Below are 144,179 nucleotides of genomic sequence, written 5' to 3' on the forward strand. Positions count from 1 at the left end.
CCTGGGGCGCTTGCCAAAACACGCCAAAATTTGGAGGCCAGAGAGAAGGTGCCGAGGGAGGCAGGGCTGGGTGACTCACTTCCCTCTCCCCAGCCCGCCTACCCGCCATTGCTCCCGCTGGCGCCGGCAGCCCCACCCAGCCCGCCTCCTTCGGGCTCCCCGGGCAGACACGGGGCGTGGCTACCCGCCGCCCCGCCCCTCAGCCCGGGTCACGTGATCTGTCAGTTTGCGGAGACGTGGGGGAAAATGGCCGCCGGCTGTGGTGAGCGCGACGCGCTGAAAGCCGAGGTCTCTCCCTTTCTAGTCTTCTGACAGCGCCTGCGGCAAAGCGGGCCCTTTCCGCCCGAGCTGTGGAAGCCGTCCTGGGACCAGGTTCTGAGACGGTCAGTGTGGTGCTCGGCAGGGAGGGGCCGTGGTGGGGTGTGTAGGGGGACGAGGCCGAGCGAGGAGGGAGCGGAGGAAGGGTGAGGCCGGGTGTGGGGAAGGGGCCGTGGCCGGGTGAGGGGGGGCGCGAGGCCAAGTGCGTGTGCGGGGTCGAGGGAGGGGAGGGAGGGGGCGGGGGGCGCCGGTGTCCGGCTTTCCGGGCCGGTCCGCGCTTGCTGGGGCGCCGGGAAGGTCTTGGACTTGCTGTCGCAGGTGGTCAGCCTTTTGAGGGGGTGAGTGAGATGGGGGATGCTAGTGAAACAAGTGTCTTTTGGTTATTTTTTCGGAGCAGCCGCAGGCACACCCACCACCTCGAGAACCCTCTTAGCTGGTACCTCTAGGGCAGGCGTTCGAGGTTTCTTTCCCTGGGCTTCCACGGAGGAGGTGGTTGGTTTTTCTCCCTTTGCTTTCATATTGGACTCCATTACTCCATTGTCCTGTGCAGGCCGTTATATCAGCAAAATATCAGCAAGCCATTGATTACGACGCTTCCTTGATTTATTTATAGGGAAGCGATTTGTCAGCCAGTAACGTTGGATTATTTTTCTTTAAAATTGTTTTGACACATAGTAAGGTTTAAACCAATGAAGAATATTTTCTTATTAATAACTATTTATGGAGCTATCTTTGCTAGCCGCTAGGGGGCACTGGTTAAAAATGTAGCTTTCTTAGCCTTACCCTCAGAATTCCCATTCAGCCGGCCTGGGGTGTGGCTCAGGAATCACCCCTTCAGATAGGTGACTGTGATACGTTCTGTCACTGTCCCCACTTTGACAACACTGAGGATCAGACATCTAAATTTTTTTAAAGCACCTTAAGAGACCTGATGCAGAGCCAAGGGTGAGAAATGCAGCGTCAAGGTTGTGTTCTTTGTTCTCTAGCTTTACCAGCGTGGAAACTTTCATCAGAATCATTTTGGGGTGCTTGTTAAAATGTCAGTTTCTGCGCCCCAGATCTACTGAATAGGATTCTCTGGGGGAGAAGCCCAAGGAATTTGTGCATTGACAAGCTTCCTGAGTAACTTTAATGCACAAGTTTGAGGATCTTTGTTTTACGCTCTGTGCGAGTGATTTCCAGGTCTGTTTTTCCAAAAACTGGGTGGATTCTCCAGCCCAGGTTTTTTCGAGCACCTCACATTCAGCATGCAGGAGTGGTGGGGAAGGAGGGGATACTAACCAAACAGGAAAGTCCTGACCTTCTCCGGACTTCACTTTTTTTTTTGTTAGCGGCACCATCATCCTCTCATCACCTATGCTTGGTATCTAGTCATCTTTGCCAGTTCTTTCATTTCTGGTCACATAATTTTTAAAATTTCGACATTCAGAATCTCTCTTCTGGATATTTTGGTAGGTCAAAGGGTCCAATATGGGGGATTTTATACTGTTCAAGTTCATATCGCTCATTTCTTCTGCATCCCTACCCCCTGTCCCCTCTCCTGTGGGCTCTTCTGGTGGTTGTCTGACTGGTATCCAGGGTTCCGATTCTGGGCCACATACGCTGCTGGGGGAAATTTTTCCTAGGATCATGTGAGTGTGCCATCCCCCTCTTCCTGCTTTTGCTCAGTTTCTCTGCTACTATATTAGGGCTGTTTAGAAGGCAAGGGACAGAGATTTACTCTTTTACCTCAGGGAAAAGGAGATTTGCAGGACTGACTGAGAATCGGAAAGAAATCGGGATCTAAGGCAGTTCCACCTTCTGTAGACCTCTCAGGGGCCACACTTGTTTTCTCACTTATGAGGAGTCTTCTCTGTTCACATCGTTGGATCCTCTCTCTGCTGACTGGCTGCCTCAAAACTGTATCGTTTTGTTCATGGTCTGTAACGACTGGGTCTCTGGTTTCTAATTTCCAGTTCTAGAGAGAGGAATCTGATTGGCCCAGCTTATCTTTTTGAGCAGTCACGTGTCCTCATATGCTCATCACTGGTTGTGGCTGATGGTAGAGAACATGGCTGTTGAGGGTAGTGGGAGCTACGGGCAGGCAGAGTCCTACAGAAGAGGCATGTTTAGTATACCTATACAGTTAACTCAGTTTGGCAGTTGTCTTTGATGTTTCTACTTGCTCTGGACCTGTAATAGTTTCTGGGGACATAAGAACAAAAGAGAGACAGCCCTTATCTTGCAGAGATTACAGATCTAACCACCCTCACTTTCCAGTCTTAGCTCTAACTTTTTACTTACATTCCCTATCCACGCTGTTCATTGTTTCCTGGACATACACTACATAGCCACTCAGCACTCTCTGTGTTCATTCTGTTCCTTTTGCCTGGTATGCCCTTCTTTCATTTCCCACCAGTGGACCCAGTCTTCAAGGATCAACACAAAGTGATACTTCCATGATATTCCAGTAAGAGTAGGAACTGCTCTTCAGAACTCTCATAGGACTTAGGGTTTCTCCAGCACTGTTCTACCTTAAATTATGACTTGGATTTATCTGGATACTACACATTTGCTTTTTGAATTATGTTGGGCAAATTACTTGTGTATGAAACCTGTTTTCTCATCTGTAAAATGAGAGATAATACTTAAGATTATTGGAAAATCAAATAGATCATAGATATAAAAGCATCTCATAAACTGTAAGGTGACGTGTAAATGCTCTTTTCGTGATGTTCTTTTATGTCTCCTGGTGAACGGCAAGCTTGTTGAAGGCTTGATAGGAATCCACTAAAGGCTGTCATGGGCCTTGCACATGATGGTGCCCCGGAAATATCTGCAGAACAGATGAGGTCTGGCCCCCTGGGCTGCCTTCGTTCACCTGATGCCTATTGAGCCTGTCCTTTGTTCCTGGAAACGAGTCAGGCATGGGGGAAACTGGTGACCAAACCAGACATGCTTCCTGCCTGGGAACACAGTCACTGCAACGAAGTGCAGGGTATCTTTAAGGAAGACTGAGAAAGGAGGAGGGAGAGAGGAGGCCCTAAGCTGGTCTGGGAGGGGAGTGGGCGGTCAGGGAAGCCTCACTGGGGGAAGTGACTTTTAAATTGAGACCTCTAGGCTGTCTGTCGGTGGGTTGGCCATACGTGTCTGTCGGGATGTCGGGATGATGGAACCTGTGGAAAGGATTCATTTAAGAGGGGGAGCACGGCTAATCAAAAGTGAAGCCTCTGAGGGAGGGATTGGGAGACCTGGCCGTCGAAGAACATAATCTGATTTACTGGGCACACTTGAGATCAAATTCTTGATTTGTGAGAAGCCTGGCTCATGGGAATCATTTTATAACTGTCAGCTGTGGTAGACTTTTCTGTTAAATTAATAAATGTGATTTGATGATCAAATTCAATTCAGGCAACATTTAACAATTCTTTAATATGCACAAGAAACTGTTTTAGGCGCTTCTGAATTTGTGAAGGTAAGACTTGTGAAGTTCCTGCCGTTAAGAAAGCAGCCTCATAGCACAGGGAGATCAGCTCGGTGCTTTGTGACCACCTAGAGGGATGGGATAGGGAGGGTGGGAGGGAGGGAGATGTAAGAGGGAAGAGATATGGGAACATATGTATATGTATAACTGATTCACTTTGTTATAAAGCAGAAACTAACACACCATTGTAAAGCAATTATACTCCAATAAAGATCTTCAAAAAAAAAGAAACTTAACAGTAAAGAAGGGATGGGTGGATGAATGCAGAGATTACCAGAATTCCAGGCGTGTAATGCTGAATGATCAGCAAAGCCTGCTCTAATATTTCCCCCTAAGTACACAAAGTAGAGGATCGTAATGAACCCTCCTCGTGTGCCCATCCCCCAACTTCAGCCAACCAATTTTATTTCAGCCATTTCTCTCTTCCCCCAGCCACCTCTTTTCTCCTCCAGTACTTTAAAGAGCCCTAAGTCTCCATAGGGCAGAAACAGTGTCTTATTCAAGTTGTCAGTGACAACCTGAAGCATTGTAAGTTACAGACTGCCAACAGACTACTGTTAGATTGAACTGTTATTCAATTATGGCTGCGCAGAATTGCATTTTTCAGAACTGTATGACAAAGGTAGATCACCTTTCCTTAATAGAGTCGTTTAAAGAATATCTTTCAGGTGGCTTAAGGCAAGGCAGCTTCAATTTTTTTTTTTTACTATTACCATTTTCTGCTGAATCTTCATCTAAAGGGATCTAAGTCTGAAGTCTTTTAATATTAGTCACAATCTATGAGTGATAACTTTTAAAGTTTTATGTATCTCAAGGTGATACACATACCATCCACATAACAGATTGGAGGAGAGAGGTAACAAGATTTGAAAATCTTAAGAGTTTCAATTTTTTTTTTCTTTTTAACAACTGAGGTCAATGTCTATAACTACTTTTCTTTACTATGCTCATTCCAGTCTTGTGTGATACTACAGTGAGGAAAAATATTTGATCTAAATAAGGGCTTTGTCAGACATCTGCATGTGTGTTTAAAATTTTTATTTTAAAGTAATTGCAAACTTACAGAAGACTTGTAAGAGTAGTACAAAGAACTCTCTTTTACACCTTAACCAGATTCACCAGGTGTAACATTAAAATTTAGGGTGCACATAGCCTCTGTAATTATAAAATATTCCTGTTAATTCCATAACCATTTAATGACGATATACCAAGCCTTTCCTTAGTTGCTGAGGACGAAAAGGTAAGACATGATCTTGTTTTCAAGGATTTCAAAGTAAATTAATAATTGTGATATGTTATTATAAGTGTAATACTGCAGATATGCATGACATGTAGGTGTACTGGGTGAAACTGACCAGGGCGGGGCAGGAGGTCCCAGAGGAGGATCCCCCGGAGGTGGGATTTGAAGGAATGTTTCCGTTTGTTAGAAAGTTAAAGGTGGGTGAAGAATTCCAGGTGGGTGGATCAGTGTAGGCATGCTCATTCATTCTTAGATATTGGTGTCTGCTGTGTGCCAGGCACTGTTCTACATGCTGGGGATTCAGCATCAAACAAAACAGGAGTAGTCTCTACTCTCGTTGAGCTGCATTTTGGAGGTGGGGTGGACAATGAGGAGGCAGACGAAAAACCCAAAAACCAAAACACAAAGGTTTCTTGAGTGATGCTCAGTGCCGCGTGGAAAAGTAAGGCAGGGTGGTGTAATGAGGAACGCTAGTGGGGGTGATGGCTGTTTCGTACACAGTGGTCAGGGACGCTCTGATCAGGTGACATTTGAACAGAAACCCTGGCTAGCCCGAGCAAAATGAAGGCGAAAGAGAGTGGTAGATAAGCTCAGGGACATGGAGAGGGGCTGGAATAGGTCAAGCAGGGCCTTTGGGGCTGTGATAAGGAATTGGGGTTTTCATTTCGAGTGAGAGGACAACTGCTGGGGAGTTTTGAGCACAGGATCGCCAAGATGCAGCTCAGTGATTTAGGAGTGGTGTTGCAAATGCAGGGAGCAAACTGAGCAAAGGCAGGTGTGTGGAGCATGTTAGAGATACAGGTACAGGGGCTGCACCAGGACCTACTTGTCGGAACCTCTGAGGGAAGGGCCCAGGCATCTGTGTTTTACAAGCTCTGGGTGATTCTGATGTATATTATGATTTAAGAAGCTCTGGTCCAACTTACATTTTCAAAAGATGACCTGGTTGCCTTGTGGAGGATAGACTGTGGGGAAGGCAAAATGGAGGAAGGGAGAGCAGTTGGGATCTAGGTGAGAGGTCACGGTGGCTGGACCAGGGTGGTTGTGATGGAGGTGGTGAGTGGTGACCAGATGTGAAATACATTTTATAGGTGGAACCAAAGGATTTGCTAATAGCTTGAATGTAGAGTGTAAAGGGACGAGATAAGTCATGGATAATTCCAAGGTTTTGACCTTGGAAGAATGGAGCTGGAGTGGCCGTTGACTGAGATGGAGAACGTGGCAGGAGAGGCAGTGGAGCGCTTTCTTTTATTTGTGGGTGGTGGTGAGGAGGAGGGTTTGGGGGTTGGGTCTGGAGTTTGGGGTTTGGATGAGTTAAGAGAGAGATGAGTGTGAGTCTTGGGAAGAGGGGGGTGGGCACTTTGAGAGCTGAGCTATGGGGCCTTGTTTTTACTCCTGCCCATGGAGGTATATTTGCACAAGTTTAAGGTTAAGAAAGTAATATAGTTAGTAGTAACTTTTTTTTCATAATCCCAAATTATGATCTGATTTAACAGGTATTGTAGCTTTCTGTGAAAATGTCGGTTCTCATATCACAGAGCGTAATAAATTACGTAGAAGAAGAAAACATTCCTGCTTTGAAAGCTCTTCTTGAAAAATGCAAGGATGTAGATGAGAGAAATGAGGTAAGACCAAGTTTCTAAAATTACATTCTTCTTACAAATATTTGTTGACTACCCACTATGTACGAGGCACTGTGCTAAGGATAAAGGTAAGTAAGAAATTTGTAGTTCTCACCCTCAGTAATGATATAATTTCTTATAGTTAAAAGTGCTTTGAATTCTGTATTGTTGGAATACATTTGAACTTATATAAATGATTGAATATTGAATTTACGCTTTATGATTGAGACTTATGTTTGGCTTTTTTCCAGATAGAACAGTCACCCTTCAAGAAGTTTAATTACTGAAATCAAAAGTGTTTCTAGGAAACTTTAGAAGAGCTTCTAAACCCAATCTTCTTATAAGCAGATTAACCAAAAAAAAAAAAAAAGAAAAAAAAAAGATTAACGAGACAAAATTAGGACTTTCTGAAATATTTTCTTTCCTGGAGCCTCAGCCCTCTTCCTGAGTTGTTCATTCCACACGCCTTGGAATTTTAAAGACTTACATCTTTAAGAGACAGTTAAATAGGTCGTATGTTATGTTTAATAAGACAGGGAAGTATATATTGATCATTTTCATTAACTCGTATTAGATATTTCTATTCAACAATACAAGCAAATAAAATGTTGATTATTTTATTGTGAACAGCCAAGCTGCAACATTTTAGGGACTAATAAACTTATTGTATGAATTTTTTAAGTGGCAAAATATGTATGTTTTATAGAACTTAAGAAAAATAATCCTTTTTCTTAGGACTGTATTTCAATACAGTGTAATTTTTTTTTTTTTTTTTGGCCAGTGAATAAGATGAACATGGACTGATTTTAGTTGTACACAAATGTATATATATATGTATATGTGTATATGTGTGCACATATGTGTATCTGTATGTGTAGACATGCAGAGTTGTATTTATGATTTTTTTTTTACAGTGGGAAAAAAACATAAAATTTACCATCTTAACCATTTTTAAGTGTACAGTTCAGTGGTGTTCAGTAGTGTTAAGTAATTCACATGTTGTGAAATATTTCCCGAACTTTTTCAAATCTGAAACTCCATATCTATTATACAACTCCCTATTCCCCCTACCCCGACCCCAGCCCCTGGTAACCACCATTATACTTTCTGTCTTTATGAATTTGACTACTCTAGGTACTTCATAGAAGTGGAACTGTACAGTGTTTGTCTTTTTGTGACTTGGCTTATTTCATTTAGTGTAATATCCTCTAGGTTCATCCATGTCGTAGCATGTGACAAGATTTCCTTCCTTATTAAAGCTGAATAATATTCCATTATATGTATGCACCACGGTGTGTTTATCCACTTATCCACTGATAGACAGTTGGGTTGTTTCCTCCTCTTTGCTGTTGTGGATCCTGCTGCTATGAACATGGGTATGCAAATATTATAAATGTTTTGAAAGCTGCTGAATCAACAGTTATTACTTTATTATTATTATTATTTTTGACACGGGGTACCTAATTTTATTAAATGTTAGCTCTCGTTAAAGAAATCGTGATATAAAATTTTTGTTATTGCAATACAGTGATGATAGCTAATGTTTTTATTGACTATGCAGATATGGTAATGGTTCTGTATATTTAGCTCATTTAATTTGCATAGAAACTCCATAAAAAATTATACTCTTATTTATCTTGACTTACAGATAAATGACTTAATCCTTCAGTTTCCTATCCAAGATATTACCTGGTGAAATCCAAATTGAACCCATTCTGTTTGACTTCAAACAAGCTATGATCTGTTTATGCTCTTTTGTCTTTGAGTTTTAAGCATAAGTTCATCTAATGATAATGTCTATATCTTCAATGTTTCTATATTGAACAAACTATATTTTGGTTAGTTGACATCATTATTCCCTTCTATGATTTTGAATAGTCAATAATTGTTATGCATAAATGAGATAAAATTAATAAATGGAGATTGTTCATTGTTATAAAAGAACTGCTTATGGAAGTAGTCATTTTATTAGCATATATTAGCATATTTGGAATAATAAAATGATAGTTTAAAAAGATTAAGTTTTACTTCATAGACAGTTTCTTTAGGAATATTGAGAAAATAGCTTCACTTGGAAGGAGAAAAATAGCACATAATAAGCATAAAGTTAAATTAATCTTACAAAGAATGAAGTGTATTTGGTATAGAGCTTAACTTGTCATCATGCATGCAGTAGCATTTACTGGTTATTAGTGACATTTACATCTAGTTTAGTATTCTATAAATTAAAATTGGATTTTTAAAATAATACTTTGAAGCAACCTGGGATTTTTACATTATGGCTTCGTGTGGTGGTTGTGGAGAAAGTAGCTTTCTCAAGGCCTTTTTTAGCATTTTGCTTCTACAGCTTCTGATTAAATTTAATTTTTAGAGAATTCTAAAAAGTTGCTTAGACCGTCTTCCCTCTTTCTTGCCTTTAAAAAGTGAAGTACCTAATTACCTCATGTTAATATGTTTGGTTATCAGTTTTCAAAATGTTTCTTAAATGTTACATCAATAAAATAAAATAATGTGGGGAAAATTGCCTGATGCTGTGCTTAGCATATGATGGGCTGCAATTAATAAATGCTAATTTCTGGGCTTCCCTGGTGGCGCAGTGGTTGAGAGTCCGCCTGCCGATGCAGGGGACGCGGGTTCATGCCCCAGTCTGGGAAGATCCCACATGCCGCGGAGCGGCTAGGCCCGTGAGCCATGGCCGCTGAGCCTGCGCGTCCGGAGCCTGTGCTCCACAACGGGAGAGGCCACAACAGTGAGAGGCCCGCGTACAGCAAAAAATAAATAAATAAATAAATAAATAAATAAATAAATAAATGCTAATTTCCTTCCTTTTTTTCTTTCTACTTTATTTGTAAACTAGATAAATCTCTTGGCCTCTGAATGTTCTCAATGATGGCAAGTCTTTGCCCTTTGTAGATCAGTGAAGGGCTTTAATTTAACTTTATTTTTGAAAAGAGCACTCTCAGCTCTCCTTGATACAAGGATATAGTGTTGAGGTTGGACACTATTCCCTGTCTAAGAAAATGAAACAGGGCTCTAAGTTCAGGAGGTGAATTTTGTTACATGCTTACAAATGTAGACCCTGAAGGAAGCTTCAAAGGAGAATTAAAAAATGTTCTAGTTTCACTACAATTATTGGAAGATGTATTGATCCTGCAAAGGGCAATGGTTATCTAGGTCCAGTACACCTGAATAAATAGAAGTGGGACTACCTAGGAATTGGGAAGAGCAGAAAGATGCTGAATAGGAGGTGTTTTTGCATTGTAGCTTCTGGGAAGCTGAGATAAAATATGGTAGCTGTTGTGCGGAACCTTAGTTGGCCCGCAGTGTTCTGTTTTGGTGTTTTGGTTTGAGGTCATTATCAATAGAGTATTGTATGAGTTATGTGATCCTGTACTTTTTGGAAAGAAATGGGTTTGGGATTTGCTGGGATGTGTATGTGGGGTTAGGTAAGGAAGGGTCCTTTAGTGATTCATATTGAAGTGGAAGAGTAAAGTCGTCATGACCGTTTCTAAGTCACTCTGTCTCCACAACTGTAGTTACTAGATTGGCTAAGCAAGAACTAGTAGAATAAATATGTTCTGTGATGAGGTGCAACTTATAAGGCAAATATCCTTCTACCTTAAGGGACTTAACAAAACTTAATGGCAGTCTTTCCTGAAAATCACTTATCTATTTGGATAGTGTAGCTACAAAAGGTTGAAAATTGCTTTGGACTGCATGTAACAGCTCCCAAAATAGTGGCTTAATCAAATTAAGATCTTATTTTTCTCATGTAATGACAAGCTGGAGGAGCCATTCCAAGGCTGATATGATGGCGTCAGGATCTCTTCCCAGGCTCCTCTGCCCTTCTGGCCACTCCTCTCTGTGTGCTTGTTACTTCACATCAGCTGTCTTGATACAACTGCAGCATTGTGTCCACATATCAGACAAGAAGGAAAAGGGAACGGGCCAGCCGAGTTAGTCTAATTACTGAGCCTTCCTGGGAGACCTAGCCAGAGTGGTGCCATGGATTATTTCCAACTGCAAGTAAGGCTGAACAATGTAGGTGTTTTTAGCTGAGCATGCTGCCACCCCCAACAAAATCCTGTCGCTCTAGATACTGGGTAGACAACTAATAGTTTCTGCAAGAGAAAGTTATGACTATTCAAATCTTTCATTTGTCTTGTTTCTAGTTAATCACATTTATACCATCTGTCTTATTTGTGTTATGGATTTTAATACACATCTAACTTATTTTTTCCCTTATACTCTAAGAGCACCTGTCTTGGTGAACTATCTGAAATGTGACTGTGACCCCAGAAAGTAAACAGAAAGCTCCTGAGTCTTTGGAATTACAATTTTGAAAACCGATGTACAAGTCATATATCCTTAGGGCCATAGATTCAATTAGTTGGCTTTAATTTATATATTATACCATTGATTTTGAAATTTCACTTTTTATCCCAGTTAATCTAATCAGAAGGGAGAAACATGCTGTAGAAAGTAACTCAAAGACATTAGAGCTCACAGAGGCAAGCCTGGTGTAATAATTGATGTCTGTAGGTATGCCTCAGAATCATAAACATAGTGTTTAAGTTAATCTGTTTAACAAGTAGCAGTGTGTGTATTACTTTTTAGAAAAGTGGTAATCATAAAAGTTATAATCAAATTTAATATTTAAAGGGTAAACTTTTTCACCTGGAAAATCTATTTATGCATAATATCTCATTCCCTAATGACCCTGGTTGAATGACAGGTGACTAACACATATAATTTAGTATCCATCATTATATGAGTGTCTGTATTTAATTCGATTTACTTTTGTACTTTAACTCAGTATTTGTGTTTCTCTTTACTTGTATTCTTATAGTAGCATCTGTTGTATATTGCCTGTTAACTATAATTATTTCCATGTTTGTATGTTGCCGGTAGTGGATTTTTAAATTCTTTCAGACTTCGCTCACTCATTTACTCAATAAATATTTGAGTACCTGTGTGGCAGTCACTTTCTCTCACCCTGGGGGTGTACAGTACTAAACAAACAAAACAGACATGCTTCCCACCCTCTGGGAGTTTAGGGCCTTTAGAGGAAACACAATAATCAGTTGTTAATCACACAAATAAATGTGTAATTACAAACAAGGATTAGTATAGTAAATGAAATTAGAGGGGGTTAGCAAGGCTTCCCTAAGGGGTTGATGTTTGACCCAAGAGCTGCCCGGTGGTTAACTGGGTGGGGTAGAGGGAAGAGTTTGTCTGAGGGTCCCGAGGTGGGAAAGAGCTTGAGGGCACATTGGTGGGGAGGGAATGGCCTGGCACAGGTTTCGAGGTAGGCCTGCTGTCCTCTCTGCATCGTTAGACCACAGGCCACGGAAGGATTTTGGTTCTCATCCAAAAGAGCAGTAGGAAACCATTGAGGGTTTTAAGCAGTGGAATGTTGTCAGATTAGCATTTAAAAAAAATCACTGATGTTTCTCCCCCCACTGATACACATTCAGTAAGTAGGTGCTTAGATAAATATTTCTCTAATTGAATTTAGTTTTTGGTGTAATTTTCGTGTACCTTAGTATGTTTCAGCACCTTTAACCCAATGCTTCTAACCTGTTCGCTATCACGGCAAGTACAGAAAATGATAATGTGTGTGCTGCACTTGCAATAGCCGAGGCTTGCTGCTGGAGGGAACCTGTCCCAGGATCTCGCTGCCCAGGCCCTGCTCTGCTATCTCAGGGCTGGGGAGCACTGTGTCTTATGCTGTGACTCATTCTAGGCACGGGCTGGGCAGCTCTGATGTAGCTAGTAGGGGCTTTAGTTTAATGAATTAAGGTTATAAGGGAAGGCTTAAAAAAACTACGTAATATATACAGCACCTGTATTGTTTTTATTTATTGCTTTACTTTCTTCCCTCTAGTCCTGATAAAACATCTTATACATACAGTAAAACCACATTCTATATCATATTCTAACTGTATTGTAGAGAATTTGGTTACCACAGATATCCTAAGATCTTTATATACATTGTGGTAATTACGTTTCAGTGCCTAGTATTATTCATGCTTACTTATTTTGAATAAAATTGCAGTGCCAAAAACAGATTGCTAATTCCTAAAAAAAGTCTCATTTTCTCTTTGACTTTTACATTATTAGTAATCTGAAAACTTAAGAATTCAGAGGTGTTTCTAAATTAATGAAATACTGTAAATAGCGCTTAACATAACATCAGGAAAAAGTAAGTGTGCTATAATTAACTGGTATTTCAACTAAAGTACAGCATCTTGACAAGTTCTCTGTGTCTTTTATATCTCCAGTGTGGCCAGACTCCATTGATGATAGCTGCTGAACAAGGCAATCTGGAAATAGTGAAAGAATTAATTAAGAATGGAGCTAATTGCAATCTGGAAGATTTGGTATATATTGAAATAATTTACTCATTTGTCTTTTTCTTTTCCTTAACTTTGCTTTTAAGAAATGATTCAAAAATAATAGATTATAGATTGTACTTCTTCTGTATCTCAACTTTGCCTAGTAATATGCTAACTCAATTCTTTAAAAGGGGTAATAACAGGAGAGAAATTTTTACTTTCAGTGAAAGTTCTCAGCTCTTCAGGTTTTTTTATGTATAGATGGCACTGGTTGAATAGGGAGCACGTATACTTAAAATTAAATGCCTGCCTAGAAGATATGTATGAGTCATATTGTGAAGTAACTCCCCATAATGGTATCTTATTATTATAAATATCACATATGATAAGCCAGAAAGATGTGGGCCCTTCTGATATCGTTTATGAGGGATAAATCACTATTCCAAGAGGCTTACTTTCTCTGTTTCCCAGGAATTATTTTTCAGGGTCACACAGCTACATCTGTTTTTCTGTTTGTTTTTATGATTCAAATTGATGATATTAAATTGGTGATTTTAATTGAGTGATCATTTGAATTAAATTATAGTACACTCATGGATAAAAGTTAGGATAGGATACTTGTAGGCTTTATTTAAAAAAATAAAGAATAGTTCTTTATAATATAGTTTCTAAACTCATCATATGGGATCTCTTTAATAGTTTGTAAATGTGCTCTTAAATCTGATTGCAGGCTCTTTAATTTCAATTTATAGCAATGGTTGCCTAACCACAAGGGTTAGCTTTGAGGTTTTGATAGTCATCTTTTCTCCTTTTTAAAAAACACAGTATGTGATTAGAAGTCCAGTGAAAAGACTGAACAAGCAGTTGTGAAACTGTTTTTACACCATTGTAGTCATACAGGTAGACAGATAAATTCTTAACAGAGCTTATGCTTCAGTGTAATTTCAGAGTAGTTTAGAGTGGGTCGGATCATGTCAATTTGGTATGATCATCTGGTATGTAAATTCACATTTATTTTTCCTCACTTTGGAATGTTATTTTTGGTTTTGAAATGATAACATTTGTGTCTGTGTGTCAAGGATAACTGGACAGCACTTATATCAGCGTCAAAAGAAGGGCACCTGCACATTGTGGAAGAACTGCTTAAATGCGGGGCTAACCTGGAGCACCGTGACATGGTATGGACATTCTTTATCCATTGTTAATCAGCTGGAATCTTATCAGCAGTAATGGATATGTGTTAGGTCTTGTATTTTTATGTGTGAGGTGATACTATAATAATGTTTTTAGGATTTGGGATTGGGCATTGAAATGACCCTCAAGAATGTTTTAAAACCCGGTGATACAATGCACCTCCTTTAGAATATTCTTAGTCATTATTTTCTGTTTATTTCAGAATTTTAATTCTGAAATGTTGTTAAAACAACTTATTACCCTTTATAATGTATCAGTTTTAGAACTCATGAGAGAGTTGTTCCCTTTAAGGAGAACTTTAAGAGAGACATAGTATAGTTTTAAAAATATTTTCAGTTGTTTAAAGTCATGATTTTCAGAATAATATTTATAAACTTATTTTCAAAATGTGATTGTGTTCCTAATGCCATCTGTACACATTACAAGTTTGACAAGATATGATTCTTAATTATCTCAGCTCTTATTTGATCTTGGCATCTGCTTAAAGCATAAAGGTGAAGAAAGGGATCATTTCTGGCTTATTTATTCTGCAAAATGTTCAGCCTTTTCAAAGATTAATTTTAACAGGGGAGAAAAAGAAGGAATTGAACTGCCTTGATATAGAAAACATGTATTACCTTGCTGATGATGCTTTATGAAGTACAGGTGGCCTGAATTTTTAAGAAACTGCAGCACTCCACCATCTTGCACTTAATATTGTACGATGTAATTTATACAGTGTTCTTCTACAGTGTTATATTTATTCTTAAAACTTAGTGAAGTGGTTGGTATACTTATTTTTACAGAAGGATACAGAACCATTTGTATCCTCCCTATTTCTGAAAAAAAATTGAAGTATATTGCTATAAAAATTTAGGGAGAGAAGGTAATGATGTCAGTAACCTAGGCAAAGGATGGGTATGGCAGATAGCAGTAAAATGCAGTGTTCTTATCTTAACTGGCGTATAATAAAGCAGAAGAGAAATTCATGGAATTACCTAGTCCTCAATATTTTATTAAAAGCACCATACCATTTTATCAGATGAATTAATATTAGGTAGCTTTTGTATGCCTAATCCCTTTAGGTGCTTTTTAGCCTCTCTATCATTAATTGACTTCTCAGAAGAATCCTATGGGCTAAGGGTTAATTTTGTTCTCAGCATATATAGTTCAGGAAATTGAGACTGGAAGAAATACTCTTTGCCCAAAGTCACTTAGCTCTTAAGCAGTCAGACTGAGGTTTGAACCCAGGACTGCTTACTCCAAAGGCTTTCTCCTTTATCATTCTTCTATATATATCAGCAAGGGAGTTAGGAACTATAAGGTATACATTATGAATGTGTAAAAACTTGGCAAGATTTGTAAAAAATGGTCTCTTAAACTTTCTTAGTTCTCCATATTTCTCATTTCCCTGAAGTACTTATCAAATCACAGCACATTTTAACATTTAAAGGGCCTCTGTGTTTGGCTTTTAAACTCCCCAAATTAGGGAAACTGAGGACTGTGTCCCCTTAGTAGTTAGTATTGAGAGACCCTAACCTCAGAGAATTGGGTGGGTGGTGGCAGCTGCTGAACTGTGAGGGAAGGCAGAGTCCCTGGGACTTGTGTGAGGAGAGGAGAGTGTACCAGGGCTTGTCTGGGATTCGGGAATAATTCCAAGATATAGTGTCAGGAAGTCTAGTGAGGCTTCTTCCTTGAGAAGACCTTTAATGGACACCAAACTACAGCACTGCTATAGGCAGTCAGTTCCAGTCTTTTCAGTTTGCAAATTTGGGCATAGGTTTCTCAAGATTAAATTTTTATCTCAGAGATTCTTGCATAGGGTGATACTATACAAATTAAAATGAGGGAATGATATTAACACAATTCTGGGCAGGAATTTTACAGATTAAAATATTGGTGTGTGTAAGACTTGACTAAATGCCCAGCTCAATAATTTGACCTAAGTAAATTATGTCAGCCTTTCTTTGTCTTTCATGACCTTGACACTTTTGAAGACTTCTTGTCTGGCATTCTTAGAATGTCTCTCAATTTGGATTTGTCTGATGTTTCTCATGATTAGATTGAGGTTGTGCTTTATTGGGAAGGAGGTGATATGCCCTTCTTAGTGTACCACATCTAGGTACATACATCACCAGAATGTATCACTGGTGATGTATCTTGGCTAAGGTAGTGTCTGTCAGATTTCCCTTTGTAATTACTAAATATTTGAGGGAAGATACTTTGAGACTGTACAGATATCTTGTTTTTGATTAAACGTTCATTCATTTATTTTAGCATCCATCAATGCATCTTGCATGCAGCAGTTATGACTGTGGTGTTATAATGGTGATTTTTCTATTTTCATCATTCCATCTACATTTATTAATTAGAATTCTTCTGTAAAGAAGAGTTCTCTCTTTCTGACTCTGTCTCTGTCTTTCTCTGTCTCTCTAAATATATATCTATATATAGATATATGTAGATGTACATTTTAGCACTTCCTTACTTTCTGGCATTACAAAATGCTTCAGGCTCAGGTTCATCTTATATTTTCCCTGCCTTATTTCCCTGATTATCAGCCCTGGAATCAATCAGTTTTCCAAGGAACCCTAGTTCCTGCTTTTTGAAAATGATATTTAGAAACCAGTAATCTAGGTGTTAGGTGTGCTTATTGTTACTGGGATGTCACTGCTTGTAGTCCTTCTCAGTGGATAGATGTAGGAAATACGTGTCTGTATATTAACTCCTGCACACGCATACATCTATTCTGTATCTGTGTGTGTGTATATATCTATATCTATATCTGTATCTATTTATTTTTAAAATAGACTAGGTTGATAACCATGAACCCAATCCACTGTAGCCTTCTCCCTTTTCTTAATTTGTAACTCTCCTCTGACTGAGAGAAATCTGGCTCTCACTATCTACACAATATATTTACTTATTTGTTCACCTCTAGTATACAAATAGTTTCAGAATTTCTAATCCATACCCTAAGAGAAACAGATTTGCTACTAAATACATTGTTTGTGTACAGTTCTTTTCGTCTTTAGCATTATTACAGAATTCAGTCAAAATATTGCTTTCCAGAGTTACCTAGATCAGCTTCTAAGTAATTATGTGATTCATTTGTAATATAATTAATTCATCCCAGTCTATATTCTGTCTTTCTTCCCCATATTCTAGTTGATTTTTAAAAACTTTACTTACAATAAAATTCGTCTCTCTGGTGTTCAGTTCTGTGGGTTTGACAAGCGCATGATGTCATATGTCCACCGCCACAGCTCTGTACAGAGCAGTTCCATCATTTGAACAGTACCCTCATGCTGCTTCTTCACAACCAGCCCCTCCACCCACTCCCCAACCCAAGGCTACCCCTGATCTGCTTTCCCTTTCTATAGTTTTGCCTTTTTCGGATTAGGGCAAGTATTTTTTTTAAAATTTCTTTTTTAGTGACAATGAAACAGAATCAGAAGGATTAAGTGATTTATGTTCTTGAACCCTAATTTGGATTGGTGCAAATACTGATTTTAAAAAAAAAGCAAACAAAACATTCACTTCTTAGTATAATTTGATTGCATTTGTCTCTTTCATTGAATTGCATTATAGCTAAAGAGGACATTGCCAAAACAAGAACACTACCCCTGTAGCTTAAAAAATAGAAAGTTATCATGCTGTTAACTCATACTTAATGACTTTGCCTACCCCTGGAAATCATGGTCTACAGATCATTGCCTTCTCATCCTCTCTTTTTTAGCAAGAGGTATGATAATGATCTGGAATTTATAGGATGGGTTTAGATGCAGGAGTTGAATAGGATTGCTGGAATCCCTCTCTGGAAAAAGTCTAGACTCATACCAGGAGGAGAATATCTAGAGACATAGAATGTTTACTGAAGGAAAATATTTATAAAACCAAAATAAATCTTGGAAATTTGGAAAGAGTCCAACATGAATGTTCCCTATGTCAATTTCCGAAATATAATACAAACTTCGGAGTAATCATTACTGGACTTAAGAGATTTGACTTTTTTCAGATACTATTGTGTATTTCTCTGGGGAGCTTAGGTATTTAAAACTACATAGTAGTGATTTCTTAAAACAATGGTTCTATAAAGAATAAAGCTCACAAAAGGAACTTTATTAATGCCATTTTTGTGCTTAGAGACAATCCAGTGTTTTGTTTCCCTCCCCCGCCCTACCTTTTTGTTTTCTTTAGGGAGGATGGACAGCTCTTATGTGGGCATGTTATAAAGGCCGTACTGAAGTGGTTGAGTTGCTTCTTTCTCATGGTGCCAATCCGAGTGTTACTGGTCTGGTAAGCGTTAACAAAAAATCCATCTGTAATGTAAGTGGTAAGTTCTTTTAGGGAATACTTAAGGCTGGTTATGCTTTGGATTTCATAGTGGATAAAAATGACCTAGATCTTGCTAAAGATAATAATGCAGAATGTGATTTCAAAACACAATGAGAATTTTTTTCTGAGGCTAAGCTTATTTCTCAGTTTTTATCAACAAAAAGGCAACTCTTAGAGTTTAAATGTTAATTACAACTATACAATAGTTCAAAAGGAGATTTTGAAATCCTTAAGTCATCTTACCTGTTTTCTGTGCGTATGTATTCTTAATCGAAACTCTTTTAAAGAAAAGAGACATTTACCAAATACCATGCCACTTTTCTATATTCTTTTTTTTTTTTTTCTGGCCCTCTCCACTGCTAAAACCTTACTCCAAGTCACCTGTATTAGTTTTCTGTGGTTGCTGTAACATCACCACAAACTTGGTGGCTAAAAATAGCAGACTGTACATTCTTATAGGTGGTAATACGTGCATTGCTATTGTACTTTGCTTGAGACTTGATCTCAGACTGCAGATTAAGAAATTGTTTTATTGATGGGGGGATTCCTTTCACGATGTATATGTATGTCAAATCATTACATGCACTTTAAATGTCTTACAATTTTATTTGTCAGTTGTACCTCAGTACAGCTGAAAAAAAGGAAACGGTTTTATTCAAGTTAATGGACGGATTATAAAGAAAGGTTTTATATTCTTATTAGTCTTACCTGTTGGTTAGATAATTACACTGTGTGTTGAATCTATAAAAATAGATGTGTTCATAATATAGATTTATTTAAGGTTGAGTGCATCTCAGTTCCCAGTTATGTATTATGAGTATTCCATGTGTTTTTAAAGTGGAGAATGGTCTGTAACTTGATTTTGTAAAATACTCCTTTATATTGCTCCCTTTGTTGTTTCCTCTTCTTAGCAAGTGTGTGCTGTAAATACCCACCTAAAAGACTTTTTCTCCCCCTCCCTCCCCCTCCCCTCCCTCCTCCTCCCCCCTCCCCCTCCCCTCCCTCCTCCTCCCCCCTCCCCCTCCCCTCCCTCCTCCTCCCCCCTCCCTCCCCCCTCCCTCCCCCTCCTCCCTCCCTCCCTCCCTGTGTACCTACTCACCCACCTGCCTCCCTCCCAGCAGTACAGTGTTTACCCAGTCATCTGGGCAGCAGGGAGAGGCCATGCAGATATAGTGCAACTTTTACTGCAAAATGGTGCTAAAGTCAACTGCTCCGATAAGGTAGGTCAGCAGGATCTTTCCAGGTTCTAGTCCATGTTACGTCCACTCAGTGTGTCTAACTTACAAGGATTTTCATATGATCTCATGCGGCGGCTCTGATGTATCTTATGTTTATATTTATTAATATATTTTATAAAGACACACATCTCATAGGTGGGTTCCTTCTAGGTATTAAATACACGCTAAGTGTCCTTCCATTGTCTTTTATATCACATTCATCATTTTCAGGAAATAGATAGGGTTGACTCCCTATCTTCATTATTTTCTGTTGTAGCTCTTCTTTCTACTGTGGGTCCTGTCAGCCTTCTCTGTGTTGTTGCCAGATGATCTTTTAAAATTTAAGTCTTGTTCTTTCTCTCTCATATTTAAAATCCTAAAGACATCAATCCCTGTTATGATGTATAAAGATAATCCTTGCCTCTGTCTCTACCCTTTCTCCTGCTCTCTCTACCCCAAACTACCTTTGCTCAACTATCAAATGATGCAGGTTCCTGAGTCCATCTGTTTTTAACCCTCCGCATCTTGCAGGTGCTCTTTCACAGTGTGGAGTGCCCTCTCATCCTCGTCTGCTTTAGCTTCTGTTCATCCTTCACACTCAGCTCATGTGCCATCAATCAGCTCCAGAAAGCTCCCCAGGATTTTGTTCTATTCATTTTTTTAAATCCTTAATACGCCAAATATTTGATAAATATTTATTTAATTATTTCATTCTTGCTTGCTTTTGGAGAGCTTTGATAGCTTCTGTGGTTTCAGGGCAAAGCCCAGACTTTTCAGTTGGACCCCAGTCTTTCTTCCCAGGTTCACTTCTTGTCATTCGTCTCCATATACACTAAGCTTTTGGATACAGAATACTGTCTATCATTCTGTGAACTTTTTTCCTTTATTTCTTTATTTACTTATTTTTGGCTGCGTTGGGTCTTCGTTGCTGCGCGCGGGCTTTCTCCAGTGGCGGCGAGCGGGGGCTACTGTTGGTTGTGGTGCGTGGGCTTCTTCTTGTGGTGGCTTCTCTTGTTGCGGAGCACGGGCTCTAGGCGCACGGGCTTCAGTAGTGTGGTACGCAGGCTCCGTAGTTGAGGCGCTACTACTCAGTAGTTGTGGCTTGCGGACTCTAGAGCGCAGGCTCACTAGTTGTGGCGCACAGGCTTAGTTGCTCCGCGGCATGTGGGATCTTCCTGGACCAGGGCTCGAACCCGTGTCCCCTGCATTGGCAGGCGGATTCATAGCCACTGCACCACCAGGGAAGCCCCATTCTGTGAACTTGTATGAATTTCTATGAAGGGCGTGTCTTTGTTTATCCTATTCCCTCTGCTAGGAATGTTATGACCTCCTCTGCCTGATGAACTCCTATTTATTTTCTCAAGGCTCAGTTGAGGTGTTAGCTTCTCTGTTAAGTGTCCTTAACTTACCCAGTCAACTTAGACGCCCCTTCTTCTGTAGTCAGTATTCACTGTCCATACCTCCATCAGTGCACAAAAGTTCTGTTGGTCAAGGCTGTTATAAAAAGTAGGTATTCATTAAATGTTCATTTCAACCTGCAGTCTCCCATGTAGTTAAATGTCGCTGTGAGTGTTCTTGTGTCTCTTCATTGCCTTATGAATCTCCCCAAAGATAAAGCATTGCTTTTATGCATGATTTACATTCTCTGATGTCTTTTGAATCACGTTCCATCAGAAGGTGCTTTTGAGTGCAGTTTCTAGGCGGACATTTATTTTGTCAGGTACAGAGGCTGATCTGGGGTGGTGGTTAAGAAGAGCACAGACTGAAGCCAGGCTTGTTGGGTTCATGGGTCTTGCTCCACCTCTTAGCAGCTTTGTGACTTCGAGCCTGTAATTAACTTCTCAGGGCCTTGTTTGCTCATCTGTTAAAATGTGATATTATGATTTGTACTTATTCTTCTGATAAGGATTACACACATTAACTCGTGTAAACTATTTAGAACTGTATTTGGCACTTGGTTGTTACTATTTCAGACTGTTGGACTTTATATTTCACAAGATACGGGAAGCAAAGAAAGCTTGTTGGGAATTAGGGGCTGTGTGACATTATGATGGAAAAATTGTCACTGATTGTAAAAGTTAAAGTTAATTAAAATATATTTCATGCAGTGGTTAATCATCTATTCAGGAGAAATAATATGGGGAAAATATGATTTATCCAGGATTAAAATTATCATTGGTATCAACCGTAATCTAAAAATACTCGAAGTATGATTTTTATCGAAATTCATGGTGAGAGCTAGTTTCTTTTAATACACCTTAGGTAATAATTTTAAATTTATTATTTCTTTAATAGTATGGAACCACCCCGTTGGTTTGGGCTGCACGAAAGGGTCATTTGGAATGTGTAAAACATTTATTGGCTATGGGAGCTGATGTTGATCAAGAAGGAGCTGTAAGTATCTTTTCTATTTTAACTGCTGGTAGTAGAGAGATGTTTTTTGTTTTAAGAGAGAGAATACTTTTTCCTTAGTATACCTAGAAAAATTTCCCTATAGTTTCTAAACGCTACTTAGAAAAACAAACATCTTCTGTTATCCTGGTAAATATATTATATTATAGATATTATGTATTACAAATATGTGCTTTTAAGGATTTATTGCTAATGCATATAAATTTTGGGAGGCTAAAACTATATAGAATATCTTTTAGTAATCTTAGTATAAATTAAAATACTCCCCAAATCAAATTGTTTGAATTACTATTGTGGAAAGAGTTTCTATTCTGTTAAAATACCTTTTCTTTAAAATTTTAAAATAATATCATAATTTTTTGATATTTTAATCTGTGACTTGTTTTCTCTAATAGATTTAAAAGTATCAAAAATCAGTGGTCAAAACCTATATAGCTTAAAAATTGGTTCAGTATATCTTACAGTCTAGCAGTTATGAATTCCTTATTGAGTACCCGCTGTCCACCCAGCCCTGTGCCAGACGTGCTGGGGACACTGGAGAAGCCTATCATATCGCTCTTCCCTTGAGCTTATAAGAATATAGGTAAGGGAGATGACATTTATGCACAAGAAACAATGCAGACTTCTATTAACATAATTATTGTTATTATGTGAGATGGATCATAAAGGATTCTGAGAAGAGTTGCTACCAAATCTCTGGCTGCAGTGTAACAAAAGTGAATTCTAAATCATCAAAAGTGACTTCCTGGCATAATACCAACCAGCTCCTCCTATTGTCCATGTTGACAGAAGCTACTAATTGATGCCCTTCAAGGGGTATATAATACTTTAGTGGTGTGTGGAGATAGAGCATGATTCTTACCCAGCCATGGAAGTCATACCTTTCACTTGCCTCCTTTCTGGACAGTTTATCAAATGGATGAGTGGCTTGTCTCTATGATTATTGACTGCTGAGGAATCTGAAAAGGCTGTGTTATTTTAATATTGAGAGAATTATGGCCTAGCTCTGGGGGCTGATATAATAACTGAAATATTTCTATAAGGAAATTGCATGGTATCTCAAACTAGATCAAAATCTCAAGAATAAGTTTTAATATTTCTTTTGTAATGAGTCAGATTCTTCTATTATGTGATTTTCTTATAAATTAAATGTGCAGTTTTTAAAAGAACCACTAAAAATAAGACAGTTTTGAAAATGTGGTTTCTAGATCACTGTGGAAAACAGAGGAATATGTTATACTTTTATTGAAATATTCTATAGCTTATTAATTCATTGTTTTACTTCAGTTTTTCATACAGATTTTATTATAGACAATTCTTTGAAGTCTGATTGATTCTTACTTTGGATTATTTAACTTAGAATGTGTTTAATTTTGAACGATCCTGTCAGCTATTTTATATGTCAATACTTTAGTGAGAGGGTTTGTTCATTGTAAATGACTCCAATTTTGGATTATCATTTAAAGAGTTGAATGTCGTAACAGTCCTATTGACCGAAGAGAATTAACGCATCTTCAAAAATGGAAAATATGCTTCTGGCCACTTTTGGTCTGTTTCTGGTTATTTATATTGGCATTTTATTATCAGAAATAACTGTTAATAATAGGCCACCTATTTGAAAACATCAGTTTTTTGACTATAGGATAAATTATATGTTTTCTGAAAGTACTAATTTCTTGGGCATTGTTTGATTTGTAGAATTCAATGACTGCACTTATTGTGGCAGTGAAAGGAGGCTACACACAGTCAGTAAAAGAAATTTTGAAGAGGAATCCAAATGTAAATTTAACCGATAAGGATGGAAATACAGCTTTGATGATTGCATCAAAGGAGGGACATACAGAGATTGTGCAGGATCTACTTGATGCTGGAACATATGTAAACATACCTGATAGGGTAAGTTATCTATTTAGAATCTGTCTTTCAGTGGTGACCTTGATGGAAGGTTACCTTAACTTCTCACCACCTTTCAAGATTCTTCCTGTATGACATACATTTAAGATGTTTTATTTCTGCCTTTAGAACTAATAAGTTAAAACCTGTCCAATCTTTGTGAAGGGTGTTCTTTTAAATTTTTCAGAAATAATGCTGTTATTGAAAATGTGATATTGAAACCATCCTAACTATAGGTGGTGTTCATGGCTGGTGTTATTCATCGTTCCAAGGCTTCAAGTCTCCCACCCTTACAGCTAGAATTTTCAGATTGGTATCTCTTGCTCTCACCTCTTTTCGGAGGTCTACAGTTGTCTGTCCAACTCCACTTGAACCGTCCACCTGCATGTCTAATGGGCTTCTTAACTTACAGCAAAGCAGGTGTCTTGTTTGTTTCATCCCACACCTGCTTTTCCCTCAGTCTTCTCTCTCTCAGTAAGTGGTACCAGCATCTATATATCCTGTTGTTAAAGCACCACATCCTACGCGTTAGTCCTGATTTCTCAAGACTACCCAAGCCAAAGTAGCTACCCAGTCACTTCCTATCACATCTCTACATTTTATTTGCATTACATTTATCTGATTTCTGATGTGTGTTTATTGTGTGTTGTCTGTTAGTCTCCTCTAGGCTATAAATTCTCTCAGAGCTGGGACCTTGTCTGTCTTATTTCCTAGTGCCTAGAACGGTGCATGGCACATCGTAAGCAATGAAATATTGATAACCTTTTATTAATTTACTAGTCTGAACCCACATTAATGCTAATATTCTCAACTAAAATGTGTCTGCCATGGGTTTATTTACACTTTTAATGTAGTAGTTAAGGTACTACATCATGGTGCTAGACTTAATAATTCTCGAGGACCTGCATCTTGATATAGAGCCCACTGGGGCCCACTTAGGATTGAGATGAGCTGTAGCTCATGGAATCACCCAACCCAAACTCATACAACTGATTTGTAATTTAGCAGTTTAAAAAAAAAAGGCCATTTACAGTATTTGAACTAGGGGAAGATATAATTAATAATGATTATTGCTTGGTGGATATAATTTCAGGGCAGAGATGTCCTTATGAGGTAGTGAACTTCATCTAAGCCTTGTACTGGAGAGTGAATCCGTCTTGTGCACTGTTGGCCTGTAATGCCAAACTGATAGAATATAGATGCTGTTCTGGGAACCAACCTTCTCCCTTAAGTAAATGTCGTTATAAACCCACAGATGGCTCTAGCTTTGTAACTCCCTTCTTTTTAGAATCCATGGCTTTTGTCATATAGCATTATTCCAAGGGATTTGTATTATGTAATTTCCAAATGTTCATCTGGTTCATTGACAGCCACTGTGTCATTTTATTTAATGTACATCTGTAATGGGAGGTTACCTTCACATAGAATGGCTTATTCTTCTGGGTGACGTATCTTTCTAAACCTTTGTCCTGGAATTTCAGGTATAAATGTTCTCATTGTGAGGTATAAAGTCTTCTGTCCCCTATTCTGAAGGCTATTAGTATCAGGTATTAATATTAGTTAACTTTCCGTTATTTAGAGATAATTTTTTCCAAGAAATTTTCAGAAAAAAATCTGTTAAATTAATACATGACTAATTTTAACTTCAAAACAGTGTTTTTTATTCCATCATCAATTCACCTTGTTTTTTTTTTTTTTTTTTTTGTCTTTTTAGAGTGGAGATACTGTTTTAATTGGCGCTGTCAGAGGTGGTCATGTGGAAATTGTTCGAGCACTTCTTCAAAAATATGCTGATATAGACATTAGAGGACAGGTGTGTATGATTACAGGGCTGTTGTTATCTTAGTATAATTGTTTGTATATGTTGGCTGATCATAATGTCATTCTTCCAGTTTTCCTATGGAGACTTGTATATGTTGGCTGATCATAATGTCATTCTTCCAGTTTTCCTATGGAGACAAACATATAAATCCTAGTATGTTTAATGGATGCCTGTATTATTAAGTTTCACTGCCATTATTATGAAATTTCTGTATTGATGTCAAGTTAGATTTAGATAGAAGTAAAGCATAAAGAAGTTCATTTTTTCAAATACACCTCCCTTACTAATGTCTAAATAGATTCAGTTCTGACATGAGTAGTTTATGATACCGAGACAGTTGGTGGCACTTCGAGTGTATGTGACTTATTTTCTTTAGTATGCTTCCTCTGTTTTGTCTTCTTCATCCATATATTGTCCTTCTATTGCTGTTGTTTCATCTTTCTTCTCCTTTTCCCCCATTTGCTAGCCTTTCCCAGGACCACTTGGTAGTGCCTGTGGATTTGGCTTAAGGCAGTCATAGCTCACAGAGCTGTAAAGGTTATTTATTTTAGAGAAAAGCTCCCCTAAAGTTGAGAATTTATCCAATCTGTCAAGAGCTTTAGATTAAAAAAAATCTGTACTGAACAGCCTGTTTTGTGGTTGGAGAGTCTACATTTCTGCTCAGTTTTTTACCTTGTATTTAGCTTGTATCCAAATCCACTTTTGAATCAAACTGATAAATATTATGCCAAATGCCATGAGGGTCTTAACATGGGTCCCTTGCCTGAAGAAACATGTGTTTTAGTTAGGAAGGTTTTAGTTTGTTTTGTTTATATTTATTCTTATGATTTTATGTAAACATAAAAAGTGATGCCACTTTTGGTATAAGATAGTATATGATTGCCTAGTGAAAGGTTCAAATGTAAGAGTCTTGAGGTGGGGTAAGCGGGCATTAAGGAGAGCTTTTAAGGGAAGGTAGAATTTGAGCTAAGGTTAAAAGGTGGGTTAGATAGGGAGAGAAAAGGAAGGCTCGGTAGTTCAGGCAAGGATAGTGGAATAATGGGATGAGAAAATTTAGGAAGAAGGGAAAGTGAAAGACTGTATTCCTTAGTTGGTGAATAAATCAGGTTGTCAGTGGGATGGCGGGGAGGGTGGGATGGGAGATAGAGAAATAGAATGTAGTGGGATGTAGTGCCAGAGAGGCTGGAAACTAGTGTACAGTGTTGAGAAGGGAACTGCACTGGGGAAATCTTGGTGTAGGAAAATTAACGTGGCAGCGGCAGAGAGTCATTCACTGTCTTTTGGGATAAAATCATATTTTCACAAAAGTTGGTGACTGGATCACCTGTTTAGACTTTTACCGATCTCCTTTGTGTCTGTCAATTTTGTTTTCCTATGTTTTAGTCAGGTTTTCTGTTCTCTACCTCTGCATTCAAAGTCCACGTGGATCTGTTTTTGGTTTTTGAACTAGATAGGATTTTAAAGGATCTGATGAAGATCAGTATATAGGTGCGGTGTAGAGATGAAGAAAGCTAAACACGGTAAAAAAAACAGTTCACAGCATGTTTGTGTAGTACACTCTTATGCATTATCTTTTGAAAAGCTTAGGCAGATGAAAAGCCAAAAGCCAAAAGTCAGAATATTTATGTGACTTATCACAGGATACAGAGCTCAGGTACTGATGACTCCAACACAGTGCAGGGTCCTGAAACCTGGTCGCTTTCCAAAAGCATAGCTTCCCTTATGAACTATGTGGGGTTGCTGCTTTCTCAGTCAAGAAATATTAAGTTCTCTTAGGCTTCTTTCATAAAGAATTTCTCACAGGTAAATACAAGTAGAATAAGGATTAATGTTATTTTCCACCATGCTGCTTCTTGGTAAGATATATTAATGCTTTAATAGAAATGTTAATAATGTTTTATATTTACAAATAGAAGTTTTTAATATTATATCTTATATGAAGTGATTGTTGATTTTTTTATTATGCAGGACAATAAAACTGCTTTATATTGGGCTGTTGAGAAAGGAAATGCAACAATGGTGAGAGATATCTTACAGTGCAATCCTGACACTGAAATATGCACAAAGGTATGAACGACCTTTCTGTTCTCTTAGCAATACCTAGTGCTGAATGTTAGTACTACTTATTTTTTTCAATTTTTTACAGTTGTTTGATATTAGAATTATATTGATTTAACTGGAAATGTTCTGTATTAAATTAAGGAGTAAGTTTATAACCTTTCAGGAGTTGTGTGTTCACAGCAAAATGCAGTGTGTAATTTATTTTAATTATTATTTAATTTATTTTAATCAGAAAGTACAGTATCAGCTCTTCATAAATTGTGGACAGATCATTTCCCCAGAATTATTTTATGCTCCTGTTGTTTGGAATGCAGAACACATTTCCTTTTAAAAGATCATTGTGTGTGGTTATTGGTTCCCCAAACCAACCACTTTTAGTCTATTTTACTCAAATCATGTGGAAAGTATAAAACTGTATAAGACTTTACTGATTATATTTGGCTTTACATGTAATAGTTGTCCATGGGGAAAATATATTTGGAGTTCTGGATTGAAATGGCAGGAATGAATAAAGCAAACTTACGGAATCACTCGTAAGACAATCCTATTTCATCCGTTAGAGATTTGGAGCAGCATCTTCTAAACCAGTGATGGTAACCTCAGTGCCCTGGGGCAGAGCTTTTCCTGGGATACCTTCTGCTTTGCAGGTGGTGGCTCCTTGGAATCTTGTTTCTTTTTCTTTTAGACCTTTGTGTCAGCTACTGTGACCACACGTGGCTTCTGACCAGATTTTGCTTTTTCCTAATTCAGTGCTGAACTGTGGTCTCTTCTTATTTCTATTAATTTGATTTTGAAAGCAATTGTTAACTCCTTTGAGGTTTCCCAAAGGCATACTGCTTGTATCAGATTGTTTCCCTGTTATACACAGGTCCTTAGATGCACAGAGGCGCTGGTAAAAACATCTGACAAATCTAGACGCTGGCTTGCCTGGACATTGACAGGCTAGGTAGTGGGTTGCTTGGGTGAGGTGGTCAGAACGGGAAGCAGCCTCTGGAGGAGGTGCCCCAGGTGTCAGCGGTGGGCCTGGGGAAAGACAGTTAGTGGTGAGGGACAGAAGCGGCTGGTAAGGAGTGGGGCACATCTCTTGCTCTGCTGAGTGATATAAAAGTATTTTGATACAAGTGTTTGGTTGTGAACGGAAAAGCACTTGTTAGTTTTTCCAACTATGTTTTCTTGAGAACATTTTCAATATAGACTGGTCAGATATTTGAATTCTTGACATGTGTGTTTATGTGACTTTAAAGATTTAGGAGTAAAGGTATTAATCTGGCAAACTTTCTTATCTGTGCCCACAGGATGGTGAAACACCTCTTATAAAGGCTACTAAGATGAGAAATATAGAAGTAGTAGAACTGCTGCTGGATAAAGGAGCTAAAGTATCTGCCGTAGATAAGGTAAAAACATTCGTGTAGAGAGCCGTTTTTTTTGAGGGCTGTAGGTAGACTGACTGTATATCCGGTGGGTTTAATGGGGGTCTAATTTTATTTTGTGGAGGGAGAGCTTACTTGCTGGGGCTATTTGTGTGGGATTTGGATGCTGTGAGATCTTCTTGGCTGTTCTGAGAGCATGCTGAGGAGTGGGCGGGCTCAGTATGCAGCAAAGCACCTGCTTCAGAGGTTCCCTCTATGGCTCAGATCAGTTATGGCGAGCTGCATTGACCACCATGCAAGGAGGATGTCATCAGGTGTGGAACTTGTTCAGAGAAACAGGAGGAAAGAATCCAAAAGGGGCTGGAGAAGGTAGACTCTCAAAGGAGACTGGCATTCATGTTCACCAGCAGGAGAGATGTTCTGCCATGTGTCCTTGCCTTAATTCTTTTAGAGGAATGTTCATATTTTCCAGAATAAATTTAACTCTAAATTGCTTAATACTTCATATAGAATTGATTCCTGGTTTTAGTTTGTCTACATTTTAAGCAGGTTTCTTTCTCTACTTCAAATTGATTTCCTCACAGAAAAGAAGTGAATTGATTTATGTATGAACTAAGAAATATAAATTTTTCCCTCTGAATATATAATATGATTTGGGCTCTCCTAATCCATAATAGATTGAAGTTTATCTTTTTATTATTCATGAGGCAATTAAACAGAAAACACAGAATTTATATATATTTGCCTTTTATCAAGAAACTTTATTAAAAAAAAACAAAAAAGCCTCCCACCTATTATTACCATATTAATGTATTTATATATGGTATATATATTAATATATATTAATACCATATTAATATAAGAGAAAATATAAAGAAAAATTTTAATCTTAAAAGTTAGGGCATAAAGTGAAAGAGAAGTTGTTGAAATTGAATATACTTAACTTTTCTCATTCTGCTGTTGACTACTTTCTGGCACTGGTCCCCTAATTTGCAAAAGGGAACCACTGGACTACGTGCCCTTTAAGGTTCCCTGTCTCGGACCCTGTTGTGTGTGCTTTGTCTTGAGTCAGCACATACTTGCTGAGAAGCACACACGATACCTGGGATGTTCTTGGAGTGAATGTGCATTTATTCACACATACTTACAAAGGATGGATAAGGTGCTGTCCTGCTCAGATTTGGAATACAAACTTGTAAAAGTCTTGAACCTGGCTCTTCATAAAGGATTACATAAATAAAAATTTAAGAATAAAGATTAATGTTATTTTTACCTGGCCCATCACCAATCTCTGTTTATCTTTAGCATAAACAGGCAGAGTGTGTTGATGTCTTCTCTGCATTTTCAGAAATTTTGTGTCTGGCTGAAATGCCACTGATGATATTTCTTCCTTCTCACATGTTTGGGGATAAGAAATGGAGTTCAGGTGGAGAAATAAGATGATGAAATTCAGTTTAGATGTGTTTAGTTTGAAGGCTGAGACGTTCAGGAGGCCGTGACCGATAGGGCTTGAATTTGGGCAAGAAATCAAGGCTGGTGATAGGAATTTCACAGTTAGTTACCAAGAGATGAGAGCTACATGGGAGTGACTGAGATCATCAGTTTGGAAGAAAGATGAAAGCTGAGGTCAAACTTTCCTTACAGCGTGTGTCACATTCTAGTTTGTTTTATGATTGTGCGTGTTTATCCAGTCTCCTCCTGTTACATTGTAACTTAGTTAAGGCCATGGACTGTTCTGTCTCTCATCTCCATATCCCCCAAAGTATCCAGCTCAGTGCCTTACTATATAGTGAGCTCAATATGTAGCTGTTGTGCCATATTTAGAATGTAGGAAGGGAATCTAGAAAAGAAAGAAGTGGACCTGAGGCAGAAGAGGAGATTTAAAATCACGATCAGGTTGTGCTATAGAAGCCACAGGAAGTGAGTGGGTGAGAACTGAGAATTTCATTTGTCAACTTGTGGGTCATTGTCTTTAAGAGAGATGTTTGAAGTAAAACGTGGAGAACACCTTGTGGACTGAATTTAGTTTTTTTTTTACATACTAGTTTTCTTTCCTTAGTGTTGGATGTGAATACTAATATGATGGAGATTCTAATAAGGGAAGAAGGCAGGTTGATGTTAGGGAGCCATGAAAGCTGAGGAGAACGGAAGAAGTTGTAGTAGCCAGAGAAGGGTGGATTCAACATAGAGGACTCCGAGGAAGAGAATGTAGGGAACTAACATAATGGTGACAGAGGGCGTGGGGAAGGACGAGGTCGCCCGTGCTATTGGAATATCAGCACGGATTGGGAAGCTTTCTAGACAAATGGAGACCACGTTGATAAATAGAATATAAATTAGTTGAGGAAGGTGGTTGACATCTGTGGACAGTAAGTATCTGGATGATAGATGGTTACTAACCTGTGATGGAGGTGGATCCAGGGCCTGGGAGGAGCCACAAGGAAAAAGCCTGTTGCTTGTCCTCTTTCGTTCTAGAAGGCTGTGGGAGAAATAATACCTGAGAAAAGCTAGGGAAGGAACTAGAGAAAGAAATTGTGGGGAGGATACGGAGATAAAAATTCATATTATTTATACATTCTATATGAAAAATATGAAAAGTTCGGATTTTCTGTTATTTTATAGAAACATGAAAATTGTTACTCTGTATATACTGTATGTAAGAAATGTGAAAGTTCAAGTTTCCTGCCACTGTTTTACAGAAAGGAGACACTCCTTTGCATATTGCTATTCGTGGGAGGAGTCGGAAACTGGCAGAACTTCTTTTAAGAAATCCCAAAGATGGACGGTTACTTTATAGGCCCAACAAAGCAGGCGAGACTCCCTACAACATTGACTGTAGCCATCAGAAAAGTATTTTAACTCAGATATTTGGAGCCAGTAAGTATTGGGTTTTGTACCTAACTGGGCTTTTAAGAAATGAATGTCTATGAAAAAATTAAGAGACTTCCAGCAGTTCTGCATTTCTCACTTAACTGAAGATTATCAAAGTTAAGAAAGTTATTACTTTACTGTAGAAAAATAACTTTTCCCTGTCTAAAGCTGTTCTGCATTATATTGTAGCATTCACATTAAGTACATTCAGAGTCAACAATCAGCTTTTAAGACTTCTAGAAATCTAGCCTGCTTTTCTAAAACTCTCTCCCCCCTGTTATTCTCTCAGGTGTACTTTGTGCTTCTATCAAAATGCACTGTTTTCAGAGTGTGGCTCTCTGCCTTTGCTTGTGCTGTGCCCTCTCCATCCCCATGAATGTTCCTGTTAAAATCGACTCTCTCCAAGGCTGGAGTCAGTTGTCTCGTTCTCAGTGACGTTTTAACTGATCTGCCTAACCAGATACAATTTTTGTCTCATTTGAATACTTAAGCATTTGTGTTTATATTTCCTTTTTTAATACTTATTACATATGGCCTTTTATTTTGTTTCTTTTAAAATTTTCTCCCTTATTTCTTTTAGAATTTTCTCCCTTCCAGATTCCAAGTTATTCAGGGCAGGGATTCTTTCCTCTTATCTTGTATTCCTCCATAACATCTAGCACATAATGCCTTGAATGTTGTACTAAAATAGTTTTTGCTTGTAAAGGACGCACATGAGAATGTAATCATTCACATGTGGTCTTTTGAAATACGGAACAGTTTTCTACTAGAGTTAAAAAAGAGACATGTTAGTCCCAGAAACCAACAGGAGATAGTAGAATCCTGCCACCTTCCAGTTTAGCTGTTTACTTACATAAGCAAGTATGATTCTGTTCAACATTATGAGTTGTATTTTAAAATATTTTTTTCTGTTGATAATCACACATTAACTTTTAAGGATTAAAACACGAATACAGTAGAAAGTGCAAATTTCCCATTGTCCTGTATCTCCTAATTTGTAATTGTTTGAATGACTGGCCAAGATTTTCTTTATATTTCTAAAAATGTTTTATACTATGTATATAGCCGTAAAAAACTTGAGATACTATAATATAAAAATTTTAAATAATGAACTATACCATATTTTAATTGTTGCATAATCTTTCATTCTAAGTTCTAATAGTACATTCAGTTCTTTATTGATGAATATTTGGTTTGTTTTGCTGTTAAAAGCTAGTGCTGAAGTGAACATCTTTTTTGTATGTATATCCGTTAACTCTTATTTTTAGGATTATTTTCTTGGAATAAACTCCCAGAAGTAGAATTGGCAAGTCAGTGGATGTTCAGTTTTGATAGACTTTCCAAAATGGTTGTAACAATTTCTCCTTCCTTAGACCGTGTATGATAGTGCAGTTTCCTGCAACCTTGCTAAAACTGGATATTTCCGGCTTTCTTAAGCTTTCTAATCAGATCAATAAGAAAACATTTCATTTTAATTTGCATTGTAAAATTATTAGTGAGATTGAGATCTTTTAATATGTTCATAGGCTATTTGCATTTTTGCTATTTTCCTCTTTGTATCCTTTGCTGTCTTTTTTCTTGAGTTTTTAAAATTATTTAAAAATTGATTTTTGTGTCTTTAAGGATATTGATCCTGGATCCAGCCTATATATTGTATCTCTCTCCCTTGCTTATTCTTTGTTTATGGTGATGGGGTTTTTTAATTCCCCATCCAAAAGTTATATAAATTTGTAGTTTACTTGTTGGTCTTTTCCTGCAGTTCTGCCTTTAGAACTGAGAAAGAAAGGCCTTTTCCACACAAAGATTTTTATAGTTTTTTCTCTTATATTTTCTTCTAGTGCTTTTATAGTTTTACTCTTTACATTTAATTTTTTAATGTTTCAGAAACTTATTTTTGTTAAAATATGAGATGCAGAGTTTTAATTTTATTTAAAAAAATGGATGGCTTACTTCTCCCAACACCACTTACTAATTCATCCTTTCCCCACTGATTTGAAATGCCACATGTTAATATCCTGTGTGAGGTCTGTGATGTTGTAATTATTGTAGCTTTAGAATGTATTTTGATTCTTTTCCAAAGACAGCTACTTTTTGGTAGTCTTTAAATTATCCTTCCTAGCTATTTTTACATGTTCTTCTTGCTTTTCAGCTTTTCAAAATACTCTCATGGAATATTATTATTGGAATTGCCTTCAAGTGGTAGATTAATTTGGGGGAGAATTGCTCTTTTTAAGTCATTGAACCTTTCTGCCTGGAACCATAGAATGTCTCTTTTTCTCTGGTTATCTATTATGATTTTCACTAACATAGCCTTCTTTATATAGGTATTATACATATTAAAATGATTCTGAAGAACTAGTTACTGTTTTAATCATTTTATCAATTCTAAAATGTACTTTACTCCACATTTTAGCATCCCTGAAGTTGGAATATGTCTTATAATTGATGGGTAAGAAAGCATCGTGTCATACTTGGCAGCACTTTTTCTTTCTTAGTCGTACATAATAATGATGCATCTTATAATTAGTAGGTATCTTAAGTTCTATGAAATATGGTATTAACTTAAGCACCTCTGAACCTATTTTTACACAGGTCTAACCATTTAAAATAAGTGTTTTTCCTCAATTAAGTAAACAATTAATAAATGAAAATTGATGCTCCTTTTTAATAGTAATGTCTTTAATGCAAGGATATGATGTGTTTATAATTACAGGACACTTGTCTCCTACGGAAACAGATGGTGACATGCTTGGTTATGATTTGTATAGCAGTGCCCTGGCAGATATTCTCAGTGAGCCTACCATGCAGCCGCCCATTTGTGTGGGGCTGTATGCACAGTGGGGAAGTGGGAAATCCTTCTTGCTCAAGAAACTAGAAGGTATGTTTGTAAAAAGTCTGCATATATAACAAAGTTTTCTCTTGTGTATTTTTTTTTTAAGTAAAGAAGAATAGAGTTTGTTTTTTTTTAAACATCTTTATTGGAGTATAATTGCTTTACAATGGTGTGTTAGTTTCTGCTTTATAACAAAGTGAATCAGTTATACATATGTTATACATATACATATCTGTTATACATATACATATCTCTTCCCTCTTGCATCTCCCTCCCTCCCACCATCCCTATCCCACCCCTCTAGGTGGTCACAAAGCACCAAGCTGATCTCCCTGTGCTATGCGGCTGCTTCCCACTAGCTATCTGTTTTACGTTTGGTAGTGTATATAGGTCCATGCCACTCTCTCACTTCGTCCCAGCTTACCCTTCCCCCTCCCCATATCCTCAAGTCCATTCTCTAGTAGGTCTGTGTCTTTATTCCCGTCTTGCCCCTAGGTTCTTCATGACCTTTTTTTTTTTCTTTCTTAGATTCCATATATATGTGTTAGCATATGGTATTTGTTTTTCTCTTTCTGACTTACTTCACTCTGTATTACAGAGTCTAAGTCCATCCACCTCACTACAAATAATTCAATTTCGTTTCTATGGCTGAGTAATATTCCATTGTATATATGTGCCACATCTTCTTTATCCATTCATCTGTTGATGGACACTTAGGTTGCTTCCGTGTCCTGGCTATTGTAAATAGAGCTGCAGTGAACATTTTGGTACATGACTCTTTTTGAATTATGGTTTTCTCAGGGTATGTGCCCAGTAGTGGGATTGCTGGATCGTATGGTAGAATAGAGTTTTATGTATGGGTATGTGGTTGCTCCTTCACACCATTATTTGAGTTCTCTTTCTAAAACAGAGATCCAGCTGTGTTATAGCATACTTAAAACCCCTTCGTAGCACATTCCCTGCGAGTGCAGTTTATAACCGTCCTACCCAGGCCCTTCACAGACTGTCAGTTTGCGTGAGCACCCCTGCCGGGACTGCCCCCTGTGTGTGCTCAGGGCTGTAGGCGTAGGGGCTCTCTGCGCCCCCGCGAGCCCACTAGACCCATCCTGAGTGGCCTCCTCTACTAGGAGCTTCCTGGACAGGTCCCCCACCTCCCCCAGCTAAGCCCCACTCCTTTTGTTTGGCAAAATCTCACTCGTTCTTCAAGGACAGGTGTCAGTATTGCCCGTAAAATTCTTGCTAAGTTTTGTAGTAAGAATGCCTTGTTTAGCGCTCATCTGGACTGAGCACACACCTTTAAGAGCAATGATCCTCAAATGTAATTGGAGGGAGAAGGGGTGAGGAGGAGCGGAGAGGAATGGTGGTGCTAGCTAGGTATAATAGTTTGAAGACACATAACAGAGTAATAGTTTTTAGTTTTATATCTGGAAACAGTACCTTGTTGATTGTGTGATACAAACCACAAGAATAAATATCAACAAAATCTTGACAGATGGGAATATATGAAAGAGGATTTTGTGCATTTTCAGTAGGAAGCAAGAGAGTGGGTAGGTCAAGGGTCAAGGGTAGAGGTACCCCTAGGGAATGAGATTCTTATCAGAAGAGAACATTGGTTAAAATGGTTAAGTAGCAGCATTCTATCTAGGGACTTGGTAAGTGCTCAGTAAATGTTTATATTGAAAATGTGAAATTTTCAAAATGTTTGAAGTTGTATTTCTTAAATAAAACAGAAATAATGTTTTCATATTAATTTCTCTTTCAGATGAAATGAAAACCTTTGCAGGACAACAGATTGAGCCTCTTTTTCAGTTTTCATGGCTTATAGTATTTCTGACCCTGCTCCTTTGTGGAGGGCTTGGTTTATTGTTTGCTTTTACGATTGACCCAAATCTTGGAATAGCGGTGTCACTGAGCTTCTTGGCTCTCTTATATATATTTTTTAGTAAGTCTTTGCCTTTTGTCTTTTTCAAAAATGTAGAGAATGTCAAAACTCATTGTTTTACTTAAAATTGTATCTATATCTTTCTCCTAAAATCTGTAAGAGGTTTTCATAATTAGGTGAGAAAATTGATTTTTTGCTATTTTGTAAGTTGGCCTAGAGGAACATTGTCCCCAGCCTGGCTGGTACAGCTTTAAAAACTAGTGCATTATTTGTTAATATTGAAGCAGAACTTTAATTTATTATACTTTCCCCTTTATATGTTAATTAATTATTTGTATTTAAATCTTTTTTGAAAATAAGTTTTTATAGCTGTCATGACGTGCTCTTGATCATTTTGACCATGACTGTAATTTTTATTTTATCTAAAAGCAAAGTAATAAATATATATAATCCCTGTTCTCGGGAGTGTCTTCAGTTGCAAGAAAGGAAATAGATTTACCTTTGGAAGAACTACTGGTAACCTCAGCATTTGCAAGTAGTGATAAAACCAGTCTTTTATGTTTGAATCTGAACTAAGGGTTATGTTTCTGTTTAAGGCATTATCTTTCTGATTGTGTTTCTTATGTCATATTTTAGTCAGCTTACTTTCCATTTTTCACATACCTGATGTATGTTGGGGGAGGTTAATTAATTGAGGAATTCTTTGAGGAGTAGTTAGGAAATGGAATGGGACCATGAAAATTATGTAAGTCTACCCATTACTACTTGATACTTGACTGTTTGGAGAAAAGAGGCTGCTTGACTAATGATTGTTCTGGATAATTTTGTTTTAAACCGTGAATTTCAGTTGTCGTTTACTTTGGTGGACGAAGGGAAGGAGAGAATTGGAATTGGGCCTGGGTCCTCAGTACTAGATTGGCAAGACATATTGGGTATTTGGAGCTCCTCCTCAAATTGATGTTTGTGAATCCGCCTGAATTGCCAGAGCAAACCACTAAAGCTTTACCCGTGAGGTGAGTTGGTCCCTTTGACAGAAGTAACTTTTAATAAGATGAAGCAAGTAAAAGTTTATAATGCATCATTTCTCAGTGTATATTCCAAAAAAACATTGGTCCCTTAAACTTTTTAATGTGAGAAATAAAGCAAACAAATACTCCCTGGTCAAATCTGTGTGGGAAACACTTCATATTATAGCTCCCCTCTTGTACATTAAAGGATCAGAGACACCTTTTCATAAAGAAATCAATTTAACTTTGATTTACCAAATTTTATTTGAGCATAAACCCATGTTCCCCCCTTATGACACCTGTTATCATCCTTTGGACAAATTTGAAAAGAGTGCTGGTCTATTTGAAAAGAGTGAAAGGAGTCTTGGCATCTCTTTACATCAGGGTGTAACTTTGGCAACTCAGCTTGTGCTCCGAGCTGCTTTTTCCTCACCTGTGGAAATACATTTACCCACTCCTCTAAAATTATTTTTAATATCAAATAGGAAATGTATGAGAAAACAGTTCAGAAAAGATGGGAAACATGTAAGTCAAAGAGTAAAGGAAAGCTAGAGGGCTCCAGAGGAAAGTGAAATGAAATAAAAAAAAAGTTCAGAGAACTGAAAGCAAAAGGAATTTGATAGAAATTAGTAAAATAATTAGTAATAATTAGTTAAATATGCACTAAAAGATTAAGAATTTAAAAATTATTATAAGATAAAATATGTTTAAGTTATGCTGAAAGTAAATAGGCCAAACCCGATAAGACATCAAAACTATAATATAAGAGAGAAAGATAAAAATAAAAGCTTACAAGTAATTGGCATATAGGAGTATTAAGAAAAGGATTTAAAATGAGAAGTTAAAATGAAAAGTGTAAAAAGAAAACACGCAAAGTGTAATAAAAGAATTGGAGAAGATATTTTTACATAAAATAGAAACACTTTAAATTAATGAGATGGTATTTTTTAAAAAAATTAGAACAATTAAAATAGCTTGCATATACATAGTACAATGTGATCCTAGATTGTATTTTGAAAGCAATGCCTATCTACAGGATTGAGATGAGAGTTTAGTTTAGGGGTAGAAGGGAGGAAAGGAACTAATGCAGAAATAATATCCATTCAGAGACTCAAAATACAAATAATTCAGCTACTTTGCAGAACAACTGTGAAATGAATATTTTATAGCTTCTTTCTAAATCCCTGGTAGACGTTTAAGCTATAAATAAAACATTCTAAAGCTTGAGTTTTTAAATGGCATTCAATTCTTAATTACTGTAATATTTTCTCAAGGTTTTAATCTCTTCAGTTAGTGCTTAGAAAACTTGCTTTGTGCAGCATTTTTTGGCTGATATGGGGTGTCACCTTTTTTTTTTTTTTTTTTTTTTTTTTTTTGCGGTACGCGGGCCTCTCACTGTTGTGGCCTCTCCCGTTGCGGAGCACAGGCTCCGGACGCGCAGGCTTAGCGGCCATGGCTCACGGGCCCAGCCGCTCCGCAGCATGTGGGATCTTCCCAGACTGCGGCACGAACCCGTGTTCCCTGCATCGGCAGGCGGACTCTCAACCACTGCGCCACCAGGGAAGCCCTGGGGTGTCACCTTTTCATCATTTTAATCGTTGTATCATGAGATCTGTTGAGATGTCTCATTCCTTGGCTAAGCTGTTATAATCTTTTTCCCTTTCTGCCTTTAGTCAGAATTACTTCATATAAGTCTACCACATTTAACTTTTGTTGTTGCCTTTTCCTGAGAAAAGTATATAAGACGTTAGAAATGGAAGATACCTAATTACAAGTTGTTTTCCCTCCTTAGAATTTTAAAAACAACATTTTGAAAGAGACATGAAGAAATACAGGCTAAATGATAGAGATAACATATGTTGAAATCGTTTCTTTAGATAGCTGAGTAACGTTTTCTTTCCCCTTTCCCCAAGGTTTTTGTTTACAGATTATAATAGGTTGTCCAGTGTAGGTGGAGAAACATCAATGGCTGAAATGATTGCCACTCTCTCGGATGCTTGTGAAAGAGAGTTTGGCTTTTTGGCAACCAGGCTTTTCCGAGTATTCAAGACTGAAGATACACAGGGTAGGACCTCCTTCTCTTCTTTGTGTGTATGTAGGGCTTGAGGATGGGATAGACGAAATGCATGAAAACATGAATTGAACATCAGATTTGTCATATGCTGTCACCGTAGTGATTGAGATTTTCTGGATGCTTGACATGTTAAAACCATTTGTTGTATTACAGGTAAAAATAAATGGAAAAAAACGTGTTGTCTCCCATCTTTTGTCATCTTCCTTTTTATCTTTGGCTGCATTATTGCTGGAATTACTCTTCTGGCTATATTCAGAGTTGACCCAAAGCATCTGACAGTGAATGCCGTCCTCATATCAGTTGCATCGATAGTGGGCTTGGCCTTTGTGCTGAATTGTCGTACATGGTGGCAGGTGCTGGACTCTCTCCTGAATTCTCAAAGGAAACGCCTCCATAATGCTGCCTCCAAACTGCACAAATTGAAAAGTGAAGGATTCATGAAAGTAAGCACTCACTGCTTCTTAGAAAATAATCCTGGGAGTTTCTTGGTGGTCCAGTAGTTAGGACTTCGCGCTTTCACTGCCGAGGGCCGGAGTTCAATCCCTGGTCGGGGGGAACTAAGATCCCACAAGCCGTGCAGAAAATAATCCTAATGTGAATATGCTCCCCATGACCTTGGAGCTTTAGGGAGTGTATTCTCTAAGTGTTAAAGCATTGCATTTGTTTTTAGTTTTACTCTAGATTTTTTCTATGAAAATACATACGTGAAGTGGGAAAAGTTACAAAAATAATGTATTTTTATAAAACAGACTTTTATAAGATACTCAGAAAGTTGCAGATTATTCCACAGCTGGTAATTACTACCTAATAACACAGGTTACTCTAGAGCCTGGTAGAGTAAGCAGATTGAACCACCAAAACATATAAGATAGGAACATACTTTTAGAGCAAAAAGGGGCTTTATACAATTATCTGCAGCCCCTTACTTTGATCAAGGTCACATGCCATCAGGGAGTCAAATGTAGTGTGGTATTTAGATTATTTGGATTTGCATTCAAATATGTCTTCTGACATTCAGAGCGTGTGATCTCAGCAAGTAAGTCACTCCACCAAGTTTGTCCTTTTAAAATGGATGTGCCCGCGTCTACCTTATTGTAATAAATGCTCTAATTTAGGTGAAGCACTCGCTGCAGTTTTAAGTGGAACCACAGCTGGCAGTGAGGACTTCGGGTTCCGTTTCTTCCTTTAGCTGACTTTCTGTCCGGCTTTCTAAGAAATGTGCTTAACTTTCTCAGATTCCAGTGCTTTGTATCCTTTCTTTTGCACAGGTTCTTAAGTGTGAAGTGGAATTGATGGCCAGGATGGCAAAAACCATTGACAGCTTCACTCAGAATCAGACACGGCTGGTGGTTATCATCGATGGGCTGGATGCCTGTGAGCAGGACAAAGTGCTCCAGATGCTGGACACCGTATGTCTGAACCAACTTGATACTTGTCATTGTCACACATGTGGCAGCTGAGAGGAATCGCTTCATGAATATCTCAAGTGGAGTTTGAATACTACTTCTTTTGTAAAAACAACCATATTTTATGCAGAAACATAGCAAGAGTAGAAGTTTCATCACAAGCAGATTTAAACAATTCTAGCTTAACGGCAGTGTGAGGAAAAAAGTGAATAGAGGGTCTCTAAAGTCCATAGTGTGACTCCAGCTTTTCTTTGCAGATAGTTATGGTTAGAATAGAGTTAAGGGTAGGGAAACCACAGAATTTGTAGAGTTCTGTTAAAGTAGGGCACGTCAGTGGCTCTCTGTAAGGTACGTTATAAACAGCAGTATGTAACTGTGGTTGGAGACCAGTGTGGCTAGTACGTCATATATATTCATGAATATTTCTTGTGTGTTGATCTTACCTCTTATGTAGACCATAAGTGTCTCGAAATACGACAGGATTAATTGTTTTCTTTGGAGATTTTTTCACTGTCAAATGTTGAAAAATTGTCAGATGGTGACAAACCAGATTGCGACTTTGGTAAAATTTGTTTTCATATAGAATAATACTTGAATGAAAAGGAAATGTTGTTATTTTAAAAATATAGTCACCAAAGGACAACACAGATTTTGAAGAGGTGTTTTATTACTTTGGATAATTTAAAATTTTTATCTTATCATAACTATACATTTCTTCTACTGCAGGTCCGAGTTCTGTTTTCAAAAGGCCCATTCATTGCTATTTTTGCAAGTGATCCACATATTATTATAAAGGCAATTAACCAGAACCTCAACAGCGTGCTTCGTGACTCAAACATCAATGGACATGACTATATGCGCAACATAGTTCATCTACCTGTTTTCCTCAATAGTCGTGGACTAAGCAGTGCAAGAAAATTTCTTGTAACTTCAACAACTAATGGAGATATTCCATGCTCAGATAATACAGGTAAAGATCAAGTTCCTCAGGTACTTTGGGTTTGAAGTAGTTCTATAGTTTTTTATGGTGCATCTCCTTTTACCTTGAAAAATATTGTTCATATTTCACTACTCTTTAAATATCACATACAACAGGGTTTTAATACAATGGTGCTTTCTTGATAAATTCTTTAAGGGTTGCAGGAAGATGCTGACAGGAGAGTTTCACAAAACAGCCTTGGAGAGATGACAAAACTTGGTAGTAAGACGGCCCTTAATAGACGGGTAAGTTACCTTATGTTTTGAGCCATTTGTTTGTATTGCTATTATTTAAATAAAACCAAGGTGATGCCACGTAATATTTTATAAATACTGCATTGAGCTCACCAAGTAAATTTTATCATTGGGTTTCCTTTCAGCTTCAGGTGGTTTTTCAAGGAATGTCTGAACCTAGAGCCATAATAACTGTAAATTATATAGGAGTGCCTGTCCTCTCCCAGCCTGCTCTCAGCCCAGGTGCCACTCCAGACTCCAGACCAATTGAATCAGAACCTCTGAGAGTGAGATTTTAAAGCTCCCCAGATGATTTCATCGAGGGTTAGAGAACCACTGGGTTCATTCCAGGTCAAGTTGTGTTCATTCCAGGGACCCATGTCACCATAGCTGTAAGGGAGAGAGAGGCGCGTAGTGTGAGAACAATTCCTTGCTTTGTTTTCCTGTTGGCCTTCCTCCTTCCCCGATGTTTGTGAGATGTGTACTCTTTTTTTTTCTCCCCCACATAGTGATTTTGTGCCCTTCCCAGTCCCTTGGTTTTCTCCTGGAACACGGTAGTTTCCCTGTCCTACCCTATCTTTAGGAGCCTTCTTTTGTAAAGAATAAGGGAGTATTACAAGGCAGGAAGATGTCCACTTGCAGGTAAGTTATGGTGATAGTGCTGCTTAAGGATGGCTAGGTTGGGCTAGCATTAGCGCCATTTATTTTCCCCCCTAGTTTGCTAACATTAAGTTGGGACATTTTAGATTTTAAAAAATGTGTCTTCAGTGATATTTTGACTTTATTCCTCTACCATGTACAAGTATGGATGTGAAAATAATATTATGAATGACAGTTGACAACTCTAACTTAAGAGCAGGGTGTGATTTTCAGTTTTGACTTTCTCTCCTGTGAGTCTGGATTCCTGGGTTCCCTGTAATTGTATCCACACTCCCCTGTCTCATGACCTTAGGTGAGAACGCACCTCTGTTGTGCCTGTTCCTCCTCAGATTAGATGGGGTTCCCCACCCCACCCAGGAGGGAGCCTTTAATTCTTATGCAGATGTGAGGATAGTTAGAGCAGCTGTGTCACACGTTTAAAAATAACCTAAAAATCAAGATGCTGAATCCTTAAATCTAGACGAGGGGTCATTTGCTTTATTATTTCAGGGTTCCTATAAATACTGAGCTCCTGTAAGAGTTTGAGTCGAATTTTCTTTACACAATTCTGCTTATTTATGATCTTCAAGGCATCGAGCTTTCTCTGTACAACTATAAATCAAAATACATCTGAAGCTAAACCATAGCATTTGATGCAGTTGCTGCTAATATTACTTTATAACTGTTCTGTAAATATTCTGCCTCAGGAAGTAATAATAATACTTTTTATTACTATATAGTCTTCCTCTTTGACTAAAATTTTGGATTGTTTTTGTTGTTGACATAAACATATATTAACTTCTCAAAAAGCCTTAAGTTCTCAGGCTCGAAGTATGGGTTCACTGTTTCAGGATACTTACCGAAGAAGACAGATGCAGCGCACGATTACTCGGCAGATGTCCTTTGATCTTACAAAACTGCTGGTTACAGAGGACTGGTTCAGTGACATAAGTCCTCAGACCATGAGAAGATTACTTAATATTGTTTCTGTGACAGGTGAATTTTGTTTTCTTACTGTTGTATGGTAGATAATAAGGTTTAACATTAACAAAGCAATTCAGTTTCAGAAACAAAAGGATGTACTGGGTTTATATGTTTACACTGCTGAATACCAGTTTTATTTGCATTAAGTGTGTCTAATAAAACCAATATTAGCTTTGACAATGAATATCAACTACCAGTTGTCTATTGTTATTTTAAAACTCGATGATTTAAAAATTTTTAAATTTCATCTCAGCTTTAATTTTTCTCTTTGTATAAACATAATTTTATGCTAATTTGTATAACTGAGTAAAATTAATTTATAATTTAAAATGTTGAAATTCAGATTTTACATGCTGCTCTTTCTGTTTTCAAATGATATATATTTTTTCTTTTTTTGTTGTGTTAAATGAAATACACATAAAAATTTATCACCTTAACCATTTTTAAGGGTACAGTTCACATAGTTGTGTAGCCGTCACCACCATCCATCTCCGTCACTCTTCATCTTGTAAAACTGAAACTCTGTACTCATCCTCCTGCTCCTCTCCCCCCAGCCCCTGGCAGCCACCATTATACTTTGTCTCTATGATTCTGGCTACTCTAAATACCTCATATAGTTGGAATCATACAATATTTGTCGTTCTGTGACTGGCTTATCTCATTTAGCACAATTTTATAAAACATTTTTTGTATTCCTTAAAGGGCGATTACTGAGAGCCAATCAGATAAGTTTCAACTGGGACAGGCTTGCTAGCTGGATCAACCTTACTGAGCAGTGGCCATACCGAACTTCATGGCTCATATTGTATTTGGAAGAGACTGAAGGTATTCCAGATCAAATGACATTAAAAACCATCTATGAAAGGTACTTTATCTGACCTCTTTATATTTAAATTTATCTTAGACTGAGTTGACTTTTCAGAAGAAAGTTAATGCATATAAAGCAAAATGAATACAAAATGTATAAAATGTAGAGTTCTGGGTTCAACTAATCATTCTCATTAATTCCGTTATAATTTGGAGTTGTATTAGCACAGGTATATATCCCATTATGTAAAATTTACAGCTTTATTTGTCTCTATTCTTCCTTTCTCAATGTAACCTATATGATGAAAAATGTTTCATAGTCCTGTTAGCTCTGTTATTTATATATACAAAATGCAAACCTTAAAACATTATTATTTATTTCTATTTTATTTTTTATTCTAAGTGTCTTTATAGAATATTAAGGAGGTTACATTTTCCAAATCATTAGTGCCGGTATATTCACAGCTTTATATCTGGAGGATTTGGGGAACTGTGAATACTGGCTGGAAAACATTCTTTGCATTAAACAATAAAGGATTTATAAAATATATGAACAATTTATTGTTCTTTTATAGAACAATAAATTGTTCTATAAAACAATAAAAAGAACTATTTTTCTTTTATAGTCAGTCATTTGAAGTACTTTTTAAATCTACTTCTGGTAAAGAAATTGATTACTTTTTTCTGGAAAGCCATACAGTTAATGCTCAGTGAAATATCAAGCATGTCAAGTTTTAAGAGTTTGACTTTCTTGTCAAATAAACAAATAAAATTATAATCCCTTTTGTTTACCAGAATACTTAATACCTTCAAAGTTTTCAATTACAACTCCAAGTAAAAATACCTCTTAGAAAAAATACAATACAAGGGAACTATACAATTGTATAAAACTTGGTATAATTGAAACTATTATTTTGAACATGTAAATGAAATATTAAATCTAACGAACCATTCAGTGTAGAGTTTATACATTAAAACTTTTAAAATTCCAAGTAATTTTTCTTAGAGTATTGTCAGCATGTGGTTTTCATTATTTTCCAATCCCCATTTTTCATGTACATATTTTATCTAATATTTTCTAGGTGAATAACTGATTTTAGAATATAGAGGCTGGTTGTAGTATTAGTCTACACACTTGAGCTCTTGTAGGTTTTGCTGTTTAATTTGTGCTAAATTAAACAGATTGAATTCTGTGAGCTGTGTCAAGTAGGTGCTCTCGTAGATGGCAGCAACACACAACTACCATGGGCCTGTGGAGCACTGTCACTGATTGCATCTGCTCTTTGATGTTTTAGAAATCATCTTCTTATTATAAGATACATGACTGGTTTTCCCTTGGTTGTGCAGTAAAATATTATTTCATGAATAAACGTTTGCATCATAGCATAGGTGCTGTATAATAATGAGTGTTTGCTAGATGAGCACAGTTTTTGGTTTGATACACATAGGACTCAAGTCAGTCTCTTCACCTTCCTTTAATTGAATATAATGCTTAGAAGTTTATTGTGTCTCAGGAGTCCAGGAACATTGATCAGTTGCTCACATGTTAAGGACCGTGTGCTTAGGGTTCCCAGCACTGGGCCCTCTGCATGTTCTGTGAGGAGGGTGAGTAATCGGTGAAAGAAGGTCTGTGTCCTCAGGAAATAGAAGCAGGAGAGATGTGAAAATAAAAAGTTTTTAAAGCTCTCAAAAAAATTCATAATTGAGTTCACTCGAAAAAAATCTACTAAGTGTCTGCTACTTGGGGGCCCTGCTCCTGATGCTGGAGGTACAAAGGCGACCAGGTAAATATATGTTTACTTTTTGATCCTATAATCTCACGTGTAGAAATTTAAACACACACCTCCACAGTTATAAAACTGGTTATACAGGGTTGTTTATTGTGACCTTATCTGTAGCAGCATAATTTAAATGCACATTTATAGGAACATTGGTTGGATAAATTATGGCACAGCTACCATAATGGAGTACCTTGTAGCTGTAGAAAATGAGAAAAAACTGTGATTTGATATGGAGGAATTTTCAGGATATATTAGTAAGTGAAAAATGTAAAGTGCAAAAGAGTATATAACATGTTTCTGTTTGTATAAGAAAGAATGGGGAATAAGAACATCTGTATATACATATGTAGGTATATATTATTTTTTATGAAAATATAAAACAAACCCATGGGAAGGGTAAGCCAGAAACTAATAAAAATGTTTACCTAAAGAGGATTCTTAGATGGGGAATGAGATGTCTCTGAATGTACATTTTTATGTAGTTTGCCTTTCATATCATAATCGAGAAACAAAAAGGATGGGAAAAGCAAACCCTAATATTGAATACAAACAGAAAGAAATGATCCTAATGGTACATGAAATTGAAAATACAACCACACAGAAAAAAATTAATTCAAACACCTTTGAACTCAGTTCTCTGATCCTTTATTCTTAGTATAATATACTGAAGACAAAATTAACTGCAAAGAAATGTTGAGCTTAGTAGGTTTGCTGCTGATAATAGTATTGGTATTATACTCCTGAAATCCTTCTGAATGTATCATAGGATAGAGTAAAAAATGAATTAATAGATATTTTTGGAAGCCAGTGTTTTCCCTATGGGCGAAGGGATGTACAAATATTGAATGGAAGAAATTAGGAGGAGCACTATGGTAGTAGACTGGATTTGGAGATATTAAATATTAACTCATAATTTAAAATGAGGTTTCCTCTAGTTTTGCCCACCAAAAGGGAGCAAAAATACCCCCAAATTGTGAGCACATCTGGTGCCTAGATCTTGGTTTCTGATTGGGACTCCTTGGAGAAATGGCTAATTCCAGGTCTAAGGCAGGGAAAGCTCGGGGAGCCTGCATTGTTGTGTCAGAAATCAAGGAAGGAAATGTTCAAAGACAGTGAGGTCTGCACAGAAGGGCACAGGACTTAGCTTGAAGGAGCACCTTTCAAACTTGGGCCCATTTGAGAATCACAAAGAAAAATGATGGTAATGGATTATAACATATCAACAAAAGAAATCCAGTGAGTCCATAGTAATACTTAGAAGAGAGGAAAAAGGAATAATTCTTTGTTTTAGGAGAATGAGATAAGTGTAGAAGGAATGAATGAAATAGAAAAATTATCGTTTTTTAAAATCCCCAGTATGATAATTGATTCAAGCAAGGATCATCGGTGGTTGCAGAAACCACTGGAGGAAGGTTGTTGGGGAGCACAGGAGGTGCTCAAAATATCACCCCCAGGTTACATATAATCACAACGAAGACACGTGCTTGCAGTGGCGAGATCTGGCTGTCACCACATTTTTAATCAAATAGTCAAGCCTGGCATCATTAATGGGGTGCATAGCATCATATGCCACTAGATAAAATGCGGTAGAAGGTACCACATCACCTTTCTGGTATAGTTGCCAGCCGTGTTGTACTATGATTCTAATTCTGAGGACGCAGCCAGATGAATCCGGAATGTGGAACATTCTACAAGACAACTGGCTTGAATTCCATATTGGTGACTGGGGGAGACTGAAGAGATAGCTCCCACAGCCAAAATGCAGTGTGTGAGCTGTGATAGGGATCTGTGTCAGAAGAAAAGCAGGGCACTGAAGGGCATCTTGTGGGCAATTGGGGAGGAAGAATTTTTGAATTAACGTTAATTTCCTTAGGCGTGGTAAGGGTATTTGGGGGAGGCTCATGCTGAAGTACTGAAGTGTGAAATACACTTTCAGATGGTTTGGCAAAAGGAAAGTGTATGTATGTGTGTGTAGATACGCATATGTCTGTAAGTATACCTGTGTATATATTATGTGGATGTGTATACATGTACATATATATGGGGAGGAGGGAGATAGCAGGTGTATCGCGACATGATGTTGACAGTTTGTGAATCTAGGTGAGGCGTGTTTGGGAGTTGGTTGTCCTGTTCTTTCACCTTTTCTTTGACTTAAAAAGACATTTTACCGCAGTGGAAAAGCACAGTAAATAATTAAAATATAGGACGATAAATGCTATGATTTGAGCAGATGAAAAGAGAGGAGGGATACAAACATGAAGGACCTGGTTCTTATTAAGAAAGTTTCCTCTTCCCGTTCCTTTTCTCCATAGTGATTGTTCAGTAAATATTTGTTGCTTTGTTAAGAATTTTACTTAAGGACATAGTTTACATTAAATGAATCCAAGAACTGTATTCCTTAGTGCACTTATGTGGTTTTAGTAACCTTTACACACATGCCGCGTGTAATTGAAAATCATTATGTATATATACATAGCTCTATTGAAAGCTTTAAAAAAAAAAAACCTACCATTTTGTTTCATGGTGGCAGGATGAAGCACAAACCACACTTTATTGATTGATTGATTCTAATGTTAGAATCAGCTGGTACCTCTAAAAGGCATGGAGCAAGTGGATGCAGACGGTGCAGTGTTCATTAGTATTTTAAGACCTGCAATCCACAAATGCCAAGAAGCCAAGTTAGCCAGTTCTGATCCTGTAGGAAGTAAGATGGACAGTCCATCAATGAGGTCAAGTATGATTAGAATCTGAAACTCTTGGGTTAATGAACTATTCAGGTGAAAAATCATATATAGTTTAAAAAATTGTTTTAAATGCACAGTGTCTAATTTCTTTGCAGAAAATTTATCTCATTTCTTCTGCATGTTGTCAAACTATATAGAAAATATTGAGCATGTTTTTATGAAAGTGAGCTTTTAACTTATCATTGGCAGTAATTTAAATTAGAAAGTCATGGTTTTGTAGTTTTCTAGTTACTTTTTTGCTGGGATGGTTGTTGGAAGACAAAAGATATAAAAAGGATGAAGAGTATTTCAGTCTCATTTTAGATATTATCATTTGAATAAAACATGCCTTCCTGAAATCTTGTCTCTTTTCTTAAAGAAACCAAGATGAGTAGGTGTGAGACCTCATGGCTTCCCTTGATTTTTGTTTATCCATTCTAGTTAATTTTCTTCATTTACTGTGTATTCAGTGTGAGTTTTTACTATGGGTCAGGGCTTAGATAGTTGTCCTTTGTGCTTTCATGCATTCCAGGGGCTGGCTGAGCACGTGGGGTACACAGAGAGACAACTATACAAAGCATCTTAGGCCCTCGAGCAACTTACACACATATCTACACACACATACATACACTTTCCTTTTGCCAAACCATCCAAAAGTGTATTTCACACCTAAATACTACAGCATGAATCTCCCCAAAACACCACTACTTGCCCCCCACACACACCCTTTTTTTTTTCTTAAGCCATTAGAGGGTGTATTACATACAACATATCTTTTGTCCCTAAATACTCAAGTGTTGAGGAACTTATATTCTGATTGAAGGTGAAACGTACATATTTGAAACAACTGGAAGAAAGTAAAAATGTGATGGCTCAAACAGCCAATTAACAGGTTTTTATCAATATCAGGCTAAAACATTGCCTTCTGGATGATAGAAAACTTTTCAGGCTAAAACTGCTGTTATTTGCTAATAGGCAATTACTTGACCTTTTAAAACTTTCACCCTAATTTCCAGCATTTGGGCCTCAAGCTTATATGACTTCCTAATATTCAAGGGAACTTTCAAAAATTTATATTTTTAATTAATTAATATATATCTTACAAAAGAGAATGTATCACCTGTAGTTTAAAGATAATAGTAATTTTTCACCCTGTTCATTAATATATCAGTAGAACAGTTGTCAAAGAAATGCTTTTGGGGGGGTATTTTTAATCATATAATAAAAATAGCTTGGAGTAAATTTTTATAGGGGGAATATTTTATTTTGTTCAAATAAATATAGACTGTTATATATTGGAGGTATAATGAGGTAATGGGAACTTTGTTTTGCCATTAAGTTAATCTCTTATTTTGGACTTCACCTCTTGGTGGGCCTGCCACCCATGAATGGGTTGGATTCAGGGTGACTTTGAGATGCCTTTTTTTTTTAAAAGAAATAATTGTGTCCTATATGCCTGCAAATACTTACAAAGACTGCTTTGTAGCTAGTCTAAGGAAGAGAAAAAAGACAATGTAGTAAGAATCTGAGAATTCATTAAGGAATTGACAAAGTAATTTAAGATGATTTCTTAATGAAAAACTATAGGAAGCCAATTCGATCAACATTGAAAAATCATATATTGGAATATGTTAGAATAACTTAGATGACTGTTTCTAGTTAACCATAGTTGAGTTCTCTGATGCTATTGCTTGTCATTTGAATAATAAAAAGTGTTATTTACAACAGACAAAAAACAGCAGTATATAATTGATATTCATTTATTTTATTAAAGAAATCTGATTTGGTGAAAACAATCAGAAAATAGTATTTTTAACACTAGTAGTAAAATTTTTTTAATCCATAAAAAGCCTCATTTATTTTTATAACAATTTGATGACACATCTGCTTGATTTATTCAGCTGAAAAAGAAATGTTGGTTCTTGGTGTTTGGTAAAATTGCTTTGTTAAATTATTTTCTAAATTGTTCAACTTTTAACAAATGACATTTGATACTAACACTGGAAAGCAATTTCAGCTAATTAAGTAGATCCCTCTGTAAACCATTGGAACATTAAGATGACATACTGTTCATTCAAGATTATTTTAATTGGTACAATTATTGTAATTTTCTGGCAATTATGTGTTGAGCTAAAAGCTTTTGTCTAGATCATTTGAGGGCTTTTTTTGTTAACATACATTTAGTAAGAAGAAAGGGAGTAAAATAAAAACTGTAGATAAAGATTTTCTGTCTACTTTTATTACAGAGTTTTAGACACCATTGAGATATTTTAGTATAAAACTTTATTTCAGATATTTTTCAGTAAGCATTTTAAGCAATGATAGAGGTTTTTTCAAAGATCAATTTAAATAGTTTTCATGAAGATAATGTTTCAAATTTCTGTTTTGACACTTCTCAACCAGCCTTTTACTTAGGATGATGTGGTCAGAATTAGTTTTGTGATAAGGATAATGCCTTACCAAACAATACTTTGTTTTGGGCCTTTATTTTGATTTTTTAAAAACAATTTAATAAGTTTTGAGAGAACCTCAGAATCAAAGCCATTTTCTTTTTGCGGAAATATCTACTACTTGCTGACTAGACACTACAGACATCTAGTTTGTAACATTTATCCTAAATTCAGTATCTTTAAATTATTCAAGTAGCAGTATTTCTGTACTTAGGATGTTTTTCATAATAAAACATCATATCGTCTGATATTCCTTGCTGATACTCAGCCGAAGTTTTCATAAGCTTAGTTTTATCACTTCTGGTTATCTCATGCCTCTGTTTAGCTCTCACTAACCGCCTTCCTCTTTCCTTGAAGTTCTGGGTGATTACTGGTACCCCTCCCTACCCCATTATGTGGCTCAGATTATGCACAGACTTGTTTCTTTTGCATGTGGACTTAAGTTATGAATTTGAATAGCATAAAAAAATTGGACAGTAGTTAGTTTAGATTTGCGAAGAAGTCTTATCTCCTTTGTAGCACAAAGTACATTCTTTGTACTGATGATTTTTTCTTAATTTAGATTTTGAGATACTATAAATATTTATTCCCAATACTGTTTTATGTATGCTCTTTTAGTGTTTTTTATATATAGTTGAGAATCTTAATGAAATTCTATCTTCTTGATACGATGTGTCTTCTCTGTAGGTGTTGGTGTTGTCATCATTCCACCATTATTAGATTACTATCTTGTGTATAGTTATTATTTCCATTTTTTCCCCCCAAACACTCTTGCCCTTAATGTATATATAATGTAAATACTTTATTCAGGGGTTCAATACTTTATCAATATCTTTATCTTAAAAAAAAAACCTGATTGAATTCTTTGCAAAATCATGAAATAATTCTCCATATAGGAAAGGAAACTAAGCAGGTTTGTGCTGAAAAAAATAAAATGTAATCTAAAATAGAAATCATATTTTAACTGGATAAAGTAAATCACAGTATATTTGCCAGGTTTAATGTGAAGATTGAGTCTTCAAACCATGAACAAAGATGCCGTAAACAGATGTAATTGTTGACAGTTAAACATGCATTTCTTATTATGCATTGTTTATTTTTATTCATTGTCTTTGTGGAAATTGATTGGAAAATTCAGTTTCCCAAAGATAAATAAAGGTGAAGGGCAGGGTGTTTTAGTTTACTTCGATGTACCTGCAAATCATGCCTACTTTTGTTGTTCGGAGAAAAAAAATGAAGCATGAAAACTAGACGCGTTTGACCGTTTCTTGAGTTTATCTATTTATATCTATATATATATATAGATATATATATATATATATATTTTTTTTTTTTTTTTTTTTGCGGTACGCGGGCCTCTCACTGTTGTGGCCTCTCCCGTTGCGGAGCACAGGCTCCGGACGTGCAGGCTCAGCGGCCGTGGCTCACGGGCCCAGCCGCTCCGCGGCATGTGGGATCCTCCCAGACCGGGGCACGAACCCGTGTCCCCTGCAACGGCAGGCGGATTCCCAACCACTGCGCCACCAGGGAAGCCCGGGTATTTATATATTTTGCTACTTCTTTGTTTTACTGTTGCTACCAGACTCATAGCAACATCCAAAGGTATGAGAGAAATTAATGGGAGAAAGCTTAGAATTCATTCATTTATTCAGAAAATAGTTATTGAGCACCCATTATGGACCAGGCACCATTGTAGGAGCCTGGATATGTCCATGACCAATGCAGACACAGATCCCTAAGCTGAGGAGCTTATTACTCTATCAGGGAGGTATGAGTGATAAACAGTCTCTGTAACACACACCTCTACAGCATGTTAAAAGGTGACAAGTGCTATGGAAAAAATAAAAAGCAGAGTTAGGGGGAGGAGGAGTGGTGCAGGGTCCACACTACTCAAGAGGCTCAGGGTAGGCCTCCTTGAGGAGAGAAATATTGACCAGAGACTTGAAGGAGGAGAGAGAGAATTAGCCAAGTAGGTATCTAGGGAACGCATTTCTAGGCAGAGGGAACAGTTTGGACAAAGGGCCTAAGGCCAGAGAGTGCCTGGGATGTTTGGGGAACAGCAACAACAAGGGATCTGGTGTGGCTGGAGGGAATTCTGTAGGGGGAAGCGGGGGAGATGAGGTCAGGGAGGTCAGGGAGTGCGAGTCACCGACAGCTTTTAGGAGGACTATTGTAAGGACTTTGGCTTTTACTCTGAGTAAAATGGAGATCCACTGCAGGGTCTTGAAAAAATTGTACACATACCCGGAATGCTCTAAGGTGCCTGTTATTTGGTCATATCAGTGTAACTTGGAACAGACTTAGGGAACCCTGTTGACCTAAGGGAGTGTATTTTCAGAATCCGTGCTGGGAAGAAGATAACAGTGAAACTGGGTAGAAAAATTAGGGTAAATGGAAAGTTGTGGAGAAAGTAGGTGGCAGTCACACAGTAAAGATGAGATGAGTGGTAGAGAATGGTCCATGGTGGCACTCCCATGAATATGAGAAAGCTGAGAAATGAATAACATCATCTATAGTCTTGTTGCAGTGTTCTGATAGAAAACTGCAAGAATTTATATGACTTCCCCGCCTGTTTCTCCTGCTGTAATAGTTTCATGTTTCTTAAGATCATTTTATTCTTTATTTTCTAATAAAACGATGGATTTATAAGCCTACTTTTTGGGTCAGTGTTTTCACCTGCCTCTTTCCTTTGGAATTGCCAACTGCATGTCCGGTCCTGCCTCGCTACCCCTCACATCTAAACCCCTGCTTGAAAGTGAAAGGTGCTTCCCGTTGCATTGAAAACTGATAGGTGTACAGAGTGCCTTGCTTGTAGAGTAGTGTTGAATTTGATGTATGAGTAGTGTAAGATGGAAATGGTGCTCATTTCAGTATCAAATTGGGTTCTAAGGATAATGAGAAATAGTTGGTCAAAATTCTAAATACAGGAATCAGGTTTATCTGGAGCTCCAAACAATCTTAGCATGGATTTCCAGCCCCTTCTCATGCCTTCTTCCTCTTGCCTTTTACCTTTCCACCTGTATTTCTCTCTGGCCCATCCTCCCCTCTCCCACCTTATTCTGGTCTCACCTTAAATGTCACTACCTCGGGAAGCCTTTTGTATCCAGGCATATCCCAGTCTCCAAGATTTTATTAGATGTGTTCATTATAGACTGGTATGTTACTTCATGATACTTCCCATAGTTACCTTTTGTAAATATTTTCATTGCTGTTTCTTTAATATTTGTTTCCTGAACTAGACTCTTAACTCCACGAAATGTAACTTCCTTAAACCTTTCTGAATTCCTTGTTTCTAGACATTCTTGGCATAGAGTAGGCAGTAGTGGGTACTTCTGAAAGAATAAAGAAATATGATGATGACATTTGCATTGAGGAAGGCATGGATTTGGGGAAGGTGGTAAATGAGAAGCCACATTTTATCTTGAAAAAAATAACTGTCCATACAGACGTGTCCTTCTTTGGTTCTAAACGTGGGTAAACATTTTCCTTTGTCGTTAATACCAGTAGATCCCTGGGCAAGGCACATAGAACCTTCTCAGAGCACAAAGGTTGAATGGTGACTACATATTTCAGCTGACACGTAGTAGATTCTGCCTTTTGTCAGGTGAAAGTAAAATCAAAGCAATGTTTTCATAGGCATTTCCCTGTAACGGTGAGTTCAGCTGCATTTGGAAGGTTTCTTACATTTGTAACGGTTTTATGAATGCCCCGATTTGGAGTTGCTTCCTATGGGCACACTTTTAGACAGGTTCCTCCCACTTTAGTTTCTATTTACAGGCTGTTGTCAGTATTGTTTAAAAAGGCCCTTTGACTTAGCTGGACTCCGTTTTTGTTATGCTAAACATTTTGATTGTGTTCATTCATTAACCGAATGTTTATAGAGTTTATTACTGCGTGCCGGCACACGCTAATAAAAGCAGTAACTAGTATTGCTTGAGCACTCAATATATGCCACACATTGGATTTGCCTAGATTATTTCATTTAATACTCATAACTCTGGGGGGCAGAGAGAGTGGGAATTACCTAAGGTCACACGGCCGTAGCTGTTGGAGCTTCCCCAGCCCCATTTCTGGAAGCCAGGAGGCTGTCTGTGACTACAGAGCTAGGCAGTGGGTCTGAGATATTAGAAATGCAGAACTAAACTAATTTTATTATTTCCAGATATAATTTATTCATTTTCAAGTGAATGTTTAGAATCATTTATTGTGTATCATGGGAATGTTATAGCAAATACACATTTTTTTAGAGGATGGAATTCATCTTTTCCATTAAAAAAATGCAAACTTCTTACCAACTTATGTAAAACCCCAAGTCAGTGCTTCATTCAGTTCCGATTGTGTCTACTAACTGCAGTAGGTTTTGTACGGAAAACTGAAAAAAAAAATCAGTTGTGATATTTAGCACTTAAACAGCTGGTACATCTGTGTGTTTAAGCCTTTATACCATTTTTATGTACGCTAAGTGTCTGTTTTTTTTCTTGATAGCGTTTTCAATAGCTTTTCTTTTGTTTTCAATAGGGTAAAATTGATTTTTAAAATATTTTCTCATTTAAACTCATAATGCCATTTTCAGTATTTTATACTAATATAGAACAAAGAAGGATTTTTAAAAAAATTTATTTATTTATTTATTTATTTTTGGCTGCGTTGGGTCCTCGTCGCTGCGCGTGGGCTTTCTTTAGTTGCTGTGAGTGGGGCCTACTCGTTGTTGCGGTGCGCGGGCTTCTCATTGTGGTGGCTTCTCTTGTTGTGGAGCACGGGCCCCGGGAGCACAGGCTTCAGTAATTGTGGCTCGCGGGCTCTAGAGCGCAAGCTCAGTAGTTGTAGCGCACCGGTTTAGTTGCTCCGCATCATATGGGATGTTCCCAGACCAGGGCTCGAACCTGTGTCCCCTGCATTGGCAGGCAGATTCTTAACCACTGAGCCACTAGGGAAGCCCAAAGAAGGAATTTTAAATGTTTCAAAGTTGTGTGTTTCTAACTTTAACATGAAAAACTAAAATATATTAACTAAGAAGACTATTTGAAAACAGTATTAAAAAACCAGTTTTTCTGAAATATGTTTTAATATGTAAAATAAAAAATATCATTACCTATGTAGGTTTATAGTTTATTTTATAATACAGTAAGAATATATGCATATTTACATTAAAAAACAAATATGATTATTGAAGGATTCAAATTTGTCCAAAAAATTAAATATACCATTAGAGATCAGTATTTTCCCTGAAATTATTTTTTTTCAACAGAGGTTTGTGATTTCAGAATTTCAAATCAAAATACTTTTAAGACTCTTCAAAATTTGAGAATAAGCAAAAGTAATGTATAATAAACATGCCATCTAATTGAAGTGCTACGGTAGTGGTGAGATGCTTATGTAAAACCACGAGACACATGACCTCTGTTTGCAATGTCCAAAAAGTCCACGAGGGGGTAGTATTTCACCAGAAACATTGTTAGCACGATCGGCCAAGAAATAAGAGTGAATGCGTTTTGCTTTCCCTTTTGCATGGCAGAAGAACAAGAAAAACACTGAATTTAATGAACATTTTAAACTGTCTAAGGTTCAACTTTAATTCCTGTTATTTAAAGAATGGCTTCACAGGACTTTTGTAAGCACTGAGAATCATGATCATAAACGAATGGTTATCTGATCGTATGGTATAGTTTTTATTAAGTTTAGTGTAGTACTTTTTTCTCCTCAAATTCTTTTAAAGTTACTATTGGGCAAAGGGATATGAAGGACAAGGAGTTTTTTTTAATTGATCTGCTTACAAATTTACGTTTATATATTAAAATACTAAATCCTAAACATGGTAGATCTTGGGTTCCATGCTGATTCAACGTTAAACCTTTAAGATAACTCATATAATAAAAGTTTTGCTTTAATCTTGGGCATATTTATAGGCAGACTCTGAGTTCAGAGCCTCCATTCCCTGATTGTTATTCAGAATTTTACTGCAAAACATTTGTGCCCTGTATATGATTAGTGTAACACTTCTTAAGATTTCTTAAAGGCAGCGATAACATGAACATCTGTTATTGCTTGCTAGCACCTCACGATGTTATTAGTGTTCTTTAAACAGCTGTGAAGATTGGATCTTATTTACTTTTGTCAGAATATTTTAAAATTTCATATCATCATATAAACTCTTGATATAAAACTAGGGCTTTGCTTTCTTAATGAGAGAGAACTATTTTCATATTGTCTGTTGTGAAATGTTTTGCCTCTCTTAACCTCTTTACTGAAGTTTTCTCTGTTACCTTAGCTTGAAATTACTGTTTTGTCATCTGAATTGCTATCATCTGATCACCTGCATGGGAATAATGGGGTAGGCATCATGCTATAGTACATGGTTTTTCAGGCTTTCCCCCCCACCCCCGGTGGAAACCTTGTTGCAAATTCAATCTTTGTAGAAACCCAATAAATAAAGCAGAATGAATATAAATTAATTGATTCAAATTATATAACATTTCCTGATAAATTCAGTTAGGAAAATGAGCTGTTCTGAAGAATATTAAAATTAAAACGTGTGGATGATTGTTGCAGTCCTATGTTGGATCAAACATCTATTTGTTTCTATACTTAGTTTTGGTAATGTAATATCAAGAAAATTCTAAATCATGAGTCGTTGCAAATGTTAACCAACTTTTAAACTTGCTTTGCAATGGTGGGATATTTTCGATTAATCTGATTCAGAAACTTGAAAGTTTAATTGGGGATTTTGTTTCTTAGGTGAATCACTAATATAATTTTACAGTTGCTCACATTTTTTTTTTAATAGTCAAAGTGTTGGGTGCTGCTTCTCTGACTAGGTCCTGTCACCCGGGTCATGTCAGGAATTATTACTGAGTTTTTCTAACTAGCTTTGGCACTCTGTGCTCAGGCATGTAGGGTGGAGTAGTGTACTTGCTTGCATAACTTTGTTAACGGAAAAGTGCTGGTCTGGATTTTAAAACAATGAAGGAATTTGAATATATACATGAAGATGGAGGAGAAACTTTTTTTTTTTCCAAGTCTGCAAAAAATTGAAACAAAAAACCAGGAGAACTTGCTAACACAGGCTTATATGTTGGTCTTCTTCAATGTGTTAAAATTTAATGTGTAACAGCATTCTATTTTATTATATTTTAAGGAGTTAAAAACAGGTAAATCATTAATTTAAGAATCGTGAGCCATGTCTGTGGTGCTCGGTTTGAACCAGCGCAGGGAGCAGGGTACAGGGTTGTGAATCTGGCCGACGCAGGCTCCAGCTCTGCCCCTTACAGCCAGGCCACGTCAGCCAGTTGCTTAACCTCTCTGAGCCTCAGGTTCCTCATTATAAAAACTGAAATAACACCTCATGGAGCGTTGGGAAATTAGATAAACTAGATAAAACATCTGGCTCAAAGAATGGCAAGCAGTAGGTATTCAGCAAATACTGCTTCTTAAAAAAATTTTCCCTTTCAGTTCTTTACAATATTTAAATATCTTTTCTATTAGATTTTATATAAGAAAGGGCTACCTCACTCAGAGCATTTTACATAATACACATGAATGAAGGCAGTGCCTTACCAGTATCACGGTTGAGCCTCAGCGGATATTTTCTTCGTTACTTCTCTGGGCTTTTGTGTCTTACCTTCCCTGTTGATCCTTTCTCATCCCTGCAGTTACCAAAAGTAAAGTCTTGCAGCCAGTAAAATTATGCTTACGTGTCTCGTGTTTACACCGCGAATCAAGGGAGCTCGGACATGGAAGGGACATCTGTGCGTAGGCCAGAGCTTTCGTTCATCACTTTGAGAGAAAGAGCATCTCCCCACATGGCAGGGGCACGGGAAGCATCTGGAGGGCCATAGATAGGGTTTTAGAAATCTACCTCAGCCCCTTTGAAATAAGGAAGCTGGGGTCTAGAGAGTTAAATGACTTGTCCCAGATCACACACAGTTAACAAGTGACCCAGCCTTTAAATACATTTTTATGCCTTAAAAAAGTCTCATGGCTTTTAATTTTAATTGTCAAACATTACAGCCTTATTCTAAGGAATCTGAGATCATCAAGTCTGGATCTAAGGAAAGTCATTGCAGTAAACACTCTGCTTTTTGTTTCAGAATACAACCAAGTTGCATTTCATGCAGGCATTGTATTCCTAGAAATCACTGCCTTTATTAAAACTGAATTTAATGGGAAGCACCTAACATGTAAATACACAGTAAGTTTATATAACAGCCTCAGAGGGGGATTTTTGTCCCCCTCAGACTCTGATTATACTACATTTGTTTCCTAGTCAGTTGAACAACCTCATTTCTCTTTGAGTGTAAATGCCTTTGTGTCAAAATGATTCAGTGCCCTTTTTTTTTTTTTTTAACAAGAATGAGATTTTTGTGGTCATAAAATTTTCCTCCTATTACTTCTACCACCAGAGTTACACTTTGTGCTACCCAGGTGAAGCTCAGCTGAAGCCCAGCTGCAGATATGCAAATTGTGTGTCTAATGGTAGTCTACTGAGTTTGCATATTGAACACTCTTTTTATCCATTAAATTACAGGCCTACATGTTTCCTCATTAGTGTAAAAAAAAGTAATCTTGGGCCCTCATGTTTTTGCCAAATAGATCTCCTTGGAAATGAACACCCTCAAGGGGAAATAGTTTTTTAAAAATGTAGAGTAAGCTCTTCTAGTAAGTAAAAGAGTAACATTGTTTAGCTCTGCCAGTGATCCCTGTGGCAACCTGGACAAGTATTTTTATGGTTTGCAGTAGTTACCAACCCTAATTAGATCACCCTTGAGCATACAAGTCACACATATCAAATATCAGACATCAGAAACAAACAAGCAAGCCTGAAGGTTGGCATGATTACATACCCAGTGTGCCACATGTACAAGTGCTTTGTTTGTTGTTTCCTAGTGTGCTTACTGAATAGGATGCCTATAAAATGCAACATTACTTTTGTGACTTTAAAGAGTGAGCAAACCTGACACTGTGCGCACTGTTGTCTTGAAAATCAGCTCTGACCACCACGTGGAGATGCCTCTTTGTTTTCTCTGCAACAAGTTCTTTGCTCCATTGAATGTTGCTTTGCACTCAGCACAGCCTTCTGCATATGGAGAGTTTTAGCTTTTAATTACTTTAGTAACCGAAGTAATAAAGTAATTCTGTTACTTTAGCTATAGCAAGGAAAGTGTCTATTTTTCTGACCCCCTATGCTAACGTTCTCTCCAACACAATATGAAAGGTGACTCATGGAATCATTTTCAAGGTACTTTTTTCTTTTTTTGGCTGTGCCATGTGGATCTTAGTTCCCCTGACCAGTAATTGAACCCATGCCCTTAGCAGTGAAAGCACAGAGTCTTAACCACTGGGCCACCAGAGAATTCCTTCAAGGTACTTTTTAGGGGTGATTAAAACTTATGGGATGCAGCAAAGGCAGCACACAGGAAAATTTATAGCTATAAATACTTATATTTAAAAAGGAGAAAAATCTTGTATTAATAGCCTAACTTTAACCTTGAGAAACTAGAAAAAGAGGAGCAAATTTTACAAATTTCAAATCGAGCAAAAGGAAGGAAATAATAACGATTAGATAGGAAATAAATAGAGAATAAAATGACAGTAGTGAGAATTGATGAAACTAAAGCTCTTTGCAAAGATCAACAAAATTGACAAACCTTTCACTAGATTGACAGAAGAAATAAAAGACAGAATTAACTAAAATCAGAAAATATGGATGTTACCACCCACCTTACAAAAATAAAAAGGATTGCAGACTACTCAATGGATACACAAAAGGCATCTGACAAAATGCAACACCCTTTTGTGATTAAAAAACTGTTAGAAAGCTAACAGTAGAAGGGAATTTACTTAACGTGGTAAAGGGCATTTATGGAAAAACGCACTGCTAACATTCTCGATGGTGAAAGATTGCAGGCTTCCCCGCTAAAGACAGGAACAAGATAAGGATGCCTGCTGCTATGGGCTGAATGTGTCCCCTGCAAAATTCATATGTTGAAAACCTACCCCTCAGTGTGATGGTACTCAGAGGTGGAACCTTTGGGAAGTAAGTAGGTTTAGGTGAGGTCATGAGGACTGAGTCCTTACGATGGGATTGTTGTCCTTATAAAAAGAATCAGAGAGCTAACTGCAGATCAGAGAGAGGGTTCTCATCAGAACCTGACCATGCTGGCACCCTGATTGCAGACTTTCAGACTCTTAAGAGCTGTGAGAAATAAATGTTGTTTAAGCCACCAGTCTATGGTATTCTGTTATAGCAGTCTGAGTTGACTAAGTCACCTGCTTTCACCACTGCTCTTCAACATTATACTGGAAGTTCTAGCTAGTACAGTTAGGCAAGAAACAGAAATAAGTGGATCCATTTGGAAATGAAGTGAAACTATCTTTAATCACAAATTACATGATGCTGTATGTAGAAAATCCCAAAGAATTTCACAAGAAAGCTACTAGAGCTGATAAACTCATCATTTCAGGGTACAGATCAACACAAAAATCACTTGAGTTTCTATACACCTCCAGTGAACAATCTGAAAGGAAATTAAGAAAGCACTTCTATTTACTATAGTGCCTAAAAGAATAAAATATCCAGGAATAAATGTAACCAATGAGGTAAAGAATTGTACACTGAAAACTACAAAACACTGGTAAATTAAAGAAGTTCTAAATAAATGGAAAGATATCCTATGTTCATGGATAGGAAGACTAAATATTGTCAGTATTACCCAAAGGATCTACAGATTCAGTGCAGTCCCTTTCTAAATTCCAGTAGCCTTTTTTTTTTTCAGAAACAGAAACCTGATCCGCAAATTCATATGAAATTGCAAGAGATCCAAATAGCCAAAGCAATCTTGAAAAAGAATAAAGTTGGACCTTTATTTCACACCATGTACAAAAATTAACTGAAATGGATCAATGTACTCTTTCCCAAGCACAAGGTTTTTTTTCAATATCAGAAAGGGTAATTAAAGTGAAAGTTATTTTAGAAGAATAGAGTTCTTTGGGAACAATACTTTTTTGTGTAGTTTGTTCACTCTACAAATATTTATTACGCAAAAGTCATATGACAGCATTCTGCGCTAAGCACTGGAGATACAGTGGTGAACAAAACCAAACTTGTTCTTCGCTTTAATGGAATTTACCGTCTGGTGGGGGGAGATAGACATTAATAAAATAATTCCACTACTGAATAATGTAACATTCTAATTGTGATATGTGTATGTAAGAAAGCATATGTGCTATTATGAGGGTTTGTAATAGAGGAGTGCAATGTGGTTTCACGGAAGACTTCCCTGAAGAGGGGGAGCTGAGCTGAGAGACAAAGGATGAGTAGGCATTAACCTGGTTAAGACGGAAGGGGAGAGTGTGGTTAGCTCCAAAGTTGTCTAGGGTTTTTGTCTGCAGACAGTAATGGACTTAACAATGGATTTCATTTTATCTTTTGTTTCTGACCCTTTGACTACAATGCTGAGTGGCTGTTTTCTGTGTGTTCCATCTATCTTCCAGAATCTCCAAGTGTTCTGTGCATAGAGAGTATTTAACAAATGGACACTCACCGATAGAAAGTATTTGAGAGTCTACTGGAAGTTAAATTGTTTCAAAGTAATTCAATTCTGAGGCAGTTAAAAGTTTTCCCTTTTTAAATTTTTAAAGAAAATTTATCTTAATTTTTCAGCTCTTACGATTAAATAATGACATTATTAGGCAGCTACTTTTAGACAAAGTAAGGTAAATCTGCCTTCTTCATAAATTATGCTCTTAGGACCTATTTATATTTTGATTTAAAATGGAATTTTTTCTATGTAATTTAAAACCTTATTTTGAATGGAAGTGATATGAATGGCTTATGTAATTTCTGCCAAGGAATTAATATGGACTTTCTATAAACCACTGTCATTTATAATCAAAATGCTTTTAACTTACATTGATGTTGGCATTAACAAGTACTGCTAGATTGGTAGCATAGAAGGAGATTGCATTTAAACTTACTGGGAGATCACTGATACCTGAGGTTTTATAATGCCTTCTGTGGGCCATTTAACTGCTGGCAACTTTAATTCACATGATTCATAATACTGGAAATTTAAATTCACTCTTAATTGAAAAGTGAAGTTGCTTAAATTCTTTAAATACTAACCTTTGGACAAATATCTGAAAAATAAAGGCACATATGATTTTGGTGGCCTACTGCCAAAAGATTATCATTTACATAAATATCTCTTTCAGTAGAAGAGTTTAATGTATTGAGCTCAAAAGGTTAGAATAGAGACTTCAATCTGGAAACCAGCAGCAGACTGTTGGCTTGTGAACAGCAGTATTGTTCATCGTATTGAGAACACTGTTCACATTCAAGCTCAAGCAGAGCTGGCATTAAAATTCAGTTAATTTGTTTCATGTGACTTGTCAGCTGTGTGTTTTTATCTAAATCTTTCTAGCTTCTCTGCTTAGTATTTTATGTTAAACTCCTGAAATAGATGAACTACCTTTTTAACTGTTTAAGCTCTGATATTTCGGCCACTTCTGCAGATGATTCTGTGAAACCATTCTTCAAGTTTTCCATTTCATTTTAAATATATTTAATAATCAGTTTGAAAGCCAGTTTAATTTATTAAGAAGTAATCCCATTTCAGAGGGCTTTTTGTTTTGTGCACGTGTGCATGAGTCCATAAAAGGGACTTCCTGAAATTCATTAAGACAAAATTGCTATCCTTATTTTCTCACCAGCACCCTATTCTTTTCTTGTTTGCTAATTTTGTTCTCTGGATTTTCTTTTAGTTGGCTTTTAATAAATGGCTACTAGCCAAGTAGTGGGCCTGAGTAGTAAAGTGCTAGTCCCAGAGAAATAACGCAACTATAACTAGTATTAGAGTAAGATTCCATTTCACTTTTTTGAAGGGCATGAACATCTTACTGCTTCTCTGAAACTAGACTCAGTATAATCTCACAGTTAATATTCTTGACTAATTGGGAATTGAGTGTTTTGAAGACATCTTCAGATTTACAGTGATTCTAAAACAGCTTTATAAGATATAATTGACATACAATAACCTGCCATATTTCAATTGTACAATTCCTGAAGTTTAAATATATAGACACACAAAACATGCATCCCCACCAAATTGTTGCCACCATCAGGAGAGCAGACATATCACTTCGTGAAGTCCCCTCCCATTCCTTTGAAGTCTCTCCCTGTCATTTCTCTTCCCCACATCGCTGACTTCACAGGGAACCTTTATCCTTTTTCTGTCACTATAGGTTGGTTTACATTTTCTAGTTTATATAAATGAAAAAATATACAACTATGTATTCTTCATTTGCTATATTCTTTCACTCAACATAATTTACTATGAGATTTATCTATGTTGCATATATAAATAAGTCCATTCCTTTCTATTGCTAAGTAGTATTCCATTATATGGCTATACCACAAGTTATTTATCTTTTCCTTGTTAGTGGACGTTAGGGTTATATCTAGATTTGTCACCTACTTCCTTGTCTTTTAAGCTCCTTCATATTTTCCCTTCCTTTATCTCTCTGTGATGCATTTTTACTTACTGCCTCAGATTGGCACATGGCCTGGCATGTAGTAGGTTGAACCCTATGGAACTGTCAGTATTTGACCATTTTGACCTATAAAAATGGCAGTTTCGTATAGTTCAACATAGAAGTGTTTACTAAGTATTTTTAAATGAATGTCGCTTGTTTTTACATTTAAGACCTCTGCCTGATACAAAAGTATTTACATATATAAATTCAACTAGGTTAAAAGTTATGCATAATGTAAAATAGACTAAGTGACACTGTAATTGGTAGTTATCGTGTCTGGTTGGTAAAATGATGTGTTTTTTTTCCCCTTTCTGTTTTTCTGTATTTCTTTGCCTTATATATATATGCTTATATAGTAAGCACAGATTACTTTTATAATAGAAAATAAAACCTTTTTTAAAAAAGGAAAAATCTGTGCTTTTTTCTAGTTCATGTAATTTATTTAGAAATTATTCTTTATTTCTTCTTTTCTTTGCAAAGGCAAGAACCATGGTATTTTATAATAAGCATGGATTTTAGAGCCGGTCAGATTCTCTTAGTTGTGTGACTTAGGCAGACTGTTTAATTTGTCTGAGGCTACTGTCCACATGTGTAAAATGGTAACTCATTTAGTCTTCACTGAGAGGTAATCATTAACATGTGACATACCTAGAATATGTTACTTTCCTTTCTCTGTTTTCCTAGCCCAAATCCTGCCTTTCATTAGGGCAATGTAATTCTGACCTCACACTTGTTACCTTAGTAATTTTGTAACTATACCGCTTGTTTTGTTCCTTTTTCTTTTCGTTAAAAAAATTATGAGAGTAAGGTGTATAATGTGTTATTTTTATAAATAACAAATTTTAAGTTACATGCAGAATTTGCCTAATAGTCACATTAATGACCATTTTTGTTTGTTTCTTATTTGAAGAATATCAAAGAATATTCCAACAACTAAAGATGTTGAGCCACTCCTGGAAATAGATGGAGATATAAGAAATTTTGAAGTGTTTTTGTCTTCAAGGACCCCAGTTCTTGTGGCTCGAGATGTAAAAACCTTTTTGCCATGCACTGTAAATCTAGACCCCAAACTACGGGAAATAATTGCAGGTGGGTGTTAGTAATAAATTTACTTTTTCCTCTCTGCAGCACTGAAGGCTTTTCCTGTTTCTGACTTAGCTGTGTATGTTTCTCCTGCGCTCCATGAAACACCAAGAAATATCGAACCAAGCGCTACACAGGAGAATTAATGAAACTGCAGATCGGCAGTCTGACATCTTTTGGGAATGCTAGGAAAATGCTGTTTGTTAAATTGACTTTTTTATGTTTCCCAGCCTACATAGCTGAAACTTCTTTGGAATCAGGTTCCTTTTAACAGTATAATCACCACTTTAAGATGTCAGTCCATTGTAATTTTTCTGTCACCAGTCTTCTGTCTTTAATAGGGATCTCTATCCAGAGGGGTAAGAAAATCTATATTACTTGTAAAATTTTAGCTTAAATCTGTGGACTAGAACTTGAGGACAGTGACATGAAGATTTTGGAAAAATTTAAGTTCTTGAAGCACCACTGTATGCACATGAACACACACAGAACCTTTGTTGAAACATAGTATCTTTTGTATGATTGCAGGTGCTCCTGACCCACCTTTGCATTTTCCAGGAATTATGAAGAGAGAGCCTTATACTCCTACATTCTTTGTTTAGATACCTGTTACAAGGCTGTTGTCAGAGGGGTATTTTGTGACTATGGAATTGTTTATTGTTATTGTTCAGAGGTGGATGAGACATATAGTTTGCAAACCCACAATCTTAGCTAACGTTATATTTACTACACAAGTTTGAATTATTAATAATTAACAAGACTTTATGAGTCACAAGAACTGTTAGAATAGCACAAATACCTTGAAAAGTCAGAAAAAAATGTATAGTTCTGGTAACTGAGGAGAAGGATCCAGATGTTGGTGACTTTTCAAATGGTGAAAAAAAGCTTTTATGCAAAGTAGTTCAGTTTCTCTTGCTAAAATGTCTATGGAGTATTCAAAATTTCCTGTCTACTTCTGTAACCAGTTGAAATCCTTGGCAAGAGCGATACAGTCATGTTTCTATGTGGTACCTAAAGGAGGAAATGGTAATTGGACTAAATAGTGATGTTCTATTTTCTTTTGCCTTCTGGGGTGTTGTTTAATCTTTTAGATGTTCGTGCTGCAAGAGACCAGATTAATATTGGAGGACTTGCGTATCCCCCGCTACCTCTGCACGAAGCTACCCCTAGACCACCGTCGGGCTACAGTCAGCCTGCGTCGGCCTGCTCTTCTTCCACCTCCTTCAGTGCCCCGTTTGGAGGAGGGGTTGTGTCACCACAGCCTCATAGCAGCTATTACAGTGGTATGACGGGACCCCAGCATCCGTTCTACAACAGGGTAAGCAAGTGCTAGGAATCTTAAATTTTAAGAATTTCTTCCAGGGAAGTATTAGAAGTTTTCTGCTAATGGAGTCTGTTATTATTTTAAAACTGTACTTTAGCTTTAAAGACAAAAAGTGTTAAGTTTGAATGCAGTATGATTTTTTAAAAATTAGAAGAATTTTGAATTTTAACGGTTCTAGATCTCAATTGAGTCTGAATATTAGAGATGCTTTTTGCTTTTATTTACTATCTTAATAAGAAAGTGAACTCTATGGGGTCAGCAGAGACTATCCTATGCTTCAAAGGGATCTGTTTTTCTATTTGTTTATAAACAATATTCCATTTGTTGTATCTTGTATAATAATTTATATTGGCGTTTAAAACAATGATAATTTTTATAGTAGTTCAGTAAACCTATATTTAATATGTGTTACAGCTTTTAAATGTGAGATAATAATGGGAAATACTGCTGGTAGGACTCAGGTGCTGTTGCCAAATAATAGCCAGTTTCTAGAGTTTTATTTCAAGTTATCTTCAGTCATGTATAATTATTTGCATAGTATAAATATGATAATTTTCTACTTCAAAAGATGAGAGCACAATTAATTATCAGCAGTATTCAGACCCCATCAAGTTTAGTAGGTCCAAGCTATCCTCATTTTAATGGTCTTAAACACTAATATTTCCTATAGGAAAATGGAGCATCTGCTCTAGTATTATACTTTCTGGAACTGTACTCTAAGATCCCTTGCAGTTTCTTTACTTTTGTTGTCTCCCTCTTTAGTCTAATTTGAGAAAATACAGGGGCTATTATTCATAGAAGCCAAGTGCATGCCTAAATAAATTTCATATAAGCTAGGAAGATAGAGAAATTTGAATAAATGTGGTAAAGCAGGAATTCTAAAATTTAAATTTTCCAGTTTTTGAGAATTGCCAGCCATGTAAGTTATTAGGTGTACCATTTATAGAGGTCCTGTGAGTGTTATTCCATTCTTTTACTCAAATAAGGAGAAAAAGGTGGAACAATAGCATTTTATAATGTATTTTATCCTTGTAAACTTTAACTGAGTGGTAGGCAGTGTGAAATGCAGGTTTTTATTTGCCAGTCTTAAAATCTGCTATAATTTTTCATAAAATGGTTCAATTGATAATTAGATGACAGTTGAAGTTTTGAGACCAAGAATTTTTTTTTAATATTAAATTACCATACCATCTAGGTGGAGACCTTGTGTTCACTAATTTCACATGAATAACAATGATGTGATGCTTTAATATCGTTTTATTATTTTAAAAACATTTTAAAATTTCTCATGTTTTTAGATCTAGTTATTTTTTGCTCTAGTTATTTGAGGTTTTTAGTCTGAAAGTTAAAAGCAGAACAATTTTCTTAAAATGGCAGGGGTGAAAAAGATAAGGGAAGATGTTACATCAGTGTAATGAAATTTAATATGTTTTAATCTTTATTTTTAACCCATAAAATCTGATAGCTCCTGTTATATGAAGCTGGATACAAATAAATGGTATAGTTATAGATCTCCTCTAAACAATGAATTCCCCGTTTAAAAAATATGCTTGCTTATTTAGGAGACAGTGTAAAGTCCAGGATATAGAATATAAAGTAAACTCTAGGAACCTAGAGTAACAATATTCCTGGAATCCATGTTTAGGAGGTTCTCATATAATTCAGACTTTCTTTGGTCTTACTTAAGGCTAATCTTTTTTTGGTAAAGAATAGTATTCTATTGAGATTCTATTTTGCTTTTTTTTTTTTTATGAGAGTGTGAGTTAATATTTGTAAATCACTTAGAACCTGACACATGGTAACCCATAAAAATGTTAAATGTAAAGAGAAACTCTGGTGTCAAGTTGTAAGGTACAAAACTTTAGTTGCTTTTTAAAAAGCTTTATTAAATCAACAATATAAAAATTTAAATAATATGTCTTAAGTTTGGGTTTGGTATCTTATAGAATATGAGTGAGGCATTTTTTCTTTTGTCACTTGCATTAAAAACTTGGAGTTGTATTTTATTGGTTAGTTTCATTTGCTACATCTCATTTTGCTTTGATTTCGGTAATTGTTTTGTTACGTGTTTTCTCCATAGCCATTCTTTGCCCCTTACCTTTACACGCCAAGGTACTACCCTGGCGGCTCCCAACATCTCATCTCACGTCCATCAGTAAAAACGAATTTGCCCAGAGATCAGAGCAATGGCCTAGTAAGTATAAAAAAGCATAACTAAAGTATTACTCTAATATGAAACATAGTCAGCATTAGAAGTTTGCTTATTTCCTTTCTGTAGTAAAAGAGCAACTTATTTTATAAGTAGTTTTAAGAAACATAAGCTGTTACTAACACAAAATGTATTTTGTTTTCATTTCTGGTAAATATCTATGAAAGGAAAGTGACTTGCAGCGTCAGGAAGTAAATGATGAGTTGTTTACAACCAGAGTTTCTGGCCAATAATGTTTGTTATCAAACTTTTAAAACTAAACCTTTACATCTTCTAATTTCTGATTTCTTTTTAAAGGACATACATATATGGTATCTGTGTCTATCTATATATATGCTAGCCCTATGGTATAAAAGTTAGAGGACGTATTGAAAGAACATTTTGATTGAATAGCAGAAATTAAATAGAATCAGGGAAGTATTCAAATATACTATTAACTCTAATCCAAAACAAAATACATTTGTGCCTAAAATTTTAGGTGTTCCTGATGATAAATGTGCGTTAACAATTAAAAAAAAAAAGAAATTCCCTGTTAATGTATTTTTTAAATTAGGAGGCAAAAGCTATAGAACTTAAACTGTTATTTAAATTTTAAAATATTATGATTGAAGGAAAAAAATCTAATCACGTCCAGGTGTCAGTGTTATATATTATTTTAGCATCATGTTCATTCATCATCCTTGTTTGGCTCACCCCTTCACCTTTTACCCACACTCTTGTTTTGTGTTGTTAGGAGGTTATCAAGGAGGATGCTGCTGAGGGGCTTTCTTCACCCACAGGCTCCTCGAGGGTAATGGAGTGTAGTCTTGTGGTGTGGAACGCGAGCATCTCCCGCTTCTGCAGCAGGAACGACTGTCTTAATCATGACAGCAGTTCACTAACTGTGCATCTGCAGTGTGATGGGCAGCTGGTGTAGAGTAGCTGAATACTAATAATTATAGTTCACGGATTAATTAAAAAGCTAATGTTTAACTTTACCCTTCATTTCCTCCTGCTTTTCCCCTTTTTCAATGACATGGGATGGTTTTTTTTTTTTTTTTTTTTTTTTGTCGTCCAATAAGGAAGGGGTTTTTCCAGCAGCCGTCAGGAGCATTCATTTGATGGTGTTAGTTCCTTAATGTTGGGCTTTATTCTCACACTTGCCTGTTTTTCTGAGACCTGCAGTTGGTACCACACATGTAGAATAGGTTTGAAAATATCTCCAATCAACCTTGAGACTGAAAAAAGACATTATGAGCTAGATGGTATAGACCAGGAATGGATCCTTAGTGGCTCGTGCTTAATCTAGGTGCCCATGCTTAGTGTAAATTCAGTACTACTACAGTGCTACTTTTCTTTATCTGTATACAGTTGATCCTTAAACAATGCAGGGGTTAGGAGCACCAAGCCTCCTACCAGCCTAAAATCCTAGCACTCTAAAATGGAGACTGTAACTTATAGTCAGCCCTCTTGCGGAAGTAGTTCCCCCTTATCCGTGGTTCTGCACCTCCAGATTCAACCAACCGCAGGTCGTGTAGAACTGTTGTATTTACCATTGAAAAAAATCTGCGTATAAGTGGACCTGCACAGTTCAAACCTGCGTTGTTCAAGGGTCAACTGTATTTATTAAAATAAAATTTCCAGATAAACAGAGCTAGTACAGCATGCAAAGGGAATTATTTAAAAAAAATTTTCCTCCAACACTGTAGGATGGGTATCTTTAAAAAAACAACTTTTGTAGGAAGTCTCTCTGTTTATTTATTATTCAAGGCTTTGTACTTAATAAGAAATACATTTAATGTGATGAGCCATAAAATCTTCATTCATTCAATCAGTGTGGAATTTAAGAACCCAGTTTGTATCTTAAGTTCTGTTGATTTATTTGCAGAATGTTATGCCCATGTAAACATGATCAATTTAATCTAAAGAAATGTAGCATAGCAGTTAGAATTACTTTGGTGAAATATTGCAGCCTGAATTTATGCATAATTTTTAACTTAAAACATGCATTTGAATAGGCAGTAGTTTTTTTTAACTTTAATTTTCTTTGAGTTAATATTAGTGAGATAGGAAGAGAACCATTTTGGTGTTTTCATTGAGGAGCTGATGATTCTTTTTAAGTCATTAACATTTTAGCTGAAGTGTTTGAGAGATTTCAATTATCCACGAATGATAGACACAATAAACCATAGTAATTCTATTTGGGTGTTGGGTGAATATTTAATCCATGGATCATTGCCACTATATGCAAGAATGACTTTTAGTTTAGTCGGAGAGCCTTTAATACATAGTTTCATGCATGCAATGCAATTCTCTGAGCTAAAATTCCTCCGCAAACTTTTTTTTTTTTTTTTTTTTTGCGGTACGCGGGCCTCTCACCATTGTGGCCTCGCCCATTGCGGAGCACAGGCTCCGGACGCGCAGGCTCAGCGGCCATGGCTCACGGGCCCAGCCGCTCTGCGGCATGTGGGATCTTCCCAGACCGGGGCATGAACCCGCGTCCCCTGCATCGGCAGGAGGACTCTCAACCACTGCGCCACCAGGGAAGCCCCCTCCGTAAACTTTTGATCAAAGTTAGATCCTGTGAAGAATTCGATGGTCTTAATGACAGACACATGCTGAAGTAGTAGCTGTTCCCATGCTTAAGGACAAACACTTGTGAGTAAAAGGTGTCTGTAATTTCAGGGACCAGTGAAGGAGCATTAGGCAAATTTTAAAATGAGTTTTTGGGGAAGGGGAAATAATGCAATTCTTAAGAAGTGTTTATGCAAGCGCAATAACGAAGAGTAAAAATGCTCTGAATATATTAGTGCCTTTGTTTAGTAAAATAACTATACTATTTGCTGTTTTTTTAATATTAAAAGGTAGTTTTGTAATCTGCTTAGTGAATAATAGTTGCTTCCCAAGCCTTCTTTGCTTTTAAGAAATTAACAGTGACAATAGCATGTAAAATTTATTTAGAAGTAGACTAGTTCAAGTAGACACTTAGTTCAAAGCCGTGTTAAAAACAGTGGTGGAAATGTGGAGAAGTATCTATACATGAGAACATTGTATGGGATTTTTATAGCTGAACCAACGAAGAAGTAGTTAATATAATACCAAAGTTTTTTTAGCCCTTCATGGCTCCTGTAGTTTTCCAGTACTGTAGTAGAAAACGATATGATTTCTGAGATAAGAAGACTGCAGGTGAGTTCATCTCTGCTCATGAGTTCATCTCTGCTCATGCATCTGTCTCCTGTATGCAACACTTGATGATAAGAGCTGCTTATAGATAAGTCAGGAGCTACGTGAACATTTTTGGACAAATCGTCTTGTCATTATGGACACAGAATAATGAGTTTAAAAAAAGAAAAAACACCAGAAAACCAGATCATAGAAAGTTAACCAGCTCTCTGTGGACTTTTCAATATAGGTGGTCCCATCTTTTTTTTACCTCAAGGAATTTCTCATAAACCTTCATAAAGCAGAGCCTTATGAAAATAGTTGAGTTTTCTCACATTAAGGAATGTTGTAATGATTGTGACTTGTGAAGACCAGCCAAGGACTTAACAGATAAATTATAGAGATGTCTGAGTGTCTCACTAGGGCGAAGACATAAAATACAAGCCTCTGTGCTGGCTTTTTTCCACTGTGATTTTATAATAGAGAAAATATATGCCAAATCTTGTAAAACTGAAAAAAATATATTAACATTGGGCCCAGGATATGATCCCCAGGATATTAGAGCTAGAAAGGACTAGTGTTTTTCTAACTTTAAAAGCAGAGAAGCCTTTTTTAGAAATGAAATCTTAATGAGAATTCTAGTTTACAAAACCAGTGAAAAAAGAACTCTGGCCCCCCACCTTGGACTTGCCTTCCCTCTGGGGGATCCTCAGAGAACGCTAGGACCCATGGTCTAGTCCAGTACCACGGTGCAGACTTACCTGAGGCTCATGGGAGGGCGCCAGGTGCAGAACTGGAATCCGTGTGGCTGTTTCCATGGACCGTTCCTCACCACCGTGCTGCCCTCTTTGCCCCTGTTAATACTAAGCATGACTTGGTCAGGTACTTGGTCATTCAAGTTAAATAGGCCCTGGTGATTAGCTCTTTGCCTTGGAGAAATTACTTAACCTCTCTGATACTCAACTTCCTCATCTGGAAAAAGGAGACCTACCTCACAGGTCTGCTTTAAGGATTACTCAGGCTTCGCATACTTTAAGTACTTAATAATCATTATTATTACTACTGTCCCAAAGACCAAATTCCATGGAGCTTTAAAAAGACTCAGAAACTAAAACCGTTTTGTGTTAAGTAACCTTTTCTCAGTGGTGGGAGTAGTGTATAAACACTCCAGTCAGTGTAGATTAACTCAGCCTTTTATCTGTTGATGCTTCTCTGGCCCAAAAGGTGGTTTGATTTCCCTAGAATCAGTTTGTTTTCCTAGACTTTAGGAGGATTTCCAGCTTATCTGAATGCTCCAAATATTTTACAGTTTTGAAAGCTTCCCAGGAGAATTTTACTTGGTGCCTTTACCTTCTTTCAGTCCAGGTCCCACTAGGAAGTAGTGGCATTCAGATCATTCTGTGACCGTGAAGGGAAGGACCCACCAAGGAGGGCCTGCCTCGAGCCAGGTCCCCTCAGTGGCATTTTGTTGTGGTCTTTCAAAGAGTTGTTCTTATGAGTGTTGTATTCAGTCTGTTTTTATTTAGGGTATGTTGCTCATGGTGGTAACTGTGTTTCCTTGAAAAGCATTTTTTCGAAGGAAGGAGTGATAGAGCATTTCTTTATCCTTTTATCCTTCCTTGAATTATTTAGCATTGAGTCCTTCAGATGCCTGTTTGATCATCCACTGGTTCACTGTTACAGTGGGATGTGGCAGTGAGCAAAACTGATGGAAATCCTGCCTTCTTGGAGCGGATGGGTTTGAGGCTGCCAGGCGGGAACGATCAGTGTTGCTACCAAGTCATACTTTCTCGACCTCCTATGCCGCAGGGGTTACTAGATACCTTTAGATAGCTTCATTTAGATCAGCTACCTCACTGAAAAGGCATGAAAATAATTAGCACAACATTTAATTGCGGAGAACTTCAGAGTTGCAGAGGCAGTGTTAATAACAGTATCCTGCCTTACAGTGTGCTGTTACTTTTACTTTTAGAGATTGATGAAATTTACTGAATTAATAAAAGTCTTAAAAATGAAGGTCTTGGTTTTCATTAAACCAGATCCGATTGGTGGAGTGACCAAGTTAAAAGGGAAAAAAAGATGAGACTCAACTGTAGATCATTTTTATTTCCACCACTGGTTTAGAACTCTTAACCTGTTAAACAGATATATGTCCAAATCAAGCTGTCTCTCATTGCTCAGGAGCAGACTTGGATGAGAAAGCTAAAGATGCCGTGGGTAAGGCAGGGCGCCTTTCAGGTTTCATTTAGATGCAGGCTTAGGGCGGGTGCTCTTTGCCAGCAGTCAGCACCTTTTCTCAGGAGGTTCACTCACACTTTCTAAAGCATTTTAGGAGTGCACTTTTTTATTGATCTGTTTCAATTTGGAAAAGTTTTAACATATTTTTTCTCCAGTAATGTAGTGAAAAATTATATTCACTTCCAGCTTCAAAGTCTTTGTGCCAGACTTCAGCTCAAGAAAGCTTTTTTCCTAAACAATAAACTGCAACTAAATTGATTGAGATATTATCGAAGAAGTGGGATACTGCAGTAAGGATATCATTGAAATCCTAGAGTACAGTTAAAAGTTAAAAAATAACAAAATCGTGTCCTGAACTTGTTTTTTTAAAGATTGCCCTTTACATGTGGTGTTAAACCTCATCTGTCAACTTTGACTTAATTATTACTAGGTTGGCCAAAATGTTCGTTCGGGTTTTTCCATAACATGTTATGAACTTTTTGGCCAACCCAAAATTTCTCATGCAGTTCAAGTCTCCACAGATATACATAGTAACTTTCTAAAAAACCTACTTAAAATAACGTTGATATGTAAACTAGAAAACAAGGTTCCCATAAGGTACTCCAGCTAATGACATAGTAAAAGAAAAACATTGTAAATTAACTTTGACTCAATATTGTCAATTATCTATAGATTATTTTAACTATTTTAAGAATGTTTACCACCAACCTAATTTGTACAGAAGAATAATTAGTAGCAGTGTGTCTGCTTTGAATTAGAGTTTTAAAGAACTACATCAGTAAAATAGTTACGTTACTCACAGTATGCAAATAGTTTTCACTGTTATATTTACGATTTCTTGAGCTGCAAGGCTCTTAGGGCCTTTCTTTTCAAATGGTATTTTAGTGCATCTATTACGTGCCACATGCCTAGTGAAACAAACCCCAAATTTGAAAAGTATATCTCTGAATGTTAACTATAGTGTGGCTAGATAATATTTTATTTTATGAAGTGAGCATGTGAATTCCAAGTATTTAAACCTTATTATTAAATTGGCCTGCAATTAATAGTGGCAGTTTTTTATCAGAATATTTAAAAATTAATTTTAAACTTGTACATAGTAGGAATATTGACTTTTTGTAGCAAATTTTATTTACCTGGTTTTCTTGTTGAATGTATGGCCCATGATTTATTCTTTTAAGAGGAAGAATATAAAATTTGAGAGTACAATTTTAAAATTACCAAGCACATGTTAATGACATGAAACTACTGTGTGTGTGTGTATGCGAGTGTTCCTTGCTTTGTGTTGCTGTAGAGGTGGTGTGTTCGAAGTCATGGGAAAGTAAGAGGAGTGACAAAAGTGCTGCCCGTTTTTATTACATATGTGTATTTGATGTTTTACTTTAAGCTTGTGTCCTTCATTCTGTTTTATTCCTTCCTTAAAGCCGTGTGACTCTGGGTTTAACAAACAGAGACAGGTACAGAAACTTTCAGTGAAATCTTACTCACTTTTCTTGTTTTAGACTATTAGAAGCAATCATTGGCAGCTTCATGCTGGGCTGTTTATAAATCTGTGCTCATTTTGGTGCCTTGGGTTTATTTTAATAGCTGCTTTCAGCCTTTGCATGGCTCTCATTTCTGGCTAATCAATTCTAAGCTTGCTTAATAAATTTACCAAAGATGATAATGTTTCAGAATGTAGCTTTAATCTACTTATAATATAAAATCATATAGTTATATCAAAGTAATTTAAATCTGTCTTGTTGTTAGCTTTACTTTGACCCGGAGGAATTCTGATTTGTATGTATTTTGAAGTTTATATTTAACAGTTTAAACAAACTAACATCTTCTGCTTTCAATCTTCTGTATTAGAAAAAAAATTTTTTTAATAAATTGTGATGTATACTGAAGTGATCTTTTCTTGACTTGTAACAATTAAATTTCAAGTAAGAATGCATGATAAACTTTAAAGTATTACCATTCTTTGTATTGCCAAAGTAATGTAATTAGTTTCCTATTAAGAATTTACATATTGAGTTACTGAATATGCTTTTTCCTTATCATTTTTATACTCTTCTTTTTATGAGAGTTCCATCTAAAGATCATTATTTTGGCTACTAAGATTCATTTGGTTTCAAAATAATTTTATTATATATGATTATTTTAGAAAAGACCTGGCAAGTAATCACTATTTCTCTTTTATTCAAAGAAGCATATTGTAATGTATTGTAATTTATTGATAATTTACCCCTTTTCTTGAGAAAACCCAACTCACAAATAATGAATAGTCAGACTATAGCTTTGATGGAATTACAGGGATATCCATGGTGTCTTTTCTTATAGCTTCTCAAAGCCATTCAGAGATAATATATATTTTCTACATAATTCCCAATGAGGGACAAAATATGTTTTCAAGTGATAAAATGTAAAAGTTTTGAAGGATCATAAAAGTAAAAGAATGTGGAGTTTTTTGTTTTAAAGGAAAAGGGTAGTATCTTTATTAATGTGTCTCCATTGCTGAATTCTCAGATTCCTTTAAGATACTCTTCAACACTTTACATCCCTCCCCCGCCATGCAGACAGAGTTAATCTGTTCCATGTCTGTTATACTTGCCTTTTTTAGCACAATCAGAAGTAGAGTTTTTTTGTGATTAAAAAATTTTTTTTAACTTTAAAATAATTTTAGACTTCAAAGGTACAAAAATAACATTCCCTTAATGTTAGCATCTTTCCTAACTGTAGTATATTTCTCAAGAGCAGAAGTGAAAATTTGTACAATACTCTTAATACAGACTTTATTTGAATCTTACCAGTTTTTCCACTAATGTCATTTTTCTGGTCCAGGATTCAATCCAGTTGTATTTTGTTATTTCTCCTTAGAGTTCCCTAATCTGTGACAATTCCTCAGTCTTTCCTTGTCTCTTATGACCTTAAAACTTCTGAAGAGAACTGATCAGATATTTTGTAGACTGTCCTTCTATTTGGGTTTATTTGCTGTTTCCTAATGATTAGAAGATTATACATCTTTGGCAAGAGACCCACAGAAGTGATGCTGTGTCCTTCTCAGTGCATCATATTTGAGCATCTGTGAGGGCCTAAATCTTCCCACTGGTCATGCTGATAACCTCAGTCGTGTGGTTAAGGTGGCATCTGCCAGATTTCAACACTGTGAAGTTTTATTTTTGCCTTTGTAGTGAGTAAATATTTAGGGGGAGATACTCTAAAACTCTGCAAATATCCTGTTTCTCCTTATACTTTTGCCCATTACCTTTAATGTCCACCAATGCATCTTGTGTACAGCCACTCTTGTGGTGTTTTCCTGATGGTAATTTTCTGTTCCCTTCTTCTGCATTTATTAATTGGAATTCTATAAGTAAAAGCTGTCTCTTCCTCCTCATTTATTTACTTATTCAACTTTTTATTTATATCAGTATGGATTCATGGATATTTTATTCTATGAATTATAATCCAGTATAATCATTATTTATTTTGGTGATCAGACTGTTTGTGATTTTTCTAATCAAGAAAATGTAAACAAGTGTAAATGTACCCAGAAAGAAGAGCTAGGTTGAGGACATTTGAAAGACAGTATTAAAGATCATTTAAAAGATAAATATTTTTCAGCAATAAAAAAGAATGAAGTACTGATCCATGCTATAACATGGATGAACCTTGAAAACATACTAAGTGAAAGAAGCTAGTTATAAAAGGTCACATATTGTGTGGTTCCATTTATATGAAATGTCCAAAATAGGCAAATCCACAGAGACAGTAGATTAGTGGTTGCTAGGGGATTGGGACTGGGTGTTGGAAGGGATAAAGAATGACTGCTAATGGTACAGGATTTCTTTTTAGGGATACGAAAATGTCCTAAAGTTGATTGTGGTGATGGTTTCACAGCTGTGTGAATATACTAAAAGTCATTGAATTGTACACTTTTGATGGGAGAATTGTATGTGAATTATATCTCAAATAAACCTGTTTAAAAGAAAGAAAGAAAAAACAAATATGGTGATTAAAAATTCATAGAAAGCAGTTTAAGTTTCCATAGTAGATACTGGATAATTAACACTTTGAATATTGGTTGGCTATACTCATCCAGGCAGAAAATAGAACTTTGTATAAAAATATGAAAACTAAATTCTGGAAGTACTAGTGTTTTGCTGTTAGTATTTTTGAAGTAATTGAACCTCAGACCATATAATATATGGCATGTTTTAAATTTATATTTAATTGAAAACAAACTATAAATAAATGTGTTTTGTGCAGTATATTCCAAGGCATTAATTTACAAATTTTTATGGGACTGTCTTACACTTGTAAACTTGCTAAGACTCCCTCTCATAAAATTACTGCCTCACTGTCTGTTCAATATGGTCTCATCTCCTAGCTGTATTTATATTTATATGTAATATAGGTATATTTTGTTTATATACTATGTGTGTATATTTATCAGTTCATAATGGAGTATTATGTTACACTTTCATGTTACAAATCATGTTTAACAAGTAGCTAACAGGCATTTTTGGCTGTCATAGTCTACCTTGGTAATGATAAAAGAGGCAGTAGAAAATATAAATTTACACATACTTGAGGATAGGATAAATTGTATTTATTTTAAGACTAGATTGACTGGTAAACAAGACAGGTCATTTGGAGCATTTTCCTCTATACTAGTTGGTTGGTCTTCTCTTTATTTTGCTTATAGTTTCTGTAAACTCTTTAAAAATAGACAGTTGCAACAAAGAAAATAGGAAGTTATAAGACCTGATAAGTTAGGGTTCCCATCCAAATCTACCAGTAACTAGCTATTTATTCTGTGACTTTGAAGCCAAAACTTACCGCTCTGTAAGCCAATGTCCACATCTGTAATTGAGGAGCTTCATATACACTTGGCCACAGGCAAATACTTCTTTAGTATGTCACCATATTCGTAAAATATTTTTCTTCTAAGTAAATACTAGATTTATTATTTTGACTTTCCTTTTAAATGAGACCAAATTTTTTTTTTTTTTTTTTTTTTTTTTGCGGCATGCGGACCTCTCACTGTTGTGGCCTCTCCCGTTGCGGAGCACAGGCTCCGGACGTGCAGGCTCAGCGGCCATGGCTCACGGGCCTAGCCGCTCCGCGGCATGTGGGATCTTCCCGGACTGGGGCACGAACCCGTGTCCCCTGCATCGGCAGGTGGACTAAATGAGACCAAATTTTAATGGATCATATTTACTTCCACATGTGTTAAGAAGTAATACTGTTGTTTCATATTTACGTGATTATTGTATAGATTCTTAAGGGGAAGTTTTAGATCCCTTGGGTATAAAATATGGTCACGATCTGAAAACTTCAGATAGTTAATAGTCGTAGACTGTTAAGGTAGTCTGTAAAGACATTTAAAGCTGTTTGGTATAGGCACTTTTAAAATAATTTCATAGATTCACTTTTTGTATTTTGTAATATAGGCATCAGTAATTCCCCCCATTCCTTTTCTTTTTTTAACCCCCTGTCCTTCTGTTATTAAGGGCTACACCCTTCTCTCTTGAGGTTTGAAGTTAGGCTCTCTTGCATTTGGCCTCGCCTTGGCTCGTGGAATGTTCTGTCTTCTTAGAAAAGTGGTTTTGATCAGGCTGTATCTGCTATAATAAAAGATACTTCTTAAGGTGTAACAGTAGCTAAATCTGTTCCCTAATGTCATTTCCCCATACTGCACACATTCGCTGTCTTTACTTTAGTTTGAAAATATATTGTTAATCAGAGTACTTATAGTGTAACTTCACAAGTTCCTCTGTCACATGACTGCGTATATCTGACATTAAATGCTATTCATACATGTATTTTTCCACGACTTATCTAGGGATCAGGCCCAGCCTCAGGAACAATATCACTGAATTCAATGAATGTGGATGCGGTTTGTGAGAAACTGAAGCAAATAGAAGGGCTGGAGCAGAGCATGCTGCCTCAGTATTGTGCGACCATCAAGAAGGTGACCAGCAGGTTTCCCCGCTGACTCGAGACAGGGCTGAGGGCGCCAGTGGCGGGCTTTGTGCATGGCGAGCGCTTTGTATTTAGCTTCTCAAAGACGAGTTCTGTGTTGAAATGGGAAAGCTCTAGGTGGAAACAGGTTTCTTACTATTTGTATCCTAAAATTGCCCCTTTATCCCTTAGTTTAGAAATGGATAAAAGAAAACAAAGTGTTGTATTACAACGTTCCTGTAAAATGATCTAATATAAGGGGGAGTTCCCTGGCGGTCCAGTGGTTAGGCCGTGGTGCTTTCACTGCCTGGGTTCTATCCCTGGTCAGGGAACTAATGTCCCACAAGCCACGTGGCATGGCCAAAAAAAAAAAAAAAAATCTAATATAAGTCAAAAATGCTTTGATGAGAAGTACAAAGCTCTAAAGGATTTCACATTAAGATTAACAATAACTTATATTTCCAATATGCAACATAGAATATTTGAAGGCCTTTTATGTTACATTTTCTTTAATTATAATATCTATTTGTGACTTAATAATTATCCAAGTAAACCATACTTACTTCATTTTCCTCAAATTCTCACTTTCATGTCTTAGAGGACTTCTGATCATGTCCTGTTTGATAATATCTCAGAGGTTTGGGTTTGCAAGGCTAATGCATTTGAGGAAGTTTATTTCTTCCGAGATCTTTTCTTGCAATTCCAATAACTACCACGAACCTCGGATTTTGAGGAGGCTTCCCATCTACAAGGCTAACCCAGTCCCCGTTTTAACAGATACTTCCACTAAGTTATACTTTTTCTATCAGAGATATAGTGAAGGAGAACATGAACAACAAGCCTGTAATATTTACATACTTTAAAGCCTGGCATCTAATAAGGTTTTAAAAGAATTATGAGCACATATACCATTTCACTGATCTTAACTTGTGTTTGGTCAGAAAGGTTCGGATAATGTTAGTTTTCTCACAGATCTAGATTCTCATAGATTAGTGTTAATCCCCATATGCGAAAGTGTTGAGCACTGCCTTTCCAAGGTACAAACCTGACTGTCCTCAAGGCAGCTTGACGAGCGTCAGGGAAGAGGGAGGTCTCCACGTGAACCCTTTGTGGGGATTTAGTTTCCCGCAGGACAGTGGTTCTCTCCCCACTCAGCTCTTTACTCTCAGGCCTTGGCTGTTTGAAGCCCATCGTAGCAACTGGTTTCTTAAGTGCTGCTAAGCTCCTCGCCTTTCCACAGCAGGACCTCTGCCGTAGGCTTGCCCTGTACATTCTGTTCTTCAGAATTAACTTGGAAACTGAGCATTCTGTTGGTTTTAAACCCAGGTATTCCATAATTTTACCACAGTTAATAAAGTCAGGTTTTGTATTTTTGTAAAAGAAGTAAGCTACCTGTTATTAATAAAGAAAATTCTGTCATTTCTTACTTGGAAGGGACTAGAATTACAGAGACCCAAGAGTGACAAGATCATTTTCTGTGAATTTAATAGACTGGGAGATTTGTGGGTGGACATTCTTGGTGGCTGAAGTTATCTAGTATAGTTGATAAACAAGTTTGTCAGTGCTTCGCTTCATTTAGAAGTTCATCAGTGACCAACATGCTGACAGATGTCTTTGTCCCCTCCCAGCAGCTTGCCTTCGTGTTCATGTTTTATGATCAGAGGGAAAAAGCTAACAGTTTTGTTATTGCTTATGGCAGAATAGGTAGTTTTGGAAATAGTTGGAGGGTTAGCTCTTGGGTTGGTCCCTGAAGAATTATTTATTTTACTTGAGCGCCTAAGACACTTGGAAGAGTATGGAGTGGCTTATGTTATTCAGATTCTACTTGTTTATTAATTATTACATGGGGTGATAACCTTCTTTAGGTCAATATTTTCTGGTCTCTAATATAAATGTACTTTTTAATCACTAGAAGTTCAGAATCTCTCACATTTTGTTTATCTTTGTATTTGTGTTTGTTTTTATTCAGGCAAACATAAATGGCCGTGTGTTAGCTCAGTGTAACATTGATGAACTGAAGAAGGAAATGAATATGAATTTTGGAGACTGGCATCTTTTTAGGAGCACAGTAAGATATTTTTAGTATTTGTAGAATTATTTACAACATTTTATAAAACAAGTGCCAGTAAGTACTGGTCTAAACTGATATTTTCCTATATTTTTTAAAAAACATGTAAAAATTACATTTCACAATTATGTGTACAACTCTTTTATATCCTGTTTGTAGAATATACACAGCAGCACTTAGCAACATTTGCCTTTTGGGCATTTCACTTGGAAATCTGGGAGAGAGGCCACCTGCCAATCCTCCACGCTTTCATTGACCAGGACACTCTCCTTGGCCTCACTCAGTCAGGCTTCCCGGAGCCTGTAGGCCTCGACCTTGGTGTCTGTCCTCATTGGGCCTGCATTGCCCCATTGTAAGAAGAATCCTGTTAAGTCAGTTGAGAAAGAACCCCACCCTCAGTGTCTGATCACCCTCGCTATGCGATTACACTCCTCATCCTCCACCCCTCCTCCGCTCCCCGTGAGGTCCTAGACCCCAGGCCTGCCTCCAGAAGGTATCCTGTCAGGTCAGTTCAACCAGAATCCCACCCCCACCCCTTACCCCTGATGCTTCCTCTTAGCAACTTTCCACCCACTCACCCCCCGCCTCGTTCCTGGGCTGTAAATGCCCACGTGTCTGCACTGCTTTTGGAACTGAGCCCAGTTCTATCCTGAGGTCCGTTTTTCCCCATTGCGATAGTTCCTGGTTAAAATCTGTTTTTACTGCTTTAGCTACTCTCCAGCTCTGGTTCTCTTTGACACACTCCAGTTGCATTTTGTCTTGTTCTTAAGTTAAATTTTAAATTAAAGTAGTAACACAGTGGTCAAATTAGAGTATAACATATATGTGATGGTTGTTGTCATTACAGTTATCTGTTGGTATCTGTGGGTGGGTGGTTCCAGGACTCCTGTGGGTACCAAAATCTTTAGATGCTTAAGTCCTGTATATAAAATGGCATAGTAATATTTGCATATTACACACATCCTCCTGTATACTTTAAATCACCTCTAGATTACTTATGATGTCTCATACAATGTAAATGCTGTGTAAATAGTTGCCAGTGTGTGGCAAATTCAAGTGTTGATTTTTGGAACTTTCTGGAATTTTTTTTTCCAAATATTTTCAATCTGTGATTGGTTGATTCTGCAGGTGCTAAACCACTAGATTCTGAGGGCCAACTGTACTTCTTTTAGTACAGATGATCCTTGAACAACTCGGAGATTAATCCACTGACAACAGAGTCAGCCCTCCGTATCCAAGTTTCCTCCGCATCTGCAGATTCAACCTACCCTGGACCGTGTAGAAAATATTGCCGTCTTCACTAGTGAAAAATATCTGTGTGGAAGCAGATCTGCGCAGTTCAAACCTGTGTTGTTCAAGGGTCAATTGTATTATTAATATAGAAAAGCAGATAAGAACAAATGTATTTGAAATTTACTTACAGAAAGTATGCTTTCTCATTTCCATTAGAGTAACTTCATGTTTAATTTTTAAGATAATTTCTAAAGCTTCTAAAATGTGATTTGTCAGTGCAGATACTGATGACTTTTTTTTTCTCTCTCTCTTAAGGTACTAGAAATGAGAAATGCAGAAAACCAGGTGGTCCCTGAGGACCCACGTTTACTGAGTGAAAACAGCAGCTCAGTTCCTCATGGTGAATCTGTGCACCGCGCGTCACACGAGTTGCCTCACACCGAGCTCTCCAGTCAGACCCCCTACACGCTGAACTTCAGCTTTGAAGAGCTGAACACACTCGGCCTGGATGAAGGGGCTCCACGTCACAGTAACCTAAGTTGGCAGGTATTTATTAAATGCCATTTTTCATATTACTGACGAAGAGGGTGGTGTTTAGTTCTCCGAGATTATGTCGGTGCATTTATATAGTCATTCAGAAAATCTTTAATGAGTCCCTGAATGAAGAGGATGGAGGGAGGAGTCCCTGTTCTCCAGGAGCTGTGTTCTTCTGGAGAGGACAGTAGAACAAAAAGAAAATAACGTGATTTCAGAAATTGATACGAATTGAGAAAATAGTAAAATAGAGTCATGGCGTCGAGGGTGAACAGGAACTGGCCTACTTAGGTGGTTAGCTGAGTTCATCTTTCACTTGCTGTTTCCTTGTTAAATTCAGTAATCATTGGCTAAAACACATCTTTATTGGATAACCTGCCATGTAATCCCTTTGAGCACCACAACCTGGTTTTTCAGTACGTATGTTGCACACTGTTCGTGGATATTCGTTTTCTTTTTATTATCTGATGTTAGATACGGCTGAGTTCTTTCTTTGGATGTTCTTAGAAGAGGGAAGAGAGGCGAGGATCAGGAATAAAAACAAAAGTGAGAGAACGTGAGAAGGAGTAAGGGCTGGACAAGAAGAAAAATAAACTAGGAAAAAACCTAGAGCAGGGTACAGAACAGAGAAAAGACAAGCAAGGGAGGAAAAATAGTAAGTAGCTACCAAGAGCTCTCTACTGAAAGGGAGCCGTATTTAGAGAAAGGAGTACCTGTTAGGTCTACCATTTTGAAGGGTGTTGTGTTTGATTTGGTAGTAAAAATATTTTTTGGTTGTTATTATCTTTTTCTACGTACTATCAATCTTATTCTTTAAGTTGAGAAGCTATTTTATTGTGTGTTAATAACTAAGATAAAAATTTCCTTATTTTACGATAAGTCCACACTTGACCCTTTTATCTCACTGTTTCAACAACAGTAATTCCTTTCTTTTCCCTGGAATTCCTTTTAACATTTCTTAAGAAATCCTCATCATCTGCTTTTCCATACTTGGTATTTACCACCGTGACCTGGAAAGTCTCACAACCTTCCTATCAATGCAGGAGTTCTCAAACTTTTTTTAAATCTCAGAATCCTTTTACACTCTTAAAAATTATTGAAGACCCCCAAAGAGCCTTCGTTTATGTAAGTTTTATCTGTCAGTATTTACTATGTTAGAAGTAAAAACTGAGAACCTTAAACCAACTATATGTTAACATAAATAATATTTTTATGAAAAATGACTGTTTTCCAAAACAAAACATATTTACTGAAAATGATATTGTGTTACACATCTCTTTAATGCCTGGCTTTGTAGAAGACAGCTAGATTCCCATATCTGCTTCTACATTGAATCTCCTGGGAGGTCACACATGAACCAACCTCTGGAGACTCCACTGTACACTATTGTGAGAATGAGAGTGAGTGGAAAGGCAAAGGTCATCTTCATATTCTTAGGAAAATAGTTTAGACCTCGTGGATCCCCTGAGAAGGGGTCCACATACTGCATTTGAGAGTGAGGGCAGCACTGTCCTGAACTGGGTCTCAGGGAACCTTCTCAGGGAACTGGGTCATTTTCTCCTGGTGGCAGGAAGACTCTGCCTTATTTCTGCTTCATTTCAACCTTTGCTCTTGCCCTTTCTTAAACTTCCTTGATTCTTTTTCTTCCATTTCCTTCCTCTTTTTCCTAATCTTTACTTTTTTTTTTTTTTTTTGCGGTATGCGGGCCTCTCACTGTTGTGGCCTCTCCCGTTGCGGAGCACAGGCTCCGGACGCGCAGGCTCAGCGGCCATGGCTCACGGGCCCAGCCGCTCCGTGGCATGTGGGATCTTCCCGGACCCTGGCACAAAACCGTGTCCCCTGCATCAGCAGGCGGACTCTCAACCACTGTGCCACCAGGGAAGCCCTAATCTTTACTTTTTATTCCTCATGTTATTAACCTTTTCTGGGGTCTAAAGCAATTCTCGTCCCAAAACTTCATTGGAAATCAAACTTTTAAAAATATTTTATTTCTGTTTACTTGGATCTGAATGTTGACTCTCAAGGCTTCCATTTTTGTTCATTTGGATCCTGTATTTATCTTTTTATCTTTTCCATTGCACTTTATTTTTTTAATTTTTATTATTATTTTTTTTTGCGGTACGCGGACCTCTCACTGTTGTGACCTCTCCCATTGCGGAGCACAGGCTCCGGACGCACAGGCTCAGCGGCCATGGCTCACGGGCCCAGCCACTCCGCGGCATGTGGGATCTTCCTGGACCGGGGCACGAACCCGTATCCCCTGCATCGGCAGGCGGACTCTCAACCACTGCGCCACCAGGGAAGCCCTCCATTGCACTTTATACTTTTCCTTTTAAAATGTTTTTTTCTCTTTTTTTTTTTGCATTTTGAGTACATTTTTTTTCTCTGAATTGGAATTTGACAGAAACTTCATGTCGTGCAAGTTGAGAAAGGTTCTATTTAACATACATTTAAAGACTTGAGTATTTTGTTTTTGAGATATATCTTAACTCTCATCTTCTTTCTCTTTTCTAAGGGGAACTTATATATTTTATCAACGAAGGTGACTTTTGCCGTAGATAAGTTTAAAAGTTTGAAATGATAAAAACAAGTCCTAAGGTTATTTGTTAATATAACCTTAAATTATACTTTTAAATATTAACAATAAACTAATTTTATTACAATTTGTATAAAGCTTTCTAATAACAGTCAAATTATTCATAAGTTCACAGCTTTTGTTAAACTGTGTTATGCAGAATTCTCCTAAAAGAATTTGGTATTTTAAGGACTTTAAAAATTCTTATTGTCCATATATATATATATTTATATATTTATATATATATATATATATATATATATATATAATTTCCTAAGCTGATATTTATTGTGCCTTTTTTTGGGTTTATTTGAATTCTTAAATTATTATTATTTTTTTTTCTTCACAGTCACAAACTCGCAGAACCCCAAGTCTATCGAGTCTCACTTCCCAGGATTCCAGTATTGAAATTTCAAAGCTTACTGATAAGGTGCAGGCTGAGTATAGAGATGCCTATCGAGAATATATTGCCCAGATGTCTCAGTTAGAAGGGGGCGCGGGTTCCACAACAATGAGTGGCAGGTCTTCCCCACACAGCACATATTATATGGGTCAGAGTTCATCCGGGGGCTCCATTCACTCTAATCTAGAACCGGAGAAAGGGAGGGATAGTGAACCAAAGCCAGATGATGGAAGGAAGTCATTTTTAATGAAGAGGGGCGATGTTATAGATTATTCCTCATCAGGAGTTTCCACTAACGATGCCTCACCCCTGGATCCTATCACTGAAGAAGATGAAAAATCTGATCAGGCAGGCAGCAAGCTTCTCCCAAGCAAGAAGTCCTCAGAAAGGTCAGGTCTCTTCCAGACAGATTTGAAGCTGAAGGGAGGTGGGCTGCGCTATCAGAAACTTCCAAGTGATGAAGATGAGTCTGGGACAGAAGAATCAGACAATACTCCACTGCTCAAAGAAGACAGAGACAAAAAAGCTGAAGGGAAAGTAGAGAGAGTGTTGAAGTCTCCAGAACACAGTGCGGAGCCTATTAGAACCTTCATTAAGGCAAAAGAGTATTTATCAGACGCCCTCCTTGACAAAAAGGACTCATCTGACTCGGGAGTGAGATCCAGTGAGAGCTCTCCCAATCACTCCCTTCACAACGAAGCAGCTGACGACTCCCAGCTTGAAAAGGCAAATCTCATAGAGCTCGAAGATGACAGCCACAGTGGAAAACGGGGAATACCACATAGCCTGAGTGGCCTGCAAGACCCGCTTGTAGCTCGGATGTCCATTTGTTCAGAAGACAAGAAAAGCCCTTCCGAATGCAGCTTGATAGCCAGCAGCCCTGAAGAAAACTGGCCAGCGTGCCACAAAGCCTACAATCTGAATCGCACACCCAGCACTGTGACTCTGAACAACAACAGTGCTCCAGCTAATAGAGCCAACCAGAATTCTGATGAAATGGAGGGGCTTAGGGAGACGCCCCAAGTCATTTTGAGGTCTGGTTCCAGTTCCCACTCAACTGCCATTCAGAATGAAAATCTAAAAAGCATGACGCATAAGAGAAGTCAGCGTTCAAGTTATATGAGGCTCTCAAAAGATTCTTCAGAGCTGCACGCAGTAGCCTCTTCTGATAGTGCAGGCTTTGGAGAAGAAAGAGAAAGCATTCTTTAAGAAAAACAAGCAACTTTAAGAAAAACAAGCAAAAGTAGAATAGTGTTACTATAATCCCTGTGACAAGACTGACCTGAGTTTTATGGTGAATCCATCCACGCACTTCACCTGTACATTTCACTCAAATAATTAATGGATGAGAAGGTCTTTGGTAAAAGAGACATACACTATACAACAGAGGGAAGTATAAGATAGCCTGCTTCATCTGCCAGCCCCCGTTGTCTTTGTACTTAGAAGCTTAAAAACCCAATATTGTTATTGCACCTTTTGTTGGCATATAACTGCAAGACAAGATCTGAGTATAAAGATAGGTCAGAAATAGTTTATTAAATATAAAGGGCTTAATTCGCCAACAAAAATTAAAAGCTAGAGACCCCTTTCGTAGAACATTCATTCATTAAATATTTGAGGGAAGACATGTTAAATGAACCAGAAGCACATTTTGCTCTTAAGGGGTGAAACATAAGAACTTACAGCTTATGGAATAGCCTAGAGACTAAAGGTTAATGCTCTGTAAGTTGCAAACCGGTGTTCTGTATAATAGACAAATTGCTTATCAAAGAGTTTTTAAATTTTAAGTAGAAAATATAAAGAGGGCTTTAAAAATTGGTAAGAATGTGAGTCAACAGTGCCCAAAGTAAAGCCCCAGTAACTGGGTCATTGTGAGCTGCTAGGAGAGTGGCCCGTGGAGAGGGGCCGATCACCTTCCTATGACCTGGATGCTCTTCTCTCCAGGTCCCAGACCTGGCTTCAAGCACCATCCACCTGCCCGAGAACCCGCCCGGGTCTACTCTGTAGCTCCTTTAAATTGTGTGCTCAGCTTTCCTTAGTGAGCCGAGCGATAAGAGGAAAAAAATGAATTCTTTCTCTGGGAGAATCAGGGAGATGTGGATAATAATAGGCACTAAAAATCTTTATGGAATGGGAGACTGAGGACATAACTACAGCAGCAAGGTCAGTGACCGCTGACAAGTGACAAGGAAATATTCAGTTAGGGAAAATGAAATCATTGCCTTCTATACCAGGGCAGGGCTTATCTGCTTCATCTGTTCCCAAATCAGCATGTTAATTTTTGGGGAGGATCATAAGGAATACTTGTAGACAAAAGTTTAAAGACATGTAACAAAGAAGAGTAAAAAGAAGATAAATCTGGGTGTGACTTTTCATTTACTGTTAGCAGAGTTAAGAGAATGATCACATTTAAGTATTGTGTGGACTAGAAATTTACCCTGGCATCATGCATTGACATTTTTTGGGTCATTTTAACATAGCTTACTTATGTAGAACAATTTTGGTAGTATATCTTCAGTCACAGATAAAATTGTAGGTGGTGAGATCATAGAGGAGCAGTTCCCTAAATTTAGTGTTTACATTTTTGATGTTTTTCACTTACTGGATTTTTAATATGCTGAATAGTTTATCTACTTGACCAGTCGTTGCATTAAAAAGTTGCTCTTTTGGGTTTCATTGCCTTGATGTTTGAGTGTAATCTAACATTTTCATAAAGTGTTTATTTTGCATGACCTGAACAAATGTTTTAACCAGTTAAAAAAGAAGGCAGGATGTTGTTGACATTGTATGTTGAAATGTTAACATTTTAGTACTTACAGTGTTTATTAGTCTGCAGTATTGTGTAATTAGTAATTATTTCGGGGGCGATACTTTGTTCCTTTTCAGGTGAGTAGGTGCAGCTTAATATCACTGTAGTGTATTCTTTATTCTGTTTGTAAAGTTAATACCAGAGTATTAAGTGTACAGATAGATTTAGAAAACAATAAAAAAAAGTTGCATGCTATTCTGAGTCATGAATTTTTATTCACTGTAGTGGCGATGATTCACAGTTCAATTAAAAATAAAAAAGTAATTTGTGTGTTTGTTTTGTCAGAGGTCTAAAGTTCATTAAAGATGTTCAGATGCAGGTAGCAGTCGTGCAGCTGGCAGGAGTGTTCTGAGCTGCTGTCTCTAGTCTTTCCGGGAGAGCGTGGCTCAGGGCCTGAATGGTGCCTTTGTGAAGCATTAGTGCCCACGTCACAGCTCTGTACCGTGCATTTCTGTAACTACAAGAAGTAGGTTTTCCAGATCCTGGGAGGGTATCAATTTAATTGTTGTATGAACATTCTGGAAAAGTTTGCTTTTTCATAGTGTTTTAGAAATTGACAAACCAGATGGGTTATTGAGTCACACCATCATCCCTTTGATTCTGTGTGTCTATGTGCATGTGTATCTGTATCTATTTATAATCCATAGCTCAGCCTAACCCTCACATATGCAAAACTCTGTTTTAAGCTGGGTGACAAATGATAGAAAAGAGAAGTGGTGCTTAAATTTGCTAGTCCCTTAGATTCTGCCTCAGAGTCTTGCCATGTTTTATAAACTGTTTTGCCTTTACTTTAAGCCACTGATAGTTCTGTTCATGTACCATAACGTTAAGCCAGATCCATTCACCGTGGACGTGTGGAGTGGTACCTAGGAGGACAGCCTTTCAGTAGGAGAGACTAGAAAAGAAGCTGTTGCTCTCTCTCAGTTGATATAACTTTCAGGATGCTGAGCGTTTAAGGATCAGCTCTCAAATTTGGAGGAATGTAAAATTCATAATAACCAACATTTTCAATATTAACAGGAAAACTTGTTTTTGTCTTATATTTTTATTTATTTGAGTTTTCTATAGCAGTCAGAATAATTTTAACTGCCTAGCCAAATAATTTTAGAAACTTACTTGATAAAATTCTTAATCTTAAATTGAGGACTCTTTGGATCACTTGCATGTTATAGTTCTGAGTGAAATATACTTGTAATCATGATTTTTTTTCTTACAAATACTAACCATTAGAAAATACTTTCGAATGAAGTTACATCCTTTATCCTTCTGGCTAAAATACTAAATTTAAAAGGTTTTAAAACTACATAGATTTTGGCTGTACCAGGAATTCTCAGCCTATTTAGAGCTTAAAAATCCCTGAATTCCTGGCTAACCCTTGAGTAAATCAGCGTAACTATCAGGAAAAGAGAACCAGAGGGCACTGTGCCCTCTACGGACGAGTGACATTGAGGGAGGAAGCAGGTAAAAGGGAAGGAGCAATGAAATTAACTTCTTTGACAAACACTTGACACTGAACCTCTAGGCTCCTTCGCCACCTGCCCTTCTGGAACCGTGCTGGCACGTGGCAGAAGGGAAGAAACAGCCGGACAGCCCGGGAGCCTTTGTTGCTTGGGGTAGGGGTGGGGCTGGACCAGCCTGGGCGGGCTGTCTGGAATGACTGCATTTTTAAGTTCCAGGTTGTGGTTCCCCTTGCCCTTCCCTACCTCAGAATTCTGAACATAGACTGTAATTATGCAGATGCATTGAAAAATAGAAAGAAATTGATCTATAACGGAGATCCTGCACTTGGATGGTCTTTCAATGGCTCATCACTTGAGAAAGGTTGAGAATCCTTGGTTGAGACTGATTAACTAGAAAGAGAATTGAAAGAAAACCTTACATATTTTAAACCCTTTCATGCCTAGGAAGAAAATGCTGCCCTTGAGATAGCTAGATCTTCAGAGGGACCCGGTTTAAGCTAAGGTATGTAAACATTTAGTTTTCAAAGTAACTAGTTTTAAGCCGCCGTTGAAACAGTTCTCACCAATTAGAGAATTTACCTTCTCACCACTTTAAGAAATAGAGTTAAGTAAGAAATATCTAAAACAGTTGCTAGAAATCAACCACTGTCACCTACGTGGTCAAAGCTTTTTAAGTAAAATTACTGGTAAAGCACCACCTTGGTTAACACCAAGTCTGCTGTGCCCAGGTCTGTGGGTGAGAGGTTTCCTAAAGGGGTTTCCCAGCACTTGGAGCAGAAAACTCTTTGAATAGGCCTGGCTGGCTATGTGGTGAGCTTTATCCTGAGTTTCCAGTTACAGTGAGGCATTAAGAAAACAAAGAATTTGTGAGAATAAAAGGATCAGTCAAGAAGGAAGAGCAATTATTTCCAGACTATTAGTAGGATGATTCCTTAAACGTCAATAAAAATGCCAGTGATTTGACCTAACTGGAGTGAGGACCAACCAAAATTGGCCAAAAATGTGAATTACAATAATACTATACAAGAAAGGCAGTGTGACTGTTTTAAAGTCCACAAAATATTCTGACAATGCCTATACAGGATGATCAGCAGTCATCTGTCTACAAGGAGTATGCTTAGGTCCTTAATCTCCTGGGGTTAATGTGCTTGATGTAGGGTTATTTACACCAGTGATAGATACTACGAGCCCTTAGTTTTGCCGGGATTTAACAAAACACAAAACAATCTATCAAACAATTATTAGAACTTGAATAAATAAAACTTTACTTTAAAAAAGGGTATAGAACTACATGCTCCATATTATTCAAATTGAGTTGTTTGAAATAATTAAGATTGTCTTGATTGCCCACTATCATTTTCTAATTTTAACATATTTCATACTTACTTACCTCATTTCCTTTCAAGGCAAGAAGGGCTCTAGTTCTTAGTACCCGCTGCCCGTAGACCATTCCTCCTCACAATTCGGTTACCTTCCCCCAGTTGCTGGCTCCCTCACCAGGCACAAGGGGGTAATGAAGATTCTGTCTCTACCACTCAGTACGCCTGCTGTCCAGTCGATTGGAGAAGGGAGACTCGTTCACCTCGGCCAGTTTTCTTTGTTCCAAGTAGTTGTAAAATTTGAATTCGTTTTAATGAAGTGTTCCTTTTATAAAAGTTTAGATAGAAGCCCAAATGTATAGCAAAATGCATGTAAATAAACTCTACATAACCTGACATTTCATATCTTATAGCATCTTCTTGATCAAATGTCTAATAAAAATTTAGATTGTTATTTTCAAGTTACCATAGTTCCTGACACTTGCACTTTTGAGCTGTGTTTCTGAGAATTTGTAGACGGTATATTGTTATATTTAATGTGAATTTAACTTTTTATTTTTAAAGAATTTATTTGCTTTTTGAGTTCTTTGTGTTTTTTTCCCTCTATCTTCTACCTCGGTTCTTTTCTCTCTTTTCGTGTCTTAAGTTTTGTATTGGTTGTCATGTGTTCATCCATTTTACCATAAAACATTCTTCAGAGCATTGGGATGGGAAAGAAACCTCAAGGAAGGCCAAATCCTGGATTTCAGATAGCCAGTGGACATTCAGTCAGTACTTGATGAGTGAATAAGGTATACCTAAACTAGGAGAGTCTGCCCACACATTGTAAAAATGCTGAATTTGAATGCCTTCATACTGTGTGTGTGTCTGTAATTCCTTACAGGCCCCGTCCTTCCCTATCACTTTATACCCACCTGCTACCTGTCTGGCCCTATAAGCTTTTCAGCTTATGGCTCTGGGAATCTTTCAGGACATAATACCATGCTTTGTTAAAAACTCTCAGGGAAGAGTATCCACAGCCCATCTTGCTAAGTGCTGTCATTTTAAAGTGCTGGGCTATCTGTTCTACATGGATGGATTTTAAAACCGCCTGTGTGCCTTAAGCCCTTTGTTTAGTCCTTTGTGGAGATGCCCATCTTATAAATTAATATAGTTATAGAATAAAATTAAAATGGTTCAATCCTGCATTTAACTGAAGAATATTGAAAATATTTTTAGGTATAACTTAGCTATGGTGAGCATGTTTTCTCTGAGCCCAAATTGGGATAAAACATTATAGTGAGGATATTTAACATCAGGACCATCCCCCCAAATCTGATATGTAGGTTTACCCTTTCTCTAGCTCAGCTTTTCCACCTTTTTTTTTTTAGTTAGTTATTATTTTCATTGACCAGCTCTCATTGCTGTCTCTCATTCCTTATCTGAGGTTGACCACTCTGATAAACTTGAACTAGGATTCATGTGTCATACTGGGATTCTATACTGACTTTTATACGTGAGTGGGCCATTGTGGGTTCATTGAAAATTTCTTTATTAAGGTAGACTAAACACTGTAACAACAACCTCAAAATCTCGTTGACAACACATTTGAAGTTTACTTCTTGTTCCTGTAACAGTTCAGTGTTACCTAAGTTGGCAAAGATTCAGGGACCCAGATTCCTTCATTCTGTGGCTCCACCAGCCTCCAAGGCTTCAGAGTCCACTGCCCCATCTTCTGTGTTCTGTCAATATGCAGGGGAGGAGAGAGGGTGGAGGACCGTGCATGAGAAGTGGCGTCTGCCCATTCCATCGGCCTTCCTAAGCCCCCTGGTCGTGCTGAGGGGCGAGGGAGGCTGGGGAATTCGGTGAACTGCATGCCCCGGAGGAAGAGCAAACATTTTTGTAGTTCATAGGCATCTGGCCACTTAGGTACTTGACATGGATGATCCATGGCAGACTCAACACTGTGACTCATCTTGTGTTCAACTGTAGTAGCAGTGTTTTTTGAAGACATCTCTTTAAAATTTTGCTTTTCATTCTGGTAGGGAAGTCTGTTAAAATAACACCTAACCTGTCAGAGTTTTAGGATTTTAGGGTTTTAGGGTAAGGTAGTTTTCAATCAGCCAGTTCTTTCCTTACATCCCCAGAAACTTCGCAAATTTCTAATATGGAGCAGGTTGCAGGAAGAATTAAGCAAGGTTGGGAATGGGGAAAATAAAGTTTCACAACTTCTCTAGAACCCTTTTTGTAATCCAAAGACTCAGGCCACCCAGACTCCCTGACTCTTGGGATCTGGTGGTAAGTAGAGACCTTCCGTTACCACCAACTCTTTCAGCTTTCTGCCTCCTAGAGCAACGCAGGGGCTCTGGGTTCCTCCTCCTCGTACCTGGCAGACGGGGCAGGACGTGGTCCCTGGGAGGCTCCTGCCCCCAGTGCAGGAACTGGTAGTTGAAGAGAAGCTAAACTTATGTTAGGGGCCACTCCTGTCCAGGAAATACAGCTCCCACCCTTAGAAGGCAACGGGAAAATTAGACTATGTCTAATTTTAGACTATGTCTAAAATGTCTACCATTTTGTTTTTAAACAAACCCGTCTGCAGTCTAACGCTGTTGACCACTTTCCAGTTTTTTTCCGACTGGTATTTCATCAATTCCAGGGTGCACATTTTTCACACTGTGATTTTTCTGAAATATAAGCCACAGCATCAACGGCAGCACTTTCCCCTCAATGTTTCCTAAAGTAACGACAGATCCTGCAGTTGATGGAGTCTTGCTTGGATTGATGAAACGTGATACTACTTTAATATTATATATGCCATGGTCACGTTGAGTTGTGATCTTTAGCAATAGTAATGGACTCGTGATGATTTATGTTCAATTGACCCCCCAAATTCAACATTTTGTGTTGAATATTTGTTTTATCAGTTATTATTCTGTATTCATTTGGGATATTTAAAGTATCGTTATGCATTTGTTATAATTTAAAAGTTTACATTTATTGAACACATAATGTGCCTGACATTTTCCCAAGATCCCTACATGTATTAACTAAATTAGTTAATCTTCACAACAACGTCATGACTTAATTACTACTATCCTCAATTTACGAATGAGAAACTGAGAGAGAGATTAGGTAATCTCCCATGGTCACACAGCTACTAAGTGGCAGAGCCATGATTCAAGCCCAGGCAGTGGGGTTCCAAAATGCCCTCTCTTTATATTACAGTTATCTTCATTGTTCTTTAGCTAATTGGGGACTTTAGCGAAAGTCAATTCTTACATTTTTTTCCAAGATGCACTTTAATTATAGCTTTATTTGCTGTACCATCACCATTGTCTTACTTGTTTTAAACCAGGGTTTGGGGTTTAAGAAAGATAAAAGTCTTTTTAAAAATCTATATCCATGTAAACTGTATTTATAGAGAAAAATCATTTTTTTAAACATCAAACATCTTTGTTTCTACTAGTTATTTTGGAATGATGTTCATTTTTTGGTTAAAAATCTACTTTTCATGTTTAACATCCTTTATCCCATTATTATTCATGAATTAGACCATTACATTAAAGTTTGTACATAGTGTTGGATATATATTTTTTACTTGCAGTCTTATTGTTATATGGCTTTCGTATACAAACACTTGCCCTTCTATATGTCTATTCTATTGTCGGTATTCTGTGTTAGATTACAATCTTAAATACCACTATATGTATTTTTTGTTATATTCTATTACTAAATAGTATTAATGCTTAATAATGTTAATAGATAAGTAATATATGTCTATTTAAAAAATCATTATTGCAGTAGAGGTTTTTTGGTTTTTTTTTTTTGTTTGTTTGTTTTTAATGATTCTGGTCACTGTCTCCTAAGAAGAAAAGAAAAGAAAAGAGGCAAAATGGAACTCTTTGTCTTTCATAATGACAACTAGTCACTAAAGGCAAGAAACCAATAGACACATCTGGAATAGTGGATAGACAGTGGATCGAGATGGTGGTAGGTGACAGTTCAGTTTAATATAATCATCTGCCTAATAATTTGCGTGCTTACTTGAGCCAGACACTGTTATAAGCACTTCACATGGATTAACTTATTAAATCCTAACAAGCCTATAAAGTAAGTGCTATCATTGTCCCTAGTTTACAGATAAGGAAACTGAGATGCAGACGTTTAACTTTTACATGACAACAATGCATTAGGTTTTTGTAGCTGTTCCCTAAACTATTGGTATTATTGCCATTATCTTAATTTTGAGAAAACTGAAGATTTGGGAGTTTGAGAGACCTCTTTCCCTCCCACCCCCAAGGTCACTCAGCTAGTAAACAGAACAAAGACACCAACCCTGGTTTTCTGACTCCAAATCTGATGATTTTTCCACCACGGTGCTGACTTCATTTCCACCAGTACACCCATCACCCTGTCCTACATGGGCCTGTGGTGCTTCTGTTTTCCGTGTTCCATTGTTGTAGACAATATTAGTGCAGAGGATTAAACACATCTGAGTCTTCAGGCTCTGGATGTGTCCTGGGTTTTCCCACGGAAGCTCTATCTCCTTCTTCTGTCTTCTCCCCGTGAGCCCTGCAGCCGCAGTGCCAGGCAGTAAAGGAGTCCAGATCTGCAGGCCATCTGGGCCTTTATTTAAATCCTTGTGTATCTTGAAACGAACCCTCTGTCTGGCTCTGCTGTCCTCACTGACCAGATCTCCTAAACTGAACTCTGTCCATTTGGTATAAACATAACCATCGCAGCATGTTTAAACTGGTGCTGGGGAAGGGGTGTGTGTGTGCACGTGTGCCCGTGCATGTGTGTATTTAAATGTGACCTTGCCAGATAGCTGATTTGACCCATCACTGAAATGGTGGGTCGGTTGGTCAATACGTCACAGGTGAAAGAACACAGAAGTGAGTCACAAGGCTGGAGTTATGGATGGCCTGGCTCTGCTGTCTATCCGATGGCCATGTACTTGTCGGCTCTAGTTTCTTCATCTATTGAAAGTATGTGACGGGGCTTCCCTGGTGGCACAGTGGTTGAGAGTCCGCCTGCCGATGCAGGGGACACGGGTTCGTGCCCCGGTCCGGGAAGATCCCACATGCCATGGAGCGGCTGGGCCCGTGAGCCATGGCCGCTGAGCCTGCACGTCTGGAGCCTGTGCTCCACAACGGGAGAGGCCACAAGAGTGAGAGGCCCGCGTACCACCAAAAAAAAAAAAAAAAAGTATGTGATGGAGGAAAGAGGGCTTCCTCCCTTGATAATGGGTACTACTTCCCCACTACCTGTTATATGTTAGTCACTAGCTCCCTAATCTTTGCAATAATATTGAGAAGCAGATACTTTTCCTGTCTTACAAGTGGGGAACTAAAGCTGAGAGAAGTGAAAAACCTTGCCCAGTGGCTCACAGCCATTTTGGGTTAGAGCAGAAATTTGAAGCCAGGTCTAACACTGAGTTAATGTATCCCCAGCTATGCCTTTTTGCCCCTCCAATGATGTATGTGAACTCAGTTTGCAGCCATTTAGGTGGTACTGAAGGGATAAACATGAGCACATAGAGTGAGAAGAAATCTTTCTGGTCATTTAGTCCAGCCCCTCAAGTTTACAGATGAGGAAATTATAAAGTGGTTGTATTATTACAAATATTTTGGTGCTACATAGGATGGTTTGCTTTCACCCCACTTTTAGCTTCATTTTATCTTTGTCTTAGCTCAGGCTTCTGTAACGAACAAACATAGACTTACCATAGGCTTATAAATAACAGAAATTTGTGTCTCATTGTTCTGGAGTTGGAAGTCCAAGATTAGGGTGCCAGCACGGCCGGGTTCTGGTGAGAATCTGCTTCCAAGTTACAGACCGCTGACTGCTCCTTGTATCGTGGTATGGCCGAGAGCAGGGGTAGGGTAGGAAGTGAGCTCTCCCGAGACTTTTATCAGGGCACTAATCCCTGGGGGCTCCACCCCCATGACCTCACCTTAGAAGTCTCTCGTGTGTGTCTCTTCTGGAAGTGCCCCTCAAATACCACTGTCTTGCCTTTGTGATAATCATTTCTTTGCTTACCTTTATGCTTTTTACCACTTATATATGTATGTATCCTTGAACAATTTTACCTGGTTTTGAGCTCATATCAATAAAATCATACTGTTAGTGTTTATCCTTGACTTGCTTCTTTCATTAAACGCTATCTGTGAGGTTTATCCCTTGTGATGTACATAGTTGCCATTCATTACTTTTCACTGCAGAATAGTATTCTATTATATAAACATGTATAACGTATCTATTTACCTTATTGGATACTGGGTTGTTTCCAATTTTTATTGCAAGGTTTGTATGAATATGCGTTACATGTCTCCTGTTGTACATGTGTAAGGGTTTGGAGTTTTTATTACAAATTTCTGGATTTGAGTTATTTTTAAAGACACGTGTTTCTGCGATCAGAAGAAAACTGCAGAAAGAAAAGACTCTTTTGGTTTATCATATCTCTAAACCTCCCCAGGGGTACCTCTATGTCTGGACTGCTGCAGCAATCGTGAAACCGTAACCAAGGTATCGGGAGCTGGGAGTGAGTGAACACAAGAGACTGTCATTTGGAAACAGACTAAAATCGGGACCTTTTATTTTGGGATGATGCAAGGAGAAAACAGCTGTGATGGAGGCCCTGCCACCCTGATGGGTGTGATGAGGGGAACGTGCACGTGCCCAGCAAGCCCTAGATTCTGACCGCCCTCTCCTCCGGCGCCAGCTGAACGTTCCCACCCAGATGTCGGCCGTCGCCTCACATACAGCTTGTCTAAAACAGAGCTCAAAGCTGTCCCCCAGACCAGCTCTCCCGCTGTGGTTGCCTCCTTGTCACTGGCACCATAATTATCTCCATTACTCAGGCTCAGAAGCTGAGTCAATCTCCGCTTCCACCCTCTCTCCCATCCCCTCGCCCCATCAGTCATCAGGCTCTTAGCTCCCCTCTGTAGCGTCTCTCCAGATCATCCCCTTAGGGTCCCTCCACCTTGAATCTAGCCACCACCATCACCTTCCTCTCCCCTCTCCCCTCTTCATTCCTGCCCACGAATGCTGGTGGAGCCTCCGAAACGCAGAGTTCACCTCCGGCTCATTAGTGGCGCTGAACCCCCTGTCATTAAAAGTATCCAATTCTAGTAATCTTGGATGGACATTCAAGGCCCTTCAAAGTACGGTCCCAAGTTATTCCTGTGCAAATGGATTTCTAAGCTAAAGTTGTCCGCTCACCTCGTTTTTCCTGACTACTGCAAGGATCTTCAGGAAACGAAACTCACAGATGGTCCTTATTTTTGTGAGTCTGTCCCCACTTCGTCCCATGCTCAGGTGCGTGCTCTTTTCTTCCTCACGTGCTACACTTTCTTGGCACAATATCTTCTATTGAAGTATAATTGTCTGGGGTACCCTTTAAAGCTTATCACAACCCAAGGGAGCGTCCACTTGTACCTTCATGCCTGCAGCCACTGCCGTACTGCCGTATGCAAGGCACTGGGCCAAAGGTCAAACTTGAACTTGGTGGTTAGCAAGTTAACGGAATTTATTACTGAAAGAGCTGCAATAAGTTGAAAGATAATTGAATCTCAAGAATTTTAGAAAAATCTAATGAATGATAAGCGATTAAGAATGTTATTGCCTAACTTATGGAAGCCCAAGAGTCTTGAGCTTTAGCAACATACAGAAGTATAAAGCTCTCCAAAGAGACCTTAAAAGATTCAAGTCTTAACACCCTTAATTTGTAAATTAAAAATGGGACTCAGAGTGTTTTCCAGCATGTTGCAACTTGTTTTGACTTGCAGCAGCATTAATCTCAACGTTGTCTAAAGTAATCTTGTTCTAGCAGCCTTGAAAAAAATAGAAGAATGTATTATTATGCCCTGGCTTAAAAGGAATTACCATTATTTGGAGCAAAGACTATCAAAGATTATGTGAAGTCAGATTTTCATGTAAAATTTAAATAGATAAAGAGCGATTTGATTGGAATGAAATGACATCACACGTGAGAGTGTGGCCTTGAAAATTAAACAATGTATAGAAGATATTGATGACTGTCCAAGTAAGTGTCAGTCACTTACACGATCATGAAACAGGTAAGAGCTGTGACTACAGCAGTGTGACAAGGGCTGGGGAAAGAAGTAACTTCGGGGAGCCAGTCACATATTCTGAAGGACAGCTTGAACACAAGGTAAGACTTTATTTTTCCTTTATTTATTTATTTATTTTTTGCGGTACGCGGGCCTCTCACTCTTGTGGCCTCTCCCGTTGTGGAGCACAGGCTCCGGACGCGCAGGCTCAGCGTCCATGGCTCACGGGCCCAGCCGCTCCGCGGCATGTGGGATCTTCCCGGACCGGGGCACGAACCCGTGTCCCCTGCATCGGCAGGCGGACTCGCAACCACTGTGCCACCAGGGAAGCCCCAAGGTAAGACTTTAAAATCTGTACCATGAATTCGAATGACAAGTGGAGAAATCAAAGGCTTAGCATTTCTTCTGGTCTTTCAAAGGAAACTGGACAAAAATAGCATGGATTTGAGGAAAACAGTAATTGGTGATGAAAGGTGGTGTTTTCTCTGTGACCCAGAAACAAAGTGTCAAAGTTTGCACTGGAAAATTACAACATTCCCAATATCCCCAAAAGCGCATGTCAAAGTCACAAATAAAAGGCCCGTTGCTTTGTCCCTCTGCCGTCTGTGGAACGTTCAAACCCGGAGGTCAAGAGTCATTCCAGCTCGTCACACACACGTGCTGACGGTCCATAGGATACTCACAAAGCAGAGGGTCGCACAGGGCCTGTGGCCTCACCACACCCAGGATCCAGTTGAAAGGGGGCTTTCTGAGAAACAGTTTCTGGCCAAAATCGGTTACCAGATGTATCACTTAGTTCAGCCTTTCCCTTGGGATGTTTGTGGAAGGCTGGTTAGGTGAGGATGTTGGCAGGTATTACACGAAAAACTGGATTTTTGGTCCAATAAGTTTAGAAAGTCCAATCAAATCGTTTTCTTTAAAAAGTTTAATTTAATTTTATACAGCAGGTTCTTATTAGTTATCCATTTTATACATATTAGTGTCTACATGTCAATCCCAATCTCCCAATTCATTCCCCCCCCCCACACCTCCACCCTGCTTTCCCCCCTTGGTGTCCATATGTTTGTTCTCTACATCTGTGTCTCTATTTCTGCCTTGCAAACGGGTTCATCTGTACCATTTTTCTAGATTCCACATATATGCGTTAATATATGATATTTGTTTTTCTGACTTACTTCATTCTGTATGACAGTCTCTAGGTTTTTTTGTTACACAATTTCTTGGAGCTTTCAATGTATATTTTGAAACTCCAAGAAGAGAAAATGATGTGCAATCTCTTCCAAATATATCCCACCCCAAATCCTAACCAAGCAATGTGTAGGACAGTATTCCATCCTGTAAAGGGCCTTGCTTAATTAAGGCCTTTCCTCCAAAGGACTTCTGGAAATATCAATAAAGCAAATCCACCATTGAGCACATTAAAAAAAAGATGGGGTTCCTGTTTAAATGATTCCAAAGGAGGAGAGCCACCTGAGGCTGGTCTTCAGAGCGAAGACACTCATTTGGTTAAGTCTGAGTACCCACGCTTTCTGTTTACTAGTTACTTCACTACAAGTCAGGAATGGGAGAATGAACACATGCATCACTTTCTTCTCCATCCTGACGTATCAACCTGTAAGGTCAAAGAGCTCAGGAAGGAAGATGACAGCAGGGGAGAAGTTTCAACAAATATTGTAATCCAGAAAGGCCAGGGAGGTGAGGAGACTTATCAGAGAAACAATCTATATCCTGGGTGCCTGCCAACGGGCCCCTAAAGAGAAGAGACGTGATGTGTGGGGCCCTCAAACGCCCTGGAAGGCTCTGGGAGCCCAGGGATGCCCCCTAGAGGCAGAGGTGAAAGTGGGATGAAAAATGGAAGGTTGGCTGAAAGTCTTCCAAGGCCATCTAAACCCCCTCCTCCTTTTGTTCCCTGGAACATCTTTGGGGAAATGTTCAAGCCCAGTGATTCCCAGTTCTTTGCTGCCAGTAAAATGGAAGCTAGATGTAATCGAGTTGTCATGGGGTAGAATACTAAAAATAAAGTTTGATAATGAATTGCTACATAGTTTCTAGCATATAACTTGGAAGAAGTTGAAAGAATCAATGACGTTGTTCTATCAAAACAGCTTCCAATTCCATCTACTTCTTTGTGTGAGTGAGGTTTCTTGGCAGTTAAATCTATTCAAACAAAAATACCAGGATTAAAATTCATGCTGAACTCTGGCTCGTTCTATACAAAAGTAACATTCATCCATGGATACTTAAAATAATTGAAAATATCATTAAGAAATGTATTTCCTGTAAAATATTAGCTTAATGTTTATAAAAATGTTAAAAGGATTTAAACATGAAGAAGGATTTGTGATAACTGGAAACAAAAATGTTTATAATTTCAATATATATATGTGCATATATATATGTTCTTTTGCAGAAAGGCATAATAGAGTAATAAATGATTTTTAAATGCAAACATATATTACATTAGAACAAAATTTTGTGGGAAAAGTAGATAGAAATACTAATTCGGGGAGAAAAAGAAACTGTGAAATTTTTGACTTCTAAAGAAGAAATGGTTCTTGTATTTTAAATATGGTTAATCACAGCTATCAAATTGCACCGATACTCCAGGAGACACACTTAAGAGAATAATGCAATGAATTTGTGTGAAAATTTATTTTGCAAACTTATAACAAAAATTTAAGTGACAACTAAAAACTGTGTGAGCACACAGATGGTTTTTCAAAATCCTTTAAGGAGGTTATACCAAAAAAAATTTGGAGATTATAATTCTTAAACTATGTGATATTTTACCTCTTCAGATCATGTTCATGTTATCAATTGCTATGTAAGGAATCACCTCAAACTGATTGGCAAAAACCATAACAATTATATATTTTATATATATATATATATTTTTTTTTAATAAATATTTTTATCACAGTCCTGGGATTGACTAGCTCAGCCAGGTGTTCCTACTTAGGGTCTCCCATGCAGTTGTGGTCAGATGGAGGCAGTGCCGGAGGGCTCTCAAAGGCTTTCTTGCTCACAGGTCTGATGGGTGACATGGTGTCAGCTGGGGTGGCAGCTGTCGGTGCAACCCCTACACAGGTTCTCTCTCTGCAGCTTGGGCTTCCTCACAAAATGTCAGCTACATACCCAGGGTGAATGTCCTGAGACTGAGAGAGAGAGGGTATCAGGCAGAAGTTATATCACCTCTTATGACCTAGCCCTGGAATTCACAGAGCTCCTCCGCCATTGCATTCACAAAGTCCAGCCCAGGTTCAGGGCCAGGAGACAGACTCCACCTCTTGTTGCAGGAGTGACAAAGTTCTAGAAGAGCACGTGGGTCCAGAAGTGTTTTTGCAGTCAGTTTTGGAAAATACAGACTGTCACGGATCACCACAGGGATAAGGAAGACAAATAAATCCTCTCCTATGATTCCATCACGGCCGAAAAACTGATGGAAAAATAGCTCTTTTACACGCTGGATGCGTCCAGCCTGATTTTAGGGAGCCGTTCATCTCCCAGGGCAGGAGAATTACAGGGAGCATGACGGAGCTGAAAGGATCGCTCGCTTTGCTTCTAGTGAGACTGAGACCTAGCTAGTGCACATGCTTGCCCGCACCTCCTGGGGCTGGGGGGTGCCAGCACCAAGGGTCGAATGCTTGCAGCCTCATCTCCTCCCTGGGCTGCCCAGAAGCTCTGTGTTCCATGCAGCGCCTGTGAGGAGTAGTCTGGGGCAAGAAACTGTCTTGGTTGAAACTATTTGAAATCAAGTAGATATTTTCCCTTAACATTGAAGCCTTCAACATACTTTTGGTGTGTAATTGCCTCCACGTTTCCCCCCCCAGAATGATTTTCTTCGTTGGGAAATGTCAGTTAAAATTTACACCCTTACTGTAGTGAAAAAGATGTAAAAAATAGAAATGGCTTTCTTTTCAGACATTGTCACTATCTCTCTCTTGCATATGGCTTCCAGTAAGAGTTGGTTTTTTTCTCTTTTTTTCCTCCTATTTCACTGATGATTTGGCTATGGAATCTCAGAAAACTTGGGCTCTTGCCTATAACGAAGAATGTAAAGGCCTCACACAGAAAATGTTGAAGTGTATAAGAATCAATATATATTATTTTTAGATTGCATATCAACATAAGACTTAGAATTCAAGTCCCTTGTCTTTATCTAGATGCCACACAAAAGCTACCCCCTTCCTGTGTATAAAGGTGTGGAAATGGCCCAAGGGCCATTTTCATCATTTCCAGAACTTTGGTCCTTGTCCTTTTATCTACTTCAACCGATCACTTGGACTTGAAGGGTGTTACTTTCAGTGGTGAGTTTGAAGAACACTAACAATTGTGTATACTATGTTTCCAGTAATTAAAATACATATGATAGCTGGGCAGGGGGAAGGAAGAACTGAATTTTATCCTTGGCTGTTATACCTTGCCATTCCATTTATCAATAGAATAATCATCTCAAGTCCAAAATATTTAATGGTATGGTTTCCTATCTCTATCTATCTATCTATCTATCTATCTATCTATCTAGTCTTTTAGATATGCCAAAATTATCCCTCCCGTTGTAGAAGTGAAAATATTATTTACCTCACTTCAAGGTTCTGCTTATAGCCAGGTATTGAATCAGGTGGGAATAATATTTGGAAAAAGTAAAATGATCCAATGAGTTATGATGCTCTACAATGTGTGGTTACTTAATATACTCTTTTTTCGAGTTCAAAAAACCAAGTTAATTGTGCTCTTGTTAATAACTTTAAAATGTATTGGCTGCAACTAAAAAATACACATGTAGTCCATTGACATCTAGACATCTTATCAGCTGGAGGAAATGCCAGCATAGTTCCTAAATTGAGAGTTTTAGTGACACAGCAAGATAGACTGGAGGAGTCACACGGCCAAAATTATCACTGCCATTTCCACCAAATGTTTCCAAAGAACTTCTAAAATGGTGCCTGTGGTAGGAAGTTGGCCATTTCTTCCTTTTGGGACCTCTGGATTCCAGCTCCTGCCCAGACTGTGCGTTCTCTCCACTGTCAGCGGCAGCAAAGGAATCAGGACCCCCAGGCTGGCCCTGATCCTACCCCACCCCCTCAGCCAACATTCTTAATAAAAAGAACTTGTAGCCACCCTCCAAGATGGCCCTAGGGACCCCACCTTCTGCTGTTCACACTCACAACCTGGTGGTCCCCCCTCTTTGTACCCGGGTTGGTCTGTGTGACCGAAGGTGGTCCATCACTTCCGAGATTTGGTGAGTCAAGGCTGCAGCTTCTGTCTTGGACATTCTCTCCCTGCCTCGCCCTGGGGGGAGCCAGCTGCCCTGTTGTGAGCAGCCCTACGGAGAGGCCCCAGGGTCTCTGGCCAAAAGCCGGTGAGGAACAGAGGCAACCACACAAGGGAGTCTGGAAGCTGATTCTCCAGCGCTGCCAGCCTTGAGTCAAGAGTCTTGGTCCAGAGCCACTGAACAAAGCCACTCCTGATTCCCGACCCTCAGAAACCGTACAAGGTAAGAAACACTTGCTGTCTTAAGCTGCTAAGTTTTGGGGTGTTTACTTATGCAGCAATATAGGACGAATATATCACTAAAATTCTATTTTATTTATTTTTTGCTGTTTATTAATTTATTTTTAAATTTTTATTTCATATTGGAGCATAGTTGATTAACAACATTGTGTTAGTTTCAGGTTTACAGCAAAGTGATTCAGTTACACATATACATGTATTTATTCTTTTTCAAATTCTTTTCCCATTTATGTTATTACAGAATATTGAGTAGAGTTCCCTGTGCTATACAGTAGGTCCTTGTTGGTTATCTATTTTACATATAGTAGTGTGTACATGTGAATCTCAAACTCCCAATCTATCCCTCCCCCCCATCCTTCCCCCGCGGTAACCATATGTTCGTTCTCTAAGTCTATGAGTCTGTTTCTGTTTTGTTAATAAGTTCATTTGTATCATTTTTTAAGATTCCACATATAATTGATATCATATGATATTTGTCTGGCTTACTTCACTTAGTATGATCATCTCTAGGTCTATCCATGTTGCAGAAAATGGCATTATTTCATTTTTTTTATGGCTGAATAATATTCTATTGTGTGTGTGTGTGTGTGTGTGTGTGTGTGTGTGTATATATATATATATATATATATATATATATATATATATATCTCACGTCTTCTTTATCCCTTCATCTGTCGATGGACACTTAGGTTGCTTCCACGTCTTGGCTATTGTAAACAGCACTGCAGTGAACATCGGGGTGCATGTACCCTTTCGAACCAAGAGTTGGTGAGCCGTTGGAGTTTCTCCTCTGAGCAGTATGGGCTCCACATTGTACAGGGAGGTTGAGGGGTTGGGCCCAGTGGACCAGCCAGAGTCCAGGCAGGAACTTCCATAGAGAGAATACAATCGTCAACTCAGTGTCAAGTGTTAACTAGGTAACCGAAAAAGCAAAAAAAGAACTCTAAGGAGGTAGCAGGGAGGTAGTGACTGCAGGAAGCAAGTCCCTCCCTGGGCTGAGGGCACGGGGAGAAAGGCTGGAATTGTTGGAATGGTTAAGACCCAGAAACCTTTAGGAGGGAATGCTGCTCACTGGTGCAGGGGAGGGTTCCCAGGGTCCTGCTGGCTGTGCTGGCGTCCCAGGGAGGGGAGTGCTTGGAAATCTGCATACTGGACCCAGGGTATGCATGCTGCAACTAAGAGTTCACATGCCACAACTAAGGAGCCCACATGCCGCAACTAAGACCCAGCGCAACTAACTAACTAACTAAATAAATAAAATTAAAAAAAAATAATGCCAAATCTATTAACTTGGAGCATCTATTATTTCATACTTTTGCATTGTGATTTTGGGATAGATTCCTAGGAGTGGGATGGCAGGGTCAAAGTGTAAATGCATATATAATTTTGCTAGATATCATCCAATTCCTCTGCACAGGGGTTGTACCACTTTATTATCAACAATGTACAGGATTTGTCAACACAGTACGTGGCCACTTTTGGACTTTTGTCCATCTGCTAGGTGAGAACTGATATCTCATGTCGTATCCATGTGCACTTATTATGAGTGAAGTTGACTATCTTCTTACGTTTAAAGGTCACTCTATTACTTCATCTGTGAACTCCTTGTCTTGTGTTGTTGAACTTTTTCTTCTCAAGTTTTAGGACGGATATATGTGTTGCCTGCCAGCTTGACTAAAGGCTTGTCTACTATTTAGACATGTCTAATGTTCAAGTTCAAGTTGCTTGCTCACTCTCCTCCATTGCCACGACCCTCAGTAAAGTCTGTCCTGTGTTGGATCTTCTCATTCTATCCTCTGTGTCTCTGGCCTTGATTTCATATTTGTGATATCTTTATCTCTTTGTGCCATGTTCGGGGATATGTCCTCAGATCTTTTTGTGATATCTTTATTTCTTTGTGCTATGTTCTGGGATATTTCCTCAGATCTATCTCCCACATAACATAAAATTTACCATCTTAACTATGTTGAAGTGTATAGTTCAGTGGTGCTAAGTACATTCATATTGTTGTGCAGCCATCACCACCATCCACTTCAGAACGCTTTTCATCTTGCAAAATGGAAATTTTATACCCTTTACACAATCACTCCCTCTTTTCCCCTCCCCCAAGCCCCTGGCAGCCACCCTCCTTACTTTCTGTCTCTATGATTTTGACTACTCTAAGTACTGCATGTAAATGTAATCATACAGCATTTGTCTTTCTGTGACTGACTTATTTCACTTAGCATGATGTCCTCAAGATTCACCCATGTTGTAGCATGTGTCAGAATTTTCTTCCTTCTTAAGGCTGAATAACATTCCTTTGTATGTATAGACCACATTTTGCCTTCTATTCATCTGTTGCTGGACACGTGGGTTGCTTCCACATGTTAGCTATTGTAAATAATGCTGCTATGAATACAGGCATGCAATATCTCTTTTGAGACCTTGCTTCAATTTTTTGGGGTGTATACCCAGAAGTGGAATTGCCAGAACGTACGGTACTTCTACTGTTTAGTTTTGGAGGAGCTGCCATACTGTTTTTCACAGCAGCTGTATCATTTATATTCTCACCAACAGTGCGTAAGAATTCCAACTTCTCTACATCTTCCCCAGTACTTGCTCTTTTCGGGGGGCAGGGATGGGTTTGGTGCATTTTTCTTTTGATAGCAGCCATCCTAATGGATGTGAAGTGATTGCTGTGATTCTGATTTGCGTTTCCCGAATGATTAGTGATAGTGATCATCCTTTCAAGGTTTCTTGGCTATTCATATATTTTCTTTGGACAAATGTCTATCCAAGTCCTTTGCCCATTTTTGAATTGGGCTGTTTTTGCTGTTGTTGAGTTTTAGGAGCCTTTTATATATTTTGGATATTCATCCCTTAGCGGATATAGGACTTGCAAATAGTTTCTCCCATTCCATAGGTTGCTGTTTCACTCCGTTGATAGCCTCCGTTGATACACAGTTTTACATTTTCATGAAGTCCAATTTGTCTATTTTTATTTTATTTTTTTATGAATTTATTTATTTTTGCTGTGTTGGGTCTTCGTTTCTGTGCGAGGGCTTTCTCTAGTTGTGGCAAGTGGGGGCCACTCTTCATCGCGGTGCGCGGGCCTCTCACTATCGTGGCCTCTCTTGTTGCGGAGCACAGGTTCCAGGTGCGCAGGCTCAGTAGTTGTGGCTCACAGGCCCAGTTGCTCCGCGGCATGTGGGATCCTCCCAGACCAGGGCTCGAACCCATGTCCCCTGCATTAGCAGGCAGATTCTCAACAACTGCACCACCAGGGAAGCCCTGTCTATTTTTATTTTATTTTATTTTTGCCTGTGCCTTTGGTGTCATGTCCAAGAAATCATTGCTACATCCAGTTTCTTGACGCTTATGCCATATGTTTTCTTCTAAGAGTTTTATAGTTTTAGCTCTTATGTTTATCATCTTTAGTGCATTTTGAGTTAATTTTTGTATATGGTGTTAGGTAGGGGTCCAACTTCGTTCTTTTGCATGTGGCTATCCAATTTCCCCAGCACCGTCTGTTGTAAAGCCTGTCCTTTCCCTATTGAATGGTCTTGGCATCCTTGTTGATCATTTGACCACATATGTGAGAGTTTATTTCTGGGTTCTCTAGCCTATTCCACTGATCATTATGCCTGTGCTCATGCCAATACCACACTGTTTTGATGACTGGAGCTTTATAGTAAGTTTTGAAATCAGGAACTGTAAGTGCTCCAACTCTGTTCTTCTTTCTCAAGATTGTTTTAGCTTAAGGGTCCCTTAAGATTCCATATGAATTTTAGGATGGATTTTTCTTTTTCTGCAAAAAACACCATTGTGATTTGTCAGGGATTGCCTCAAATCTGTAGATTGCTTTAGGTGGTATTGTCATTTTAACAATATTAAGTTCTCCAATTCATAAGCATGGGATATCTTTCCATTTTTTAATGTCTTCTTTAATTTCTTCAGCAATGTTTTAAACTTTTAATTGTACTAGTCTTTTGCCTCCTTGGTTATGTTAATTCCTAAGTATTTATTCTTTTTTGATGTTATTGTAAATGGAATTGTTTTCTTAATTACCTTTTCAGATTGTTCATTGTTAGTGTATAGAAATGCTCCAGTGGTTTTTCATCTGGGTTTTAACTTTTGCATTGTTTTCAATTTCAATAACTATATCTTGGGATTGTCTTATGTCTTCAATTAGTTCTTTGATTTCTTTAATCATTTTAGTCACTTTCATCCTTTATAGTTCTCTTGTTCCTAATCTTTCTCTTCATTCTATCTACTGATTCTTTCTCACATGGTAAATTGTTTTCCAGTGGTTTAAAAATTTTTTTAATTGTAAACTTACTTTCAGCAAGCCATTAAATATGAGGATTTTGTGCGGTCTGTATGGAGGGTTTTTCTCTCCAGAGAAGTTTTGTATTTGCTACTGCCAAACACCCCAGAAGCATCAACAGCCAGGACCCATTTTTATGTTAATTTATCAGCATTAGAATATCTGAAAGTAACTGGGTAGTATATATTTGAACCCCCATTCCCCATGAGGGCAGATCTACAGCTATGAATTTTCAAGAGAGATATTTCTTTCCCCGCCTGAGCTCAGGCTGACAGACAAGACTTTCTTACGATCTTCCTGGGCTAGTGAGTAATATTTTATTTTAGTCTATACCTTAGCTGAGATTGCAGGCCTTCAAGGGTTCTGCATGGTGGTCTCGGTTGCAATGTCCTGCTTCACTTGGTTCAAAACCTGGTTTTCCATTCCTATTGGGCCCATGTCCCTAACTTGCTGAGCCTGGCACCCTCACCCAGGATGGCCACAGATGTGTGCACGCCCCTCACTCTGAATCAGCTCGCTCCACGTGTCCTCTGCAGGGTTCCCTGACGTTCTTGTGACCTCAGGCTGGTACCCCTCAGAGTGCCTATATCAGAAGTTGGCACTGAACACAACACCTGCTGCTAAGCTTCTCAGCAGATCTTGCTGCCTCTGTCCCAAATTATCTTTATGATGAAATAGAAGGACATTCAAAGCCTTGTCAGAACCATCTCCAGAAGGACACTCAGAGCCTGGAGGCGCTTCTCCACCAGCAGAGAGCGACAGAAAGGGAAGTGTGGGCGGTGAGTCAGGCTATTTGACTATTTGGGTGGTCCTGGAGCCGTGTGCCCACACTGTGGAGAGCGAGTCCCATAAATAATGATCCTTGAATTTTTTTTAAAAAGCTCCACGGTACAGCTTTTTATTAACGAGAATGCTATTTCCTATTAAATTCAGAAGCCCCTTCTCCAATCCAGTAAAACACTGGGCTGAGTTGCTATGTCCACTGACTGCTGTGTGCCCTGTTCACTCAGGTCACATATCTGAGTCCAGTTTCTGTAGGATGGAGAGACCACATGTCTGCCCAGCTCTGAGGATTTATCCATGGCTTTGAGGACTAAAAGTAAATGCAATCTGACCTGCACATTTATTGTTTGAGGTCAGAGTGACCTTGATTCCAAAATTAGGTAAGGACTGCATAAGATACCACAACTCGATTTCATTCTCAAAAATTCCAAGTAAAATATTGCCTAACAGAACCCAACAGTGTCTATAAAAAGTAATAATCATGTTCAGGTAGGATTTAGTGCAGAAATGTAAAGGTAGTTACCATCAGAAAAATTAGTGTCATACATTAGAGAAATTATATCAATAAATACAGTAAAACTATTTTACCAAAATCACCCCCAAATTATGATTTAAAATTCTCAAAAAAACCCTGTAACAATTGAAGGGTTCTTCCTAAAACTGATAAAGACCATATATTACAGCGAAATCCTAGAGCCAGGTCACACATAGCAGACAGAGTTTGACCTGTTCTCATTAAGGTCTGGAATAAGACAAGGATGCCCACTCTCACTCACCCCTATTTCTTTAACATAACATTGGAGGTCCTGGCTAAGGTTATTGAACAATTCAGAAACAATAAAATTAAACAAAAACTTAAGGAAAGAGATGGGAAAACGTTCTGGCTTTCATTGGACTTCACATTTCTTTTTTCTCCACAATCTGGTTATAATCTCTTTGAGGCCCGGGATCATGTCTGATACTTTTATTAAAATCCAGGACAGCACCTACTGCAGAGTTGGTGGTAGATAGTAGTTTGCAAAAGGGGATCGTATCCAAGTTATGAAGTAGTGAAGATGAAATAAGAGTCCCATGTGGAAACGACTGTACACATGCTAGAGGAATAGGCTTTCATGACATCATCATTCATTTTCAAAAGCTTGTGTCTCCCCGGTGATTTCTCCCTTAACTCTCCAGCTGATTAACTCGGGTTCCAAGCCCCCAAGCCCCGGGCCCCTTAGACCCCGCTCGCGAACTGCCTTCCTCGAGCCGGCCAGCAGGTGGCGCTCGGCCTCCACCGGCCGGACCCCGAAGGGCCGCCCGGGCTCCGCCGCGAAAAGTCCCCTCCGAAGGGTGCCTCTTTCCCTTGACGCTGCTGCTACTCTATCTAGGTCGTCGTCCAAAACTTGCAAACGGTCCCCCGCTCCCAGTGACAGTGCAGCTGTCGAAAGGCCCCTCCCCGGCCACACAGCTTCCCCCGCAAAGCCAGGGAGCCCGTGCACGAGACCCTCCGCCGGGGTCAGATCCCCTCGCCATCTGAGCCGACCACGCGAGGGTCACCGAGGCTGGGGGCGACCCGGGGCTGGCGTCTGCGCAGTCCCCCCGCCTCCCCGCCCAGAGGAAAGGACGGGGGTGGGCAGCGACCTGTCTTCCCTCCTCCCGCCCTTGCCCCACCCGGCTCCATCCCCACGCAGGGTGGCCTGTCGTGCAGGGCGCCGGAGGGGGCTGACGACAGGTGGACGGACGTCAGGCGACAGGCCTGAAGGGAGGCGTGGGTCGGGTGACCGGCTGCGCCCAGGTGCCACAGCCAGAGCCCGCTTCCCTGGGGTATGATTATCAACAACAACGACGGCCCTGGTACTGTGCCCGTATCAAAGGACGGGCCCACCTGCGGACTACGATGATGTCCAGGACTGGGATGACGGGCAGGGCGCGGGTGATGTCCAGAGCTGCCCTGGCCGGCTGCAGGGCCCCAGCCCAGGAGGAAGGAGGCTCCAGGGCCGGGGACCGCTGCCGAGGATTCGGGAACGTGGCAGGGTTCGAGCTGAGATCCCCAGGCTGCCTCTCCCCCATCCTCCACCCCTACCCGGCGCTCACCGCTCACTGGTGATGGATTCAGTGTCAGGGCCGGAAACACCGCAGCCGCCAGGTCAGACTCGGTGGCGCCACCCAGCACCTGCTCAGCTGGGCCTGAGAAAGTGGCCACAGGTGAGAACCTATCCTCGCCCGCCTGTTCTCCAGCTTCCTTCTCCTGTTCCAGTCCTCCCGGACCGGGCTTCCAGAACCTGACCCCCTCCCCTCACACCCCTGCGGAAGTGTCTTCCAATTTGAGAATATGAATATATGTACACATATGAATTTTAAACACGTATCTATACTAACTATATATTTTAAAGCCGGGTCCAAAGGTTGCCACGTGAGGGCTGCGGTGGAACAGCCGGCGGATACGCCGCTCTGTGTCCTCGCCTGGGCAGTCCGGCGGCACAGTCAAGGGTGAAGGGTGGTTTAATAGCCACCTGCCTTGGAACGTGGGCCCCGTCCTTCTCGGCCCAGGGGCAGCGCGCAGAGGGTGGCGCTCAGGGCCGGTTACAGCGGAATTCCCGGGGCAAAGGGTCACAAAGAGAGAGGGGCACTGAGGGTTTTTTTTTGCCCTTCCTCTAAATCTTAAAATCATGTTCTGAATTCTATGGAGCCTTTTGTCTTCTGATTCACAGCAGTTTCATTTACTCCAGAAGTGTCTTGACATCTACAGACAGGTAGGCCTCCAGAGTCCACATTTATTTGAATGGTCTACCTCTCAGGAGTCACCACCACAGCAATTCCTTGGTTTGAAACCCAACCCCAAAGCAGAGAACTAATTTTTCCTTGACAGACTAAGAGAAACTTCTGGGTTTATAGACTTCCCAGCCCCTGTCAGCTCTCCTAAAAAGCAGCAGCGGCCCTTTGCCCCTAAGCGATAGCCCTGACCACACATCCGATAAGGCATTTCTCAGCACACAGGTTTCCAACACTCAGGGGGCGATAGAAGGGATGAAGGAGGAGGGGTTAAATAAAATGGCGCGATAGAGACAGAAAGAGAATCTTAAAAATCATTCAGATTCAGGTATTGACTTCAGACATGTTTATTATAATCTTATACAGTCTACATAAATTTGAACTTGTATTTATTTGGGTTCAGTTATATAACATAGCATAATAAAAATCAAAGCACTGGTCCTCTGAAATAAAGCAGGCAATCACCATTCAATAAACACACTTGATTTATTTTGTATAAAAGGGTTAAGTTTACAACTAAACTTTTATAAAAAGTTTAGCATGAATAAGTACATCATTACACTTTGTATGCAGAAATATACATTTCTGCCACTGTACAAGAAAACTCTAATTAAAGAGTTCACAAGGTTTCACTCAATATATATATATTTATATATAAATATATACACAGCATTCAGTAGGCTTGCGTCAAAAAGGTAATTTCTGACCGAAAGACTTCATTTAAGTAACTGAATACTGGATCCTTCTGGTATTCACGCTCCACCTTTGAAAAAAGGCAAAGTCTGCTTAAATTGGGCAATTCCTTGTGATTTTAACGTTTTCGCTCCCCATGGTGGGAATAGTATATAAAGAAAACCTTCCAACTGCAGAAAGGGCATTTAAAAGTCTTTTTCATAAATAACTAATATCACAGTCCATGTCAGAAAACACCCTGGGGAAGTTGATCATTCTTAGTTTTCCTTCCATTTTTAAAAAAGGTCCCTTTGACTTGTTGGCCTCCTTGGGAAAGGGTTGAAAAGTGAGTTCAGCGCCTTAAAAGAGCCTGTGGAGTTGTTGTTGTTATTGTGCAAAGGAAACAAAAAGTCAGCGCCTGCAAAAGACTGGGAGAGAAGGGGGTGTTAGGAGATTTTAACCTAAGGGCAGAGGCGGCAGACTGGTGCCAGGAGGAAGCCGCAGTCTGAACACTTAACCAAACACTCAAACGTTGGGCAAACCCCGGCGTCCAGATGCAACACACACACTCGGCCTGGACAGCGCAAATTCAACATTAAAATAGCAGAGACTCGGGGGAAAAGCTTCCCAACGCCATCTCTTATTTGGATCTCCAACGGCAGTGCTCACAGGCGCCAGTCTGCTTCTTGTAACAATTATTTGATTGAAAACAGCCCTTTCGTTAACAGATAGGGAAGTCGGAATCCCACATCACAGGGTCTGAGGCACAGGGCAGCAATGCTCGGGTTAGCTGAATCCCAGAGGGCTGCAGTTTTTGGGAAGGAGGATCCCTATGGAATTTGCGGCGATAAGATTAATTATATGGAGGTTAGTACCTCATAGTACCAGAGCGATAGCAGAAAACAGCCGGAGTGTGTTACATGCCCACAGAAGCCAGTACACATTTGTCTCCACCACCTTCAGAGTAAGTTACTGGCATCATTTTTTTTTTTTAAGGAAAATGTCGTGGGATTTTGAGTAACAGGAGCTAGAGGCCCCTTCATGTCTAGAGTACGTGTAAACAATGTACTACGTGTAATACAACGAAGTACACATTCATTTACCAAGCCAAAAATTTTACAGATACGCAAGTACACACGCGCGCGCGCGCACACACACTCCAAGCGCCAGTTCAACGCGAGGCACAAGCGAACACTCACCATTTATTCAGCCACAGAGCGCTTTGCTGTCATTTGACATTAACTCAGAAGGGAATTCAGAAGCCTGCGAGAAAGGAGATAAGAGGCACAGCGTTAGACAATCTTAAGGAGAAAGGACCTTTTTTAAAACAGCTTTTTTTTAAAACAGCAAGTTCCATTAAATACGTTAATGCTACGTTCAGACTCAAAGACAGATGCATTAACAGGTCAGAACTTACCAGGAATTTCACGCACGACTCAATCTACACCATATTTGTAAATAATAACGATAAAGTTATTAGCTCCTCTGTAAGTCACCGACTACGGCCGCCCGTCTGGACAATGGCTCTGCCAGGGGCAGCCCGGGCATCGCTGGGGGTGCGCGGCAGCGAGCGGGGCATTGGGAGCAGGTCTTACCTGAAAGGACAGGATGCTGATGTCCGTGTTTAGGGTGGTCAGCGGCGTCCTGGACGCCTGGCTCTGCCCGGGTCGCTGGTGGTGCAGGCTGACAATAGTGGGGTGCGAGTCCAGGGCGATCTGCAGGTCCAAGATGTAGTCGATGACGTGCTGCAGGATTTCCATCTTGCTCACCTTCTTGTTCTGGGGGATGCTGGGCACCAGCTCCTTGAGCTTGGAGTAGCAGTCGTTCATGTTATACAGCAGGCTCATCGGGTCGTCCACCGGGGTTTTGCTCCGGGAGATGCCCAGACTGTGGTCCGAAAGGCTGTTTTTCCTAACGGACCTCACTGGACTGAAGGCTTTCATGCTGATCGCGGGGAAGGAGAGACCGGGAGGAGGGAGCGGGCTGCCCCGGAGCTCAGTCCGCCGCCGCCGCCGTCGTCGCCGCCGCCGCCGCCGTCTGCGGAGCTACCTGTCCTCGGTACCGGGCTCGGCTCAGAATGAAGCTGAGAGCCCGGCCCGGCGGCTTTTATTAGGGCTCGCCGGGGCAACACGATCCGGCTTCCCTGCGTCCCCATTGGTGGAAGGCAGCGTGTCCATCAGGCCTGGCGGGCTCTCTCATTGGCGGGCGCAGGCGCGAGGCGAGCGCTCGGTCCTTCCGCGTTCGCAGCCAATCCCCGCGGGGTGGGCGGGGCGGGCGCGAGCCCAGCTCGGTTGGTAAATAGAGTACAGTAAGCGCCGGGCCGGAGGGGAGCGGAGGGGAGCGCAGGGGAGCTCAGGGGAGCACAGGAGAGCACAAGGGAGGGGGAGGACAGCGGAGGAGAGGAGCGGAGAACAGGGAGAAGGCGGTCGCGGACAGGGTGGGGGAGGGGGAGACGGAGACCCCGGGAATCTTAATGTGCATCTTAATTCTACTCCCAATGGCTAGGCAGGACCCTCCCCTTAAGGTGTCCACCGACGAAGCCTCTACACCTCGGAGCTCTCAGCATCCCTAAAATCACAGCGACACAGGCTAGGTCTGCACAGCAGAGGGAAAGTCACCACCATTCCCTGCGCCTCACGGAATGTCAAGATAGAAAGCATTTCTGAAGAAAGTGAAAACGCAAAATAAGTTTGCCGTCGACAAGTGACTTTTGTAGAGTGAGTTCGGTCTCTTAAGATAAGGAAAAGCTTTGTAAAAAACAAAACCAAAAACACCCACGCGCGCATTCAGCGACAGGTTTAGTGTGGGATCGTGCAACCCGGAGTAACGCAGGAGGCATTATTGTAAACTCTGTAAAATGAGTACTTATTGGAAACCATGCTGATCGCTAAGGAGCTCTGAGAGGCAAGACTCTGGGTTCCTTTTCTTGAACTGGGAAGGCTATTATAATGATCCTAGTAATCGGAAATCATTAGGAAAACTTGTATACTGAAGCTGTATTTATATACGCTGCCCTTGAGAGGCTGCTGACCTGTGTCCTGCAATGTAGGTGGCAAAGTAAGGTGATTAATTATGCACAAATCGTGATTTCTGGTGTCACATTCCAGCGCCTGCTGTATTTTTAAATTTTTGTATAGGTAGGTGGCCCCAGCCATTGGTCGATATCTTCACACTATTTAAGAAAAAAAATCCGTCAGGTACCAGGTTGGGAATCTTTTCAGCACTAGGACTGGAGGCAGCTTCAGTTTGTGTCTCCCCCGCCCCTTTTTTTTTTTCTAGACGTATTTTAAGACCTCATTCCTGCGGTCTAAATAAAAAAAAAAAAGGTTGCAGTTATTTACTCTAATCCTTTTCAGTAAATTCACACATAATTCTAGCTTAACTGAAGACTACAGTAAATTAGTTGTGTGTTTTGAAAATCATATTTCTCTGTAATATGCTAGAAAATCTGAGAAAAGATTATATTGGTAAGTTTACTTTTTTGTCTCAATCTCCATCCACCTCCTCTGCATTTAAGAAAGAGGAAGAGGGCAGAACTGGAGAAAAAGCAAAGCTTAATAATGCGGATACAGTATTTTCTCCTTCAGTGAATGATTAATTCCTTGCCGGTGAGCCAGCTGGTCTGGTCTCAGACACCAGTTGCAGCCATGTGCCTGCCCCACGGCTTCTCTTTAGGGAGGGAGAGTTGGTGGCGCGAGGGTGGATGTCACTTTCAGAAAATCCAGCCACTTCAGTTTGGAGGACGGGAGATGGTGGTTTCCTGACCAGCAGAGAAATCTGCTCAGGGCCTGGCCGGGTAAAGGCTGCCTGCGACTCTGTTCCTGACAGTATTCCATTAACAACCTCTTCTCTGATATTAAGTCTGGAAATGATTTCATACCCGAGTCCCCGACAGTTCGAGCCTTTTGATGTACTTTGTGTGCATGTGTTTCTGTCACATACGTGCCACAGTGGAACAGATTTTGTTTTGACACTATTTTGGTTCATGATGTTATACTTTGACTATTTTACAATAATAGCCAACGTAAACAAACATCTTTGGGATTCTCAAATTATTACTTGTGATTCTTGGACATTGCAGCTCTGAGATACTGACGCGTTCCTAGCTTTTTCCAAGGACACCGTATGTTAACATCCGTGCCAGCCTCATTATCCCTACAGTCAGGCTCTGGGCTGGTTCCTAATGTGCGTTGTGCAGGATTACTTTACACACTTGCAAAGCTGATCGAGGCACTGCCTTCTCCCATGATCATTTTTGTACCCTGATGCAGTAAAATAGCTAAATATGGTTAAAGTTTTCTGGTGTTTCTTTCTTTAGCGGCCATGTCAGAGTCCAGTCAGCCTGATTGTGTTGAATTCGATTCGATTGGCACGCTACCCAGTTCTGCATTCATTTAAAGATCATTTTAAGGGGATTATGAGGCTGTATAAGTCAATGATTTAAAAAAAAGGCTTGAGTTACTAATATGTCTATCTCAGCAAACCCAATACAAAATTACCTTTAAAATTAGGCTTTCATCGGGAAAACGGTGTTGGAGCATTTTCGGGGTGGGTTACAAGGCATTGAAAAATCTGTCAATTGGTGTCTCAGTGGGTTTGCATTTGAGGACTCTTAAAGCTGCAGAAAGGGCCCTGGATTTGCTGGATCCGTGGCTGGTGGGAAGGTGTGAATGGCTTCCGGTGTGTGGGGGGGGTGGAGATGCAATTCCCCCCCTACACACACACCCACTTAAAGCCACACGCCTGCCCTGGAAGTACCCCTAACCTGGTTCCAGGGCTCACTCCCTCGGTCTCCACCCCGGGCTCGGCCGCCGGCTCCCAGCGCGTCCAGCCCCTCGCTGTGATCAGAAGCAGCTCCGGGCCGGGCGCACCGGGCCGGCTGGGCCGCCTTTGCAATCCCCGCGTGATGCAACGGGGGGCGGGAGGAGCCTGCGGGGGGCCGGGGGGGGCGGTCTCAAGGTCCTCCCTGCACATCTGGCACGATTGGGAGCGCTCGCCTTTCTTTCCCCCGGTTTTGTTCTCACAGCTGTGTCCATTCCGCCCGTGACCCCCCGAGTGATCCCTGACAGGTGATGAATTGGCAGCGGCGGCGGCGGCGGCAGCGCGAGGGCCAGGCCGCGGCGGGGCCGGAGCCGGAGCCCCGGAGCAGACTCTCTGGCGCCAGGCGCGTGACGCCGCCCATTCACGCCGCCCTGCAGCCTTGTCCTCGCGGCGCCGCTCAGGCGGCTGCCATGGCAACCGCGCCGTCACTCAGCGCGCGCGCCCAGCTGATCAATGCCTGCGAGGCCCGGCCGTCCCAGGCTCGCCCCGGCCGGGCCGCCCGGCCCGCGAGCACCTGCAGCCGCTGCACGTCTTAAGTTTCGAGCGATTTGGGGGAAGGAAGGACGACCGAGAAGAAAAGAAAAGGGGGGTTGGGGAGAGAAGAAAAAAAAAAAGCCGGGAGAGGGAGAAGAAAGAAATCTTCCTTGTGCAGAAGGAGGCGTAATGTGGCTTAGAGGTTGCCAAAGCAAAAAAAAGGTTTTGCTTTATTTTATTTGTTTTTGCAACCGAGGCGTTCAGGGTGGGGCTGGCGCGAGGGTTAGGGCGGATGGGGAGAAGGTGACTGTCTTAGTGGATGTCGAGATTTATTTGCTCCTTTGGATCCTCACGGGGATGACTTTGATGCTGGACTCCCCAAAATACCTTTGAAGGACCCCTCACCCCCGCACCCCTACTGTCCCCTGCCTTCCTCCTCGGAACCCTCGGAGGTTGCGCTAAAAACCCTCAGATTTTTCCAGAACAGCCCCCCACCCCGCCCCCCGGGAGGCGGGAGGATGTGCAGCCTGGTTCCGCGGCTCCCAGCCTCTGAGCGCAGCGGACCCGCGTCTGCGCCCTCATTACCACTACAAAGACGGGCAGGCTTAGCCCCTTCCCAATGCTGCGTTTTCAGCAGAGAACATCAAGAGGCCAGAAAGTTCCAAGTCAGCCCGCGGACGCAGACGCCTCCTCGGTCCCGGCTTTATCTCTAGGGAAAGTTCCAGTTTAAGAACCAGATGCCAACATTCCCGGACAGTTTATGGCATCCGGATCCCTCAAGGGTGTGCATCTGCAGTTTAGAGTGCTAGCAGCAATTATTTATCGTCTGTCCTGGAGAGGAGCTCCTGAACGTGGATGTCCTCTGCTGGCCCCGACACCGCGGGGGTGGGCCACTGCTGTTCCCGATCCTGTTATCTGGTTTAGCGGAGTTTGTTGTGGTTTTCGAGGAAACAGCATCTGGATTACATAAGGGTTCAAGTTTTTGCTTTACTTGTTTATTTAATACCTTGGCAAGAGGGAGCCCTTACCCTGAAACCAGATAACCGAATTTGGGTTTAAAACAGCCTTAGATGGGGGGCAAAGCGAGGGGAAGAAAATGAGCAAAACCACAAAAAGCAAACAAGGGGATGTTTATTTTTCTCCCTTCGGGTAGTTTTGAAGACCTGCCTAACCTCTTCTCGTTCTTGTCGCACACAGCTAATAAATTGCACTAACAAAGCGCTTCAGCTACTACAATGGCTTAGCAGTCGTTCCTCCCCCGCGCCGCCGCCGTCCCCATCCCGGCCCTAATTCCTTCTAGGATTCGCGCGCGGTCCTGTTTGCCCAGAGATCTCAAGAGCACCAGGAAAAACGCCTTGCTAAAGCCAATTGCTTTCAACCGTCTGATCTCCTTGTAGGGAGATCACCTTTCAGCCCCGTTCAAAGAAAGCAAAGTTTGGGAAGTTTGGCAGAGGGGCCGATTTAACTACCAGCACGGCAAATATTTAGTTACAAATGCTGTGAAGTGCCCCGATTTGTGGGCGCGTTTAGCTTTCACAAAGGATTTTCCTGTGGCTTTTGTTCCGGTCACCAAATTAAAAAAGAAAATTAACTTGAGCGAGAGATAAGGTCTTGCAAAACAATCCCGGGCCGCCCGCGAGCAGGCGGGCGCGGGGCTGGCGTCGCCGAGTCTGCGCCACCCCGGGGCGCGCGTCGCGGGGTCCGGCCCCCGCGGGGAGCCCGGGTCACCGCGGGGACCCCGGGCCGCCGCCCACCGTGCTCCCCCCGCAGGGGACGCGGCGCCCGGGCCGCGGGGGCTGCCCACCGGCGTCCGTGGGAATCCGCAGCAGCCCTCTCTGGCCAGCGACGAGGGCGGGCTTGTCCGGAATCAAGCTGCATCTCAATATTATAATGCGGCACCAAAAGTAAAACCCGAGGCCCGGCTGGCGAGTCCCTAACAAGAAACACATTGTGCGCTTTTTTTTTTTCTTCTTTCCCCTTTTTGGCCGAAGCCACATTTGCGCGCCGGCCGCGATGCCGAGCGCCAAGTCCACGACTTCAGAGGGGAGGAACCCGCCCGCCCCGCACCGCGTGCGCGCCCGGCCCCGGCTGCCGCCTCGCCGCGCCCCGCCGCCCTGTCCCGCAGACAGGTCAGGGGCTCAGGCCGGGGCCGGGGCGCGCTCGGCGGACACGCGTCCTGCGCCCGCGGTGCTTCGGCCACTGCCCTTTCCCGACCCGAGAGGCCGCCGATGGGGCACTGCTGGCACCCAGGAGGCGCCAGTACGGGTACTTCTGATCACTGGCCGCTCAAGTCGGCTGGTGGAGAGAATTTGTTTTTCAAGTGGTAACACACTTCTCTCCACGCCCGCACCCTCACCATCCCCACGTCTTTGAGGCTTTCACTCCCAGAGTCTACCCTCCCACTTGCCTAAAAATGACAATTTACAACATCCCTTCTCCCCAGCTGGAAACAGCACAAGGGTCCTGCAAGCCCCTTGATGCCTGTCACATGTCACTGCTACCCCTGTCTGCGGGAGGTGACAGGACCTAGGGCTGCGTTTTCAGGGAGGTGAGTGCCGGGGACCCAGCCAGCAGGGGGGACCTGCTGGGGCTGGAGCAGTCCCTGGGCACCCATCCTCAGCTCAGCCAGGATCACGCCGTCTTCCCAGCGCCGCGGATGCCAGGGCCCTCATATGTTTCAGTGCTGGGGCTGCCCATCAGCTGGACCCTGGAGGAAAGGCCGGTTGGATTAAGCGGTACCTTTTATCTTAACCGTCTCTGCCTTTCCCGGAGTCTTTGTGAAGAGCATAGAGACATCATATTTCTAAGAAAAAAGGGCAACGTGATGGCCCTCTTTAACGAAGGGGAGGTTGCGACTTCCCTGGTGGTGCAGTGGTTAGGAATCCGCCTGCCAATGCAGGGGACACGGGTTCGAGCCCTGGTCCGCGAAGATCCCACGTGCTGCGGAGTAACCGAGCTAGCTCAACTACTGAGCCCGTGAGCCACAGCTACTGAACCTGTGTGGCGCATCTACTGAAGCCTGTGTGCCTAGAGCCCCGTGCTCTGCAACAAGAGAAGCCACCACAATAAGAAGCCCGCGCACCGCAACAAAGAGTAGCTCCAACTAGAGAAAGCCCTTGCGCAGCAACAAAGACCCAATGCAGCCAAAAATGAAAGTAAATAAATTTTAAAAAATAATGAAAAGTGAAAACCACAGATGAAATCAAATTTAATTTAAAAAATTTAAAAAAAGATTCACATTGGGTAAGAATAGTCATTTACAAGCCCATCATAGCTCACTTGTTTTACTCTTCAACTTGACCCCACAAGTTAGGAAAGGCAGATGCTGTCCCCGTTTTGCAGAGGAAGAAACTGAAGCACAGAAGAATAACAGATCCGTCTGTGAGCCCACACTCCCTAGAACAGTACCCTGTGATGATCCAGAGGTGTGTGACCTTGACCCCAGGTGGGATATTGATTACTTTTTTTACCTTAAAATTTGTTCCAGTCTTGCAGGGAATTTATAAAACACTTTGTTCTCACCTTCCTCAGAAGTTAACACTGAGTGACTGAGCCTGATTCTTTATTAACAAAAGTTCAACTCAGGCCTGAGGACTTTACACCTTAGTGTATGTAACAATCACCTTTACAAGCAGAGTCCTGCAGCCCATCTCAAGAAATTCTGATTAATTGGGTTTGGTGAGTAGCCCAGGAAACAGCCCGAGGAGACACTGATGCAGGTGGTGCAGGCACCACACTCTGAGAAGCTTCAGGTAAGCAACTGGCCTCTTAAATCAATCCTGCAGTTGGTGCGGTTTGCCTACGGGTGAGAATGAGCCATCTTAGACCTCTTGAGGACCCGTACATTTGTTTTGAGAAAACCCAAGAGGGCAAGGGAAATTTATTATATTTACCCGCATTTTTACCTTCTCCCGTGTTCATTCTTCCTTCCTGATGTTCCAGTATTCTTTCTTTTGTCATTTCCTTTCTTTTTCAAGGGCATCCTTTAGACATTCTTTAAGGGTAGGTCTGCTGGTGACCAGTTGTCTTAGTTTTCCTACATCTGAGAAGGTCTTGTAATCCTCTCGATTCCTGGAGAACGTTTTTGCTGGATCTAGACTTCTGGGATAGAGTTCTTTCAGCATTTGACATGTTGTGCCACTTCCTTCTGGCTTCCATGGTTTCTGATGAGAAATCTGCTGTTCTTCAAGTTGCTTTTTCCTCTGTAGATAAGGTGTTATTTCTCCTTGCTCTTTTTATCTTTGGTTTTCAGAAATTTGTCCATGATGTATCGTGGCATGGCTTTCTTTCTTTTTCCAGTTTGAGGGTCTCTCAGCTTCTTGACTCTGTAGGTTTAAGTCTTTTGCCAAATTAGGAAAAATTTCAGCCATTATTTCTTCACAATCTTTTTCAACCCCTCCCTCTTTCTCTCCTTCTGGGGCCCTGATGACAAGAATGTTAGATCTTTTTGCTATAGTCTCACAGGTCTATGAGGCCATGTCCGTTTTTTTTTGTTGTTGTTGTTTTTTTGTTTTTTTCTTTTGTCTACTCTCTCTCTCTCTCTGTTGTTCAAATTGGGTAATTCCTATTTTTCTATCTTCAAGTTCAGTGATTCTTTTCTCTGTCCTCTCCATTTTGCTTTTGAACCCATCCAGAGCATTTTTTGCTTTGGCTACTGTATTTTTTAGTTCTAGAATTTCCATTTGGTTCTTCTCTGTATCTTCCATGTCTTTACTGAAATTTCCAATTTTTTTCCTTTTTTGGAGCATATTCATAATTGCTTCTTGAAAGACTTTGATGGCTGTTGTAAAACCCTTATTAGTTAATGCCAGCATCACGTCAACTCAGTGTTGGCAACTGTGGTCTTTTCTCATTCAAGTTGAGCTTTTCCCGGTTCTTGGTATGAAGAGTGATTTTTGCTTGAACCCTAGACTTTTTGGGTGTTATGAGACTCTGGATCTTACTTACACCTTCTGTTAGAGCAGGTCTCTGCTGACACTACCCTGGCTGCAGGGGAAGAGATGCCTCCTCCTGTACCTACACTCTGGGGGCTGAAGACCTCTTACCTCTGGAAGGGAGTGAACGCCCCAGCTTTTCACTCAGCCTGCTCTGAGACCACCCTGTGGGGAGCGGAAACAGTGCCAGGTTACTGCTGGGTGAGGGTGAAAGTCCAGGCTCGCACATGATCTCTCTTAACACTGTTGAGGGGGCTCATTGCTGACTAGCAGGGCAGCTGCCTCTGCTCCCAACCCCACCATCTGTAACACCACCCTATTGTAGAGGGAGGCTGAGATGGAGGTGCCTCATGACAGCAGGGTGAGGGTGGAAATGTAGGCTCTCCACTTGGCCTTTGCTGATGGGGCTGGAGTTGGTGCCCCAGTTGTATCTGTGGTGCTTTTTTAGAGTAGTATAGTTATTGTCTAGACATTTTCTGTCTTGCCAGGCTGCATCGTTCCTGGTTCGTTGCTTGAGAGGGCAGGCTTTTCTTGTTTTCTCTCTTGTCGGTGTCCATTGGTGTTTCTGGGTGCCTGCTTCCCCAGCACCTGGTCCAGGATATAAGAGGCACAAAGGAAACCCAGGGAAGACACCACCATGTCCTTCCTTGGGCTCCACAGTCACCAGCCAGCCTGCTCTTCTCTCCACCTCTCAGAGTCGGCTGATGACTGTTTCCCGGCTGGTGTCTAGAGTTCTTAGCTCTCCTTGGCAGGAGGAACAGGGAGAAGTACGTCTACTCCACCTTATCTGGAGCTAGAAGTTCCTATATGTTGATCATTAAAAAAAAATAGGAGACATGGGGGAGTGGTATCTGTTTAAAGAAAACTGTTCACATTTCTGTATTGTTTGCATTCGCAAAGTACTTTTCCGTGTACCTTATTTCATCAAGTCATGGATTTAAAAAATACAATTTAACTGTTGTTTTATCAGGCCCAGCCTGGCCCTGACAGCAGGTGTGTAGAGGCATCATTAAGCCTGATGGTTGTAGAATCCGTGGCCTAGACGAGTATTGTCCTCACCCTTGGCTGCAAGCGTTGCTTAGAATTCTTTTAGACTGAGTCCAATTCATTCCACTAGCACCGTTTGCGTCCTGGCTAGCTAGGGGAGCTAGAGGGATCTTTCCCCTTCCCACCACAAGGGTCTTACTCGTGCAGCCAGTGCCACTGCCTGCTCCTCCTCTGTCATTACTCCTTGGCAGGTCCAGCTCCGTGGGCATGTCACCTGGACATCTAGCTCAGAGGGACCCCATGCTTGGGGTTTAATGCTCTGCAGGTGTTATCCTGAGATTCTTTTTTAAAAAAATAAATTTATTTATGTATTTTTGGCTGCATTGGGTCTTCGTTGCTGTGTGTGGGCTTTCTGTAGTTGCAGTGAGCGGGGGCTCCTCTTCACTGCGGTGCACGGGCTTCTCATTGCAGTGGCTTCTCTTGTTGCAGAGCACGGGCTTTAGGCATGGGGGCTTCAGCAGTTGTGGCACGTGGGCTCAGTAGTTGTGGCGCACGGGCTTAGTTGCTCAGCGTCACGTGGGATCTTCCCAGACCAGGGCTCAAACCCGTGTCCCCTGCATTGGCAGGTGGATTCTTAACCGCTGCACCACCAGGGAAGTCCCCGAGATTCTTAATAATTTTAATCTTTCAGTTGTGTTTTGTGAGTGACATCTGTTGGGACAGTGAGCACGTACTAGAGGCTGGCAGCCTGAACCATATGTGGTCCCACGTCCATGCTTCCCTGGGTTCTTCCACCTGCTTCCTGCCCCTTCCTGATCCACCACGGCTCTTCTGTCACCCATGAGGGCCTCGGACTGGGGGCAGGAAAGGTCAGAGTGGGTGAGCACACCCTGCATGCTGAGTTGAAGACCAGGGCTCTGGGCACCTGTGTCTTTATTTGCCTAAGTATCCTTGTGACCAAGAGCGTATGCCTTTAAATCACAAATTAAGAAACACCATGACAGGTAGAGAGAGACTGTGGAAGAAAGGAAGAATCATTTTGTCTGCTTTTTGAATGGGGGGGCCCTGCATTTTCATTTCACAGTGGGCCCTGAAATTTATGTATCTTGCCCTTCACCTTGGCCTACAGGTTTCTGGTAGCTTTTGAGGTCACTACTCTCAAAAGATGCCCCCTGATGAACCATGCTTCCCAGAATTCATGCTGCATGTCATCCTTCCCAGATTGGACCTGGGCAGGCCCCATGAACTCAACAGATTGCAGTGGACGTGGTGCTGTGTGATTTCCCAGGTTACGGTCGAAGAAGCCTTTTAGTTTCCATTTTGGTTTCTTGGCTTTTCTCTTACAATTACCATGGAAGAAATCCAGGCCTCTTGGATTCCACCATGCTGTGATGAGGAAGTGCAAACTCACTGCATGAAGAGGCCACACAGAAAGAGCTATGGGAGGGAGGGGCCAGCCCCAGGCCTCTAGTCATCCCAGTTAAGCACTTGACTGTGAGTTAAGGAGACAACTTGGATGTCCAGCCTAGAAAGGCCTTAAGGTGACCTCACTCCAACCACTAACTGACCACATTCACCTGAGAGCCTTTGAATCCAAGTAATAAGATTGTGAGAAGAAACTATGGTCTGGAGCCGCTAAACTTTGATGTAGTTTGTTACACTGATGACTAAATGGCCACCAAAAGAGAAATTACAGATGGCGGGGGGATGATTGGTGAATCAGAGTTTCGAAGTATAATCTTACACATGCATTGCAGTTGTAATCACGGGTAACTTACTTCAGCTTTTTTCTTCCTGAAAGTTTTACAACAACAAATGATTTATAGTGCACAAAATAAACGTTATCTCCACGTCCAACAAAAATGCCTTAATTTTTAAAAAAATGCATGGTTTTATTTGACATCGTGGTGTCTCGTATATACTCAGGTATATAGCGTGGGTCTATTTTTAACCAATCAGACTCCCTACTGACTTTCCCCTAAGGTATAGGATTTATACCCATGTGTGATGAACCCAAACCAAATCGGATAAATGGCCTGACTGGCTCCGGGCCCTGGAGAGGATGGAAAAGCTGAGCGGGGGAAGAAGTGGCCACCTGTGGACCCCTCAGCTCCCCTGGTGAGGGCGTAAGAGCACCTGGTGCCTCTGGACGTTCCAGAAACCGCATCTTAGAAACATCTCCTCACTTCTCAGTATCAAGATTTTAAGGTGATTTTAGCATTTTTCTTTACATGTCATGATTTTGAGTGTGGAGCCATCAGGCTTTCTGGTTGGGGGGAGGCTCTTTATCCATTGTCTTGCTGATTTGACTTCCAGAGACCCCTGGGATACCGTTTTCCCCGAGGAAGACCCTGCTGGTGTGAGGACTCGAAGCTTGAGTACCGGGAAGGGGGCTGGGAGCCCCCAGGCTGTGGCTCTTGGCAGCTGCTAGAAAGCCGAGGTCTGTCTTCCCGCGACGCCGTTCCTGGTCCTGAGACAGGGGTCAGGAGTGTGCTGGTGCAGTTCCAGTTCTGAAGTCCTGCTTTGAAGTCCTGAGCCCCGCTTCCCCAGAGAGGAAGAAACCCAGAAGAGCAAAACGCTTACAAGAAAGTGTTTAGGTTCTGTGGCTGCTGCCGTTGTTGTGTTCAGAAGAGGGGATGGCGGGGCGCAGAGAGGCCAAGGAGGCGGCAGCTGCGGGCTCCCGCCACCCACCACGCCTGAGCCGGAGCCCTTGGCCTTGAGGGGAGCTGCACGTTCGCCCTTCACTTCCTTTTGCTCCGCGGGCATCTCTCCCTGGTCGCCGCTGCCCTCGGTGAGTCACCGTGAGCTCCGCTGCCTCCTGCACCTGCATGAAGAGGCTCGCATCACGTGGAGGGCTGGGACGGAGCATTTCAGCTCTGACCCTTACTTCTCAGAGTGTGGCGTGAGAGCCGCAGCCCGGGTGCTGCCAGCGGGGCAGAGCCGGCCTCCGGTCCAGACCCACTGAGTCAGAACTTGCAGGGAACCAGAGCCGCTGGTGACTCTGCGCAGCAAGGCCTGCAGCCAGCGCCAGTGACAGCCCCCCCCCCCCCACCGCCCACACCATCCCGGGGCTCTGCAAGGAGCCAGGAGCACAGGTGTGTGAGCTCTCCCGCTTTTGACTTTAAAATAGCATCTTTGCAGAGCAACTCCTAGCATGTGACTCACAGGGCGGACTTAACAGCACTGCCCTCTCTGACTCTCACCTTGACCAGCAGGGCAGGCACTGTCCTTCCCGTTTTGCGGAGGAAACATCGAGTGCAGAGGTGAGCCGGGCTGCAGGGCCAGGTGTCAGGTGGGGTCAGGCCTGAACGCCAAGGCGCCTGTCCAGTCTCTGTCCCACGGGGAGGGGAGTGCCTGTGGACGGGGAGGGAGCAGGCCTGTGTGTGTGGGAAGCAGGCCTGGGATGTGCTGGGCACTGCGGTGCGGCCGTCAGTTCCACGTCACAGACGCCGGGCCGGGCCGGGCTCGGGCAGGGGGTGGAGGTCCCCTGGCTGAGACCGCAGAGCCTGGGAATTGCGGGGCTGGGACTCCCACACTCCAGGCCCTCGTGCCCGCGTGGCAGGGGGCATCTCGCAGCCCCCCTCACTCCAGCACAAGCCTGGCACAAGCCCTTTCACGGTCTGGTCTCCTTAAACCCTGCAAGACCCTCCGGGTTGGGCCACAGCGCTCTCCTGCCTCACCTGCCCGGAGACTACCCTGTCACCCATCCTGTCAAAACAGCCAGGAGGCGGGAGCCGGAATCTGGACACTGGCCTGTCTGACGTCAAAGTCTCATCTCTGTCCTGAGCTACTTCCTAAGGCTTTCTGAAAGTGTATCAAATCCATTTAATTATCTTCCGGAGAAATGCTTGCTTTAAAAAAGGAAACATTGACAATGGGTATTTTATAAGAGTTCGAAACATAACATTTCGAAATAAAATATTCTTCACCATCCTCACCGTGCCTTAGGGTCCTCTTATGGGCTGATGATTGCCATAGGAACAAAAGCCCGCACCGCTGTCAGCGGGGTTTGAAGGACTGATGCTGACGATGGAACGTCCCTGAGTGCCGGGGGTCCTCAGAGCCGCATACCCCGTGGGGAGCGCCCGAGCCCTTGGAGTGAGCCTGCCTTGGGCCCCAGTACCAAGGCCATGGCCGGAAGTGTGTGATGCAGGGAAAGTGCAGAACAGACTGGGCTTGGAAGGGGAGATGTAAAAATCTAGGATTGGTGTCTTCCCCGGGAGGGATTGTCATTTGGAAGCCCAGTAAAGGGGGCTACTCCATTACACACACGGCACACTGCATTTTCACGTGATTATGCCTGGAACAGGAAACATGTAGGAAGTTGTTTTCATAGTTTTCTTTATTAACATTTACATGAGTTACGGAGCATGCAAACAGATCTGGCAAAAACATGTCAGTAGTAAAACAACAAAGCTGGTTTTAAAGAGGGAAGTCGCTGGCTTGTGAGTAATCATATCTTACCTCAGCTGGAAAAGTAGACAGGTTTTCCAAGCTCAGACATGCAGCCAGTGTGAATGGTGGCACAGATGAAATAGAGCTCAAAGGCAGGTACCCTTCCACCCACCCATCCACCCTTCCATCCAACCATCCATCCATCCGTCCATCCAGTATTTACTGAACACCTACTGTGTACCAGGCACTCTTCTAGGAAATGAGAAATCATCAGTGAACAAAACAGACGAAAATTCTGACTACCAGGATGCTACATTCTAGAGGGGAGAAACAAAGAAACGAAATTGGTGAGTAAATCACAGAGGTTATTACAAGATGGTGAAGGCTGGCAATAAAGCAGGGATGGAAATGAGCAGTGCCAGCAGCCAGGGTACAGAGTAATGGTTTTGAATCGGGTGGTCCTGGTAGGCTGCATGGAGAAGATGACATTGGATCAGAGACTTGAAGAAAGCAGTCTCCCTGCTCACATGGCTGGAACCTGAGTACAGTAAAGGAGGAGAAGGTCGGGTACTCGTTAAGCCTGCACAAGGGTGTGTACCTGATCCCAACAACAACCCAAGAGGAGCTTTAGGGGCTCTATTTTAGCCTGAGTCAGAAGCTGAGACTTAGAGAGGCTAAGTAACAAGTCTAAGGTCGCAGAGCCACTGAGTGCCAGGATTAGGGAGTAAAGACAGGGATGATGGACACACTGTATCTGCATCTTTCAGTCAAGTATGGGAGAAATAGTGAGGAAAGTTTTTCTCAGGTGGAAGAGAGTAACAAAAACCCACAGGCAACATTTTCATGTCTGCTCAGAAATTGAGGGTCATCTAGGCAGTGGTGGGGCTTTGCTGTTTTGTTCTTATAAGCAGAGCCAGGGAAAACCCAACTGGAATGATCTGGAGGTTTCTGGAATATATGGGTTTATAGACCCCACCTTTACCTATCCCATAAGAATTTGAGGGTAGGGTGAGGAATAGGGCTGAGCCCTTTACATTTTTTCACAAGATTCCTGGGCAATCCTGGGATCATGTTTTACGATATACTCCTGGGACCCCCCAGCTTCTTAGCAGAGGTGGAAAGATGACTACGGAACCTGCATTTTAGATAAGATGATTCTTATGGCCATAAGGTGATTAGAAGTGGCCATTGTATCATCCCATGAAGGGTCTGACTTTTGGGGACATTGAAGGAACTATAGGAAATAACCACCCAAATTGACCCATGTTCCATTTAAAAACACAATTATTCAGAGTCGAAATCAATTAGTTCATTGACTTTTGAATGTCCACCGCACAATGTTGGAGAGGACAAATTAAAAAAAAAACAAAAACAAATGTAAGCAATCTTTTTGTGTTTTGCTAGTGATCAAGTTCTGCTTTTCAGTCTTTTATTTAATACTATTTCTGTCTACAAGTGTCTTTAGTCCTGCTCATTGCTCTGGCTCCATCTCAGCTATTCTCCTCTGTAGGCAAAGTTCTAGAAATTCAACATTTACAGGCCTTTGCTGTTTGGTGAGAGCCGCGGTGCTTCGGCTGCTTGTGGAATCTTGGCCTGACTCCTTCCGCTCCGCCGTACACGCCCCCGTCCCTCCGAGGAGGGCCAGCCAGGGCCCCGTGTTTGCCCCAGCTGTTCTGGATGCCCTCCCTCCGGGGATTTCTCGGGGCAAGTGACTCAGCGTGACTCAGCAACCTGGCTTTTTAGGGGAGCCAAAATATCCTGCCACACGGCCGGTATATGGTAAACATTCACACTGCTTAGCAAAATCATTGTAAAGGAAACACACCAGGGAAAAGGAAAAAGGCCCAGATTTCCTCACACCCAAACTGGAGAGATGGGATCAAGGATGCAGAGGACAAGCTGAGAAAGCATCTTCCCCCTGGGGCCCAAGTGCAGAGCTGTCGCCCTGAAGGTGGGCGGGGGAGGGAGAAGCAGTAACACCTGAGTTTCCGTGTGGCGAGGGGTCCGATGGCAGTGCCCCCTCCTGGCTTGAAAAAGAAAATAGCCGGCCACGAAGGAAGCAGCACAAATGGTTTGATGTAGCTGCCACCATGGCGGTATCAGCTTTATTTACTGGGGGGGAAGGTACGCTTTATTCCAAATTTTTAAGCTTAGTGAATCTTTAGCTTCTTTTCGTTCCTTTTTCTTTCTTAGTGGCGTGAAAGCACAGCTCTTTAAAAAGGCCATCGTAGCCGCTGACACTTGGCATTCTCTACAAATGGGATTTTGATGCTGTGAATCCTGCCAAGAGGGACCTTCTGGCATCCCTCCTTGGAAAGCCAGTGCGAGCTCTCGGACTGTTTCCCCTCAGCATTTCTAGGGTCATTGTGTTCAGCCTTCGGCTACAGAACAGCCTCTTTGAAGCAGCTGGTTTGGGCCAGCCTCCTCATCCCGGGATGGTTTCTCGGTATTTGGTGCTCACGTGACAGAGAACATACACTGGATTCCTCGCCTTTTAGAGTCCGTTGTTTTCTTCATCTGAAGTAGCTTGTTATGCTTTAGAAAGATTTTGCTTTTTAGGTCATAAAGTGGAGCTTGAAGACTGGAAGAGGGTTTTGTGTGTGTGTGTGCGTGTGTTTTCTTTTAATGTCTTGACTCTGTGTTGAATATTTGAAGTTTCTGAGACCAAGAGATGAGAGCCCGAGGTTGGCCTGGAGAGGTTTTGCCGGATGTCCAGCTCGTCCTAAGGGGGCGGCATTGAAGGCTCAGCCTTGGGCTCAGGGTTAAGCCCTGGTCAGATGGGTCAGGTGACTTTCAGGCAGGCAGCCCCTCTCCCGCCGACCTGCTCTGGTTCTTTGAATGGCACCTAATGCCCTTGTAATGTTCTCAGAGCGTGAGCTCCCCGGGAGCAGGGTCTGGTTCATCCTTTGCACCCCTGTACCCCAATACCTACCACAGTGCGTGGCACAGGCCATGAGAAGGGATGGATTCAGATGCATTTGAAATGTTGGCTGCAATGAAAAATTCTCTAAGGGGAAAGCGGGGAGGGATCAATTAGGAGTGTGAGATGAACAGGTACACACTACTACATAGAAAATAGGTAACCAACAAGGACCTACCGTATAGCACAGGGAACTACACTCAACATTTTGTAATAACGTACAAGGGAAAAGAATCTGAAAAAGAATATACGCTACACATGCATACATATGTATATATCTACATACATATATATACACACATACATACATATAGTATAACTGAATCACTTTGCTGTACACCTGAAACTAACACAACATTGTAAATCAAGTATACTTCAATTAAAAAAAAAAAGACAAATTCTCTGCATCAAAGTCCATTCACTGATTCTTATGTTAAAACAAGAGATCAGTGTCTCCAGTTGCCCCCAAATCAGTGGGAAAGGGGCAATGAGAAGGCCCGCGTGTATGCACTGAAAAATGTTTGCTGAGCAAGAAGCCCAGGGAGGAGAAGAACTGAAGAACACGGGGCCGGCCCGCAAGTACAGGACATCCACAGCGAGGCACAGACTGCGTAGCCATTTACGAATGGATTTTGACCGTCAGGGAATGCTACCAAGTGTCTTTTTGATCCTGTCGGGATCAAGAGCAAACCAGTAATTGATTGCTTTTTAAAAAAGCGTGACACTCACATGGTCTGAGTTTCGTTTTGTTGTTTAATTTTTAACTGACAGTACCTCCTTTCTGTTCGCTTCTGGAAAGAAAATTGTAGTTAGAGGTGACCTGCTGTTTACCAGAGTATAGGGAAGATAGCACGGGACTTCTCAGAGATGTCCCAATTTTTCTTCAACAGAACTGTTTTTTTCCCACGTATAGCCCTTTGGAAACTGAAGTAAAGGCCAGCTCTGATTTCTCACCTCCGCCCGCCCCACTGTGGACTGGATGTTTGTGCCCCCCCGCCCCAGGTTCATATGTTGAAGCCCTAACCCCAGTGTGATGGTGTTTGAAGGTGGGCCTTTGGGAGGTGGTCAGGGTTAGACGAGGGAGGGGCCACCCTGATGGGATGAGTGTCCGTGTAAGAGGAGACGCCAGGGAGCTTGCTGCCCCTACCCCATGTGTGGGGCTGGCTGCAACCCTGCAGAGGGCAGGGGGCTCTCCCCAGACACGGACTCTGCCAAGGTCATGATCTTGGACTTCCGACCTCCAGAACTGTGAGAAATAAATGTTTGCCATTTAAGCCACCCAGTCTGTGGTATGTTGTGACACAGCAGCCTGAGCTACCCACCCCTTCAACTCTCCCCACTCAATCCTGGGTCCCTGGACCCCTGGCCCTGGCCCCTCAGAGGGCTGTTCCCTCTGGGAAGTCACAGCCGCCCAGGGTCCAGGTCCAAACATCAGTCCTCCCCTCTGACCCCTCCCAGCCGCCCCTGCCTTCTGGGTTAGGTCCAGACTCTGGCTGTCCCGAAGGCCCTGCGGGTCAGGCCCTGGCCCACTGTCCAGCCTGAGCTCCTGCCCGACCTGCTTGCTGCTCTCTGGGACACCGAGTTCTCTCCTGTGCCAGGTGCGGGTGCCTGCGTCAGTCCCCCTCTCTGCGACTCCTTTCCTCCCCTCCCTTTCGTGGCCTTTGTCCCTCAGTCTCAAGTGTCACTTTCCCCAAATCTTCCCTGGCCCACCTGGGCCCCCTCCCCCAGAGCCTCACCCTCAGAGCCACCTGCTCTGGGCTGGGCTGCTTCCCGGCCGAGTCCTATAAGCTCTTCAGCAGAGGGACTGCGGTGGCCCATGGCCCCGGCAGGGAGCTTTCATCACAGACCCGGCGGGTGGAGCCACGTTCAGGGGTCAGAACTGTCCCCATCTCATTGGGGCACTAGGGCAGTGGCTCTCAAAAGTGTGGCCCTTGACATGGGCCCTTTGGGAGCATCAGGGATGCAAATTCTCCGACCTCACCCCAGACCCATGAGTCAGAAGCCCTGGGGAGAGGGCAGAGGTCTGTGCTGACAAGCCCCCCCAGGGGATTCTGATGCTCGCCAAGTCCCTGGGCCAGGGAGAGAATGATGGGGACACGTTGCAGCTCCTCTGGCAACCTCCCCTGTCCCCTGAGCACTCAGGTTTCAACATAAGCATCCAAAGCCACCAGAGGGGGACCCCTGTGTCCTGAAGGCACACTCAGAGGATATAGTTTGTCACCATAGCTTAAAACCAAGTGTTAACAAACCCACGGGAGACCAGGCCAGACCAGATTTTGGAAGAAAGGGAGCCGAGTGTCCATCAGTGGGTCCAGCTAAAGGCTCATCAGCTACTGCCTTGGGCCCCTGGGCTGCTAGCCAAGCACACCTGACTGGATTGGGAGGGGATGTTAATGGGCATCGGGTTGGGGAAGCAAAGGAGCCAGAAGTGCCGGGTGAAAGTGCAAGACCGGAGCAGTGGACGCTGCCTGGAATCCTGGTGGCGGAGCTTGTTTCTTACCAGGCCTGGACATTTAATGTGTTGTGTTCATGTACTCGTACAATGTTATTGCCGGAAAGGAAGGCTGGAGGTCACTTGGTGCTGTTTTTAAAGTTACAGCTGAGAAGAGAGGCCCCAGCCACTCCCTCCTCCCCGTGTCCTCAGCAGACGTCAGTCCCGGGGGCAGGGATGTTGTCAGAGCCGGGAGGGGACGGGGCCTCTCACCTGGCACCGGCTGGTCCCCGAGGCTGACTGCCTCTTCCTCTTGTCCCCTAGGCTGCCAGGGGCTGAGGGAAACGGGTGTGGGCGGTCATCAGAGTGGTTACGCCACCTCCAATAAGTCCACCCCAATCGTCGGAGGCTTTCTAAGAATTGGGGATACGCAGCTTCTTTTATTCTTTGGTTTTAACCCAATTCTTGGGCAAAGGGGAAATTTGCACTCAGTGTCCACTCAATCCAGCATTTGCCATATGCTGAGAAATAAAAACGGGATGGGCCCCAGCCCCTGCCGTCTTCCAGAGAGGTCACAGGCAGGGCTGCCCGGGGGACAGATGCACGTCGCAGAGCCCCTCCCCAACTCAGGCTTCCAAGCAGTGGTGGCAAGACTGGGGTCACCGTATAACTCATTCTCCGAAGCAGGACGTTTGTCAGAGGAGCCGTGGACGCCAGCATAGCAGGCGTGAACCCTGACCGTCCTGGGCAAGCGAGCGGCAGGGTCACCTAACTCAGAACTGGTTGAGGGCAGTTATGAGGGATTACCACTGTTGTGTTGCAACCAAGCAAAAACACAATGCAAAATTGCTGTAAAACGTCTCTGTGCTGACCAGTATCTATGTGCAGCAGAAAGGTGATATCCGCGGCCCCGTGGTTAAGGGTGAGTGGAAGTTGACATAAGTGACACTTTGGCACAGAGGATGGCAGTTGGCTACATGAAGACACAGCAGGCATCCGGTTACGAGTTTGTAGAGCTCCTGGTCTCCCCCCAGGCAGCCTATTCTATACAAATGAGGCCAGAGCCATTTTCTCCCAGCAAAACTGGGACCCCGCCATACCCCTGCTCCAAGCCTCTCACAGCTGCCCACGGTTGACAGAAAGAAGCAGAACTTCTGCGTCCAGGGCTTCCTCTGGGGGTCCCCCGTCCTGGAAGCACAGGCCTCTGCCCAGCTGGCCTCCGTGCTTTCTCACCCCTGCGCCTCTGCTCACAGGCCCCGCGATGCCTCTTCCCCACAGTTTCCTGGGAGGTCTTTACAGTCCATTGTCTAATCACCTCTTCAGGAAGGCCTTCCTGGTCGCCCTCAGGTAGGTGCAGGTCCCTCTACTGCCCTCACACCTGGCCACGCTCTGTTCCGTGTCAGACCCTTGCGGGGAGGGCTCTCAAATGCCCCACTGCACGGAAGTGCCACCTCGGAGATCAGCTGCATTTTTTTGGTTTTTTTTTGTGGTACGTGGGCCTCTCACTGCTGTGGCCTCTCCCGTTGCGGAGCACAGGCTCCGGATGCACAGGCTCAGCGGCCATGGCTCACGGGTCCAGCCGCTCCATGGCATGTGGGATCTTCCCGGACCGGGGCACGAACCCGTGTCCTCCACATTGACAGGCGGACTCTCAACCACTGCACCACCAGGGAAGCCCTCAACTGCCTTCTCTTACTCATCTCTTGTCCTCCGCAGTGACTGTCGCCAGGCAGACGACTCTCGGTTAGCTGCTGAGTCGGTCGGTCTCATCCGCCCGCAGATCTTGAGGAAAGGAGATCCTTCTACTCCGCCTGGCGCCACCCGCAGCATCTTCCAGGGACTCGGCGCATCAGCGTTAGGGAATCTCAGAGTCGGTGGGGTCCCAGGGCTGGCCTGTCCACCTCGGGCGAAGTGACCACTCAAGGGCACATGCATGGCCCTCATGTCCGTCCCGGGGCCGGGGAATCTCATCCGCGGCACACAGCGCGTTCCTTCTCATAAACGGTGAGCAAGGGATGGAAGGAAGCTGCTCAGCTCTCTGCTTCAGCTGCCGCTAGAGGAGCTGCTCAGACTGTCACATTTGGTGGCCCCCCCAGGGGACAGAAGACCCAGCGCTTCAAGGCAGCAGCTCCGTGGGCCGCCCACCGCCTCCCTCTTCAGCCCGAGCCCCTGGCCTGGCCGCTGGGTCCCTGCTCCCCGAACAGGCCGGGGCAGGCCTCCCTGGTGCTTGTCAGCTTTCCGCAGAGCCCCGTGCCCCCTCCCCAGGATAGCCTGGAAAATCTCTCATTGGAGACTTGCCTCTGCAAAGCCTTTTTGTGGCCTAACCCTCCAGTCAGAAGAGGGCTGTGCCTCCCTCAGGGTCCCATCCTACCGGGGGTAGATTGCCCCCGAAGCTGAAACAAGCAGGGTGAGCATTTGGCACGTGGCTTCTGCTAATTCTGCCTCGCCAGGGCACTGCCAGCTTCTTAGGGATCTGCTTGGTACTTCTTGTTCCATGTTCCCAGCACCTTGCACCTGCCAAGCACCTAGAAGTCCTCAATTAATGTTCATGGAGTGAATGAATTTATTTTTTTCTCAGCAGATAAGATAATGGATGAAAGACGCATAAGCAGTTCACAGGTATCCATGACATCGGGAGAAAGTAGAGGACATGGAGGTATATACTGAAGTCAGATCCTGACTGCCTTATTTCATTAAGTCAATTTAACCTAATTGACACACCTTCTACCTCTAGAAGGTTCTACATCGGGCTTGAGAAAGTCAGCACTCAGCCACCAGGTTTGCTGGCTAAATGGTGCATTTGGACAATAAGAGGTCTGAGTGGGGGCCCCACATAGCCACTTGCACATGTGATGCACAAAAAGCAGGGAGAGAAAAGTGCAAACATCCGTTAGCACCTTGTTGCTTTAATTAACTGACTTTCTAAGCCTGAAGGGTAAAGATGTTAGTTTGCCATCACGCCTCTGATTTATTCATTTCCCAATAGCGAAGCCACAGCCTGATGGGAAACAGGTACAGTGTGACCTGTTAGAGGATCAGCTTCTGAAGAATATCTTTTCCTGTTGCATTGCCCAAATGTATGATGCTGGGAGCTTTTCTGGTGGCGCAGTGGTTGAGAGTCTGCCTGCCGATGCAGGGGATGTGGGTTCGTGCCCCGGTCCGGAAGGATCCCACATGCCACGGAGCGGCTGGGCCCGTGAGCCATGGCCGCTGAGCCTCCGTGTCCGGAGCCTGTGCTCCACAACCGGAGAGGCCACAACAGTGAGAGGCCCGCATACCGCCAAAAAAAAAAAAAAAAAAGTATGATGCTTTTGGAAATCTCCTTAATTTGGAATGTTATTCCTGCCATTTCAAAAGGGAGAGGGAAAACAAACATTCCCTTTTTCATTAGTTTTAATGTCACTCCTCTAAAGTAGTGATGTCAAGTAATACACTTCTAAAATTTATTTCTGGGGAGCACTCCTTATGAGGCCCTGAAATTTCTGACTTGTTACCTAAAGAAAATTGGCATTTTCAGAGCTAGTCCACGATGGATCAGGAAGTTGGGAATTTGCCCCAGGAGGGCTGTGCCACTGAAATTTGCACTAAAATGAAAATCTTCATGTTTATCTCCTCCTTTCACCTATAAAGCAACTCTGGGGCTTCCCTGCTGGCACAGTGGTTAAGAATCGCCTGCCAATGCAGGGGACACGGGTTCGAGCCCTGGCCTGGGAAGACCCCACATGCCGCGGAGCAACTAAGCCCATGCACCACAGCTACTGAGCCTGAGCTCTAGAGCCTGCAAGCCACAACTACTGAGCCCGTGTGCCACAACTACTGAAGCCTGCGCGCCTAGAGCCCGTGCTCTGCAGCAAGAGAAGCCACTGCCCTGAGAAGCCTGAGCACTGCAGCGAAGAGTAGCTCCCGCCCGCCGCAACTAGAGAAAGCCTGCACGCAGCAATGAACACCCAAAGCAGCCAAAAATAAATGATGATAAATAAAATAACTATAAAAAGAATCTTACCTATAGGAAGCAACTCTGCTCACCAATCTCACGGGTTGTGTCTTCAATCAGGACAGAGCCTGGTTCTTTCCTTGCCTTCTGAAGGCTCTGAGCATTTCTCTCCTCCTGCTGAGTAGATGATCCTTTTGAAGAAAGTTTAGGGACTTGAGGTTATTTAATTGGGGGAAGGTCAGGAACGATTGAGGACCGTCTCAAGTGGCTATCAAGGCTTAGGAAAGGTGTCAGCCCACTCGTCTCCCTTTTTGCACAAAACTACTCAGCTTCAGTGCCAGGAAGGAGGACTGGCAGAGGGCACCGCTGCATCATGAGAGCTTTCAGCCAGGTCCCTGTTCCTGATACAGCCCCAGAGGAAACCCACGAGGTTCCAAGGCGAAGAGGCTAAGCTGAACTGCGCTGGGAACTTCAGTCTCCTGTCTCCTTTCTGAAGGGGAAGCAGAAGACGTTCTCTGTAGAGAAAACAGCCCTTCGGTTTTGTGAACCAGCTGGTGGGAATCTCCAGCGCGAAGATGTGCTGAACAGTCAGTGTTCCAGGTGAAAGGAGGCCTAAAGCTGGTGCCACGCAGATTCGCCCCTCTGCTGTGCTTCTGGCTGAAGGTGGGTGGGCGACAGCTGTGGCAGGGAGGGTGTGGCTGGACAGACAGGAATACTCGTGATCCTCAGCACCTCGGAGCCTAGGGGAGCAGGGAGGCTCTGTCATCGGCAGATGTCCTTGAGAAGAGGCTCAGCAGTGAAAGAACCTCTGTGCGCTCACAATGGGATAGACGTGTCCGTCCCTTCTCCCATTCATTCATTCATTCATTCATTCATTCATTCATTCATCTTGAGCATCAGTGCTATGGCAACTACCAGAACAGAAGCATAGGAAGCAAAGATGAGAGGTGAGGCAGGTGAATGAACGTGTACGTCGTGAGGTCACGTGGTGAGTTCTAGGAGAGAGGCAAGCCTGGGGTGCTGGGAAGCCCAGAGCAAGGGCCTGATAACCTGGGTCCTGGGAGACGAGACTTGCTGGGGAGATGGGTTTAGAAGATGGTAGGTGTGGTGGGCGATGGTAATCGTGATGCTGATGACAGTGGGGGAAAGGCCTTAGGTGGTCTGCCTTCTATGTTCCTTCCTCCACTTGAGGTGGGCACTACCTCAAATTCCTTTAGGAATTTGAACACAGGGTGGGGAATTCAAGCAAAACAAGGGGGCAAGGGCACCAGAAGGGGTCAGTGAGGAGCAGGACCTCAGGCCAGGCCACGTCCTGGGGTACTCAGGAGTGCGGAGCTGACGCGGCAGGCAGTGGTGCTCCTTGCAGGTAAATGCTTGACGTGGGTGGTCAGGGGTGATTTTGAAGCAGGTGGGTAAGCAGGTATGACTCACCCTTCAGAGAGATCCCTGGAGCCTGCACGGAGGGACTGGAAGAGGAGGAACAGGTCAGGGAACACGATTGGAGTGAGAGGGGACTCGAGGGAGGGCGTGTCGCCTACTCCATCAGCCCCAGCCCTTGTCCCAGTGAGGACACCGAGGGTCAGGGTGGACCTCAGAAATACAGCAGGTGGGGGCTTCCCTGGTGGTGCAGTGGTTGAGATTCTGCCTGCCAATGCAGGGGACGCGGGTTCGTGCCCTGGTCTGGGAAGATCCCACATGCCGTGGAGCGGCTGGGCCCGTGAGCCATGGCCGCTGAGCCTGCGTGTCCGGAGCCTGTGCTCCGCAACGGGAGAGGCCACAGCAGTGAGAGGCCCGCGTACCGCAGAAAAAAAAAAAAAAAAAAAAAAAAGAAAGAAATAGAGCAGGTGTGCCATAGGGTTCCAGGGCAGCTCTCTTGACTCCGAGGTGAGCTGGCTTTCCACCATGCCATAGAAACCCAGTGTGACCTTTTGTCCTCCCAGTTCTGTGATTTTTGTCTAAGTCTTCCCATCCAGCCCTGCAGGCTATAACTGGGTCTCTTTCAGGGTCATGGGAGGGAGAAACCCTTTCCTCTGAGCTTTCCCCTTCCTGTTCCGCTTCAGTAGACACTTGTAGGCTCTGAATGGAGAGCCCAGACTCCTGGCTCACGTGGGTTGGCGGGTGGTTCTGAAAGCAGAGCAGCTCACACATGTGGCCAGACACGCTGGCTGTGCGCCGGTCCCCAGAGGACTCTCAGTCCACAGCGGACGGGCTCTGGGCACATCTCGGGTAGTGTGGCTTTCTGCAACCCCCAGGCTCTCCTGTGTTGCACTGTCTGGCCTTCGGGATGAAATGGATTCACTTTTACTGAAATACACATTTCAGTGTTTAGTGGCTTCTAGCAAATTTGGTGAAAAATGAGTTGAAATTGGAACCTACAAGAGAAATTTGAAAATCTTCCTTAAACTCTGAAAATAAGGTCACTTGGCTAGGACCCAAGAGTAAGAAACTTCATTCCCAATGATAATTATCTCGAAAAGCTAAGGAGTCAGTAATGATAGAAGAGAAAGGGTCTCAAGCAAACAGGTGACTGTTGGGAGGACATAAAGGAGGAGAGAGCCTGCCCCACAATTGGACATGGTCCATCCCCGCCTGCCCCGTGGCTGTTTATCCTGTTTCTGTCTGTGACTTTAGGGAAAGTGCTGGGCGCCACAAAGCTGGCCTGGCCTCCTCCCTTTTCCTTTGAAACCTGCAATCCTATTAATTACCAGATTCACTCCCATATCCCTTCTTTTGATAAGCCTGGGTTTATTCAGGCCAGCACTGCTCAGCTTCTGCAGAAGCCCAACCTCTTCGTAATTGCAACTTCCTGCCCAGCTCTGCAGCTTCCGGCAGGATGCACACATATCCGTGGGCTCCCAGGCCAGCTTGAAGCCTTTGGCGTGCACGTTTGCCTTGTTCATTGGCTAACAGAGGAAAAGGGTATTGAACAGTATTCGGTATGAAGGAAAGCTTCCAGCTCCCAGACTCAAGTTTTTCCAAAAGAAGGAGGGAATTTGTAGACGGAAGAATTTGCTGAAGGCCAGGACAGGAATGAATGAGCTTTTGGTTCAAACTATTTTCATGTATTTTTTCTCTGTCTCATTTTCCCTGGAAATAAAGTAAAGGGAATTGTGGGTAAAGAGAAGTGCACAAATGCCCATAGCTGTGAACACTTTAACAGTGGCAGGTTAACGGTGAAAATGAGCCAGAAACAAAAGGAAAAATCAGTAATACTGGTCTGGTTTTTATTTAACAGTATGGTATTTTGTTAGCCATGGATGTTGCATTAATTTTGACTTCTTAAATACTGCATGAAATAGGTTTGATCTTGATCACTGAGTTTTTTGACATCTCCTTCAGTTTTACACTCAAGGCCTCAGTTCCCTGTATCCCTTCACCCCAGTCCTGGC

General features: G+C 40.8%; 2 protein-coding genes across 5 annotated transcripts; one reads left to right on the plus strand and one right to left on the minus strand.

The window, feature by feature from the left end:
- Positions 1 to 202: 202 nt before the first annotated feature.
- KIDINS220 (kinase D interacting substrate 220) lies at positions 203 to 91,224 on the plus strand. Of its 4 annotated transcripts, none has more exons than XM_081254291.1 (30): positions 203 to 383; positions 6,518 to 6,646; positions 12,928 to 13,026; positions 14,061 to 14,159; positions 18,355 to 18,453; positions 19,611 to 19,712; positions 22,005 to 22,103; positions 23,820 to 24,017; positions 25,729 to 25,827; positions 27,805 to 27,903; positions 29,193 to 29,291; positions 31,967 to 32,144; positions 34,852 to 35,016; positions 36,734 to 36,913; positions 37,701 to 37,866; positions 39,774 to 39,925; positions 40,088 to 40,377; positions 41,203 to 41,343; positions 42,067 to 42,310; positions 42,476 to 42,564; positions 44,043 to 44,187; positions 44,878 to 45,040; positions 66,377 to 66,555; positions 67,641 to 67,867; positions 69,954 to 70,067; positions 76,886 to 76,918; positions 81,289 to 81,417; positions 83,377 to 83,475; positions 85,024 to 85,254; positions 88,167 to 91,224. In XM_081254291.1, the coding sequence occupies exons 2-30, from the start codon at positions 6,539 to 6,541 to the stop codon at positions 89,427 to 89,429; spliced, it is 5,289 nt and encodes a 1,762-aa protein (XP_081110417.1). In that variant the 5' UTR covers positions 203 to 383; positions 6,518 to 6,538; the 3' UTR covers positions 89,430 to 91,224. The 4 variants fall into 4 exon arrangements, with proteins under 4 accessions (XP_081110417.1, XP_081110418.1, XP_081110419.1 ...); XM_081254292.1 differs by having other exon boundaries at positions 19,614 to 19,712; XM_081254293.1 differs by lacking the exon at positions 76,886 to 76,918.
- Positions 91,225 to 115,553: 24,329 nt separating this feature from the next.
- On the minus strand, positions 115,554 to 117,971 carry ID2 (inhibitor of DNA binding 2). The gene is made up of 3 exons (XM_081254075.1): positions 117,490 to 117,971; positions 117,094 to 117,157; positions 115,554 to 116,322 (listed from the first exon to the last, which is right to left on the minus strand). The coding sequence occupies exons 1-2, from the start codon at positions 117,835 to 117,837 to the stop codon at positions 117,101 to 117,103; spliced, it is 405 nt and encodes a 134-aa protein (XP_081110201.1). The 5' UTR covers positions 117,838 to 117,971; the 3' UTR covers positions 115,554 to 116,322; positions 117,094 to 117,100.
- Positions 117,972 to 144,179: the final 26,208 nt, after the last annotated feature.

The sequence above is a fragment of the Mesoplodon bidens genome (genome assembly GCF_964165515.1).
Source record: "Mesoplodon bidens genome assembly, chromosome: 14".
NCBI lineage: Eukaryota > Metazoa > Chordata > Mammalia > Artiodactyla > Ziphiidae > Mesoplodon > Mesoplodon bidens.

Excerpts from the sequence above, each read along its gene's own strand:
- KIDINS220 (XM_081254291.1), top strand. The coding sequence starts at position 6,539 with ATGTCGGTTCTCATATCACAGAGCGTAATAAATTACGTAGAAGAAGAA. Across the intron at positions 13,027-14,060 it reads ATTGCAATCTGGAAGATTTG|GATAACTGGACAGCACTTAT; the intron begins GTATATATTGAA and ends CTGTGTGTCAAG. Across the intron at positions 66,556-67,640 it reads ACTACGGGAAATAATTGCAG|ATGTTCGTGCTGCAAGAGAC; the intron begins GTGGGTGTTAGT and ends TTAATCTTTTAG.
- ID2 (XM_081254075.1), bottom strand. The coding sequence starts at position 117,837 with ATGAAAGCCTTCAGTCCAGTGAGGTCCGTTAGGAAAAACAGCCTTTCG. Across the intron at positions 117,158-117,489 it reads TCAGCATCCTGTCCTTTCAG|GCTTCTGAATTCCCTTCTGA; the intron begins GTAAGACCTGCT and ends CCTTTCTCGCAG.